The sequence below is a fragment of the Sceloporus occidentalis genome, unplaced genomic scaffold, assembly GCF_023333645.1.
Source record: "Sceloporus occidentalis isolate IW3139 unplaced genomic scaffold, rSceOcc1.0.p SCAF_102, whole genome shotgun sequence".
In the NCBI taxonomy this organism is placed as follows: Eukaryota; Metazoa; Chordata; class Lepidosauria; order Squamata; family Phrynosomatidae; genus Sceloporus; species Sceloporus occidentalis.
This window is the reverse complement of record NW_028317082.1, coordinates 3,442,738-3,555,082: the sequence shown is the minus strand read 5'-3', so window position 1 is coordinate 3,555,082 and position 112,345 is coordinate 3,442,738. Positions and strand designations below refer to the sequence as shown.

The following is a 112,345-nucleotide window of genomic DNA, read 5'->3' as shown; positions in this document are numbered from 1 at the left end:
TAAAATCGACTACCTGGGGGTTGTAATCCCAATCAAGATTTCGGAAATTATAGAAGTTAACTTTAGTAAATTACGAGATGAATTGATTAAGCAAATTAAAGAGTGGAAAGGCCTTTTTATTTCTTGGCTTGGTAGAATGAATGTCATTAGATCCTATATAGTCCCCAAATGGTTATATCTTCTTCAAATGATTCCGGTCAGGCTCCCGTTGTTAGATTGGTTTGTGATTGAGCAAGAGCTGACAGGCTTCTCAAATCTGGAATGCATACTTTGGCTACATCATTTTAAGCTTAAATCCATTAGAAATAACCTACCAATTACTCTCCATAGTTCTATGGAGTTTTGGGAGTATATTAAGCCTTGATTAGGCCTCCATAATAAAATAGTTTCAACAGCTCCGCTTGAAACTCTCCAGTATAATATCTCCCAATTAAATTTGAGAAACTGGACCAACTATAGGAATAAAAGGATTATAGATATTTTGATACAGGATAAAACAAAAACGTTCTCTCAGCTCTCAGAGGAATTTGAATTCGGCAATCTGGAGTCCTTCAATGTCTTTAGGGTAACTTTCTATGTTAGATCTCATTTGTATGTGCAGTCCTCATCTATTTTGAGTCAAAAGATCTGCGATATGTTTTCTACAGAAATTATTCTAAAAAGCCTAAAAAAGTGGTATATACTGCTTGAAGAAATAGAAACTCCCCTTGTTCATATTGCATTAAAATCATGGCAATCAGACTTAAAGTGTCTGATAGATTTAAATATATGGATTGGTAGTTTATTTGAAATTAATAAAATTTCGCATTGCCTCAACATCATTGAACTGCATTACAAGATAATGTGGAGATGGTATATAACCCCGGTGAAACAGTGTAAATTTTATTATAATGCGTCCCCTCTCTGTTGGAGATGCCGTTCTTCTTTAGGATCATTCTCCCATATCTGGTGGGAATGCCCACAGATCCAAAGTATTTGGCAAGATATATTTAAGCTCATTTCTGATACTTTAAATCAAAACATAGCACCTACTATGCGAAGAGCCCTACTACATTTTGATTTAAACGGATTTCGATTTAACCAAAGGGCTTTTATAGTACAATGCTTGCTAGCCACGAAGATAATTTTAGCTAGACAATGGCTACAATCATTATCTATTTCTTTGGATCATGTGGTGAATCAAATCAGCCATCAATGTTTGATGGAACGTGGCTTTTTTCTATCTCACCAGTGTTTACAGAAATTCCATAACATCTGGAGACCGTGGCTGACTCGGCACCCTGACATTCTCCCATGATAGCAAATTTATAACATAACGTATAAACATACTGATTATATCAACTTGGCTTGACAGTTTGAATGTATTGTATGGATGGTTTGTTGGTGATTCTTTTTTTCTTGTGGGTTTTTTTTTTTTTGTTTGTTTTTCTTCTTTTTCTCGTTGTGGGGTATAGACTGGGAAGTTTTGCTGTAATCCCGGTCTAATTGTGTTGTATATGTTTTATATTGCAATTTTAGACGCATCAATAACTTATATATACAAAGTAGAAAAACTTGTTCCATTCTCTGTAAGTGGAATGATGAATATCTGCACATATATGCTGCTATATTTATAAGTGGAATGATGAATATATGTATACATATGCTGCTATATTTATTATCGGCACGTTCTGCTTATATATATGTTTTTCTTTATATTGTATGTGATGTGGTCTAATAAAAAAAAAAAAAAAAAAAGTTTTTGAAAGAGTAAATTGCAGACAACTTTGATTGAATCAAATCTCGCAACAACGCACTATCCGTAGAGGTACCGTGTAGGCCAAGATGGGGTTACATTCGGTGATCATATGGCACATTGAAAAAAAACATTTGAAATCTTAGTTTTGACATGTCTGCCTTTCATACCAAGAGGGACTAAAGATCTTGGGTGACACGTAACATGGAAAGAAACTATTGAAATCTTGGTTTCCACTTGCCTGACCTCCATTGATATGGAAGAACTTTAAAGAACAACAGAACCAAAGCTCCAGCAACTCCGACCACGAAGGGACTCGAACCCTCAATCTTCTGATCCGAAGTCAGACGCCTTATCCATTAGGCCACGCGGTCTGCATGTAAAGTTTGCGAAAAAATGTGTGGATACGTTTCTCATAGAGAAACATAACTATATTTCCTTTACTTCACATGCCACAATATGCTTTTTATGACCACTGTCCTTCCTCTGACTGATGTTAGACAAAACATTAAAATACATATGGTACATAACAACATAGAAACATATACATAGACATTCATATATGAATATTTGTTGTATTCCCTTAAAGCTCATAGCATTAAAAAATAATAATTTTAAGTATTCAAACGCTCAGTGTTTCTTTGGGAGGAGAGGGAGATTATAAATTATCAAGGCCAAAATCGATCTAAAACAAAGGCCGTTGGAGCAGTGCTGTGGTTGTATTACTGCACAGGGAATTTTTAATCTATTATTTGAAACCTTTTCTGCCAAATGCACTCATACCTCTCTCTTGAGTTAGCTTCTTTCAGAAAAAAATATTTTTCTACATTACTTTGTAAATTTATTTGCAATTTAATCTCTTGCCAATGTGGCAAATCCTGTTTTCTCCAATATCTAGCAATACAGATTTTAAACGCCAAAAGTATATTAACCCATAAGGTCTGCTCATTACTATTAATATCTATAAACTCTAAATGAAACAAAAATCTTTGAGGGGAGAGTTCCAAATATGACCCAAACAATTCCAAATAAAGCTCAGATATTTTTATCTTAAGCTGAGTTAGTTTTTGACAATCCCACCAAATATGTTTATGCGATCCTAATTCGAGATGGCATCGCCAGCACCTGTCTCCATTCTTTGGTTGAAATTTAACTATACGTGTAGGGACCATATACCATCTATATATAATCTTAAAAAAGAGTTCTTGAAGATTTATACAGTGAGTTGCTTTTTTAGTAAATTGCCATGTTTTATACCAAGAATCTAAGGGAATAGAAATTTCCAATTCTTTCTCCCATTGTTTGTGTGCCTTAGACTTATCAAGAGTCTTATTATCTTTAAAAAATTTCAAAATCTTAGACAGTGTTCCCTTAGAAATACACGAAGTAATAAATTTCAACCAAGGGTTATATTCAGGTGGTGGGTTTGATATTAAGAAATGTTTTAATCTGATATATTTAAAGATTTCTCTTGACGGTAATATATATCTATCAGTCATAAGAGAGAAAGAGGCCAGATTTCCCTCTAAATAAAGGTCCCCTATCTGCTCTATTCCTGAGATTTTCCAATTGTCCAGTACAAGATCAGGTATGTAAAATGATAGCACATCCAGGGGACAATTTTTTGTAAATGGAATCCCTTTTGCAAACCTTTTTTTGATTCTATAGAAAGAGGATAATATGTCTGCAATTATTAAGCTCGGAATTTTTTTCTTCTGAAATTGGGATTGAGGTAGCCAGAACAACAAGAAAGGGTCGAGATTTTTAAGATTATATTTCTCTATATTATACCAACCCAAAGAGCTTTTCTCTTTTATAGAGCCCCAGGCCATCATAAAAGCTACTTGAGAGGCTTCATATAGTTCCTTTATATCAGGATAACCTAAACCCCCAGATTCAATAGGTCTTTTAAGAAGCTCCGAGGGTAATCTTATTATTTTAGCTGCCCAAACAAATTGAGATAGTAAGTTTTCCCATTTTAAGATAACATCTTTCGAAACATAAAAAGGTATTAATCGAAAAAGATATAAAATTTTGGGAATTATGTAAGCTTTAAGAATATTAATACGACCCATCCAAGAGAATTCAAGTTTCATCCAATTTGCTAGAGAAGATTTTATTTCTAGAAAAAGTTTCTTATGATTTATATTGGCGATATCTTCTAGTATAGGTCCGATTATAATCCCCAAATAATCAATTTGATGTGTCTGATCATTATTTTGAATATGCCCATGAGCTATAGATATCTGAGACTCAGAGAGATAAAATGGAATCATCTGAGTCTTTGATAAATTAAGTTTGTAATTAGAATAGTATCCAAATTTTTCTATTCCTTTTAAAAAAGCAGGGATAGATAATAAGGGTGCAGATAATGTTAATAAAACATTGTCTGCATATAAGGTAATACTATATTCATGTTTATCAATATTTATACCATGAATATTAGAAGAGTTTCTAATATAGGCAGCTAAAGGCTCAATTGTTAGAGCATATAACAGGGGAGCTAACGGGCAGCCCTGCCTTGTACCATTATAAATGTGAAACATATCTGAGTCTAAAAAAGGGCCTCTAATCTTTGCGACCGGAGATGTATATAAGGCCATAGTTAGGTCATGAAAAAGACCTGTTAAACCAAATGCTTGAAGTGTTTCAGCTAAGAACTTCCAATTGACCCTATCAAATGCCTTTTGGGCATCTAAAGCTACTATAACTGAAGAGATTTTATATCTATGTATATATTCAATGATATTGAAGATTTTGCGCGTATTTTCTTCTCCCGCCCTACCAGGAATGAATCCTGCCTGATCTGGATGTATCAAATCTCGTATTATTCGAGTCAATCTAGAGGCCAGGATCTTAGAATATATCTTCACATCTAAATTGATGAGAGATATTGGCCTGTAGTTAGCAACCAGTGAAGGATCCTTCCCTGGTTTCGGAATTGGCGATATACTCGCCTCCAACATCTCTTTTGGAAAACTTCTTCCAGTAGAAATAGAATTAAAAGATTTTGTTAGGATGGGAGAAATTACTGAGTTCAAGATTGGAAAAAATATAGCTGAAAAGCCATCAGGGCCTGGAGCTTTCCCTTTTTTCAAATTAAGAATTGCAATAGTAGTCTCTTGAGTTGTTAGTGGTTGATTTAATTGTATTAATTTTTCTGCAGAAAGTTTTGGAAGATGCAAGGTCTCTAAAAATTGAGCTATATCAGTAGTAGCAATCTTAGGTTCGGGTAAATTATATAAGGTTTCATAATATTGTTTAAAGGCATTGCCTATCTGTGTTGGTGATATACAAGTTGTTCCATTGTGTATAATTTTTTTTATTCTAGATGATTCAATTTGTGCCTTCAATCTTTTAGTAAGATTTTTCCCTACTCTATTATTTCCATAATGCCAACTAGATTTCAATCTTTGCATTATTGTTTCAGTTTTAATTTTAAGTTTAATGATTATCGATTCTTTAATAGTCTCTAACTGCTTCGAGAAATCTCTGGATGGATATTGTTTATTTAGTCTCTCAAGTTTTGCCAACTCAATATACAGATCGGCAAGTTCTTTACCTCTCTGTTTTTTAATCCAAGCACCCTTTTTTATTAAGTGTCCCCTAAGAACACATTTTAGGGTGCACCACAAATTTAGATCTGAGGTCTCATTATTATCATTATGCTCCAAAAAAGATGTTGTTTGTTTTATCAGATCTATCTTATCGGATTCTGTTTTTAAAAGAGATTCGTTGAGTCTCCAACGAGTTCTTGTTCTATATTGAGGGTTATCCTTGATAGAAATAAATACTGGGGCATGGTCAGACCATGAGATATTTCCAATTAGAGAGGTAGTAGAGATTTCCAAAGAGTGACCAGGCATTAAGAAATAATCAATGCGTGAATATGATTGGTGTACATTCGAGAAGAAAGAGTAGTCTCTTTCCTCAGGATGTTGCACCCTCCACACATCATAAAGGCCATGTTTAAATAGAGAATCGGAAAATGCTTTGGCCCTAGTTTTTAAACACGCATCTGATTTACGGTTCTTCAAAGTCTTAGTATCTTTTTCAATATCGATTATGCAATTCAGGTCGCCTGCTATAATCAATGAGCCTTTAGAGATTTTTTCTATTGTTTCCATAGCTGAATTGAGAAATCTTGTCGATCCTTCTGATGGGGCATATAGGCTAACCATGGTATAGGTAACATCATTTATATTACAGACAAGTATAATCCTTCTTCCTTCCTTATCAGCTTCATGATGTATATACTCAAATTTATTTTTAATTGATATCAATATGGCTACTCCCCAGTGGCGTCGGCAGGGGGGGGCCAGAGGGGGCCATGGCCCCCCCTACATCATGCTGTGCCCCCCGGTGTGCCCCCCCAATTGAAACGCCGGCTTTTTTTTTTTTTTTTATAGACCCGGAGGAGAGAGTGAGAGGCGCCGAGCGGTTGCTGAGGAATAAGTTCTCAGCAACCGTTCGGCGCCTCTCACTCTTCTCCGCGACCGCGAGGCCTCTTCCTGGTTCGCAGTGCCGGCATTTCAAGCCGAGCGCCGGTATATGTCGTCATATCCGGCGCCCAGCAGTGAAGCCGGCAGAACCAGGGATACAGAGACCTCGCGATCTCACCGCTGGACAAGCCCAAGGTAAGTGAACTTCAAAGGGGGGGTTAGAAAGTTAGGAGGGGGTTAGAGAGTCAGAAGAGGTAGGAAGTGAGAAGGGGTAGATAAGGATAGATTGGGAGGGAGAGGGGGTAGATAGGATAGATTGGGAGGGAGAGGGGGGTAGATGGGATAGATTGGGAGGGAGAGGGGGGTAGATGGGATAGATTGGGAGGGAGAGGGTGTAGATTGGGAGGGAGATGGGGGTGGATGGGATACATTGGGAGGGAGAGGGGATAGATAGGATAGATTGGGAGGGAGAGGGGGGTACATAGGATAGATTGGGAGGGAGAGGGGGGTACATAGGATAGATTGGGAGGCAGATGTGGTAGATAGAGAGGCAGTTGTGGTAGATAGGGAGGGAGAGGGGGTAGATAGGATAGATTGGGAGGGAGAGGTCTTTATGGGACAAAAACGGTGTACGTTCAGCTGTTTGGGGACAAAGTTGACATAATGTGTAACTTAGGTGCTGGTCAGGTTCTATGTGGGCAGCGTGGACACCAGGGTTGGCTTTGGGGTGTGTGACCAGTGATCTATGCCTGTAATTTAGGGGGTTTTATCTATACCTTTAATGCAGAGTTTATATGTAATTTCCAATTGATTTATATCTGCAAAGCTGGGTTTTGTGTCATTCTGTTCATCTGTATCGGCTATATTTCCATACATTATTAATGCTTACCTGCAAATATAGGATTTGTATGTCTTATTCAGTTGATCAATACCTGGAGTGCTGTTTCCATGTGTTGTTTATTTGATCTAAACCTTCAGTGCTGAGTGTACATGTGATTTCCAGTTGATATATACCTGCAATGCTGGGTTATACCTGCAATGCTATGTTTCCATACATTATTTATGTATACCTGCAAATACAAGGTTTTTTTTAATCTCATTCAGTTGCATGTGCTGTTTCCATGTGTTGTTTATTTGATCTATACCTGAACTACAGGGTGTAAGTAAAAGAACGCTATGGTTTAGTGAATGAGGGGACAAAGGGACTCTGGGGATGATTACAGGGGAGAGGACCTCTCAATGTCACGGTGCAGTCAGAAGGAGGGAACACTGCACTGACTCTCACTGTCTTCCCCTGATCTGCAGTCAGTGTGGCAAATATATTGGCAGCAGGGTCTAATATTAATATATATTGGCTGCAGGGGCTAATATTAATATATATCGGAAGCTGGGACTAATGTTTATATATATCGGCAGCAGGGGCTAATATTAATATATATTGGCTGCAGGGCCTATTATCAATAAATATTGGCTGCAGGGGCTAATATTTATATATATTGGCTGCAGGGACTAATACTATATATCGGCAGTAGGGGCTAATATTAATATATGTTGGCAGCAGGGTATAATTTGTATGTATATCGGCAGCAGGGTATAATATAAGTATGTATCCGCAGCAGGGGCTAATATTAATATATATCCGCAGCAGGGGTTAATATTAATATATATCGGAAGCAGGGTGTAATATTTCTATATATCTGCAGCAGGGTCTAATATTTATATATATTGTCAGCAGGGGCTAATATTAAAGAATGAATAATAACTGTCACTTTAGCTGTTATTTTGAAATCATATTTTAATCACAGTCTTTACTTCAAAGAGATAAGTGCATATTATGTAGTTAAAAATGCACATCTAACGTGTGTGTGTGTATATATATATATATATATATATATATATATATATATAGTGTATACGTACCGTTTTATAATTGGCCCCCCTACTTTGGTCCCTGGCCCCCCATGTGCCCCCCCTAAATATGAAACCTGGAGACGCCACTGCTACTCCCCGCTTCAGAAGATACATAAATATGTCGGTATCTATGATATTTCCAAGCAGATTTTTCTATTATTTGATTCCAGTGTGTCTCTTGAATAAATGCAATATCTATCCCCTCTTTGATTAATGTGTCATACAAATAAGATCTCTTATATGGAGAATTTAAACCCTGTGCATTAATTGTCATCAATTTAAGGGACATGGAATATTTGTTTTCCCCTCCTCCACCAGCACTGCTCCCTATCCCTCAATCTCCAACTAGAAAACACCTGACAACAACATTCATAAACAAAAAAAACAATCAAACCCAACACACTATGCAGGAAAAACATTATTTCCGCCATTAGTGTGAAGAAATTCCTTGAACCAGCAAGGAATGAGGATGTGTTTTAAGGCCAACGAAGGTAAGGAGCACAATCATCTCTTATTTCCATAAAAATAGTATAAACTATATCTATCTATCCAAATATCATATTTAATGAAATTACGCAAAGCAAAAAAAAATAAATAATTTATAATAATGTGATAATCTACATCTTTTATATTGTTATTAACCATTTATATTATTTCAAGTCAATACATTGCCATCTCAGTAATATATCATTTCCAACCAGTACATACCAACTCAATAACCAGACCAAGATTATAACACAAAATATATCATTTCCAACCAGTACCATGATAGTATAGCCAATCATGATATTTCCCATTTGAGATGGTATTTTAGGTGATAGCTTGTGATAATATCTTATATCTTATATCATTAATCCTGAAAAAAAAAAAAAAAAAAAAAAAAGGAGGGGAAATAATATACATATATATATATAAATATACCCATATTAGTATATGATCATAGGTTTTTGTCAATATATGTATCAGAAAGGAATTTTTTATATTAATAGCTATAATAGAAGTCTCCTTCTTCTCAAGTGATTTATTCTAATAAATCTATTACTATTCACACATATATCTAATGTGTCGTGAGTATATATTAGTGTCTTTTAAATTTTCTTATCCTAATATCTCAATTCTAGTTTGGGAAAGTATCTTATCCAAAGACTAACAATACTCATATATCTCTGTGAATCTCTGTGAGTTCCATAATTTTATCTAATATTGTAATTAAAAAAATAAATAAATTTAAAAAAAAAAGGAAAAAAAAATATATACATATATATATATATATATATAAATATACCTATATTAGTATATGATCATAGGTTTTTGTCAATATATATATCAGAAAGGAAATTTATGTTAATAGCTATAATAGAAGTCTCCTTCTTCTCAAGTGATTTATTCTAATAAATCTATTACTATTCACCCATATATATAATGTGTCATGAGTATATATTAGTGTCTTTTAAATTTTCCTATCCTAATATCTCAATTCTAACTTTGTGAAGATATCTTATCTAAAGATTAACAATACTTATATATCTCTGTGAGTCTCTGTGAGTCCCATAATTTTATCTAATATTTTTAAGAGAAAAAAAAAAAAAAAAAAAAGAATTTGTGATAATCTATATTCTAAGTAATCTATTATATCTTTTATATTGTTATCAACCATTTATATCATTTATATCGTATCCAACCAATACGTTGCCAGCTTAGTGACTGGACTAAAATTATAACACATAACACATCATTTCCAACCAGTACATTGCCAACTCAATGAATAAACCAATCATAATATTTCCCAATTAGAATAGTATTTTAGGTAATAATATGGTAATATCTTATACTTTATATCATAAAAAAAAAAAAAAAAAAAAAACAACAAATGTAAAATAAAAAAAATAAATAAAAAACAACATAAATTTTCTTCTATAGATTAGAGAGTCTTATATGGTAAGATTCCATTTCAGTAAATTGTCCTTTGCTTGTGTAGGATCATTGCAAATATAGATTTTCCCTTGATAATTAATTCGCAATTTTGTGGGGAAACCCCAGGAATAAATAATATTATTTTGCCGTAAACAGGTAGTTGTCACAGTCACGTCCTCGGGTCCTGTTAGCCGCGGGCGGGGGTCTGCTCGCAGATCACGGGGACCCGATACTTCTCCCTCCGGACCCGTGGTCGGCGAGCGGACTACCGCTCGCGGCGCACGGGCACCCGAGGGACGTACACGTTCTCTCCGTGCCGGCGGCGAACAGACCGACCACCGACATGGGAGAAGGAGGGTCGGATCCGGGAACTCCTCGACGAGCAGATCTAAGGCTGCCCGTCTATGCAGGAGTTTCCAGAGGGGTTCCCTTACCTGCTGCCGGTCCGTCCACTAGGGGCGCAGCTACTCCTTCTGGCTGGTGCCGTGGACATGATGGACGTCTGGAGGCGTGGCCTTGACTCTGCTCAGGGCGGGATCTTCTGTTTGGCGCCAGATTTAAAAACCTTGCTGTCCAGTAGTAATATCAAAATATTTTTTTCTGTGTATTCTGGTTGCACGTGAAAGATCGAGATATGTAGTTAGGGATGCAAATTTTGCAATTTTAGTAGGGTTCCTTCTCATTTCTTTAACTAGATCTTCTTTGATTCTGGAGTTGGCAAAACAGATAATAACATCTCTAGGTGTATTTGTTTGTGTCCAATTAGGAGGCAGCGGAAGTCTATGGGCTCTTTCAATTAATATCGGACCGTATTTTGGACAGTCTATATATGTTGAAAGTAGTTCCATCAAGTACGGTTCCAGTTCGATCACATCTTCAGATATCCCACGAATTTTAAGATTTTGTCTGCGTGACCTGTCTTCTAGGTCTGCAAGTTTAAGATCTTGTCTTGTTAAATCTGCTTTTAATACTTCATTTTGAGATTGAAGCTGTTTGATTTTCAAATGTAGCATAGTAATTTCTTTTGATTGAGCAGCTAAAGTGACCTTCATATGGGTCATTTCTTCCTTATATTCTTTAAGATTATGGTCCAAATCAGCTTTAATTTTAATATATAAAGAATCTAGTGCCATCATCAAATTGGTCTTTGTAATATAATCTGGCGGGTTGGTTATACTAATCTCACTTAGTCGATCTGGAGACGATTTAGATGATAAGACAGAAGTATCCGTTTGACTTTTAGGAGAGTAGTAGGCACTAATTGGAGGAGGTTTCTTTGTTTTCACAGACATTTTAGATTTTTCCTCTTTATCACCCTTGCCAGTTTTGTCACCTTTTGGAGGCATTATCGTTGCCCGCTTTTATCTATAGAGAAGAGACCTTTAAAAATCTTTACGCCTTTAAACCAGAATCTATTTAAGGCGAATTAGTGCAAATTATATGCAAATCCATACACATCAGATTTCAAAAAATGAAAGGTATAATCTTCAATAGCAATATAGGATGTTATTTCCAAAAAAAAAAAAAAAAAAAAGGGAGTATTTATATATATATATATTTATACATATATACACAGTTCGTATGTTTCATGTATTTCTTGTTGGTTTAATTCAAGTTTTAGTAATTTAATTTAGAGATATCAAGAGTGTAATAGCCAGTAGCCAGGAAACTCACGGTTACCGCTTCCGACTTTATTGGAGCTTTATTGGCACTCTGCCACGCTTAGTATCCGCGTCCAGCTAATTCAGGTTTTAGTAATTTCATTTAGAGATATCAAGAGTGTAATAGCCAGTAGCCAGGAAACTCACGGTTACCGCTTCCAACTTTATTGGAGCTTTATTGGCACTCTGCCACGCTTAGCATCCGCGTCCAGCTTCTAACACTCACGCCGCAATTGGTTGCCAAAACGTAGGAAACAAAAAAAAACAAAAACAACAGATGAAGCACCGCCGTCAGGAAACCGTCAGGAACCCAAAAAACAAAGGTTCGTCATCCGGAGTCCAGGCAATCCCCACCGCTCCACATCCAAAACTCAGCACTCTGTCTCCATTCCACCCCCCATCAAGGAGGAGAAGAAAAGGCACCGTCGTCTGAAGCCGTCCCGAGCTCAGGGCTCAGCACTGGTCACTGCGTGCGGTCGGTGCTTAATGCTCGGTGCTCGGCGTTTAACATTCGGCGGTCGGCGGTCGGCGGTCAGCGGTCAGCGGTCAGCGGTCGGCGTTTGGGATTACGGTACTTCCGCGCTAGCCATGCTGCCCCTTCACCATCCGCCGGCCCATCAGCACGCCTCAAACGTACGTAGTTACGTGACTACGTGTAATAAAATATATATATAGGGCCAAATACAAACTTCAAATAATTGGAACACATATAAATGTATGTGCGTCAAAAATAGGCAGAGTCACTTAGATGCAAACAAAGGTAAAACATTTAATACGAACAAAAATAGACGAAGAATATAAAAAGTAGATAACAAAAATACGAAACAAGTCTTACAAAAACTTGGAGAGGAATTTAGTTCATGACATCTGTCCTATGCATTCCTGAGGATGGAGGGAGGGAGTGTTGGGACGTGAAGAGTCCGTGGATGGCAAGTACATCTTCTCTCGACCTCTCTTCCCATGCCTCTCCATGTCTTACAAAAGCCTAGCTTATATGTGGATTGGATAGTGATGTCAGGGTATTGGTCTTCACCTAATTGGGTAAACATGCTCACTAAGATCTTTGCACGTCGAAACCCTATTTTAGGTGGTCGCTGTACGTATATTGTAATGCCCTTTTAGAGTTACAACTATACCACGCATTAGCAAGCTACTATCCTATCTATAGAATGCCTGTTCAGCAAATCCTTCATTCTATATTTAAGGTCAAGGAAACCCTGAAGCTTATTATTGAAACCTATTAATATATCTTAATAATCATTTATTTATGAACAATGATTACATATCTTTGACTATTGCCTATACCAATAATTATATATGGTCCATTTCTTAATTGAGGTTTATTAGAATCTTTTACAATTCCCCCTGATGATAGGATAATATCCTTATCATATATTTTCAAATACACACATTTACTCACCATTCATATCACATTCGTATCACACTTATACTACCATCACATCACACTTTACTTGGGACCATATGATAATCATTAGCATGAGACACCCTTTTCTCTACATTTGTTATGGAATGAGAGGATTGTGCTCTTTTTATCATTTCCCTTAATATTCCATCTCCCTTATCTACTTCATACTTAACATGTTTATATATCTTACTTATTCTACACATAAGAAAACTTTGATAAACAATACATAATAAAACAAGTATAGCTATAATAACAATCGGATTTGACAATATATTACCAGCTGCGGATTTTACCGAAGATTGTGACCACATATTTACTGATTTTTTTAAAATTTGACCAACAATTAACTCCAGACATATCATTCCATTGATGTTGAATTTGTTCTAATTCACCTTGTTTATGTTGGAAAACAATTTCTGCATCTTTCAATTGTTGCTTTAATATGGCCAATAATCCCTTATCTTTCTTTATTTCCTCTGTCCATGTTTTCCAAGGAAAATGGTCTATCTGTGTCAGATTAAATTGCTGAGGTAGTGTTCTTAAACGCTCTGTGCCTATAGTGGAGGCATTAAACTTTTTCCGATCTATCTCCAACTTTTTCAAATCTCCTTCTATGCAATATAAAAGATGAAGAGTTTCATTATGCATACAATTTGAAAAGAATGCTCTGACCAATGACTCTTCCTTCATTACTTGAAAACAAACTTTCCCTATCTTTCCTTGCGTCATTAATTCATGCATAGATGTAACACTTTCAATCCTGGCCTCACATGAATGATTGTGAAAACAAGAATGATAGACAACCTTTTCTTGCCCTGGAAGACATATTACTTTAGAAACAAAATGAAGACAAGCTGAAACATCTAATTGTTCCAGATTTTCCCATCAAATACAAAATCTGTATGTCTTAAATTATAACGAATCTAATTTGTCCAACAATGTCTCTTGATGTATCAATGTCCAATATCAGGAGTTGATCCACCCGAACTTCTCTTATCTTATGCAATAACAATATCTTCTGTGGTAAATCCTTTGTCTGATCATCAATTTCAATTGGCTTTTGGTACTGTTCAAACAACACAGCTATCAAAAAACTATGCTATCTTGATGTCACGATTCTTGTATTGCTGTTTCTCTGGAGGTTCTCCTTTCAATAGTTAACTGCTTTGTTTCTCCATTTTCTTGCAGAACTGTGTTCCTGCAAGAACAGAATTTAGTTAGAAACATATAATTTACACTGGTCAACATGTACCCACAGCTTCTGCTGCCTACGGGTATTTTTCACAGTTTTTTCTGTTTTTGAACAAGGATCATAACTTGACCCATTGTGTCGATTATTTCAAACGGTCCTTCCCAATTACTTTCCCAAGGTCCTGCCTTCCTAAAAGTCTTAATCATTACTGATGCTCCTTTCACAAATTTAGAAGAGTGAGGCGGTACCATACGCTGCATTCTAGACGCTGCGTGTGGAAGGATTGCTTTTAAATTATCCTGAAGTACCTGTAACCACTTAGTTCTTGCAATGGCATCTTTCTGTGGAGTAGACAAAAACGGTTCATGAGGAAAGATCAATGGCATTTTCCTCCCTGTCATTAATTCAAAAGGTGTATACTGGGTAGTTGAGGAACTTGTTCCCCTAATACTCATCAATACCAGAGGTACTGCATCAACCCAAGTATTTCCTTTATCGAGTAACATTTTTGCAATTCTAGACTTAATCGTTCTGTTCATTCTTTCTACAATACCTGCGGACTGAGGATGGTATGGAACATGGAATTGTTGACGTACCCCCAGGATTGCGCAAACAGCCTGCATGACTTTGCCAGTAAAATGGCTCCCCCTGTCAGATGAAATCATCCTTGGGATTCCCCAAGTACAAAAAACATGATTCACCAATGCTTTTGCCGTAGACAAAGCATCATCTTTCCTGACAGGCAACAGTTCTACCCACTTAGAAAATACATCTACCACGACTAATGCATACCTGAGACCTTGTTTACCTGAAGGTAGGGGACCTATGTAGTCAATCTGCAATGTAGACCACGGACCGTCTGCAGGTGCAATTCTTAGAAGTGGTGGCTTTTGTCCTTTAGGCCTGGGGTTTACTTGAGCACAAATGAGACATGACTGAACAACATTTTGTACAGAGTCTTCCATTTTGTCCCAATAAAACTTCTCTTTGAGAATTTCCAGCAACTTTTGCTGACCCACATGACCTAAACTTTCATGATTATAGCGGGTGAATTCCGTCTGCAAGTGTTTAGGCACAACTGGAAGTAAATTACCTTGCATTTCATAACAAATCACTCCATTTTCACAAACAAAAGGAGGTGTTATTTTATTCTTACATTCCACAATGAACGGATCTTTCATCTGTTCATCACTAAATGAAGGTAAATTTGCTTCCTTACTCTTTACTGGTAGTACTTCCAACGGTTCTAGTTCCATCACTCTCTCTCCTATCAAAGCTGCTTCCTTGGCTAGAGAATCTGCTTTCTCATTTCCCAAAGCTAAATCACTAGTTCCTCTGCTATGGCCAGGTACTTTGACAATAGCATATCGGTTAGGATTTTTAGAAGCTAGCTCAAAGATAGTCTGCAATGTATCAACATGACTTAAGATTTTGTTAGATGAATCCACAAAACCTCGTTTTTTCCACACAGGTAAGTAGTCTGTTAGTGAACGTACAACATATGAACTATCACTATAGATTACCAAAGGATCATTATTTTCTTTCTCATTAATTTCCAATACTGTTTTAACAGCTTCAATTTCTGCTCTCTGTGCAGAAAAATGTCCTGGTAGTCTGTGCTGAATAGCTCGGCCTTTCTTTGGAAACCAAATGGCATATCCGGTATAATATTGTCCTTTCAAACAAAATCTAGAACCATCTACAAATACTGGTTCATCAGTTTCCTCTACTTCTTTTCTAAAAAGAGATGGAAAATCCCCCTGAAATGTCTCAACACACTCATGTGATTCACCCTCATATTGCATTAGTTGAGGGAGCACATATTTAGCTTTATGATCCACTTCAATCTGTTTTGGAGATAAAGACAACAACCAATGTGCAAATCTTTGATGTGACACTCCTGGGATACTTTTTTCAAGAAGCAATTTCAAGGTGGAGTGAGGGGTCTGCAGAATTAGTTTGTTAAACCCAACAATATGTTCAGTCGCCTTGACTGCAAAGTGTACACCCACCAGATGTCTTGCACACGTTTCAAACCCTTTTTCCACAGGTGAAAGGAGTTTGGAAAAATAGCCAACTATTCTCCATTCCTTTCCCTGTAGCTGCAGTAAAACTGCCGAGACAGCCGTCTCCGAGGTATGAACTTGTAAAGCAAAAGGCTTAGATGGATACACAGTTGTCAAAGCTGGTGCTCTCTGTAAATCAAGTTTTAGTTGTTCAAACGCTTTCTGCTGCTCATCTCCCCATGGACCAAACAAATTGTCATCATCAGTACTTTTTAGTAAGTCATATAAGGGTTTAGCTTTTTCAGCAAAGCCCTCTATGAAGTCTCTAGAAAAATTTACAAGTCCCAGGAATTGTCTTAAAGCTTTGAAAGTTGTAGGTACAGGCAAAGCTGCTACTGTTGCTACTCTTTCCTGCAAAGGACGTCTCTGGCCTGGACTTATCAAAACTGCCAAGTACTGAACCTCTTGTTTCAGTAATTGGACCTTCCTTGGATTTAATTTCAATCCTGACTCGTACAACAGATCAAACAATTCTGCTAGCAAGGTGAGGTGTTCCTCTCTACTCTCTGTTGCCAACAAGATATCATCCACATACTGTAGAATACAATCTTGCCTTGAGAATTTTGATAACACTTTTGCCAATGCCTGATGAAACAGACTAGGTGACATGTGCGCCCCTTGTGGTAATCTGCAAAATACATATTGCTCATTCAGAAAGGTAAAAGCAAATTTGTATTGACAACTCCTTTATCTGAATACTGAAAAAACCATTACTGATATCGATATCGAGGTACCGAGAAAAACTTTGCCTTAGCATTCAATCGAGACATGATGTCAGGGGTATCTGCTACAATTGGTGCCACATTTGGGGTACATTTATTAAACATACGCAGATCTAGAAGCATTCTATAACAATTATCTGGTAACTTAACTGCCCATAACGGATAGTTTGTCCCCGAATTTGATTTGCGTATGACGCCTTGTTGAAGTAGTTCTTCAATAATTTTGGACAAAGGCTCAATTGAATCTGGAGGCAATCGGTACTGTTTCTGAGCTATGGGATCTGTTCCTTCCACTTTGACAACAACATCTTTCATCGTCCCTACCTCATTCTTAGATTGAGCCCATAACGAGGGATGTTTCTGCACAATTTCTACAAGAGTCAAGTCATTACAATCCATTTGTGGCCATACATGATTTGGGGATACCTCCTCAATTAAATTGATAACGGCCACTACACTGTAGTCACTTGGATCAATTACTACAGGCCCTTTTAGGTTATTACTTCTCCAAATCACTTGATTCCCTAAGTCAATGACCCAGCCTCGTTCTCTCATTACATCAGCCCCTAAGATATTTTCTGAGCTAGGACAATGCCAGATATCAATTTCAGTACACAAATAGCCAGGAATCTCAAACAAAACACCAGTAACTAAAGTTGGTGAAGTATTACCTTTACCACTAAAACCTACAATCGTGCAAACAGGTGAATTAGATGTTATAGGCAAAGCTTGATTAGTCACACTTAATTGAGCTCCTGTATCAATTAGGAATGTAATCTCTTTTCCCTGTAATTTTCCCTTGACATATGGTCTGCCACAGTTGTCAGTTGACACTGGAGCTACATGGGTCAACTTACAGAGTGATTGATTCTTATCTAGTCACTGAGAGGGTGTCAGACCCCCCCTGACATTCTTTCCTGTTACATTAGTAGCAGTACTATTTGTTGTCAGCTCTTGCACCTGTCTTATTAGTGGAGTGTATGGGGACATTGACTTAAACTGTTCACCAGTAGGTGGGGCTGTTGGCACCAGCCCATTCTCTTTCCCAAAATTTTGTGTTCTAGGGACAAATTTTCTATTTTTAAGAAATTGTTTACACTGCCACTTCAAATGTCCTCTTTTACCACAATGATAACAACTAACATTTGGTCTGAATATCTTTTGGTTAGTATTATCAAATCGTTCAAAATTAGTAGGATTAGTTTGTGGCTTGTGACAGTCATTCTGAGTTAATTCTAGCCGTTTGTCTGTCCATATCCCTCTCCAAGTTCTCTAATTGCTGAGCTAAAACAAAACAGTCGGGACAGCTGTTAAAGTCGTCAGTACTGTCATCAGGGTTAGATTCTGGTACAACTTTGTTAATCATGCAAATACTTTGTCTAGGCTGTAAATCCTCCACAATCAAGTCATTAAACGTTTTAAACATGCTTAGGGCATTTTGCAGTTTCTTCTTAAGTTTATCAATACAAAACAATTTCTTATCCAATTTCATATTTTCTAGCTCACATTGTTTGTACATACTAGCCCATAACTGTGCATTAGTAGGACAATTATCAAATTGAAAAGTTATTTTACTTTTGTTAGCATAAGTTTTTATAAAATCCATGACTTACCCTGTTTAGTGAACTCTCCGTGAGTGGCTGTTGTTTCACGCTGTATGGCTGTCTTGCGTCTGCCGTCAATAGCGTCTCTTAGCACTTGTGGTTCCAATAAAATCTGAAAGTCTGTATCCTCAAAAGTCCTTTTCTTAATTATCTCCCGACAGTTTGCAAAAAGTGTACAGATATATCTGCCCTTCCCCCTGAGCAAGCTGGAGGGCAAAGGTCAGGAAGAAATACGCAGGGCTGGCTCGCCAGATATGTAATAAAATATATATATAGGGCCAAATACAAACTTCAAATAATTGGAACACATATAAATGTATGTGCGTCAAAAATAGGCAGAGTCACTTAGATGCAAACAAAGGTAAAACATTTAATACGAACAAAAATAGACGAAGAATATAAAAAGTAGATAACAAAAATACGAAACAAGTCTTACAAAAACTTGGAGAGGAATTTAGTTCATGACATCTGTCCTATGCATTCCTGAGGATGGAGGGAGGGAGTGTTGGGACGTGAAGAGTCCGTGGATGGCAAGTACATCTTCTCTCGACCTCTCTTCCCATGCCTCTCCATGTCTTACAAAAGCCTAGCTTATATGTGGATTGGATAGTGATGTCAGGGTATTGGTCTTCACCTAATTGGGTAAACATGCTCACTAAGATCTTTGCACGTCGAAACCCTATTTTAGGTGGTCGCTGTACGTATATTGTAATGCCCTTTTAGAGTTACAACTATACCACGCATTAGCAAGCTACTATCCTATCTATAGAATGCCTGTTCAGCAAATCCTTCATTCTATATTTAAGGTCAAGGAAACCCTGAAGCTTATTATTGAAACCTATTAATATATCTTAATAATCATTTATTTATGAACAATGATTACATATCTTTGACTATTGCCTATACCAATAATTATATATGGTCCATTTCTTAATTGAGGTTTATTAGAATCTTTTACACTACGTCATCACTCTTATCCTCACTGATGTTAAATAAGAACACGCAGACAAACATAGGACACAGAAACGACTAATGCATTTGAAACATCTATGTACGAAGGACTATGCGTGAGTCAGATAGGTGGTTTCATGACGTTTTCTGCCTCCATATCTAGGCTCTGTGGCGCAATGGAGAGTGCATTAGACTTCTAGCACTTGACAAGGCATTCAAAGGTTGTGGGTTCGAGTCCCACCAGAGTTGTGGTTTTTCCAGTGGTTGACTGCATTTGATGTTCTTGTTTAGTTATAAGTTGCAATATCCACAAATTGCCTCTGAAAAATTTCTGTAATACTATTGACAGATCTTAAGATGACAGATTTTAATTGAAAGATTAAATTGTATTTCCAAATATCCACAATTTGTCTGTGAGAAATTATGGTAATCTGAAACAATAGAACGATCTAACACAAGTGTGGAAAGCAGTTTAGATTAAAGTTTTGATGCGAAAATAATGCCAATATTCAAAGGTTGTGGGTTCGAGACCCACTAGAGTCGTGTTTTTTTTCCAGTGGTTGACTACATTTGATGTGCTTGTTTAGTTTTAGGTTGCAATATCCACAAATTGTCTCTGAAAAATGTCTGTAATACAATTGACAGATTTTACTCTAGTGTGAAATGTGTTTCAGTAGTGGGCCCTGTGGCACATTATACAAAGGATGATCACATAGATTTCTTTGGGCAAAAAGATTAGGAAATGTACAACAGAAAATCAAGGGTGCCCTGTGACTCTTATGGAGCCACTTGGAGCCAAAGTCTTCATAACAATAGTTGGAGAAAGAATTAAAGTTTGCCTTTAAGTGTTTGAAACAGTACATCGCAATCAACTTTGATTTCATTAAAGGTGTTGGCAACGCACAATACGTAGAAGAACCCTGCATGCCCAGAGGGCGATAAGTTTGGTGGTCATATGGCACATCAAAAAACACATGTGAAATCTTAGCCTTCACATGCAGGATCTCAAGTCTGCTTACCCTATGACTCTAATGAAGCCACTTTAAACCAATGCAGTGGCAAAAGGTCCCCTAAGAGCTAGTCCCTTGCCTTGAAACCATGTAAAAAAAATATCTTCTTTCGTTGCAGCAGTAGCTTGTCAGGATGGCCGAGTGGTCTAAGGCGCCAGACTCAAGTAATGCTATCTTCTCTCTGTGAGGGTCTTCTGGTCTCCATGTGGAGGCGTGGGTTCAAATCCCACTTCTGACAGTCATCTCTTTTTGTGCTTTGAGCTTCGTTTAATTCAACAATTTTTTGAGAAAGAATCCAAGATTGAATTTAAGCGTTGAAAGAGTACATTGCAGAAGACATTGATTTCATAACATAAGACAGCAATGTACAATCTCTAGACTCGAAAGAACAGTAACCTGGGGATCTAAAGCACCAGCAACCTCAAGACAACTCAAATCCGCAATCTTCCAATCCAAAGTCAGACACCTTACCCATTAAGCCACGAGGTCCAGACAGAAAGCGATAATCTTATTCCGCACTTTGGAGAAAAGACATACCGAAAGAGTTGAAAATAACGACCCAGGTGTAGATACTTTCCAATAGCTGTCACATAGATTTCTTGGGGGAAATAGATTAGGAAGTGTACAACAGAAAATCAAGGGTGCCTGTGACTCTTATGGAGCCGCTTTGAGCCAAAGTCTTCATAACAATAGTTGGAAAAAGAATTAATGTTTGCTCAAAGTTTTTGAAAGAGTAAATTGCAGACAACTTTGATTGAATCAAATCTCACAACAACGCACTATCCGTAGAGGTACCGTGTAGGCCAAGATGGGGTTACATTCGGTGATCATATGGCACATTGAAAAAAAACACTTGAAATCTTAGTTTTGACATATCTGCCTTTCATACCAAGAGGGACTAAAGATCTTGGGTGACACGTAACATGGAAAGAAACTATTGAAATCTTAGTTTCCACTTCCCTGACATTCATTGATATCAAAGAACTTTTAAGAACAACAGAACCAAACCTCCAGCAACTCCAACCATGAAGGGACTCGAACCCTCAATCTTCTGATCCGAAGTCAGATGCCTTATCCATTAGGCCACGCAGTCTGCATGTAAAGTTCGAGAAAAAAATGTGTGGATACGTTTCTCATAGAGAAACATAACTATATTTCCTTTACTTCACATGGCACAATATGCTTTTTATGACCACTGTCCTTCCTCTGACTGATGTTAATTAAGAACACGCAGACAAACATAGGACACAGAAACGACTAATGCATTTGAAACATCTATGTACGAAGGATTATGCGTGAGTCAGATAGGTGGATTCATGACGTTTTCTGACTACATATCTAGGCTCTGTGGCGCAATGGATAGCGCATTGGACTTCTAGCACTTGAGCATGGCATTCAAAAGTTGTGGGTTCGAGTCCCACCTGAGTCGTTGTTTTTCCAGTGGTTGACTGCATTTGATGTTCTTGTTTAGTTGTAAGTTGCAATATCCACAAATTGTCTCTGAAAAATTTCTGTAATACTATTGACAGATCTTAATCTGACAGATTTTAATTGAAGCATTAAATTGTATTTCCAAATATCCACAATTTGTCTGTGAGAAATTATGGTAATCTGAAACAATAGAACTATCTAACACAAGTATGGAAAGCAGTTTAGCGCTCCGTTTGTAAGATTAAAGTTTTGATGCGAAAATAATGCCAATATTCAAAGGTTGTGGGTTCGAGTCCCACTAGAGTGGTGTTTTTTTTCCAGTGTTTGACTGCATTTGATGTGCTTGTTTAGTTTTAGGTTGCAATATCCACAAATTGTCTCTGAAAAATGTCTGTAATACAATTTACAGATTTTACTCTAGTGTGATATGTGTTTCAGTAGTGGGCCCTGTGGCACATTATACAAAGGATGATCACATAGATTTCTTTGGGCAAAAAGATAAGGAAATGTACAACAGAAAATCAAAGGTGCCCTGTGACTCTTATGGAGCCACTTGGAGCCAAAGTCTTCATAACAATAGTTGGAGAAAGAATTAAAGTTTGCTTTTAAGTGTTTGAAACAGTACATCGCAATCAACTTTGATTTCATTAAAGGTGTTGGCAACGCACAATACATAGAAGAACCCTGCATGCCCAGGGGGCGATATGTTTGATGGACATATGGCACATCAAAAAACACATGTGAAATCTTAGCCTTCACATGCAGGATCTCAAGTCTGCTTACCCTGTGACTCTAATGAAGCCACTTTAAACCAATGCAGTGGCAAAAGGTCCCCTAAGAGCTAGTCCCTTGCCTTGAAACCATGTAAAAAAAATATCTTCTTTCGTAGCAGCAGTAGCTTGTCAGGATGGCCGAGTGGTCAAAGGTGCCAAAAACAAGAATGCTATATTCTCTCTGTGAGGGTCTCCTGGTCTCAATGTGGAGGTGTGGGTTCAAATCCCACTTCTGACAGTCATCTTTTTTTGTGCATTGAGCTTCGTTTAATTCAACAATTTTTTGAGAAAAAATCCAAGATTGAATTTAAGCGTTGAAAGAGTACATTGCAGAAGACATTGATTTCATAACATAAGACAGCAATGTACAATCTCTAGACTCAAAAGAACAGTAACCTGGGGATCTAAACCACCAGCAACCTCAAGACAACTCAAATTTGCAATCTTCCAATCCAAAGTCAGACACCTTACCCATTAAGCCACGAGGTCTGGACGGAACGCGAGAGTCTTATTCCGCACTTTGGAGACAAGACATACCGAAAGAGGTGAAAATAACGACCCAGGTGTAGATACTTTCCAATAGCTGTCTTGGGGGAAAGAGATTAGGAAGTGTACAACAGAAAATCAAGGGTGCCTGTGACTCTTATGGAGCCGCTTTGAGCCAAAGTCTTCATAACAATAGTTGGAAAAAGAAGATAAAAAAAAACTGGACGGTGGTGTGATGACGTGAGACCCTCACGGGGTGGATCGTTGGAGCGTGCGGGATGAACTTCAGGTGATGGCGTCCTGCGATCTGCCTCCCCGGTATGCCTGACGATCTTGCTGCGAACTCTCAGCGTGTGGCTAGCGTACGGTTTCTTCCCCCGGCTTCCTTGGAAGTTCTTCAGTTGCAGCAACCCCGGGAGAACATCCTGAGGTGTGGCAGCTACCGATTGATGCTCCATATTGAAGGACTCGGCTATGTTGCCGTTATGCTGGAAGCTGGAATGAGACCGAGAGAAATCTAATATTTGGCGGGGAAACGCGCTACAGATTTTTGATCCTGAGGAGCTGTGGCAGGTGTCCGAGTGGGATCTTCAGAGTTCCTGGAAATCGTCAAAAGTACTTTCTATTGATTTATTTATTTATTTATTTATTTATTTATTTTTGGATCAAGATTGGAATTATTTTTTGGAACCTGTCTATATTACAATCATGATGGTGGAGGAGATTCTAATTTGGTAACAGATCTAGGGATATTTCCATTGAAAAAAGAAAAGGAAAAGGGAAAAAATGTATGATTATACTAATATATTGAAAGTACTATAATCATGTTGGAAACAGACTTTATAACTTAATCATGTTGGAAAACAGACTTTATAATTTAATCAAGCTACACAGGAGTAAGAAAATTGATCCCTTTATATGAATTCAACTTTACCAATCATGCTATCAATCATGCTATCAATTATGTTATCAACCCATTATCTATACACATGAATTCAGATTTGGATGGAATTAACTGATCCAGTTTATCTCCACTACGTGATACGGCTTGCGTCTTCTAATCATGTTGAAATCTAATTTAAATTATTAATTATTATAATTATGCTGGAATAGGACACCTTAATCTAATCAAGCTTGGAAGGAGGTGAAATTTGATTTGTCTCTGTGATTCTAATCAACTAGTGGATCATGGTCTATATATAAATTATTGATTTTGGGATCATATATTTTGATTCATATTTTGACACATACTTCACTAATGAATTTTGACACATACTTCACTAATGAATTTATAAAATTTTGATTATCACTCAATACTTGAACTGTGGTTATAAGAAGAAAAAAAAAGAAAGAAAAAAAAAAAAAAAAGGAAAAGGACAGGAAAAAAAAAGTAAAAAAGAAAAAGAAAAAAAATATAGTCATAATCTTTTTATTTGTTTATTTCGATATTTACAATAATAAAGAGGACACGATGGCGTCAAAAAGAGAGGATCCAAAATCAAAAAAAAGAGAGAAAAGAGATCTAGACCAAAAAAAAGAAAAAAAGATTTCTATGCTATTTTCACCCCAGGTTCATAGGAAAATGGAGGAATCTGTGTGCTTATCTGATTCCACTATTGATGAAATTGGAAGACACTCTTTAAGTCCTGCAGCACAATCTACTCAAATGATTACCAAAGAATATTTGCAATTATGTATGGAATCTCAGCTTAACTCATTTAAAGATGAACTCAATCTAATTATGCAAAAGAATGAGTTTCTTGAATTAGAGTTAAAATCAATTAAAGATGACCTTAACCATAAAGAGAACATCATAAGAAACCTGGAACAAAAATTAAATGACGCCGAGGATCGCACACGCAGGAAGAACTTAAGGATACATGGCATTTCGGAGGATATTAAGCAGGACTCTATCAGAACGTATTTGAAAGAATTGTTTTTAGATATGGGCATCCGTGATGTTGATAGAGACGATATGATTGAACGTGTACACAGAACGTTAAAACCAAAGAATCTTGCTGAAGGAAAACCCAGAGATATAATTATTCGCTTCTCAACTTTCTTTATACGATACAAAATATTATTGGCAAGTAAATATGTTCCGAAAGTAGATAAATTTCAAAACTTAATGTTCTTTCAAGATCTCTCTCTATTTACTAGACAAAAGAGATTTGAATTTAAAGAAGTGACCAAGATTTTGAGAGAGCAAAATATTAGATACTCGTGGGGATTCCCAGTAAAATTGTTTATTATGTCCGCTCAGCATCAACCAGTTAAGCTATCAACGGTTGATGAAGCTAGGAGTTGGCTTAAAGGAAATGTAGTACATGGTTTGCAATAATAATCTCGCGGATGCGCGACTTCTGGGGGGGGATTTTTTTTTTTTTTTTTAGTGTGTGTTATTTATACAAAATTATATAGGTGTAATCTCATATTATATGGTTTTTGAAGGAGTGTAGGAGGAATATTCACTTGTGCTATTATTAAACTACAGGTATTGGTGAATTAATGGATTTGAAGGGTATGTACATATGCAATAATGATATAATTTAATCCACACTTAGTTTTAAAAAAAAATGTAATTAGATATAAAGCATTTTACCATTTGGAGTATGGTGTTTCTAATTTCACGATATATGCCACTTAACACATAATTATACTTATAACTTAAATCTTTTATATTTTTACGGGATCTTATTTCCCTAAGATATCTTTATTGATCACTTAGGATTAATTTTGGCATGGACAAGATTAATATGATTAACTGCCAAATACACTAGTTTTTTTTTTTTTGTTTATTTTTTTTTTTTCGGTTTTTTTTTGTGTTTTTTTTCCCCCCTCACCCATTTGGTCTATTTATTATTCTTTCCTCAATATAGATTAGTTCCCGTATAGCTCCTCAACAAGGTGGAGTTACTATATCCTGGGAGAATGTTGGGTTTTTTCTCCGATGTTTGGATAGTATTTGGGCTTCCATTAATTTTTGTAAATTGTGTTATTTGTGTGTGGATGTAGGATGTATGGATTGTGAGGGTGTCAAGCCTTATCAGGTTTATGTTAGTTATAATAACCATCCGAAACATGGAAGATCTATTTAAGATTATTTTGTTGAATGTTCAAGGTTTAAATCTGCCTCATAACAGATATTCGCTATTCAATTATATAAATAATCATCATATAGACATATGTTGCGTCCAAGAAACACATTTGAAAATGTCAAGTTAATTTATCTAATGCTTTCAGTATTACTCTTGGTAAATATAAACTCTATGACATTTGGAGGACGTTGAGACCGGCAGACAAAGATTATACCTTTTTTTCGGGTCGACATAAGACTTTTTCACGTATAGATCTTATATTAACTACAGCGAACGTGATTTCAGATTGTAAGCGCATTAGTATAGGAAATGCAGCCTGGACAGATCATGATCCAGTTTGTCTGGAAATAGAAAAGAAATTTCATTTGACTTTACGCCCTTGGATAAATGAATCATCATTAGGCTGTAAGGATTCTCTTGATTACATTTCCCAGACGACCACTCAGTTTTTTCTTGAGAATTTGACGCATAATATGAGTCTGGGTAATATCTGGTGCGCTTATAAATGTGTCTTGAGAGGATATTTAATTAAAAAAGATGCATATAATAGGAAAAAAGGAAAAGAAAAATTGTCTGATCTATATATTTCATTGAGTAATTTAAAAAGGAAGTGCGGTCAATCTCATGGAGAACAAGACATTATGAATATGATTAAAATCAAAAAAGAAATTGAGGACCGTTTAATAAGTAAAGCAAATTATAATTTGATTAAGTTAAAGCAAAAATTCTACTACGCTGGGAACCGGGCAGAGAAACAGCTTACCAACCAATTAAAAAATAGAAATTTAAAAAATCGAATTCTTAAACTTATAGATGGGGATAAATATATTTCTAGTCCTGATAATATTGGGACATCTTTTGGTAAGTTTTATACATCCCTGTATAATATTGTAGGTCAATCCCAAGATGATGTACAGATGAGACAATATCTGCAGGACTCCAGATTGCCGAAGTTGACTGATACATTGATAGAACAATTGGACGCTCCCTTTTTGGAGAGTGAAGTAAATGTAGCGATAAAAAAACTAAAAGTACGTAAAGCTCCTGGTCCCGACGGATATACAGCACTGTTTTATAAAAAACTGTCCAAATTGATAGTTCCGCACCTAACAAGTATGTTCAACGAAATCAGCGCAAATAAGTCCTTTCCTAATGGCATGTTGGAGGCTATTATTCTTCCTATACCTAAAGCTGGGAAAGAGTGCCGATTATAGGCCAATCTCTTTGATTAATTTGGATACTAAAATATACTCTTCAATACTAGCTGCCCGTTTAAAACCATTGTGCCCACAGTTAATTTGTAGAGATCAGTCTGGCTTTATAAAAGGAAGACAATCTAGTGATAATGTCCGTAAGATTATTGACATAGTAGAATATGTAACCACTCATGAAATTCCATCAATCCTCTTGGCTTTGGACGCGGAAAAGGCCTTTGACCGGGTTAACTGGACCTTCTTAGAACAGACATTGAGGTCTTATGGCTTTGGTGAAGGCTTTATTCGAGCTGTTATGGCGTTGTATACAACACCAACCGCAATGGTAGTTGGTCAAGGCTTTAAATCGGAACGTTTTAGATTAAATAACGGGACTCGACAAGGTTGCCCATTGGCACCTTTGCTATATATTCTCACATTAGAACCATTAGCTTCGAGAATTAGACTCAATAAAAGCATTAAAGGAATAAGAATTGGTGATTTGGAAAATAAACTTTGTCTATACGCGGATGACATATTACTATCTCTGTATGATCCGTTAAATTCAGTTGATCATTTGATGGCCGAAATTGATTTATTTAGCAGCTTCTCGAATTATAAATTGAATATCACAAAAACACAAGCTGTAATGATGAATATCTCGGCTTCATCAAAAACTAGCATTGAGGAATCCTTCGAATTCTCTTGGGCGACCGATAAAATCGACTACCTGGGGGTTGTAATCCCAATCAAGATTTCGGAAATTATAGAAGTTAACTTTAGTAAATTACGAGATGAATTGATTAAGCAAATTAAAGAGTGGAAAGGCCTTTTTATTTCTTGGCTTGGTAGAATGAATGTCATTAGATCCTATATAGTCCCCAAATGGTTATATCTTCTTCAAATGATTCCGGTCAGGCTCCCGTTGTTAGATTGGTTTGTGATTGAGCAAGAGTTGACAGGCTTCTCAAATCTGGAATGCATACTTTGGCTACATCATTTTAAGCTTAAATCAATTAGAAATAACCTACCAATTACTCTCCATAGTTCTATGGAGTTTTGGGAGTATATTAAGCCTTGATTAGGCCTCCGTAATAAAATAGTTTCAACAGCTCCGCTTGAAACTCTCCAGTATAATATCTCCCAATTAAATTTGAGAAACTGGACCAACTATAGGAATAAAAGGATTATAGATATTTTGATACAGGATAAAACAAAAACGTTCTCTCAGCTCTCAGAGGAATTTGAATTCGGCAATCTGGAGTCCTTCAATGTCTTTAGGATAACTTTCTATGTTAGATCTCATTTGTATGTGCAGTCCTCATCTATTTTGAGTCAAAAGATCTGCGATATGTTTTCTACAGAAATTATTCTAAAAAGCCTAAAAAAGTGGTATATACTGCTTGAAGAAATAGAAACTCCCCTTGTTCATATTGCATTAAAATCATGGCAATCAGACTTAAAGTGTCTGATAGATTTAAATATATGGATTGGTAGTTTATTTGAAATTAAGAAAATTTCGCATTGCCTCAACATGATTGAACTGCATTACAAGATAATGTGGAGATGGTATATAACCCCGGTGAAACAGTGTAAATTTAATTATAATGCGTCCCCTCTCTGTTGGAGATGCCGTTCTTCTTTAGGATCATTCTCCCATATCTGGTGGGAATGCCCACAGATCCAAAGTATTTGGCAAGATATATTTAAGCTCATTTCTGATACTTTAAATCAAAACATAGCACCGACTATGCGAAGAGCCCTACTACATTTTGATTTAAACGGATTTCGATTTAACCAAAGGGCTTTTATAGTACAATGCTTGCTAGCCATGAAGATAATTTTAGCTAGACAATGGCTACAATCATTATCTATTTCTTTGGATCATGTGGTGAATCAAATCAGCCATCAATGTTTGATGGAACGTGGCTTTTTTCTATCTCACCAGTGTTTACAGAAATTCCATAACATCTGGAGACCGTGGCTGACTCGGCACCCTGACATTCTCCCAAATTTATAACATAACGTATAAACATACTGATTATATCAACTTGGCTTGACAGTTTGAATGTATTGTATGGATGGTTTGTTGGTGATTCTTTTTTTCTTGTGTTTTTTTGGGGTTTTTTTTGGGGGTTTTTTTGTTTTTCTTCTTTTTCTCGTTGTGGGGTATAGACTGGGAAGTTTTGTTGTAATCCCGGTCTAATTGTGTTGTATATGTTTTATATTGCAATTTTAGACGCATCAATAACTTATATATACAAAGTAGAAAAACTTGTTCCATTCTCTGTAAGTGGAATGATGAATATCTGCACATATATGCTGCTATATTTATAAGTGGAATGATGAATATATGTATACATATGCTGCTATATTTATTATCGGCACTTTCTGCTTATATATATGTTTTTCTTTATATTGTATGTGATGTGGTCTAATAAAAAAAAAAAAAAGTTTTTGAAAGAGTAAATTGCAGACAACTTTGATTGAATCAAATTTCGCAACAACGCACTATCCGTAGAGGTACCGTGTAGGCCAAGATGGGGTTACATTCGGTGATCATATGGCACATTGAAAAAAAACACTTGAAATCTTAGTTTTGACATGTCTGCCTTTCATACCAAGAGGGACTAAAAATCTTGGGTGACACGTAACATGGAAAGAAACTGTTGAAATCTTAGTTTCCACTTGCCTGACATTCATTGATATGGAAGAACTCTAAAGAACAACATAACCAAACCTCCATCAACTCCGACCACAAAGAGACTCGAACCCTCAATCTTCTGATCCGAAGTCAGATGCCTTATCCATTAGGCCACGCGGTCTGCATGTAAAGTTTGCGAAAAAATGTGTGGATACGTTTCTCATAGAGAAACATAACTATATTTCCTTTACTTCACATGCCACAATATGCTTTTTATGACCACTGTCCTTCCTCTGACTGATGTTAATTAAGAACACGCAGACAAACATAGGACACAGAAACGACTAATGCATTTGAAACATCTATGTACGAAGGATTATGCGTGAGTCAGATAGGTGGTTTCATGACGTTTTCTGTCTGCGTATCGAGGCTCTTTGGCGCAGTGGATAGCGTATTGGACTTCTAGCACTTGACAAGGCATTCAAAGGTTGTGGGTTCGAGTCCCACCAGTGTTGTTATTTTTCCAGTGGTTGACTGCATTTGATGTTCTTGTTTAGTTGTAAGTTGCAATATCCACAAATTGTCTCTGAAAAATTTCTGTAATACTATTGACAGATCTTAATCTGACAGATTTTAATTGAAGCATTAAATTGTATTTCCAAATATCCACAATTTGTCTGTGAGAAATTATGGTAATCTGAAACAATAGAACTATCTAACACAAGTGTGGAAAGCAGTTTAGCGCTCCGTTTCTAAGATTAAAGTTTTGATGCGAAAATAATGCCAATATTCAAAGGTTGTGTGTTCGAGTCCCACTAGAGTGGTGTTTTTTTTCCAGTGGTTGACTGCATTTGATGTGCTTGTTTAGTTTTAGGTTGCAATATCCACAAATTGTCTCTGAAAAATGTCTGTAATACAATTGACAGATTTTACTCTAGTGTGAAATGTGTTTCAGTAGTGGGCCCTGTGGCACATTATACAAAGGATGATCACATAGATTTCTTTGGGCAAAAAGATTAGGAAATGTACAACAGAAAATCAAGGGTGCCCTGTGACTCTTATGGAGCCACTTGGAGCCAAAGTCTTCATAACAATAGTTGGAGAAAGAATTAAAGTTTGCTTTTAAGTGTTTGAAACAGTACATCGCAATCAACTTTGATTTCATTAAAGGTGGTGGCAACGCACAATACGTAGAAGAACCCTGCATGCCCAGGGGGCGATAAGTTTGGTGGACATATGGCACATCAAAAAACACATGTGAAATCTTAGCCTTCACATGCAGGATCTCAAGTCTGCTTACCCTGTGACTCTAATGAAGCCACTTTAAACCAATGCAGTGGCAAAAGGTCCCCTAAGAGCTAGTCCCTTGCCTTGAAACTATGTAAAAAAAATATCTTCTTTCATAGCAGCAGGAGCTTGTCAGGATGGCTGAGTGGTCTAAGGCGCCAGACTTAAGTAATGCTATTTTCTCTCTGTGAGGGTCTTCTGGTCTCCATGTGGAGGCGTGGGTTCAAATCCCACTTCTGACAGTCATCTCTTTTTGTGCTTTGAGCTTCGTTTAATTCAACAATTTTTTGAGAAAGAATCCAAGATTGAATTTAAGCGTTTAAAGAGTACATTGCAGAAGACATTGATTTCATAACATAAGACAGCAATGTACAATCTCTAGACTCAAAAGAACAGTAACCTGGGGATCTAAATCACCAGCAACCTCAAGACAACTCAAATCCGCAATCTTCCAATCCAAAGTCAGACACCTTACCCATTAAGCAACGAGGTCTGGACGGAACGCGAGAGTCTTATTCCGCACTTTGGAGACAAGACATACCGAAAGAGGTGAAAATAACGACCCAGGTGTAGATACTTTCCAATAGCTGTCACATAGATTTCTTGGGGGAAAGAGATTAGGAAGTGTACAACAGAAAATCAAGGGTGCCTGTGACTCTTATGGAGCCGCTTTGAGCCAAAGTCTTCATAACAATAGTTGGAAAAAGAATTCATGTTTGCTGAAAGTTTTTGAAAGAGTAAATTGCAGACAACTTTGATTGAATCAAATCTCGCAACAACGCACTATCCGTAGAGGTACCGTGTAGGCCAAGATGGGGTTACATTCGGTGATCATATGGCACATTGAAAAAAAACATTTGAAATCTTAGTTTTGACATGTCTGCCTTTCATACCAAGAGAGACTAAAGATCTTGGGTGACACGTAACATGGAAAGAAACTATTGAAATCTTGGTTTCCACTTGCCTGACCTCCATTGATATGGAAGAACTTTAAAGAACAACAGAGCCAAAGCTCCAGCAACTCCGACCACGAAGGGACTCGAACCCTCAATCTTCTGATCCGAAGTCAGACACCTTATCCATTAGGTCACGCGGTCTGCATGTAAAGTTTGCGAAAAAATGTGTGGATACGTTTCTCATAGAGAAACATAACTATATTTCCTTTACTTCACATGCCACAATATGCTTTTTATGACCACTGTCCTTCCTCTGACTGATGTTAGACAAAACATTAAAATACATATGGTACATAACAACATAGAAACATATACATAGACATTCATATATGAATATTTGTTGTATTCCCTTAAAGCTCATAGCATTAAAAAATAATAATTTTAAGTATTCAAACGCTCAGTGTTTCTTTGGGAGGAGAGGGAGATTATAAATTATCAAGGCCAAAATCGATCTAAAACAAAGGCCGTTGGAGCAGTGCTGTGGTTGTATTACTGCACAGGGAATTTTTAATCTATTATTTGAAACCTTTTCTGCCAAATGCACTCACACCTCTCTCTTGAGTTAGCTTCTTTCAGAAAAAAATATTTTTCTACATTACTTTGTAAATTTATTTGCAATTTAATCTCTTGCCGATGTGGCAAATCCTGTTTTCTCCAATATCTAGCAATACAGATTTTAAACGCCAAAAGTATATTAACCCATAAGGTCTGCTCATTACTATTAATATCTATAAACTCTAAATGAAACAAAAATCTTTGAGGGGAGAGTTCCAAATATGACCCAAACAATTCCAAAAAAAGCTCAGATATTTTTATCTTAAACTGAGTTAGTTTTTGACAATCCCACCAAATATGTTTATGCGATCCTAATTCGAGATGGCATCGCCAGCACCTGTCTCCATTCTTTGGTTGAAATTTAACTATACGTATATACCATCTATATATAATCTTAAAAAAGAGTTCTTGAAGATTTATACAGTGAGTTGCTTTTTTAGTAAATTGCCATGTTTTATACCAAGAATCTAAGGGAATAGAAATTTCCAATTCTTTCTCCCATTGTTTGTGTGCCTTAGACTTATCAAGAGTCTTATTATCTTTAAAAAATTTCAAAATCTTAGACAGTGTTCCCTTAGAAATACACGAAGTAATAAATTTCAACCAAGGGTTATATTCAGGTGGTGGGTTTGATATTAAGAAATGTTTTAATCTGATATATTTAAAGATTTCTCTTGACGGTAATATATATCTATCAGTCATAAGAGAGAAAGAGGCCAGATTTCCCTCTAAATAAAGGTCCCCTATCTGCTCTATTCCTGAGATTTTCCAATTGTCCAGTACAAGATCAGGTATGTAAAATGATAGAACATCCAGGGGACAATTTTTTGTAAATGGAATCCCTTTTGCAAACCTTTTTTTGATTCTATAGAAAGAGGATAATATGTCTGCAATTATTAAGCTCGGAAATTTTTTCTTCTGAAATTGGGATTGAGGTAGCCAGAACAACAAGAAAGGGTCGAGATTTTTAAGATTATATTTCTCTATATTATACCAACCCAAAGAGCTTTTCTCTTTTATAGAGCCCCAGGCCATCATAAAAGCTACTTGAGAGGCTTCATATAGTTCCTTTATATCAGGATAACCTAAACCCCCAGATTCAATAGGTCTTTTAAGAAGCTCCGAGGGTAATCTTATTATTTTAGCTGCCCAAACAAATTGAGATAGTAAGTTTTCCCATTTTAAGATAACATCTTTCGAAACATAAAAAGGTATTAATCGAAAAAGATATAAAATTTTGGGAATTATGTAAGCTTTAAGAATATTAATACGACCCATCCAAGAGAATTCAAGTTTCATCCAATTTGCTAGAGAAGATTTTATTTCTAGAAAAAGTTTCTTATGATTTATATTGGCGATATCTTCTAGTATAGGTCCGATTATAATCCCCAAATAATCAATTTGATGTGTCTGATCATTATTTTGAATATGCCCATGAGCTATAGATATCTGAGACTCAGAGAGATAAAATGGAATCATCTGAGTCTTTGATAAATTAAGTTTGTAATTAGAATAGTATCCAAATTTTTCTATTCCTTTTAAAAAAGCAGGGATAGATAATAAGGGTGCAGATAATGTTAATAAAACATTGTCTGCATATAAGGTAATACTATATTCATGTTTATCAATATTTATACCATGAATATTAGAAGAGTTTCTAATATAGGCAGCTAAAGGCTCAATTGTTAGAGCATATAACAGGGGAGCTAACGGGCAGCCCTGCCTTGTACCATTATAAATGTGAAACATATCTGAGTCTAAAAAAGGGCCTCTAATCTTTGCGACCGGAGATGTATATAAGGCCATAGTTAGGTCATGAAAAAGACCTGTTAAACCAAATGCTTGAAGTGTTTCAGCTAAGAACTTCCAATTGACCCTATCAAATGCCTTTTGGGCATCTAAAGCTACTATAACTGAAGAGATTTTATATCTATGTATATATTCAATGATATTGAAGATTTTGCGCGTATTTTCTTCTCCCGCCCTACCAGGAATGAATCCTGCCTGATCTGGATGTATCAAATCTCGTATTATTCGAGCCAATCTAGAGGCCAGGATCTTAGAATATATCTTCACATCTAAATTGATGAGAGATATTGGCCTGTAGTTAGCAACCAGTGAAGGATCCTTCCCTGGTTTCGGAATTGGCAATATACTCGCCTCCAACATCTCTTTTGGAAAACTTCTTCCAGTAGAAATAGAATTAAAAGATTTTGTTAGGATGGGAGAAATTACTGAGTTCAAGATTGGAAAAAATATAGCTGAAAAGCCATCAGGGCCTGGAGCTTTCCCTTTTTTCAAATTAAGAATTGCAATAGTAGTCTCTTGAGTTGTTAGTGGTTGATTTAATTGTATTAATTTTTCTGCAGAAAGTTTTGGAAGATGCAAGGTCTCTAAAAATTGAGCTATATCAGTAGTAGCAATCTTAGGTTCGGGTAAATTATATAAGGTTTCATAATATTGTTTAAAGGCATTGCCTATCTGTGTTGGTGATATACAAGTTGTTCCATTGTGTATAATTTTTTTTATTCTAGATGATTCAATTTGTGCCTTCAATCTTTTAGTAAGATTTTTCCCTACTCTATTATTTCCATAATGCCAACTAGATTTCAATCTTTGCATTATTGTTTCAGTTTTAATTTTAAGTTTAATGATTATCGATTCTTTAATAGTCTCTAACTGCTTCGAGAAATCTCTGGATGGATATTGTTTATTTAGTCTCTCAAGTTTTGCCAACTCAATATACAGATCGGCAAGTTCTTTACCTCTCTGTTTTTTAATCCAAGCACCCTTTTTTATTAAGTGTCCCCTAAGAACACATTTTAGGGTGCACCACAAATTTAGATCTGAGGTCTCATTATTATCATTATGCTCCAAAAAAGATGTTGTTTGTTTTATCAGATCTATCTTATCGGATTCTGTTTTTAAAAGAGATTCGTTGAGTCTCCAACGAGTTCTTGTTCTATATTGAGGGTTATCCTTGATAGAAATAAATACTGGGGCATGGTCAGACCATGAGATATTTCCAATTAGAGAGGTAGTAGAGATTTCCAAAGAGTGACCAGGCATTAAGAAATAATCAATGCGTGAATATGATTGGTGTACATTCGAGAAGAAAGAGTAGTCTCTTTCCTCAGGATGTTGCACCCTCCACACATCATAAAGGCCATGTTTAAATAGAGAATCGGAAAATGCTTTGGCCCTAGTTTTTAAACACGCATCTGATTTACGGTTCTTCAAAGTCTTAGTATCTTTTTCAATATCGATTATGCAATTCAGGTCGCCTGCTATAATCAATGAGCCTTTAGAGATTTTTTCTATTGTTTCCATAGCTGAATTGAGAAATCTTGTCGATCCTTCTGATGGGGCATATAGGCTAACCATGGTATAGGTAACATCATTTATATTACAGACAAGTATAATCCTTCTTCCTTCCTTATCAGCTTCATGATGTATATACTCAAATTTATTTTTAATTGATATCAATATGGCTACTCCCCAGTGGCGTCGGCAGGGGGGGGCCAGAGGGGGCCATGGCCCCCCCTACATCATGCTGTGCCCCCCGGTGTGCCCCCCCAATTGAAACGCCGGCTTTTTTTTTTTTTTTTATAGACCCGGAGGAGAGAGTGAGAGGCGCCGAGGCGCCGAGGAATAAGTTCTCAGCAACCGTTCGGCGCCTCTCACTCTTCTCCGCGACCGCGAGGCCTCTTCCTGGTTCGCAGTGCCGGCATTTCAAGCCGAGCGCCGGTATATGTCGTCATATCCGGCGCCCAGCAGTGAAGCCGGCAGAACCAGGGATACAGAGACCTCGCGATCTCACCGCTGGACAAGCCCAAGGTAAGTGAACTTCAAAGGGGGGGTTAGAAAGTTAGGAGGGGGTTAGAGAGTCAGAAGAGGTAGGAAGTGAGAAGGGGTAGATAAGGATAGATTGGGAGGGAGAGGGGGTAGATAGGATAGATTGGGAGGGAGAGGGAGAGGGGGGTAGATGGGATAGATTGGGAGGGAGAGGGGGGTAGATGGGATAGATTGGGAGGGAGAGGGTGTAGATTGGGAGGGAGATGGGGGTGGATGGGATACATTGGGAGGGAGAGGGGATAGATAGGATAGATTGGGAGGGAGAGGGGGGTACATAGGATAGATTGGGAGGGAGAGGGGGGTACATAGGATAGATTGGGAGGCAGATGTGGTAGATAGAGAGGCAGTTGTGGTAGATAGGGAGGGAGAGGGGGTAGATAGGATAGATTGGGAGGGAGAGGTCTTTATGGGACAAAAACGGTGTACGTTCAGCTGTTTGGGGACAAAGTTGACATAATGTGTAACTTAGGTGCTGGTCAGGTTCTATGTGGGCAGCGTGGACACCAGGGTTGGCTTTGGGGTGTGTGACCAGTGATCTATGCCTGTAATTTAGGGGGTTTTATCTATACCTTTAATGCAGAGTTTATATGTAATTTCCAATTGATTTATATCTGCAAAGCTGGGTTTTGTGTCATTCTGTTCATCTGTATCGGCTATATTTCCATACATTATTAATGCTTACCTGCAAATATAGGATTTGTATGTCTTATTCAGTTGATCAATACCTGGAGTGCTGTTTCCATGTGTTGTTTATTTGATCTAAACCTTCAGTGCTGAGTGTACATGTGATTTCCAGTTGATATATACCTGCAATGCTGGGTTTGTGTGTCCTGTTGGTTTATACCTGCAATGCTATGTTTCCATACATTATTTATGTATACCTGCAAATACAAGGTTTTTTTTAATCTCATTCAGTTGCATGTGCTGTTTCCATGTGTTGTTTATTTGATCTATACCTGAACTACAGGGTGTAAGTAAAAGAACGCTATGGTTTAGTGAATGAGGGGACAAAGGGACTCTGGGGATGATTACAGGGGAGAGGACCTCTCAATGTCACGGTGCAGTCAGAAGGAGGGAACACTGCACTGACTCTCACTGTCTTCCCCTGATCTGCAGTCAGTGTGGCAAATATATTGGCAGCAGGGTCTAATATTAATATATATTGGCTGCAGGGGCTAATATTAATATATATCGGAAGCTGGGACTAATGTTTATATATATCGGCAGCAGGGGCTAATATTAATATATATTGGCTGCAGGGCCTATTATCAATAAATATTGGCTGCAGGGGCTAATATTTATATATATTGGCTGCAGGGACTAATACTATATATCGGCAGTAGGGGCTAATATTAATATATGTTGGCAGCAGGGTATAATTTGTATGTATATCGGCAGCAGGGTATAATATAAGTATGTATCCGCAGCAGGGGCTAATATTAATATATATCCGCAGCAGGGGTTAATATTAATATATATCGGAAGCAGGGTGTAATATTTCTATATATCTGCAGCAGGGTCTAATATTTATATATATTGTCAGCAGGGGCTAATATTAAAGAATGAAAAATAACTGTCACTTTAGCTGTTATTTTGAAATCATATTTTAATCACAGTCTTTACTTCAAAGAGATAAGTGCATATTATGTAGTTAAAAATGCACATCTAACGTGTGTGTGTGTATATATATATATATATATATATATAGTGTATACGTACCGTTTTATAATTGGCCCCCCTACTTTGGTCCCTGGCCCCCCATGTGCCCCCCCTAAATATGAAACCTGGAGACGCCACTGCTACTCCCCGCTTCAGAAGATACATAAATATGTCGGTATCTATGATATTTCCAAGCAGATTTTTCTATTATTTGATTCCAGTGTGTCTCTTGAATAAATGCAATATCTATCCCCTCTTTGATTAATGTGTCATACAAATAAGATCTCTTATATGGAGAATTTAAACCCTGTGCATTAATTGTCATCAATTTAAGGGACATGGAATATTTGTTTTCCCCTCCTCCACCAGCACTGCTCCCTATCCCTCAATCTCCAACTAGAAAACACCTGACAACAACATTCATAAACAAAAAAAACAATCAAACCCAACACACTATGCAGGAAAAACATTATTTCCGCCATTAGTGTGAAGAAATTCCTTGAACCAGCAAGGAATGAGGACGTGTTTTAAGGCCAACGAAGGTAAGGAGCACAATCATCTCTTATTTCCATAAAAATAGTATAAACTATATCTATCTATCCAAATATCATATTTAATGAAATTACGCAAAGCAAAAAAAATAAAATAATTTATAATAATGTGATAATCTACATCTTTTATATTGTTATTAACCATTTATATTATTTCAAGTCAATACATTGCCATCTCAGTAATATATCATTTCCAACCAGTACATACCAACTCAATAACCAGACCAAGATTATAACACAAAATATATCATTTCCAACCAGTACCATGATAGTATAGCCAATCATGATATTTCCCATTTGAGATGGTATTTTAGGTGATAGCTTGTGATAATATCTTATATCTTATATCATTAATCCTGAAAAAAAAAAAAAAAAAAAAAAAAGGAGGGGAAATAATATACATATATATATATAAATATACCCATATTAGTATATGATCATAGGTTTTTGTCAATATATGTATCAGAAAGGAAATTTATATTAATAGCTATAATAGAAGTCTCCTTCTTCTCAAGTGATTTATTCTAATAAATCTATTACTATTCACCCATATATCTAATGTGTCGTGAGTATATATTAGTGTCTTTTAAATTTTCTTATCCTAATATCTCAATTCTAGTTTGGGAAAGTATCTTATCCAAAGACTAACAATACTCATATATCTCTGTGAATCTCTGTGAGTTCCATAATTTTATCTAATATTGTAATTAAAAAAAAAAATAAATAAAAAAAAAAAGGAAAAAAAAAATATATACATATATATATATATAAATATACCTATATTAGTATATGATCATAGGTTTTTGTCAATATATATATCAGAAAGGAAATTTATGTTAATAGCTATAATAGAAGTCTCCTTCTTCTCAAGTGATTTATTCTAATAAATCTATTACTATTCACCCATATATATAATGTGTCATGAGTATATATTAGTGTCTTTTAAATTTTCCTATCCTAATATCTCAATTCTAACTTTGTGAAGATATCTTATCTAAAGATTAACAATACTTATATATCTCTGTGAGTCTCTGTGAGTCCCATAATTTTATCTAATATTTTTAAGAGAAAAAAAAAAAAAAAAAAAGAATTTGTGATAATCTATATTCTAAGTAATCTATTATATCTTTTATATTGTTATCAACCATTTATATCATTTATATCGTATCCAACCAATACGTTGCCAGCTTAGTGACTGGACTAAAATTATAACACATAACACATCATTTCCAACCAGTACATTGCCAACTCAATGAATAAACCAATCATAATATTTCCCAATTAGAATAGTATTTTAGGTAATAATATGGTAATATCGTATACTTTATATCATAAAAAAAAAACAACAAAAAAAAACAAACAAATGTAAAATAAAAAAAATAAATAAAAAACAACATAAATTTTCTTCTATAGATTAGAGAGTCTTATATGGTAAGATTCCATTTCAGTAAATTGTCCTTTGCTTGTGTAGGATCATTGCAAATATAGATTTTCCCTTGATAATTAATTCGCAATTTTGTGGGGAAACCCCAGGAATAAATAATATTATTTTGCCGTAAACAGGTAGTTGTCACAGTCACGTCCTCGGGTCCTGTTAGCCGCGGGCGGGGGTCTGCTCGCAGATCACGGGGACCCGATACTTCTCCCTCCGGACCCGTGGTCGGCGAGCGGACTACCGCTCGCGGCGCACGGGCACCCGAGGGACGTACACGTTCGCTCCGTGTCGGCGGCGAACAGACCGACCACCGACATGGGAGAAGGAGGGTCGGATCCGGGAACTCCTCGACGAGCAGATCTAAGGCTGCCCGTCTATGCAGGAGTTCCCAGAGGGGTTCCCTTACCTGCTGCCCTGTCTGCTAACCTGCTCCTGTGTACCGACCCGGCTTGTCTGCTAACCTGCTCCCGTGTACTGACCCGGCTTGTCTGCTAACCTGCTCCTGTGTACCGACCCGGCTTGTCTGCTAACCTGCTCCTGTGTACCGACCCGGCTTGTCTGCTAACCTGCTCCTGTGTACCGACCCGGCTTGTCTGACACCCTCACCTGTACCTGTTTGCCATACTCAGTACTTACCTGCTACCTGTGTTCACGGAGAGTGTCTCACTGTTGGGATCATCTAAATCCTGGATTACCACTGTTGGGGCTTCTCCCTATTCAGCAGTTTTCTGGGCAGAATAACTCCTGCGGTGAGTTCCTCTAGTGATACACGAGCGACAGTAGTAATATCAAAATATTTTTTTCTGTGTATTCTGGTTGCACGTGAAAGATCGAGATATGTAGTTAGGGATGCAAATTTTGCAATTTTAGTAGGGTTCCTTCTCATTTCTTTAACTAGATCTTCTTTGATTCTGGAGTTGGCAAAACAGATAATAACATCTCTAGGTGTATTTGTTTGTGTCCAATTAGGAGGCAGCGGAAGTCTATGGGCTCTTTCAATTAATATCGGACCGTATTTTGGACAGTCTATATATGTTGAAAGTAGTTCCATCAAGTACGGTTCCAGTTCGATCACATCTTCAGATATCCCACGAATTTTAAGATTTTGTCTGCGTGACCTGTCTTCTAGGTCTGCAAGTTTAAGATCTTGTCTTGTTAAATCTGCTTTTAATACTTCATTTTGAGATTGAAGCTGTTTGATTTTCAAATGTAGCATAGTAATTTCTTTTGATTGAGCAGCTAAAGTGACCTTCATATGGGTCATTTCTTCCTTATATTCTTTAAGATTATGGTCCAAATCAGCTTTAATTTTAATATATAAAGAATCTAGTGCCATCATCAAATTGGTCTTTGTAATATAATCTGGCGGGTTGGTTATACTAATCTCACTTAGTCGATCTGGAGACGATTTAGATGATAAGACAGAAGTATCCGTTTGACTTTTAGGAGAGTAGTAGGCACTAATTGGAGGAGGTTTCTTTGTTTTCACAGACATTTTAGATTTTTCCTCTTTATCACCCTTGCCAGTTTTGTCACCTTTTGGAGGCATTATCGTTGCCCGCTTTTATCTATAGAGAAGAGACCTTTAAAAATCTTTACGCCTTTAAACCAGAATCTATTTAAGGCGAATTAGTGCAAATTATATGCAAATCCATACACATCAGATTTCAAAAAATGAAAGGTATAATCTTCAATAGCAATATAGGATGTTATTTCCAAAAAAAAAAAAAAAAAAAAGGGAGTATTTATATATATATATATTTATACATATATACACAGTTCGTATGTTTCATGTATTTCTTGTTGGTTTAATTCAAGTTTTAGTAATTTCATTTAGAGATATCAAGAGTGTAATAGCCAGTAGCCAGGAAACTCACGGTTACCGCTTCCGACTTTATTGGAGCTTTATTGGCACTCTGCCACGCTTAGTATCCGCGTCCAGCTAATTCAGGTTTTAGTAATTTCATTTAGAGATATCAAGAGTGTAATAGCCAGTAGCCAGGAAACTCACGGTTACCGCTTCCAACTTTATTGGAGCTTTATTGGCACTCTGCCACGCTTAGCATCCGCGTCCAGCTTCTAACACTCACGCCGCAATTGGTTGCCAAAACGTAGGAAACAAAAAAAACCAAAAACAACAGATGAAGCACCGCCGTCAGGAAACCGTCAGGAACCCAAAAAACAAAGGTTCGTCATCCGGAGTCCAGGCAATCCCCACCGCTCCACATCCAAAACTCAGCACTCTGTCTCCATTCCACCCCCCATCAAGGAGGAGAAGAAAAGGCACTGTCGTCTGAAGCCGTCCCGAGCTCAGGGCTCAGCACTGGTCACTGCGTGCGGTCGGTGCTTAATGCTCGGTGCTCGGTGCTCGGCGTTTAACATTCGGCGGTCGGCGGTCGGCGGTCAGCGGTCAGCGGTCGGCGTTTGGGATTACGGTACTTCCGCGCTAGCCATGCTGCCCCTTCACCATCCGCCGGCCCATCACCACGCCTCAAACGTACGTAGTTACGTGACTACGTCATCACTCTTATCCTGACTGATGTTAAATAAGAACACGCAGACAAACATAGGACACAGAAACGACTAATGCATTTGAAACATCTATGTACGAAGGACTATGCGTGAGTCAGATAGGTGGTTTCATGACGTTTACTGCGTCCATATCTAGGCTCTGTGGCGCAATGGAGAGTGCATTAGACTTCTAGCACTTGACAAGGCATTCAAAGGTTGTGGGTTTGAGTCCCACCAGAGTTGTGGTTTTTCCAGTGGTTGACTGCATTTGATGTTCTTGTTTAGTTATAAGTTGCAATATCCACAAATTGCCTCTGAAAAATTTCTGTAATACTATTGACAGATCTTAAAATGACAGATTTTAATTGAAAGATTAAATTGTATTTCCAAATATCCACAATTTGTCTGTGAGAAATTATGGTAATCTGAAACAATAGAACGATCTAACACAAGTGTGGAAAGCAGTTTAGCGCTCCGTTTGTAAGATTAAAGTTTTGATGCGAAAATAATGCCAATATTCAAAGGTTGTGGGTTCGAGACCCACTAGAGTCGTGTTTTTTTTCCAGTGGTTGACTACATTTGATGTGCTTGTTTAGTTTTAGGTTGCAATATCCACAAATTGTCTCTGAAAAATGTCTGTAATACAATTGACAGATTTTACTCTAGTGTGAAATGTGTTTCAGTAGTGGGCCCTGTGGCACATTATACAAAGGATGATCACATAGATTTCTTTGGGCAAAAAGATTAGGAAATGTACAACAGAAAATCAAGGGTGCCCTGTGACTCTTATGGAGCCACTTGGAGCCAAAGTCTTCATAACAATAGTTGGAGAAAGAATTAAAGTTTGCCTTTTTTTTTTAGTGTTTGAAACAGTACATCGCAATCAACTTTGATTTCATTAAAGGTGTTGGCAACGCACAATACGTAGAAGAACCCTGCATGCCCAGAGGGCGATAAGTTTGGTGGTCATATGGCACATCAAAAAACACATGTGAAATCTTAGCCTTCACATGCAGGATCTCAAGTCTGCTTACCCTGTGACTCTAATGAAGCCACTTTAAACCAATGCAGTGGCAAACGGTCCCCTAAGAGCTAGTCCCTTGCCTTGAAACCATGTAAAAAAAATATCTTCTTTCGGAGCAGCTGTAGCTTGTCAGGATGGCCGAGTGGTCTAAGGCGCCAGATTCAAGTAATGCTATATTCTCTTTGTGAGGGTCTTCTCGTCTCCATGTGGAGGCGTGGGTTCAAATCCCACTTCTGACAATCATCTCTTTTTGTGCTTTGAGCTTCGTTTAATTCAACAATTTTTTGAGAAAGAATCCAAGATTGAATTTAAGCGTTGAAAGAGTACATTGCAGAAGACATTGATTTCATAACATAAGACAGCAATGTACAATCTCTAGACTCAAAACACAGTAACCTGGGGATCTAAACCATCAGCAACCCCAAGACAACTCAAATCCGCAATCTTCCAATCCAAAGTCAGACACCGTACCCATTAAGCCACGAGGTCTGGACAGAAAGCGATAGTCTTATTCCGCACTTTGGAGACAAGACATACCGAAAGAGTTGAAAATAACGACCCAGGTCGGATACTTTCCAATAGCTGTCACATAGATTTCTTGGGGGAAAGAGATTAGGAAGTGTACAACAGAAAATCAAGGGTGCCTGTGACTCTTATGGAGCCGCTTTGAGCCAAAGTCTTCATAACAATAGTTGGAAAAAGAATTCATGTTTGCTGAAAGTTTTTGAAAGAGTAAATTGCAGACAACTTTGATTGAATCATATCTCGCAACAACGCACTATCCGTAGAGGTACCGTGTAGGCCAAGATGGGGTTACATTCGGTGATCATATGGCACATTGAAAAAAAACACTTGAAATCTTAGTTTTGACATGTCTGCCTTTCAAAACCAAGAGGGACTAAAGATCTTGGGTGACACATAACATGGAAAGAAACTATTGAAATTTTAGTTTCCACTTCCCTGACATTCATTGATATCAAAGAACTTTTAAGAACAACAGAACCAAACCTCCAGCAACTCCAACCACGAAGGGACTCGAACCCTCAATCTTCTGATCCGAAGTCAGATGCCTTTTCTATTAGGCCACGCAGTCTGCATGTAAAGTTTGAGAAAAAAATGTGTGGATACGTTTCTCATAGAGAAACATAACTATATTTCCTTTACTTCACATGGCACAATATGCTTTTTATGACCACTGTCCTTCCTCTGACTGATGTTAATTAAGAACACGCAGACAAACATAGGACACAGAAACGACTAATGCATTTGAAACATCTATGTACGAAGGATTATGCGTGAGTCAGATAGGTGGATTCATGACGTTTTCTGTCTACATATCTAGGCTCTGTGGTGCAATGGCTAGCCCATTGGACTACTAACACTTGAGCAAGGCATTCAAAGGTTGTGGGTTCAAGTCCCACCAGAGTTATTATTTTTCCAGTGGTTGACTGCATTTGATGTTCTTGTTTAGTTGTAAGTTGCAATATCCACAAATTGTCTCTGAAAAATTTCTGTAATACTATTGACAGATCTTAATCTGACAGATTTTAATTGAAGCATTAAATTGTATTTCCAAATATCCACAATTTGTCTGTGAGAAATTATGGTAATCTGAAACAATAGAACTATCTAACACAAGCGTGGAAAGCAGTTTAGCGCTCCGTTTATAAGATTAAAGTTTTGATGCGAAAATAATGCCAATATTCAAAGGTTGTGGGTTCGAGTCCCACTAGAGTGGTGTTTTTTTTCCAGTGGTTGACTGCATTTGATGTGCTTGTTTAGTTTTAGGTTGCAATATCCACAAATTGTCTCTGAAAAATGTCTGTAATACAATTGACAGATTTTACTCTAGTGTGAAATGTGTTTCAGTAGTGGGCCCTGTGGCACATTATACAAAGGATGATCACATAGATTTCTTTGGGCAAAAAGATTAGGAAATGTACAACAGAAAATCAAGGGTGCCCTGTGACTCTTATGGAGCCACTTGGAGCCAAAGTCTTCATAACAATAGTTGGAGATAGAATTAAAGTTTGCCTTTAAGTGTTTGAAACAGTACATCGCAATCAACTTTGATTTCATTAAAGGTGTTGGCAACGCACAATACGTAGAAGAACCCTGCATGCCCAGAGGGCGATAAGTTTGGTGGTCATATGGCACATCAAAAAACACATGTGAAATCTTAGCCTTCACATGCAGGATCTCAAGTCTGCTTACCCTGTGACTCTAATGAAGCCACTTTAAACCAATGCAGTGGCAAAAGGTCCCCTAAGAGCTAGTCCCTTGCCTTGAAACCATATAAAAAAAATATCTTCTTTCGTAGCAGCAGTAGCTTGTCAGGATGGCCGAGTGGTCTAAGGCGCCAGACTCAAGTAATGCTATCTTCTCTCTGTGAGGGTCTTCTGGTCTCCATGTGGAGGCGTGGGTTCAAATCCCACTTCTGACAGTCATCTCTTTTTGTGCTTTGAGCTTCGTTTAATTCAACAATTTTTTGAGAAAGAATCCAAGATTGAATTTAAGCGTTGAAAGAGTACATTGCAGAAGACATTGATTTCATAACATAAGACAGCAATGTACAATCTCTAGACTCAAAAGAACAGTAACCTGGGGATCTAAACCACCAGCAACCTCAAGACAACTCAACTCCGCAATCTTCCAATCCAAAGTCAGACACCTTACCCATTAAGCAACGAGGTCTGGACGGAACGCGAGAGTCTTATTCCGCACTTTGGAGACAAGACATACCGAAAGAGGTGAAAATAACGACCCAGGTGTAGATACTTTCCAATAGCTGTCACATAGATTTCTTGGGGGAAAGAGATTAGGAAGTGTACAACAGAAAATCAAGGGTGCCTGTGACTCTTATGGAGCCGCTTTGAGCCAAAGTCTTCATAACAATAGTTGGAAAAAGAATTAATGTTTGCTCAAAGTTTTTGAAAGAGTAAATTGCAGACAACTTTGATTGAATCAAATCTCACAACAACGCACTATCCGTAGAGGTACCGTGTAGGCCAAGATGGGGTTACATTCGGTGATCATATGGCACATTGAAAAAAAACACTTGAAATCTTAGTTTTGACATGTCTGCCTTTCATACCAAGAGGGACTAAAAATCTTGGGTGACACGTAACATGGAAAGAAACTGTTGAAATCTTAGTTTCCACTTGCCTGACATTCATTGATATGGAAGAACTCTAAAGAACAACAAAACCAACCCTCCATCAACTCCGACCACGAAGGGACTCGAACCCTCAATCTTCTGATCCGAAGTCAGACGCCTTATCCATTAGGCCACGCGGTCTGCATGTAACGTTTGCGAAAAAATGTGTGGATACGTTTCTCATAGAGCAACATAACTATATTTCCTTTACTTCACATGCCACAATATGCTTTTTATGACCACTGTCCTTCCTCTGACTGATGTTAATTAAGAACACGCAGACAAACATAGGACACAGAAACGACTAATGCATTTGAAACATCTATGTACGAAGGATTATGCGTGAGTCAGATAGGTGGTTTCATGACGTTTTCCGCCTACATATCGAGGCTCTGTGGCGCAATGGATAGCGCTTTGGACTTCTAGCGCTCCGTTTGTAAGATTAAAGTTTTGATGCGAAAATAATGCCAATATTCATAGGTTGTGGGTTCGAGTCCCACTAGAGTGGTGTTTTTTTTCCAGTGGTTGACTGCATTTGATGTGCTTGTTTAGTTTTAGGTTGCAATATCCACAAATTGTCTCTGAAAAATGTCTGTAATACAATTGACAGATTTTACTCTAGTGTGAAATGTGTTTCAGTAGTGGGCCCTGTGGCACATTATACAAAAGATGATCACATAGATTTCTTTGGGCAAAAAGATTAGGAAATGTACAACAGAAAATCAAGGGTGCCCTGTGACTCTTATGGAGCCACTTGGAGCCAAAGTCTTCATAACAATAGTTGGAGAAAGAATTAAAGTTTGCCTTTAAGTGTTTGAAACAGTACATCGCAATCAACTTTGATTTCATTAAAGGTGTTGGCAACGCACAATACGTAGAAGAACCCTACATGCCCAGAGGGCGATAAGTTTGGTGGTCATATGGCACATCAAAAAACACATGTGAAATCTTAGCCTTCACATGCAGGATCTCAAGTCTGCTTACCCTGTGACTCTAATGAAGCCACTTTAAACCAATGCAGTGGCAAAAGGTCCCCTAAGAGCTAGTCCCTTGCCTTGAAACCATGTAAAAAAAATATCTTCTTTCGTTGCAGCAGTAGCTTGTCAGGATGGCCGAGTGGTCTAAGGCGCCAGACTCAAGTAATGCTATCTTCTCTCTGTGAGGGTCTTCTGGTCTCCATGTGGAGGCGTGGGTTCAAATCCCACTTCTGACAGTCATCTCTTTTTGTGCTTTGAGCTTCGTTTAATTCAACAATTTTTTGAGAAAGAATCCAAGATTGAATTTAAGCGTTGAAAGAGTACATTGCAGAAGACATTGATTTCATAACATAAGACAGCAATGTACAATCTCTAGACTCGAAAGAACAGTAACCTGGGGATCTAAACCACCAGCAACCTCAAGACAACTCAAATCCACAATCTTCCAATCCAAAATCAGACACCTTACCCATTAAGCCAAGAGGTCCAGACAGAAAGCGATAGTCTTATTCCGCACTTTGGAGAAAAGACATACCGAAAGAGTTGAAAATAACGACCCAGGTGTAGATACTTTCCAATAGCTGTCACATAGATTTCTTGGGGGAAAGAGATTAGGAAGTGTACAACAGAAAATCAAGGGTGCCTGTGACTCTTATGGAGCCGCTTTGAGCCAAAGTCTTCATAACAATAGTTGGAAAAAGAATTAATGTTTGCTCAAAGTTTTTGAAAGAGTAAATTGCAGACAACTTTGATTGAATCAAATCTCACAACAACGCACTATCCGTAGAGGTACCGTGTAGGCCAAGATGGGGTTACATTCGGTGATCATATGGCACATTGAAAAAAAACACTTGAAATCTTAGTTTTGACATGTCTGCCTTTCATACCAAGAGGGACTAAAAATCTTGGGTGACACGTAACATGGAAAGAAACTGTTGAAATCTTAGTTTCCACTTGCCTGACATTCATTGATATGGAAGAACTCTAAAGAACAACAAAACCAACCCTCCATCAACTCCGACCACGAAGGGACTCGAACCCTCAATCTTCTGATCCGAAGTCAGACGCCTTATCCATTAGGCCACGCGGTCTGCATGTAACGTTTGCGAAAAAATGTGTGGATACGTTTCTCATAGAGCAACATAACTATATTTCCTTTACTTCACATGCCACAATATGCTTTTTATGACCACTGTCCTTCCTCTGACTGATGTTAATTAAGAACACGCAGACAAACATAGGACACAGAAACGAATAATGCATTTGAAACATCTATGTACGAAGGATTATGCGTGAGTCAGATAGGTGGTTTCATGACGTTTGCTGTCTACATATCGAGGCTCTGTGGCGCAATGGATAGCGCATTGGACTTCTAGCACTTGGCAAGGCATTCAAAGGTTGTGGGTTCAAGTCCCACCAGTGTTGTTATTTTTCCAGTGGTTGACTGCATTTGATGTTCTTGTTTAGTTGTAAGTTGCAATATCCACAAATTGTCTCTGAAAAATTTCTGTAATACTATTGACAGATCTTAATCTGACAGATTTTAATTGAAGCATTAAATTGTATTTCCAAATATCCACAATTTGTCTGTGAGAAATTATGGTAATCTGAAACAATAGAACTATCTAACACAAGTATGGAAAGCAGTTTAGCGCTCCGTTTGTAAGATTAAAGTTTTGATGCGAAAATAATGCCAATATTCAAAGGTTGTGGGTTCGAGTCCCACTAGAGTGGTGTTTTTTTTCCAGTGGTTGACTGCATTTGATGTACTTGTTTAGTTTTAGGTTGCAATATCCACAAATTGTCTCTGAAAAATGTCTGTAATACAATTGACAGATTTTACTCTAGTGTGAAATGTGTTTCAGTAGTGGGCCCTGTGGCACATTATACAAAGGATGATCACATAGATTTCTTTGGGCAAAAAGATTAGGAAATTTCCAACAGAAAATCAAGGGTGCCCTGTGACTCTTATGGAGCCACTTGGAGCCAAAGTCTTCATAACAATAGTTGGAGAAAGAATTAAAGTTTGCTTTTAAGTGTTTGAAACAGTACATCGCAATCAACTTTGATTTCATTAAAGGTGTTGGCAACGCACAATACGTAGAAGAACCCTGCATGCCCAGAGGGCGATAAGTTTGGTAGTCATATGGCACATCAAAAAACACATGTGAAATCTTAGCCTTCACATGCAGGATCTCAAGTCTGCTTACCCTGTGACTCTAATGAAGCCACTTTAAACCAATGCAGTGGCAAAAGGTCCCCTAAGAGCTAGTCCCTTGCCTTGAAACCATGTAAAAAAATATCTACTTTCTTAACAGCAGTAGCTTGTCAAGATGGCTGAGTGGTCTAAGGCTCCAGACTCAAGAATGCTATCTTCTCTCTGCGAGGGTCTTCTAGTCTCCATGTGGAGGCGTGGGATCAAATCCCCCTTCTGACAGTCATCTTTCTTTTGTGCTTTGAGCTTCATTTAATTCAACAATTTTTTGAGATCCAAGACTGAATTTAAGCGTTGAAAGAGTACATTGCAGAAGACATTGATTTCATAACATAAGACAGCAATGTACAATCTCTAGACTCAAAAGAACAGTAACCTGGGGATCTAAATCACCAGCAACCTCAAGACAACTCAAATCCGCAATCTTCCAATCCAAAGTCAGACACCTTACCAATTAAGCAACGAGGTCTGGACGGAACGCGAGAGTCTTATTCCGCACTTTGGAGACAAGACATACCGAAAGAGGTGAAAATAACGACCCAGGTGTAGATACTTTCCAATAGCTGTCACATAGATTTCTTGGGGGAAAGAGATTAGGAAGTGTACAACAGAAAATCAAGGGTGCCTGTGACTCTTATGGAGCCGCTTTGAGCCAAAGTCTTCATAACAATAGTTGGAAAAAGAAGATAAAAAAAAACTGGACGGTGGTGTAATGACGTGAGACCCTCACGGGGTGGAGCGTTGGAGCGTGCGGGATGAACTTCAGGTGATGGCGTCCTGCGATCTGCCTCCCCGGTATGCCTGACGATCTTGCTGCGAACTCTCAGCGTGTGGCTAGCGTACGGTTTCTTCCCCCGGCTTCCTTGGAAGTTCTTCGGTTGCAGCAACCCCGGGAGAACATCCTGAGGTGTGGCAGCTACCGATTGATGCTCCATATTGAAGGACTCGGCTATGTTGCCGTTATGCTGGAAGCTGGAATGAGACCGAGAGAAATCTAATATTTGGCGGGGAAACGCGCTACAGATTTTTGATCCTGAGGAGCTGTGGCAGGTGTCCGAGTGGGATCTTCAGAGTTCCTGGAAATCGTCAAAAGTACTTTCTATTTATTTATTTATTTATTTATTTATTTTTGGATCAAGATTGGAATTATTTTTTGGAACCTGTCTATATTACAATCATGATGGTGGAGGAGATTCTAATTTGGTAACAGATCTAGGGATATTTCCATTGAAAAAAGAAAAGGAAAAGGGAAAAAATGTATGATTATACTAATATATTGAAAGTACTATAATCATGTTGGAAACAGACTTTATAACTTAATCATGTTGGAAAACAGACTTTATAATTTAATCAAGCTACACAGGAGTAAGAAAATTGATCCCTTTATATGAATTCAACTTTACCAATCATGCTATCAATCATGCTATCAATTATGTTATCAACCCATTATCTATACACATGAATTCAGATTTGGATGGAATTAACTGATCCAGTTTATCTCCACTACGTGATACGGCTTGCGTCTTCTAATCATGTTGAAATCTAATTTAAATTATTAATTATTATAATTATGCTGGAATAGGACACCTTAATCTAATCAAGCTTGGAAGGAGGTGAAATTTGATTTGTCTCTGTGATTCTAATCAACTAGTGGATCATGGTCTATATATAAATTATTGATTTTGGGATCATATATTTTGATTCATATTTTGACACATACTTCACTAATGAATTTTGACACATACTTCACTAATGAATTTATAAAATTTTGATTATCACTCAATACTTGAACTGTGGTTATAAGAAGAAAAAAAAAGAAAGAAAAAAAAAAAAAAAAGGAAAAGGACAGGAAAAAAAAAGTAAAAAAGAAAAAGAAAAAAAATATAGTCATAATCTTTTTATTTGTTTATTTCGATATTTACAATAATAAAGAGGACACGATGGCGTCAAAAAGAGAGGATCCAAAATCAAAAAAAAGAGAGAAAAGAGATCTAGACCAAAAAAAAGAAAAAAAGATTTCTATGCTATTTTCACCCCAGGTTCATAGGAAAATGGAGGAATCTGTGTGCTTATCTGATTCCACTATTGATGAAATTGGAAGACACTCTTTAAGTCCTGCAGCACAATCTACTCAAATGATTACCAAAGAATATTTGCAATTATGTATGGAATCTCAGCTGAACTCATTTAAAGATGAACTCATGAAAGTGAACATGGAGTGGAAAAGTGAATTTAAAAAAACGCAAGAATGTTTCAATCTAATTATGCAAAAGAATGAGTTTCTTGAATTAGAGTTAAAATCAATTAAAGATGACCTTAACCATAAAGAGAACATCATAAGAAACCTGGAACAAAAATTAAATGACGCCGAGGATCGCACACGCAGGAAGAACTTAAGGATACATGGCATTTCGGAGGATATTAAGCAGGACTCTATCAGAACGTATTTGAAAGAATTGTTTTTAGATATGGGCATCCGTGATGTTGATAGAGACGATATGATTGAACGTGTACACAGAACGTTAAAACCAAAGAATCTTGCTGAAGGAAAACCCAGAGATATAATTATTCGCTTCTCAACTTTCTTTATACGATACAAAATATTATTGGCAACAAGTAAATATGTTCCGAAAGTAGATACATTTAAAAACTTAATGTTCTTTCAAGATCTCTCTCTATTTACTAGACAAAAGAGATTTGAATTTAAAGAAGTGACCAAGATTTTGAGAGAGCAAAATATTAGATACTCGTGGGGATTCCCAGTAAAATTGTTTATTATGTCCGCTCAGCATCAACCAGTTAAGCTATCAACGGTTGATGAAGCTAGGAGTTGGCTTAAAGGAAATGTAGTACATGGTTTGCAATAATAATCTCGCGGATGCGCGACTTCTGGGGGGGGATTTTTTTTTTTTTTTTAGTGTGTGTTATTTATACAAAATTATATAGGTGTAATCTCATATTATATGGTTTTTGAAGGAGTGTAGGAGGAATATTCACTTGTGCTATTATTAAACTACAGGTATTGGTGAATTAATGGATTTGAAGGGTATGTACATATGCAATAATGATATAATTTAATCCACACTTAGTTTTAAAAAAAAATGTAATTAGATATAAAGCATTTTACCATTTGGAGTATGGTGTTTCTAATTTCACGATATATGCCACTTAACACATAATTATACTTATAACTTAAATCTTTTATATTTTTACGGGATCTTATTTCCCTAAGATATCTTTATTGATCACTTAGGATTAATTTTGGCATAGACAAGATTAATATGATTAACTGCCAAATACACTAGTTTTTTTTTTTTTGTTTATTTTTTATTTTTCGTTTTTTTTTTGTTTTTTTTTTCCCCCCTCACCCATTTGGTCTATTTATTATTCTTTCCTCAATATAGATTAGTTCCCGTATAGCTCCTCAACAAGGTGGAGTTACTATATCCTGGGAGAATGTTGGGTTTTTTCTCCGATGTTTGGATAGTATTTGGGCTTCCATTAATTTTTGTAAATTGTGTTATTTGTGTGTGGATGTAGGATGTATGGATTGTGAGGGTGTCAAGCCTTATCAGGTTTATGTTAGTTATAATAACCATCCGAAACATGGAAGATCTATTTAAGATTATTTTGTTGAATGTTCAAGGTTTAAATCTGCCTCATAACAGATATTCGCTATTCAATTATATAAATAATCATCATATAGACATATGTTGCGTCCAAGAAACACATTTGAAAAATGCAGATATCTACAGACTGAACAATAAAAGATATATGGTGCTTGAACATTCATCGTTACCTAGCAGGAAAAAGCGAGGTGTAGCTATCCTAATCTCAAATAAAATTAAAGTTGAGTTGATCTATAAGCAGAAGGATTCTCACGCTAGATATGTTTTCATAGTGTGTAAATTAGACGAGAGATTATTTTCTATTTTGAATATATATGCACCTAATTATAAACAGAACCATTTCTTAAATGGCACACTACAAAAAATACAGAAATATACCCAGGGAACCTTTTTGTGTATGGGGGACTTTAATTGTGCTCCTGATGCAGTATTGGACACTCCCAGTCCCCGAGGTAGAACTCCTAACAGAAATCAAGTTAATTTATCTAATGCTTTCAGTATTACTCTTGGTAAATATAAACTCTATGACATTTGGAGGACGTTGAGACCGGCAGACAAAGATTATACCTTTTTTTCGGGTCGACATAAGACTTTTTCACGTATAGATCTTATATTAACTACAGCGAACGTGATTTCAGATTGTAAGCGCATTAGTATAGGAAATGCAGCCTGGACAGATCATGATCCAGTTTGTCTGGAAATAGAAAAGAAATTTCATTTGACTTTACGCCCTTGGATAAATGAATCATCATTAGGCTGTAAGGATTCTCTTGATTACATTTCCCAGACGACCACTCAGTTTTTTCTTGAGAATTTGACGCATAATATGAGTCTGGGTAATATCTGGTGCGCTTATAAATGTGTCTTGAGAGGATATTTAATTAAAAAAGATGCATATAATAGGAAAAAAGGAAAAGAAAAATTGTCTGATCTATATATTTCATTGAGTAATTTAAAAAGGAAGTGCGGTCAATCTCATGGAGAACAAGACATTATGAATATGATTAAAATCAAAAAAGAAATTGAGGACCGTTTAATAAGTAAAGCAAATTATAATTTGATTAAGTTAAAGCAAAAATTCTACTACGCTGGGAACCGGGCAGAGAAACAGCTTACCAACCAATTAAAAAATAGAAATTTAAAAAATCGAATTCTTAAACTTATAGATGGGGATAAATATATTTCTAGTCCTGATAATATTGGGACATCTTTTGGTAAGTTTTATACATCCCTGTATAATATTGTAGGTCAATCCCAAGATGATGTACAGATGAGACAATATCTGCAGGACTCCAGATTGCCGAAGTTGACTGATACATTGATAGAACAATTGGACGCTCCCTTTTTGGAGAGTGAAGTAAATGTAGCGATAAAAAAACTAAAAGTACGTAAAGCTCCTGGTCCCGACGGATATACAGCACTGTTTTATAAAAAACTGTCCAAATTGATAGTTCCGCACCTAACAAGTATGTTCAACGAAATCAGCGCAAATAAGTCCTTTCCTAATGGCATGTTGGAGGCTATTATTCTTCCTATACCTAAAGCTGGGAAAGAGTGCTTGAAAGTGTCCGATTATAGGCCAATCTCTTTGATTAATTTGGATACTAAAATATACTCTTCAATACTAGCTGCCCGTTTAAAACCATTGTGCCCACAGTTAATTTGTAGAGATCAGTCTGGCTTTATAAAAGGAAGACAATCTAGTGATAATGTCCGTAAGATTATTGACATAGTAGAATATGTAACCACTCATGAAATTCCATCAATCCTCTTGGCTTTGGACGCGGAAAAGGCCTTTGACCGGGTTAACTGGACCTTCTTAGAACAGACATTGAGGTCTTATGGCTTTGGTGAAGGCTTTATTCGAGCTGTTATGGCGTTGTATACAACACCAACCGCAATGGTAGTTGGTCAAGGCTTTAAATCGGAACGTTTTAGATTAAATAAGGGACTCGACAAGGTTGCCCATTGGCACCTTTGCTATATATTCTCACATTAGAACCATTAGCTTCGAGAATTAGACTCAATAAAAGCATTAAAGGAATAAGAATTGGTGATTTGGAAAATAAACTTTGTCTATACGCGGATGACATATTACTATCTCTGTATGATCCGTTAAATTCAGTTGATCATTTGATGGCCGAAATTAATTTATTTAGCAGCTTCTCGAATTATAAATTGAATATCACAAAAACACAAGCTGTAATGATGAATATCTCGGCTTCATCAAAAACTAGCATTGAGGAATCCTTCGAATTCTCTTGGGCGACCGATAAAATCGACTACCTGGGGGTTGTAATCCCAATCAAGATTTCGGAAATTATAGAAGTTAACTTTAGTAAATTACGAGATGAATTGATTAAGCAAATTAAAGAGTGGAAAGGCCTTTTTATTTCTTGGCTTGGTAGAATGAATGTCATTAGATCCTATATAGTCCCCAAATGGTTATATCTTCTTCAAATGATTCCGGTCAGGCTCCCGTTGTTAGATTGGTTTGTGATTGAGCAAGAGTTGACAGGCTTCTCAAATCTGGAATGCATACTTTGGCTACATCATTTTAAGCTTAAATCAATTAGAAATAACCTACCAATTACTCTCCATAGTTCTATGGAGTTTTGGGAGTATATTAAGCCTTGATTAGGCCTCCGTAATAAAATAGTTTCAACAGCTCCGCTTGAAACTCTCCAGTATAATATCTCCCAATTAAATTTGAGAAACTGGACCAACTATAGGAATAAAAGGATTATAGATATTTTGATACAGGATAAAACAAAAACGTTCTCTCAGCTCTCAGAGGAATTTGAATTCGGCAATCTGGAGTCCTTCAATGTCTTTAGGATAACTTTCTATGTTAGATCTCATTTGTATGTGCAGTCCTCATCTATTTTGAGTCAAAAGATCTGCGATATGTTTTCTACAGAAATTATTCTAAAAAGCCTAAAAAAGTGGTATATACTGCTTGAAGAAATAGAAACTCCCCTTGTTCATATTGCATTAAAATCATGGCAATCAGACTTAAAGTGTCTGATAGATTTAAATATATGGATTGGTAGTTTATTTGAAATTAAGAAAATTTCGCATTGCCTCAACATGATTGAACTGCATTACAAGATAATGTGGAGATGGTATATAACCCCGGTGAAACAGTGTAAATTTAATTATAATGCGTCCCCTCTCTGTTGGAGATGCCGTTCTTCTTTAGGATCATTCTCCCATATCTGGTGGGAATGCCCACAGATCCAAAGTATTTGGCAAGATATATTTAAGCTCATTTCTGATACTTTAAATCAAAACATAGCACCTACTATGCGAAGAGCCCTACTACATTTTGATTTAAACGGATTTCGATTTAACCAAAGGGCTTTTGTAGTACAATGCTTGCTAGCCATGAAGATAATTTTAGCTAGACAATGGCTACAATCATTATCTATTTCTTTGGATCATGTGGTGAATCAAATCAGCCATCAATGTTTGATGGAACGTGGCTTTTTTCTATCTCACCAGTGTTTACAGAAATTCCATAACATCTGGAGACCGTGGCTGACTCGGCACCCTGACATTCTCCCAAATTTATAACATAACGTATAAACATACTGATTATATCAACTTGGCTTGACAGTTTGAATGTATTGTATGGATGGTTTGTTGGTGATTCTTTTTTTCTTGTGGTTTTTTTGGGGTTTTTTTGGTTTTTTTTTTGTTTTTCTTCTTTTTCTCGTTGTGGGGTATAGACTGGGAAGTTTTGCTGTAATCCCGGTCTAATTGTGTTGTATATGTTTTATATTGCAATTTTAGACGCATCAATAACTTATATATACAAAGTAGAAAAACTTGTTCCATTCTCTGTAAGTGGAATGATGAATATCTGCACATATATGCTGCTATATTTATAAGTGGAATGATGAATATATGTATACATATGCTGCTATATTTATTATCGGCACTTTCTGCTTATATATATGTTTTTCTTTATATTGTATGTGATGTGGTCTAATAAAAAAAAAAAAAAAAAAAGTTTTTGAAAGAGTAAATTGCAGACAACTTTGATTGAATCAAATCTCGCAACAACGCACTATCCGTAGAGGTACCGTGTAGGCCAAGATGGGGTTACATTCGGTGATCATATGGCACATTGAAAAAAAACACTTGAAATCTTAGTTTTGACATGTCTGCCTTTCATACCAAGAGGGACTAAAAATCTTGGGTGACACGTAACATGGAAAGAAACTGTTGAAATCTTAGTTTCCACTTGCCTGACATTCATTGATATGGAAGAACTCTAAAGAACAACAAAACCAAACCTCCATCAACTCCGACCACAAAGGGACTCGAACCCTCAATCTTCTGATCCGAAGTCAGATGCCTTATCCATTAGGCCACGCGGTCTGCATGTAAAGTTTGCGAAAAAATGTGTGGATACGTTTCTCATAGAGAAACATAACTATATTTCCTTTACTTCACATGCCACAATATGCTTTTTATGACCACTGTCCTTCCTCTGACTGATGTTAATTAAGAACACGCAGACAAACATAGGACACAGAAACGACTAATGCATTTGAAACATCTATGTACGAAGGATTATGCGTGAGTCAGATAGGTGGTTTCATGACGTTTTCTGTCTACGTATCGAGGCTCTTTGGCGCAGTGGCTAGCGTATTGGACTTCTAGCACTTGACAAGGCATTCAAAGGTTGTGGGTTCAAGTCCCACCAGTGTTATTATTTTTCCAGTGGTTGACTGCATTTGATGTTCTTGTTTAGTTGTAAGTTGCAATATCCACAAATTGTCTCTGAAAAATTTCTGTAATACTATTGACAGATCTTAATCTGACAGATTTTAATTGAAGCATTAAATTGTATTTCCAAATATCCACAATTTGTCTGTGAGAAATTATGGTAATCTGAAACAATAGAACTATCTAACACAAGTGTGGAAAGCAGTTTAGCGCTCCGTTTGTAAGATTAAAGTTTTGATGCGAAAATAATGCCAATATTCAAAGGTTGTGTGTTCGAGTCCCACTAGAGTGGTGTTTTTTTCCCAGTGGTTGACTGCATTTGATGTGCTTGTTTAGTTTTAGGTTGCAATATCCACAAATTGTCTCTGAAAAATGTCTGTAATACAATTGACAGATTTTACTCTAGTGTGAAATGTGTTTCAGTAGTGGGCCCTGTGGCACATTATACAAAGGATGATCACATAGATTTCTTTGGGCAAAAAGATTAGGAAATGTACAACAGAAAATCAAGGGTGCCCTGTGACTCTTATGGAGCCACTTGGAGCCAAAGTCTTCATAACAATAGTTGGAGAAAGAATTAAAGTTTGCTTTTAAGTGTTTGAAACAGTACATCGCAATCAACTTTGATTTCATTAAAGGTGGTGGCAACGCACAATACGTAGAAGAACCCTGCATGCCCAGGGGGCGATAAGTTTGGTGGACATATGGCACATCAAAAAACACATGTGAAATCTTAGCCTTCACATGCAGGATCTCAAGTCTGCTTACCCTGTGACTCTAATGAAGCCACTTTAAACCAATGCAGTGGCAAAAGGTCCCCTAAGAGCTAGTCCCTTGCCTTGAAACTATGTAAAAAAAATATCTTCTTTCGTAGCAGCAGTAGCTTGTCAGGATGGCCAAGTGGTCTAAGGCGCCAGACTCAAGTAATGCTATCTTCTCTCTGTGAGGGTCTTCTGGTCTCCATGTGGAGGCATGGGTTCAAATCCCACTTCTGACAGTCATCTCTTTTTGTGCTTTGAGCTTCGTTTAATTCAACAATTTTTTGAGAAAGAATCCAAGATTGAATTTTAGCGTTTAAAGAGTACATTGCAGAAGACATTGATTTCATAACATAAGACAGCAATGTACAATCTCTAGACTCAAAAGAACAGTAACCTGGGGATCTAAATCACCAGCAACCTCAAGACAACTCAAATCCGCAATCTTCCAATCCAAAGTCAGACACCTTACCCATTAAGCAACGAGGTCTGGACGGAACGCGAGAGTCTTATTCCGCACTTTGGAGACAAGACATACCGAAAGAGGTGAAAATAACGAACCAGGTGTAGATACTTTCCAATAGCTGTCACATAGATTTCTTGGGGGAAAGAGATTAGGAAGTGTACAACAGAAAATCAAGGGTGCCTGTGACTCTTATGGAGCCGCTTTGAGCCAAAGTCTTCATAACAATAGTTGGAAAAAGAATTAATGTTTGCTGAAAGTTTTTGAAAGAGTAAATTGCAGACAACTTTGATTGAATCAAATCTCGCAACAACGCACTATCCGTAGAGGTACCGTGTAGGCCAAGATGGGGTTACATTCGGTGATCATATGGCACATTGAAAAAAAACATTTGAAATCTTAGTTTTGACATGTCTGCCTTTCATACCAAGAGGGACTAAAGATCTTGGGTGACACGTAACATGGAAAGAAACTATTGAAATCTTGGTTTCCACTTGCCTGACCTCCATTGATATGGAAGAACTTTAAAGAACAACAGAACCAAAGCTCCAGCAACTCCGACCACGAAGGGACTCGAACCCTCAATCTTCTGATCCGAAGTCAGACGCCTTATCCATTAGGCCACGCGGTCTGCATGTAAAGTTTGCGAAAAAATGTGTGGATACGTTTCTCATAGAGAAACATAATTATATTTCCTTTACTTCACATGCCACAATATGCTTTTTATGACCACTGTCCTTCCTCTGACTGATGTTAGACAAAACATTAAAATACATATGGTACATAACAACATAGAAACATATACATAGACATTCATATATGAATATTTGTTGTATTCCCTTAAAGCTCATAGCATTAAAAAATAATAATTTTAAGTATTCAAACGCTCAGTGTTTCTTTGGGAGGAGAGGGAGATTATAAATTATCAAGGCCAAAATCGATCTAAAACAAAGGCCGTTGGAGCAGTGCTGTGGTTGTATTACTGCACAGGGAATTTTTAATCTATTATTTGAAACCTTTTCTGCCAAATGCACTCATACCTCTCTCTTGAGTTAGCTTCTTTCAGAAAAAAATATTTTTCTACATTACTTTGTAAATTTATTTGCAATTTAATCTCTTGCCAATGTGGCAAATCCTGTTTTCTCCAATATCTAGCAATACAGATTTTAAACGCCAAAAGTATATTAACCCATAAGGTCTGCTCATTACTATTAATATCTATAAACTCTAAATGAAACAAAAATCTTTGAGGGGAGAGTTCCAAATATGACCCAAACAATTCCAAATAAAGCTCAGATATTTTTATCTTAAACTGAGTTAGTTTTTGACAATCCCACCAAATATGTTTATGCGATCCTAATTCGAGATGGCATCGCCAGCACCTGTCTCCATTCTTTGGTTGAAATTTAACTATACGTGTAGGGACCATATACCATCTATATATAATCTTAAAAAAGAGTTCTTGAAGATTTATACAGTGAGTTGCTTTTTTAGTAAATTGCCATGTTTTATACCAAGAATCTAAGGGAATAGAAATTTCCAATTCTTTCTCCCATTGTTTGTGTGCCTTAGACTTATCAAGAGTCTTATTATCTTTAAAAAATTTCAAAATCTTAGACAGTGTTCCCTTAGAAATACACGAAGTAATAAATTTCAACCAAGGGTTATATTCAGGTGGTGGGTTTGATATTAAGAAATGTTTTAATCTGATATATTTAAAGATTTCTCTTGACGGTAATATATATCTATCAGTCATAAGAGAGAAAGAGGCCAGATTTCCCTCTAAATAAAGGTCCCCTATCTGCTCTATTCCTGAGATTTTCCAATTGTCCAGTACAAGATCAGGTATGTAAAATGATAGAACATCCAGGGGACAATTTTTTGTAAATGGAATCCCTTTTGCAAACCTTTTTTTGATTCTATAGAAAGAGGATAATATGTCTGCAATTATTAAGCTCGGAAATTTTTTCTTCTGAAATTGGGATTGAGGTAGCCAGAACAACAAGAAAGGGTCGAGATTTTTAAGATTATATTTCTCTATATTATACCAACCCAAAGAGCTTTTCTCTTTTATAGAGCCCCAGGCCATCATAAAAGCTACTTGAGAGGCTTCATATAGTTCCTTTATATCAGGATAACCTAAACCCCCAGATTCAATAGGTCTTTTAAGAAGCTCCGAGGGTAATCTTATTATTTTAGCTGCCCAAACAAATTGAGATAGTAAGTTTTCCCATTTTAAGATAACATCTTTCGAAACATAAAAAGGTATTAATCGAAAAAGATATAAAATTTTGGGAATTATGTAAGCTTTAAGAATATTAATACGACCCATCCAAGAGAATTCAAGTTTCATCCAATTTGCTAGAGAAGATTTTATTTCTAGAAAAAGTTTCTTATGATTTATATTGGCGATATCTTCTAGTATAGGTCCGATTATAATCCCCAAATAATCAATTTGATGTGTCTGATCATTATTTTGAATATGCCCATGAGCTATAGATATCTGAGACTCAGAGAGATAAAATGGAATCATCTGAGTCTTTGATAAATTAAGTTTGTAATTAGAATAGTATCCAAATTTTTCTATTCCTTTTAAAAAAGCAGGGATAGATAATAAGGGTGCAGATAATGTTAATAAAACATTGTCTGCATATAAGGTAATACTATATTCATGTTTATCAATATTTATACCATGAATATTAGAAGAGTTTCTAATATAGGCAGCTAAAGGCTCAATTGTTAGAGCATATAACAGGGGAGCTAACGGGCAGCCCTGCCTTGTACCATTATAAATGTGAAACATATCTGAGTCTAAAAAAGGGCCTCTAATCTTTGCGACCGGAGATGTATATAAGGCCATAGTTAGGTCATGAAAAAGACCTGTTAAACCAAATGCTTGAAGTGTTTCAGCTAAGAACTTCCAATTGACCCTATCAAATGCCTTTTGGGCATCTAAAGCTACTATAACTGAAGAGATTTTATATCTATGTATATATTCAATGACATTGAACCAGGAATGAATCCTGCCTGATCTGGATGTATCAAATCTCGTATTATTCGAGCCAATCTAGAGGCCAGGATCTTAGAATATATCTTCACATCTAAATTGATGAGAGATATTGGCCTGTAGTTAGCAACCAGTGAAGGATCCTTCCCTGGTTTCGGAATTGGCGATATACTCACCTCCAACATCTCTTTTGGAAAACTTCTTCCAGTAGAAATAGAATTAAAAGATTTTGTTAGGATGGGAGAAATTACTGAGTTCAAGATTGGAAAAAATATAGCTGAAAAGCCATCAGGGCCTGGAGCTTTCCCTTTTTTCAAATTAAGAATTGCAATAGTAGTCTCTTGAGTTGTTAGTGGTTGATTTAATTGTATTAATTTTTCTGCAGAAAGTTTTGGAAGATGCAAGGTCTCTAAAAATTGAGCTATATCAGTAGTAGCAATCTTAGGTTCGGGTAAATTATATAAGGTTTCATAATATTGTTTAAAGGCATTGCCTATCTGTGTTGGTGATATACAAGTTGTTCCATTGTGTATAATTTTTTTTATTCTAGATGATTCAATTTGTGCCTTCAATCTTTTAGTAAGATTTTTCCCTACTCTATTATTTCCATAATGCCAACTAGATTTCAATCTTTGCATTATTGTTTCAGTTTTAATTTTAAGTTTAATGATTATCGATTCTTTAATAGTCTCTAACTGCTTCGAGAAATCTCTGGATGGATATTGTTTATTTAGTCTCTCAAGTTTTGCCAACTCAATATACAGATCGGCAAGTTCTTTACCTCTCTGTTTTTTAATCCAAGCACCCTTTTTTATTAAGTGTCCCCTAAGAACACATTTTAGGGTGCACCACAAATTTAGATCTGAGGTCTCATTATTATCATTATGCTCCAAAAAAGATGTTGTTTGTTTTATCAGATCTATCTTATCGGATTCTGTTTTTAAAAGAGATTCGTTGAGTCTCCAACGAGTTCTTGTTCTATATTGAGGGTTATCCTTGATAGAAATAAATACTGGGGCATGGTCAGACCATGAGATATTTCCAATTAGAGAGGTAGTAGAGATTTCCAAAGAGTGACCAGGCATTAAGAAATAATCAATGCGTGAATATGATTGGTGTACATTCGAGAAGAAAGAGTAGTCTCTTTCCTCAGGATGTTGCACCCTCCACACATCATAAAGGCCATGTTTAAATAGAGAATCGGAAAATGCTTTGGCCCTAGTTTTTAAACACGCATCTGATTTACGGTTCTTCAAAGTCTTAGTATCTTTTTCAATATCGATTATGCAATTCAGGTCGCCTGCTATAATCAATGAGCCTTTAGAGATTTTTTCTATTGTTTCCATAGCTGAATTGAGAAATCTTGTCGATCCTTCTGATGGGGCATATAGGCTAACCATGGTATAGGTAACATCATTTATATTACAGACAAGTATAATCCTTCTTCCTTCCTTATCAGCTTCATGATGTATATACTCAAATTTATTTTTAATTGATATCAATATGGCTACTCCCCAGTGGCGTTGGCAGGGGGGGGCCAGAGGGGGCCATGGCCCCCCCTACATCATGCTGTGCCCCCCGGTGTGCCCCCCCAATTGAAACGCCGGCTTTTTTTTTTTTTTTATAGACCCGGAGGAGAGAGTGAGAGGCGCCGAGCGGTTGCTGAGGAATAAGTTCTCAGCAACCGTTCGGCGCCTCTCACTCTTCTCCGCGACCGCGAGGCCTCTTCCTGGTTCGCAGTGCCGGCATTTCAAGCCGAGCGCCGGTATATGTCGTCATATCCGGCGCCCAGCAGTGAAGCCGGCAGAACCAGGGATACAGAGACCTCGCGATCTCACCGCTGGACAAGCCCAAGGTAAGTGAACTTCAAAGGGGGGGTTAGAAAGTTAGGAGGGGGTTAGAGAGTCAGAAGAGGTAGGAAGTGAGAAGGGGTAGATAAGGATAGATTGGGAGGGAGAGGGGGTAGATAGGATAGATTGGGAGGGAGAGGGAGAGGGGGGTAGATGGGATAGATTGGGAGGGAGAGGGGGGTAGATGGGATAGATTGGGAGGGAGAGGGTGTAGATTGGGAGGGAGATGGGGGTGGATGGGATACATTGGGAGGGAGAGGGGATAGATAGGATAGATTGGGAGGGAGAGGGGGGTACATAGGATAGATTGGGAGGGAGAGGGGGGTACATAGGATAGATTGGGAGGCAGATGTGGTAGATAGAGAGGCAGTTGTGGTAGATAGGGAGGGAGAGGGGGTAGATAGGATAGATTGGGAGGGAGAGGTCTTTATGGGACAAAAACGGTGTACGTTCAGCTGTTTGGGGACAAAGTTGACATAATGTGTAACTTAGGTGCTGGTCAGGTTCTATGTGGGCAGCGTGGACACCAGGGTTGGCTTTGGGGTGTGTGACCAGTGATCTATGCCTGTAATTTAGGGGGTTTTATCTATACCTTTAATGCAGAGTTTATATGTAATTTCCAATTGATTTATATCTGCAAAGCTGGGTTTTGTGTCATTCTGTTCATCTGTATCGGCTATATTTCCATACATTATTAATGCTTACCTGCAAATATAGGATTTGTATGTCTTATTCAGTTGATCAATACCTGGAGTGCTGTTTCCATGTGTTGTTTATTTGATCTAAACCTTCAGTGCTGAGTGTACATGTGATTTCCAGTTGATATATACCTGCAATGCTGGGTTTGTGTGTCCTGTTGGTTTATACCTGCAATGCTATGTTTCCATACATTATTTATGTATACCTGCAAATACAAGGTTTTTTTTTATCTCATTCAGTTGCATGTGCTGTTTCCATGTGTTGTTTATTTGATCTATACCTGAACTACAGGGTGTAAGTAAAAGAACGCTATGGTTTAGTGAATGAGGGGACAAAGGGACTCTGGGGATGATTACAGGGGAGAGGACCTCTCAATGTCACGGTGCAGTCAGAAGGAGGGAACACTGCACTGACTCTCACTGTCTTCCCCTGATCTGCAGTCAGTGTGGCAAATATATTGGCAGCAGGGTCTAATATTAATATATATTGGCTGCAGGGGCTAATATTAATATATATCGGAAGCTGGGACTAATGTTTATATATATCGGCAGCAGGGGCTAATATTAATATATATTGGCTGCAGGGCCTATTATCAATAAATATTGGCTGCAGGGGCTAATATTTATATATATTGGCTGCAGGGACTAATACTATATATCGGCAGTAGGGGCTAATATTAATATATGTTGGCAGCAGGGTATAATTTGTATGTATATCGGCAGCAGGGTATAATATAAGTATGTATCCGCAGCAGGGGCTAATATTAATATATATCCGCAGCAGGGGTTAATATTAATATATATCGGAAGCAGGGTGTAATATTTCTATATATCTGCAGCAGGGTCTAATATTTATATATATTGTCAGCAGGGGCTAATATTAAAGAATGAAAAATAACTGTCACTTTAGCTGTTATTTTGAAATCATATTTTAATCACAGTCTTTACTTCAAAGAGATAAGTGCATATTATGTAGTTAAAAATGCACATCTAACGTGTGTGTGTGTATATATATATATATATATATATATATATATATAGTGTATACGTACCGTTTTATAATTGGCCCCCCTACTTTGGTCCCTGGCCCCCCATGTGCCCCCCCTAAATATGAAACCTGGAGACGCCACTGCTACTCCCCGCTTCAGAAGATACATAAATATGTCGGTATCTATGATATTTCCAAGCAGATTTTTCTATTATTTGATTCCAGTGTGTCTCTTGAATAAATGCAATATCTATCCCCTCTTTGATTAATGTGTCATACAAATAAGATCTCTTATATGGAGAATTTAAACCCTGTGCATTAATTGTCATCAATTTAAGGGACATGGAATATTTGTTTTCCCCTCCTCCACCAGCACTGCTCCCTATCCCTCAATCTCCAACTAGAAAACACCTGACAACAACATTCATAAACAAAAAAAACAATCAAACCCAACACACTATGCAGGAAAAACATTATTTCCGCCATTAGTGTGAAGAAATTCCTTGAACCAGCAAGGAATGAGGACGTGTTTTAAGGCCAACGAAGGTAAGGAGCACAATCATCTCTTATTTCCATAAAAATAGTATAAACTATATCTATCTATCCAAATATCATATTTAATGAAATTACGCAAAGCAAAAAAAATAAAATAATTTATAATAATGTGATAATCTACATCTTTTATATTGTTATTAACCATTTATATTATTTCAAGTCAATACATTGCCATCTCAGTAATATATCATTTCCAACCAGTACATACCAACTCAATAACCAGACCAAGATTATAACACAAAATATATCATTTCCAACCAGTACCATGATAGTATAGCCAATCATGATATTTCCCATTTGAGATGGTATTTTAGGTGATAGCTTGTGATAATATCTTATATCTTATATCATTAATCCTGAAAAAAAAAAAAAAAAAAAAAAGGAGGGGAAATAATATACATATATATATATAAATATACCCATATTAGTATATGATCATAGGTTTTTGTCAATATATGTATCAGAAAGGAAATTTATATTAATAGCTATAATAGAAGTCTCCTTCTTCTCAAGTGATTTATTCTAATAAATCTATTACTATTCACCCATATATCTAATGTGTCGTGAGTATATATTAGTGTCTTTTAAATTTTCTTATCCTAATATCTCAATTCTAGTTTGGGAAAGTATCTTATCCAAAGACTAACAATACTCATATATCTCTGTGAATCTCTGTGAGTTCCATAATTTTATCTAATATTGTAATTAAAAAAAATAAAAAATAAAAAAAAAAATGAAAAAAAAAATATATACATATATATATATATAAATATACCTATATTAGTATATGATCATAGGTTTTTGTCAATATATATATCAGAAAGGAAATTTATGTTAATAGCTATAATAGAAGTCTCCTTCTTCTCAAGTGATTTATTCTAATAAATCTATTACTATTCACCCATATATATAATGTGTCATGAGTATATATTAGTGTCTTTTAAATTTTCCTATCCTAATATCTCAATTCTAACTTTGTGAAGATATCTTATCTAAAGATTAACAATACTTATATATCTCTGTGAGTCTCTGTGAGTCCCATAATTTTATCTAATATTTTTAAGAGAAAAAAAAAAAAAAAAAAAGAATTTGTGATAATCTATATTCTAAGTAATCTATTATATCTTTTATATTGTTATCAACCATTTATATCATTTATATCGTATCCAACCAATACGTTGCCAGCTTAGTGACTGGACTAAAATTATAACACATAACACATCATTTCCAACCAGTACATTGCCAACTCAATGAATAAACCAATCATAATATTTCCCAATTAGAATAGTATTTTAGGTAATAATATGGTAATATCGTATACTTTATATCATAAAAAAAAAACAACAAAAAAAAACAAACAAATGTAAAATAAAAAAAATAAATAAAAAACAACATAAATTTTCTTCTATAGATTAGAGAGTCTTATATGGTAAGATTCCATTTCAGTAAATTGTCCTTTGCTTGTGTAGGATCATTGCAAATATAGATTTTGCCTTGATAATTAATTCGCAATTTTGTGGGGAAACCCCAGGAATAAATAATATTATTTTGCCGTAAACAGGTAGTTGTCACAGTCACGTCCTCGGGTCCTGTTAGCCGCGGGCGGGGGTCTGCTCGCAGATCACGGGGACCCGATACTTCTCCCTCCGGACCCGTGGTCGGCGAGGGGACTACCGCTCGCGGCGCACGGGCACCCGAGGGACGTACACGTTCTCTCCGTGCCGGCGGCGAACAGACCGACCACCGACATGGGAGAAGGAGGGTCGGATCCGGGAACTCCTCGACGAGCAGATCTAAGGCTGCCCGTCTATGCAGGAGTTCCCAGAGGGGTTCCCTTACCTGCTGCCCTGTCTGCTAACCTGCTCCTGTGTACCGACCCGGCTTGTCTGCTAACCTGCTCCCGTGTACTGACCCGGCTTGTCTGCTAACCTGCTCCTGTGTACCGACCCGGCTTGTCTGCTAACCTGCTCCTGTGTACCGACCCGGCTTGTCTGCTAACCTGCTCCTGTGTACCGACCCGGCTTGTCTGACACCCTCACCTGTACCTGTTTGCCATACTCAGTACTTACCTGCTACCTGTGTTCACGGAGAGTGTCTCACTGTTGGGATCATCTAAATCCTGGATTACCACTGTTGGGGCTTCTCCCTATTCAGCAGTTTTCTGGGCAGAATAACTCCTGCGGTGAGTTCCTCTAGTGATACACGAGCGACAGTAGTAATATCAAAATATTTTTTTCTGTGTATTCTGGTTGCACGTGAAAGATCGAGATATGTAGTTAGGGATGCAAATTTTGCAATTTTAGTAGGGTTCCTTCTCATTTCTTTAACTAGATCTTCTTTGATTCTGGAGTTGGCAAAACAGATAATAACATCTCTAGGTGTATTTGTTTGTGTCCAATTAGGAGGCAGCGGAAGTCTATGGGCTCTTTCAATTAATATCGGACCGTATTTTGGACAGTCTATATATGTTGAAAGTAGTTCCATCAAGTACGGTTCCAGTTCGATCACATCTTCAGATATCCCACTAATTTTAAGATTTTGTCTGCGTGACCTGTCTTCTAGGTCTGCAAGTTTAAGATCTTGTCTTGTTAAATCTGCTTTTAATACTTCATTTTGAGATTGAAGCTGTTTGATTTTCAAATGTAGCATAGTAATTTCTTTTGATTGAGCAGCTAAAGTGACCTTCATATGGGTCATTTCTTCCTTATATTCTTTAAGATTATGGTCCAAATCAGCTTTAATTTTAATATATAAAGAATCTAGTGCCATCATCAAATTGGTCTTTGTAATATAATCTGGCGGGTTGGTTATACTAATCTCACTTAGTCGATCTGGAGACGATTTAGATGATAAGACAGAAGTATCCGTTTGACTTTTAGGAGAGTAGTAGGCACTAATTGGAGGAGGTTTCTTTGTTTTCACAGACATTTTAGATTTTTCCTCTTTATCACCCTTGCCAGTTTTGTCACCTTTTGGAGGCATTATCGTTGCCCGCTTTTATCTATAGAGAAGAGACCTTTAAAAATCTTTACGCCTTTAAACCAGAATCTATTTAAGGCGAATTAGTGCAAATTATATGCAAATCCATACACATCAGATTTCAAAAAATGAAAGGTATAATCTTCAATAGCAATATAGGATGTTATTTCAAAAAAAAAAAAAAAAAAGGGAGTATTTATATATATATATATTTATACATATATACACAGTTCGTATGTTTCATGTATTTCTTGTTGGTTTAATTCAAGTTTTAGTAATTTCATTTAGAGATATCAAGAGTGTAATAGCCAGTAGCCAGGAAACTCACGGTTACCGCTTCCGACTTTATTGGAGCTTTATTGGCACTCTGCCACGCTTAGTATCCGCGTCCAGCTAATTCAGGTTTTAGTAATTTCATTTCGAGATATCAAGAGTGTAATAGCCAGTAGCCAGGAAACTCACGGTTACCGCTTCCAACTTTATTGGAGCTTTATTGGCACTCTGCCACGCTTAGCATCCGCGTCCAGCTTCTAACACTCACGCCGCAATTGGTTGCCAAAACGTAGGAAACAAAAAAAACCAAAAACAACAGATGAAGCACCGCCGTCAGGAAACCGTCAGGAAACCGTCAGGAACCCAAAAAACAAAGGTTCGTCATCCGGAGTCCAGGCAATCCCCACCGCTCCACATCCAAAACTCAGCACTCTGTCTCCATTCCACCCCCCATCAAGGAGGAGAAGAAAAGGCACCGTCGTCTGAAGCCGTCCCGAGCTCAGGGCTCAGCACTGGTCACTGCGTGCGGTCGGTGCTTAATGCTCGGTGCTCGGTGCTCGGCGTTTAACATTCGGCGGTCGGCGGTCGGCGGTCAGCGGTCAGCGGTCGGCGTTTGGGATTACGGTACTTCCGCGCTAGCCATGCTGCCCCTTCACCATCCGCCGGCCCATCACCACGCCTCAAACGTACGTAGTTACGTGACTACGTCATCACTCTTATCCTGACTGATGTTAAATAAGAACACGCAGACAAACATAGGACACAGAAACGACTAATGCATTTGAAACATCTATGTACGAAGGACTATGCGTGAGTCAGATAGGTGGTTTCATGACGTTTTCCGCGTCCATATCTAGGCTCTGTGGCGCAATGGAGAGTGCATTAGACTTCTAGCACTTGACAAGGCATTCAAAGGTTGTGGGTTTGAGTCCCACCAGAGTTGTGGTTTTTCCAGTGGTTGACTGCATTTGATGTTCTTGTTTAGTTATAAGTTGCAATATCCACAAATTGCCTCTGAAAAATTTCTGTAATACTATTGACAGATCTTAAAATGACAGATTTTAATTGAAAGATTAAATTGTATTTCCAAATATCCACAATTTGTCTGTGAGAAATTATGGTAATCTGAAACAATAGAACTATCTAACACAAGTATGGAAAGCAGTTTAGCGCTCCGTTTGTAAGATTAAAGTTTTGATGCGAAAATAATGCCAATATTCAAAGGTTGTGGGTTCGAGTCCCACTAGAGTGGTGTTTTTTTTCCAGTGGTTGACTGCATTTGATGTACTTGTTTAGTTTTAGGTTGCAATATCCACAAATTGTCTCTGAAAAATGTCTGTAATACAATTTACAGATTTTACTCTAGTGTGAAATGTGTTTCAGTAGTGGGCCCTGTGGCACATTATACAAAGGATGATCACATAGATTTCTTTGGGCAAAAAGATTAGGAAATGTACAACAGAAAATCAAGGGTGCCCTGTGACTCTTATGGAGCCACTTGGAGCCAAAGTCTTCATAACAATAGTTGGAGAAAGAATTAAAGTTTGCTTTTAAGTGTTTGAAACAGTACATCGCAATCAACTTTGATTTCATTAAAGGTGTTGGCAACGCACAATACGTAGAAGAACCCTGCATGCCCAGAGGGCGATAAGTTTGGTGGTCATATGGCACATCAAAAAACACATGTGAAATCTTAGCCTTCACATGCAGGATCTCAAGTCTGCTTACCCTGTGACTCTAATGAAGCCACTTTAAACCAATGCAGTGGCAAAAGGTCCCCTAAGAGCTAGTCCCTTGCCTTGAAACCATGTAAAAAAATATCTACTTTCTTAACAGCAGTAGCTTGTCAAGATGGCTGAGTGGTCTAAGGCTCCAGACTCAAGAATGCTATCTTCTCTCTGCGAGGGTCTTCTAGTCTCCATGTGGAGGCGTGGGATCAAATCCCCCTTCTGACAGTCATCTTTCTTTTGTGCTTTGAGCTTCATTTAATTCAACAATTTTTTGAGATCCAAGACTGAATTTAAGCGTTGAAAGAGTACATTGCAGAAGACATTGATTTCATAACATAAGACAGCAATGTACAATCTCTAGACTCAAAAGAACAGTAACCTGGGGATCTAAATCACCAGCAACCTCAAGACAACTCAAATCCGCAATCTTCCAATCCAAAGTCAGACACCTTACCAATTAAGCAACGAGGTCTGGACGGAACGCGAGAGTCTTATTCCGCACTTTGGAGACAAGACATACCGAAAGAGGTGAAAATAACGACCCAGGTGTAGATACTTTCCAATAGCTGTCACATAGATTTCTTGGGGGAAAGAGATTAGGAAGTGTACAACAGAAAATCAAGGGTGCCTGTGACTCTTATGGAGCCGCTTTGAGCCAAAGTCTTCATAACAATAGTTGGAAAAAGAAGATAAAAAAAAACTGGACGGTGGTGTGATGACGTGAGACCCTCACGGGGTGGAGCATTGGAGCGTGCGGGATGAACTTCAGGTGATGGCGTCCTGCGATCTGCCTCCCCGGTATGCCTGACGATCTTGCTGCGAACTCTCAGCGTGTGGCTAGCGTACGGTTTCTTCCCCCGGCTTCCTTGGAAGTTCTTCGGTTGCAGCAACCCCGGGAGAACATCCTGAGGTGTGGCAGCTACCGATTGATGCTCCATATTGAAGGACTCGGCTATGTTGCCGTTATGCTGGAAGCTGGAATGAGACCGAGAGAAATCTAATATTTGGCGGGGAAACGCGCTACAGATTTTTGATCCTGAGGAGCTGTGGCAGGTGTCCGAGTGGGATCTTCAGAGTTCCTGGAAATCGTCAAAAGTACTTTCTATTTATTTATTTATTTATTTATTTATTTTTGGATCAAGATTGGAATTATTTTTTGGAACCTGTCTATATTACAATCATGATGGTGGAGGACATTCTAATTTGGTAACAGATCTAGGGATATTTCCATTGAAAAAAGAAAAGGAAAAGGGAAAAAATGTATGATTATACTAATATATTGAAAGTACTATAATCATGTTGGAAACAGACTTTATAACTTAATCATGTTGGAAAACAGACTTTATAATTTAATCAAGCTACACAGGAGTAAGAAAATTGATCCCTTTATATGAATTCAACTTTACCAATCATGCTATCAATCATGCTATCAATTATGTTATCAACCCATTATCTATACACATGAATTCAGATTTGGATGGAATTAACTGATCCAGTTTATCTCCACTACGTGATACGGCTTGCGTCTTCTAATCATGTTGAAATCTAATTTAAATTATTAATTATTATAATTATGCTGGAATAGGACACCTTAATCTAATCAAGCTTGGAAGGAGGTGAAATTTGATTTGTCTCTGTGATTCTAATCAACTAGTGGATCATGGTCTATATATAAATTATTGATTTTGGGATCATATATTTTGATTCATATTTTGACACATACTTCACTAATGAATTTTGACACATACTTCACTAATGAATTTATAAAATTTTGATTATCACTCAATACTTGAACTGTGGTTATAAGAAGAAAAAAAAAGAAAGAAAGAAAAAAAAAACAAGGAAAAGGAGAGGGAAAAAAAAGTAAAAAAGAAAAAGAAAAAAAAAAAGAAAAAAAATATAGTCATAATCTTTTTATTTGTTTATTTCGATATTTACAATAATAAAGAGGACACGATGGCGTCAAAAAGAGAGGATCCAAAATCAAAAAAAAGAGAGAAAAGAGATCTAGACCAAAAAAAAGAAAAAAAGATTTCTATGCTATTTTCACCCCAGGTTCATAGGAAAATGGAGGAATCTGTGTGCTTATCTGATTCCACTATTGATGAAATTGGAAGACACTCTTTAAGTCCTGCAGCACAATCTACTCAAATGATTACCAAAGAATATTTGCAATTATGTATGGAATCTCAGCTGAACTCATTTAAAGATGAACTCATGAAAGTGAACATGGAGTGGAAAAGTGAATTTAAAAAAACGCAAGAATGTTTCAATCTAATTATGCAAAAGAATGAGTTTCTTGAATTAGAGTTAAAATCAATTAAAGATGACCTTAACCATAAAGAGAACATCATAAGAAACCTGGAACAAAAATTAAATGACGCCGAGGATCGCACACGCAGGAAGAACTTAAGGATACATGGCATTTCGGAGGATATTAAGCAGGACTCTATCAGAACGTATTTGAAAGAATTGTTTTTAGATATGGGCATCCGTGATGTTGATAGAGACGATATGATTGAACGTGTACACAGAACGTTAAAACCAAAGAATCTTGCTGAAGGAAAACCCAGAGATATAATTATTCGCTTCTCAACTTTCTTTATACGATACAAAATATTATTGGCAACAAGTAAATATGTTCCGAAAGTAGATAAATTTCAAAACTTAATGTTCTTTCAAGATCTCTCTCTATTTACTAGACAAAAGAGATTTGAATTTAAAGAAGTGACCAAGATTTTGAGAGAGCAAAATATTAGATACTCGTGGGGATTCCCAGTAAAATTGTTTATTATGTCCGCTCAGCATCAACCAGTTAAGCTATCAACGGTTGATGAAGCTAGGAGTTGGCTTAAAGGAAATGTAGTACATGGTTTGCAATAATAATCTCGCGGATGCGCGACTTCTGGGGGGGGATTTTTTTTTTTTTTTTTAGTGTGTGTTATTTATACAAAATTATATAGGTGTAATCTCATATTATATGGTTTTTTAAGGAGTGTAGGAGGAATATTCACTTGTGCTATTATTAAACTACAGGTATTGGTGAATTAATGGATTTGAAGGGTATGTACATATGCAATAATGATACAATTTAATCCACACTTAGTTTTAAAAAAATTTTTAATTAGATATAAAGCATTTTACCATTTGGAGTATGGTGTTTCTAATTTCACGATATATGCCACTTAACACATAATTATACTTATAACTTAAATCTTTTATATTTTTACGGGATCTTATTTCCCTAAGATATCTTTATTGATCACTTAGGATTAATTTTGGCATAGACAAGATTAATATGATTAACTGCCAAATACACTAGTTTTTTTTTTTTTGTTTATTTTTTTTTTTTTCGTTTTTTTTTTGTTTATTTTTTTCCCCCTCACCCATTTGGTCTATTTATTATTCTTTCCTCAATATAGATTAGTTCCCGTATAGCTCCTCAACAAGGTGGAGTTACTATGTCCTGGGAGAATGTTGGGTTTTTTCTCCGATGTTTGGATAGTATTTGGGCTTCCATTAATTTTTGTAAATTGTGTTATTTGTGTGTGGATGTAGGATGTATGGATTGTGAGGGTGTCAAGCCTTATCAGGTTTATGTTAGTTATAATAACCATCCGAAACATGGAAGATCTATTTAAGATTATTTTGTTGAATGTTCAAGGTTTAAATCTGCCTCATAAAAGATATTCGCTATTCAATTATATAAATAATCATCATATAGACATATGTTGCGTCCAAGAAACACATTTGAAAAATGCAGATATCTACAGACTGAACAATAAAAGATATATGGTGCTTGAACATTCATCGTTACCTAGCAGGAAAAAGCGAGGTGTAGCTATCCTAATCTCAAATAAAATTAAAGTTGAGTTGATCTATAAGCAGAAGGATTCTCACGCTAGATATGTTTTCATAGTGTGTAAATTAGACGAGAGATTATTTTCTATTTTGAATATATATGCACCTAATTATAAACAGAACCATTTCTTAAATGGCACACTACAAAAAATTCAGAAATATACCCAGGGAACCTTTTTGTGTATGGGGGACTTTAATTGTGCTCCTGATGCAGTATTGGACACTCCCAGTCCCCGAGGTAGAACTCCTAACAGAAATCAAGTTAATTTATCTAATGCTTTCAGTATTACTCTTGGTAAATATAAACTCTATGACATTTGGAGGACGTTGAGACCGGCAGACAAAGATTATACCTTTTTTTCGGGTCGACATAAGACTTTTTCACGTATAGATCTTATATTAACTATATTAACATCTATGTACGAAGGATTATGCGTGAGTCAGATAGGTGGATTCATGACGTTTTCTGTCTACATATCTAGGCTCTGTGGCGCAATGGATAGCGCATTGGACTTCTAGCACTTGAGCAAGGCATTCAAAGGTTGTGGGTTCGAGTCCCACCAGAGTCATTGTTTTTCCAGTGGTTGACTGCATTTGATGTTCTTGTTTAGTTATAAGTTGCAATATCCACAAATTGTCTCAGAAAAATGTCTGTAATACTATTGACAGATCTTAATCTGACAGATTTTAATTGAAAGATTAAATTGTATTTCCAAATATCCACAATTTGTCTGTGAGAAATTATGGTAATCTGAAACAATAGAACTATCTAACACAAGTGTGGAAAGCAGTTTAGCGCTCCGTTTGTAAGATTAAAGTTTTGATGCCAAAATAATGCCAATATTCAAAGGTTGTGGGTTCGAGTCCCACTAGAGTGGTGTTTTTTTTCCAGTGGTTGACCGCATTTGATGTGCTTGTTTAGTTTTAGGTTGCAATATCCACAAATTGTCTCTGAAAAATGTCTGTAATACAATTGACAGATTTTACTCTAGTGTGAAATGTGTTTCAGTAGTGGGCCCTGTGGCACATTATACAAAAGATGATCACATAGATTTCTTTGGGCAAAAAGATTAGGAAATGTACAACAGAAAATCAAGGGTGCCCTGTGACTCTTATGGAGCCACTTGGAGCCAAAGTCTTCATAACAATAGTTGGAGAAAGAATTAAAGTTTGCCTTTAAGTGTTTGAAACAGTACATCGCAATCAACTTTGATTTCATTAAAGGTGTTGGCAACGCACAATACGTAGAAGAACCCTGCATGCCCAGAGGGCGATAAGTTTGGTGGTCATATGGCACATCAAAAAACACATGTGAAATCTTAGCCTTCACATGCAGGATCTCAAGTCTGCTTACCCTGTGACTCTAATGAAGCCACTTTAAACCAATGCAGTGGCAAAAGGTCCCCTAAGAGCTAGTCCCTTGCCTTGAAACCATGTAAAAAAAATATCTTCTTCCGTAGCAGCAGTAGCTTGTCAGGATGGCCGAGTGGTCTAAGGGGCCAGACTCAAGTAATGCTATCTTCTCTCTGCGAGGATCTTCTGGTCTCCGTGTAGAGGTGTGGGTTCAAATCCCACTTCTGACAGTCATCTCTTTTTGTGCTTTGAGCTTCGTTTAATTCAACAATTTTTTGAGATCCAAGACTGAATTTAAGCGTTGAAAGAGTACATTGCAGAAGACATTGATTTCATAACATAAGACAGCAATGTACAATCTCTAGACTCAAAAGAACAGTAACCTGGGGATCTAAATCACCAGCAACCTCAAGACAACTCAAATCCGCAATCTTCCAATCCAAAGTCAGACACCTTACCAATTAAGCAACGAGGTCTGGACGGAACGCGAGAGTCTTATTCCGCACTTTGGAGACAAGACATACCGAAAGAGGTGAAAATAACGACCCAGGTGTAGATACTTTCCAATAGCTGTCACATAGATTTCTTGGGGGAAAGAGATTAGGAAGTGTACAACAGAAAATCAAGGGTGCCTGTGACTCTTATGGAGCCGCTTTGAGCCAAAGTCTTCATAACAATAGTTGGAAAAGAATTAATGTTTGCTCAAAGTTTTTGAAAGAGTAAATTGCAGACAACTTTGATTGAATCAAATCTCGCAACAACGCACTATCCGTAGAGGTACCGTGTAGGCCAAGATGGGGTTACATTCGGTGATCATATGGCACATTGGAAAAAAACACTTGAAATCTTAGTTTTGACATGTCTGCCTTTCATACCAAGAGGGACTGAAGATCTTGGGTGACACGTAACATGGAAATAAACTGTTGAAATCTTAGTTTCCACTTGCCTGACATTCATTGATATGGAAGAACTCTAAAGAACAACAGAGCCAAACCTCCATCAACTCCGACCACGAAGGGACTCGAACACTCAATCTTCCGATCCGAATTCAGACGCCTTATCCATTAGGCCACGCGGTCCGCATGTAAAGCTTGCGAAAAAATGTGTGGATACGTTTCTCATAGAGAAACATAACTATATTTCCTTTACTTCACATGCCACAATATGCTTTTTATGACCACTGTCCTTCCTCTGACTGATGTTAATTAAGAACACGCAGACAAACATAGGACACAGAAACGACTAATGCATTTGAAACATCTATGTACGAAGGATTATGCGTGAGTCAGATAGGTGGATTCATGACGTTTTCTGTCTACATATCGAGGCTCTGTGGCGCAATGGATAGCGCATTGGACTTCTAGCACTTGGCAAGGCATTCAAAGGTTGTGGGTTCGAGGCCCACCAGAGTCGTGGTTTTTCCAGTGGTTGACTGCATTTGATGTTCTTGTTTAGTTATAAGTTGCAATATCCACAAATTGTCTCTGAAAAATTTCTGTAATACTATTGACAGATCTTAATCTGACAGATTTTAATTGAAAGATTAAATTGTATTTCCAAATATCCACAATTTGTCTGTGAGAAATTATGGTAATCTGAAACAATAGAACGATCTAACACAAGTGTGGAAAGCAGTTTAGCGCTCCGTTTGTAAGATTAAAGTTTTGATGCGAAAATAATGCCAATATTCAAAGGTTGTGGGTTCAAGTCCCACTAGAGTCGTGTTTTTTTCCAGTGGTTGACTGCATTTGATGTGCTTGTTTAGTTTTTAGGTTACAATATCCACAAATTGTCTCTGAAAAATGTCTGTAATACAATTGACAGATTTTACTCTAGTGTGAAATGTGTTTCAGTAGTGGGCCCTGTGGCACATTATACAAAGGATGATCACATAGATTTCTTTCTGCAAAAAGATAAGGAAATGTACAACAGAAAATCAAGGGTGCCCTGTGACTCTTATGGAGCCACTTGGAGCCAAAGTCTTCATAACAATAGTTGGAGAAAAAATTAAAGTTTGCTTTTAAGTGTTTGAAACAGTACATCGCAATCAACTTTGATTTCATTAAAGGTGTTGGCAACGCACAATACGTAGAAGAACCCTGCATGGCCAGAGGGCGATAAGTTTGGTGGTCATATGGCACATCAAAAAACACATGTGAAATCTTAGCCTTCACATGCAGGATCTCAAGTCTGCTTACCCTGTGACTCTAATGAAGCCACTTTAAACCAATGCAATGGCAAAAGGTTGCCTTGAAACCATGTAAAAAAAAAAATCTTCTTTCGTAGCCGCTGTAGCTTGTCAGGATGGCCGAGTGGTCTAAGGTGCCAGACTCAAGAATGCTATATTCTCTCTGTGAGGGTCTTCTGGTCTCCATGTGGAGGTGTGGGTTCAAATCCCACTTCTGACAGTCGTCTTTTTTTGTGCATTGAGCTTTGTTTTTTTTGTGCATTGAACTTCAGGTGATGGCGTCCTGCGATCTGCCTCCCCGGTATGCCTGACGATCTTGCTGCGAACTCTCAGCGTGTGGCTAGCGTACGGTTTCTTCCCCCGGCTTCCTTGGAAGTTCTTCGGTTGCAGCAACCCCGGGAGAACATCCTGAGGTGTGGCAGCTACCGATTGATGCTCCATATTGAAGGACTCGGCTATGTTGCCGTTATGCTGGAAGCTGGAATGAGACCGAGAGAAATCTAATATTTGGCGGGGAAACGCGCTACAGATTTTTGATCCTGAGGAGCTGTGGCAGGTGTCCGAGTGGGATCTTCAGAGTTCCTGGAAATCGTCAAAAGTACTTTCTATTTATTTATTTATTTATTTATTTATTTTTGGATCAAGATTGGAATTATTTTTTGGAACCTGTCTATATTACAATCATGATGGTGGAGGACATTCTAATTTGGTAACAGATCTAGGGATATTTCCATTGAAAAAAGAAAAGGAAAAGGGAAAAAATGTATGTTTATACTAATATATTGAAAGTACTATAATCATGTTGGAAACAGACTTTATAACTTAATCATGTTGGAAAACAGACTTTATAATTTAATCAAGCTACACAGGAGTAAGAAAATTGATCCCTTTATATGAATTCAACTTTACCAATCATGCTATCAATCATGCTATCAATTATGTTATCAACCCATTATCTATACACATGAATTCAGATTTGGATGGAATTAACTGATCCAGTTTATCTCCACTACGTGATACGGCTTGCGTCTTCTAATCATGTTGAAATCTAATTTAAATTATTAATTATTATAATTATGCTGGAATAGGACACCTTAATCTAATCAAGCTTGGAAGGAGGTGAAATTTGATTTGTCTCTGTGATTCTAATCAACTAGTGGATCATGGTCTATATATAAATTATTGATTTTGGGATCATATATTTTGATTCATATTTTGACACATACTTCACTAATGAATTTTGACACATACTTCACTAATGAATTTATAAAATTTTGATTATCACTCAATACTTGAACTGTGGTTATAAGAAGAAAAAAAAAGAAAGAAAAAAAAAAAAATAAGGAAAAGGAGAGGGAAAAAAAAGTAAAAAATAAAAAGAAAAAAAAAAAGAAAAAAAATATAGTCATAATCTTTTTATTTGTTTATTTCGATATTTACAATAATAAAGAGGACACGATGGCGTCAAAAAGAGAGGATCCAAAATCAAAAAAAAGAGAGAAAAGAGATCTAGACCAAAAAAAAGAAAAAAAGATTTCTATGCTATTTTCACCCCAGGTTCATAGGAAAATGGAGGAATCTGTGTGCTTATCTGATTCCACTATTGATGAAATTGGAAGACACTCTTTAAGTCCTGCAGCACAATCTACTCAAATGATTACCAAAGAATATTTGCAATTATGTATGGAATCTCAGCTGAACTCATTTAAAGATGAACTCATGAAAGTGAACATGGAGTGGAAAAGTGAATTTAAAAAAACGCAAGAATGTTTCAATCTAATTATGCAAAAGAATGAGTTTCTTGAATTAGAGTTAAAATCAATTAAAGATGACCTTAACCATAAAGAGAACATCATAAGAAACCTGGAACAAAAATTAAATGACGCCGAGGATCGCACACGCAGGAAGAACTTAAGGATACATGGCATTTCGGAGGATATTAAGCAGGACTCTATCAGAACGTATTTGAAAGAATTGTTTTTAGATATGGGCATCCGTGATGTTGATAGAGACGATATGATTGAACGTGTACACAGAACGTTAAAACCAAAGAATCTTGCTGAAGGAAAACCCAGAGATATAATTATTCGCTTCTCAACTTTCTTTATACGATACAAAATATTATTGGCAACAAGTAAATATGTTCCGAAAGTAGATAAATTTCAAAACTTAATGTTCTTTCAAGATCTCTCTCTATTTACTAGACAAAAGAGATTTGAATTTAAAGAAGTGACCAAGATTTTGAGAGAGCAAAATATTAGATACTCGTGGGGATTCCCAGTAAAATTGTTTATTATGTCCGCTCAGCATCAACCAGTTAAGCTATCAACGGTTGATGAAGCTAGGAGTTGGCTTAAAGGAAATGTAGTACATGGTTTGCAATAATAATCTCGCGGATGCGCGACTTCTGGGGGGGGATTTTTTTTTTTTTTTTTAGTGTGTGTTATTTATACAAAATTATATAGGTGTAATCTCATATTATATGGTTTTTGAAGGAGTGTAGGAGGAATATTCACTTGTGCTATTATTAAACTACAGGTATTGGTGAATTAATGGATTTGAAGGGTATGTACATATGCAATAATGATATAATTTAATCCACACTTAGTTTTAAAAAATTTTTTAATTAGATATAAAGCATTTTACCATTTGGAGTATGGTGTTTCTAATTTCACGATATATGCCACTTAACACATAATTATACTTATAACTTAAATCTTTTATATTTTTACGGGATCTTATTTCCCTAAGATATCTTTATTGATCACTTAGGATTAATTTTGGCATAGACAAGATTAATATGATTAACTGCCAAATACACTAGTTTTTTTTTTTTTGTTTATTTTTTTTTTTTTCGTTTTTTTTTTGTTTTTTTTTTTCCCCCTCACCCATTTGGTCTATTTATTATTCTTTCCTCAATATAGATTAGTTCCCGTATAGCTCCTCAACAAGGTGGAGTTACTATGTCCTGGGAGAATGTTGGGTTTTTTCTCCGATGTTTGGATAGTATTTGGGCTTCCATTAATTTTTGTAAATTGTGTTATTTGTGTGTGGATGTAGGATGTATGGATTGTGAGGGTGTCAAGCCTTATCAGGTTTATGTTAGTTATAATAACCATCCGAAACATGGAAGATCTATTTAAGATTATTTTGTTGAATGTTCAAGGTTTAAATCTGCCTCATAAAAGATATTCGCTATTCAATTATATAAATAATCATCATATAGACATATGTTGCGTCCAAGAAACACATTTGAAAAATGCAGATATCTACAGACTGAACAATAAAAGATATATGGTGCTTGAACATTCATCGTTACCTAGCAGGAAAAAGCGAGGTGTAGCTATCCTAATCTCAAATAAAATTAAAGTTGAGTTGATCTATAAGCAGAAGGATTCTCACGCTAGATATGTTTTCATAGTGTGTAAATTAGACGAGAGATTATTTTCTATTTTGAATATATATGCACCTAATTATAAACAGAACCATTTCTTAAATGGCACACTACAAAAAATTCAGAAATATACCCAGGGAACCTTTTTGTGTATGGGGGACTTTAATTGTGCTCCTGATGCAGTATTGGACACTCCCAGTCCCCGAGGTAGAACTCCTAACAGAAATCAAGTTAATTTATCTAATGCTTTCAGTATTACTCTTGGTAAATATAAACTCTATGACATTTGGAGGACGTTGAGACCGGCAGACAAAGATTATACCTTTTTTTCGGGTCGACATAAGACTTTTTCACGTATAGATCTTATATTAACTATATTAACATCTATGTACGAAGGATTATGCGTGAGTCAGATAGGTGGATTCATGACGTTTTCTGTCTACATATCTAGGCTCTGTGGCGCAATGGATAGCGCATTGGACTTCTAGCACTTGAGCAAGGCATTCAAAGGTTGTGGGTTCGAGTCCCACCAGAGTCGTTGTTTTTCCAGTGGTTGACTGCATTTGATGTTCTTGTTTAGTTATAAGTTGCAATATCCACAAATTGTCTCAGAAAAATGTCTGTAATACTATTGACAGATCTTAATCTGACAGATTTTAATTGAAAGATTAAATTGTATTTCCAAATATCCACAATTTGTCTGTGAGAAATTATGGTAATCTGAAACAATAGAACTATCTAACACAAGTGTGGAAAGCAGTTTAGCGCTCCGTTTGTAAGATTAAAGTTTTGATGCCAAAATAATGCCAATATTCAAAGGTTGTGGGTTCGAGTCCCACTAGAGTGGTGTTTTTTTTCCAGTGGTTGACCGCATTTGATGTGCTTGTTTAGTTTTAGGTTGCAATATCCACAAATTGTCTCTGAAAAATGTCTGTAATACAATTGACAGATTTTACTCTAGTGTGAAATGTGTTTCAGTAGTGGGCCCTGTGGCACATTATACAAAAGATGATCACATAGATTTCTTTGGGCAAAAAGATTAGGAAATGTACAACAGAAAATCAAGGGTGCCCTGTGACTCTTATGGAGCCACTTGGAGCCAAAGTCTTCATAACAATAGTTGGAGAAAGAATTAAAGTTTGCCTTTAAGTGTTTGAAACAGTACATCGCAATCAACTTTGATTTCATTAAAGGTGTTGGCAACGCACAATACGTAGAAGAACCCTGCATGCCCAGAGGGCGATAAGTTTGGTGGTCATATGGCACATCAAAAAACACATGTGAAATCTTAGCCTTCACATGCAGGATCTCAAGTCTGCTTACCCTGTGACTCTAATGAAGCCACTTTAAACCAATGCAGTGGCAAAAGGTCCCCTAAGAGCTAGTCCCTTGCCTTGAAACCATGTAAAAAAATATCTACTTTCTTAACAGCAGTAGCTTGTCAAGATGGCTGAGTGGTCTGAGGCTCCAGACTCAAGAATGCTATCTTCTCTCTGCGAGGATCTTCTGGTCTCCGTGTAGAGGCGTGGGATCAAATCCCCCTTCTCACAGTCATCTTTCTTTTGTGCTTTGAGCTTCATTTAATTCAACAATTTTTTGAGATCCAAGACTGAATTTAAGCGTTGAAAGAGTACATTGCAGAAGACATTGATTTCATAACATAAGACAGCAATGTACAATCTCTAGACTCAAAAGAACAGTAACCTGGGGATCTAAATCACCAGCAACCTCAAGACAACTCAAATCCGCAATCTTCCAATCCAAAGTCAGACACCTTACCAATTAAGCAACGAGGTCTGGACGGAACGCGAGAGTCTTATTCCGCACTTTGGAGACAAGACATACCGAAAGAGGTGAAAATAACGACCCAGGTGTAGATACTTTCCAATAGCTGTCACATAGATTTCTTGGGGGAAAGAGATTAGGAAGTGTACAACAGAAAATCAAGGGTGCCTGTGACTCTTATGGAGCCGCTTTGAGCCAAAGTCTTCATAACAATAGTTGGAAAAGAATTAATGTTTGCTCAAAGTTTTTGAAAGAGTAAATTGCAGACAACTTTGATTGAATCAAATCTCGCAACAACGCACTATCCGTAGAGGTACCGTGTAGGCCAAGATGGGGTTACATTCGGTGATCATATGGCACATTGGAAAAAAACACTTGAAATCTTAGTTTTGACATGTCTGCCTTTCATACCAAGAGGGACTAAAGATCTTGGGTGACACGTAACATGGAAATAAACTGTTGAAATCTTAGTTTCCACTTGCCTGACATTCATTGATATGGAAGAACTCTAAAGAACAACAGAGCCAAACCTCCATCAACTCCGACCACGAAGGGACTTGAACACTCAATCTTCCGATCCGAATTCAGACGCCTTATCCATTAGGCCACGCGGTCCGCATGTAAAGCTTGCGAAAAAATGTGTGGATACGTTTCTCATAGAGAAACATAACTATATTTCCTTTACTTCACATGCCACAATATGCTTTTTATGACCACTGTCCTTCCTCTGACTGATGTTAATTAAGAACACGCAGACAAACATAGGACACAGAAACGACTAATGCATTTGAAACATCTATGTACGAAGGATTATGCGTGAGTCAGATAGGTGGATTCATGACGTTTTCTGTCTACATATCGAGGCTCTGTGGCGCAATGGATAGCGCATTGGACTTCTAGCACTTGGCAAGGCATTCAAAGGTTGTGGGTTCGAGGCCCACCAGAGTCGTGGTTTTTCCAGTGGTTGACTGCATTTGATGTTCTTGTTTAGTTATAAGTTGCAATATCCACAAATTGTCTCTGAAAAATTTCTGTAATACTATTGACAGATCTTAATCTGACAGATTTTAATTGAAAGATTAAATTGTATTTCCAAATATCCACAATTTGTCTGTGAGAAATTATGGTAATCTGAAACAATAGAACGATCTAACACAAGTGTGGAAAGCAGTTTAGCGCTCCGTTTGTAAGATTAAAGTTTTGATGCGAAAATAATGCCAATATTCAAAGGTTGTGGGTTCAAGTCCCACTAGAGTCGTGTTTTTTTCCAGTGGTTGACTGCATTTGATGTGCTTGTTTAGTTTTTAGGTTACAATATCCACAAATTGTCTCTGAAAAATGTCTGTAATACAATTGACAGATTTTACTCTAGTGTGAAATGTGTTTCAGTAGTGGGCCCTGTGGCACATTATACAAAGGATGATCACATAGATTTCTTTCTGCAAAAAGATAAGGAAATGTACAACAGAAAATCAAGGGTGCCCTGTGACTCTTATGGAGCCACTTGGAGCCAAAGTCTTCATAACAATAGTTGGAGAAAAAATTAAAGTTTGCTTTTAAGTGTTTGAAACAGTACATCGCAATCAACTTTGATTTCATTAAAGGTGTTGGCAACGCACAATACGTAGAAGAACCCTGCATGGCCAGAGGGCGATAAGTTTGGTGGTCATATGGCACATCAAAAAACACATGTGAAATCTTAGCCTTCACATGCAGGATCTCAAGTCTGCTTACCCTGTGACTCTAATGAAGCCACTTTAAACCAATGCAATGGCAAAAGGTTGCCTTGAAACCATGTAAAAAAAAAAATCTTCTTTCGTAGCCGCTGTAGCTTGTCAGGATGGCCGAGTGGTCTAAGGTGCCAGACTCAAGAATGCTATATTCTCTCTGTGAGGGTCTTCTGGTCTCCATGTGGAGGTGTGGGTTCAAATCCCACTTCTGACAGTCGTCTTTTTTTGTGCATTGAGCTTTGTTTTTTTTGTGCATTGAACTTCAGGTGATGGCGTCCTGCGATCTGCCTCCCCGGTATGCCTGACGATCTTGCTGCGAACTCTCAGCGTGTGGCTAGCGTACGGTTTCTTCCCCCGGCTTCCTTGGAAGTTCTTCGGTTGCAGCAACCCCGGGAGAACATCCTGAGGTGTGGCAGCTACCGATTGATGCTCCATATTGAAGGACTCGGCTATGTTGCCGTTATGCTGGAAGCTGGAATGAGACCGAGAGAAATCTAATATTTGGCGGGGAAACGCGCTACAGATTTTTGATCCTGAGGAGCTGTGGCAGGTGTCCGAGTGGGATCTTCAGAGTTCCTGGAAATCGTCAAAAGTACTTTCTATTTATTTATTTATTTATTTATTTATTTTTGGATCAAGATTGGAATTATTTTTTGGAACCTGTCTATATTACAATCATGATGGTGGAGGACATTCTAATTTGGTAACAGATCTAGGGATATTTCCATTGAAAAAAGAAAAGGAAAAGGGAAAAAATGTATGTTTATACTAATATATTGAAAGTACTATAATCATGTTGGAAACAGACTTTATAACTTAATCATGTTGGAAAACAGACTTTATAATTTAATCAAGCTACACAGGAGTAAGAAAATTGATCCCTTTATATGAATTCAACTTTACCAATCATGCTATCAATCATGCTATCAATTATGTTATCAACCCATTATCTATACACATGAATTCAGATTTGGATGGAATTAACTGATCCAGTTTATCTCCACTACGTGATACGGCTTGCGTCTTCTAATCATGTTGAAATCTAATTTAAATTATTAATTATTATAATTATGCTGGAATAGGACACCTTAATCTAATCAAGCTTGGAAGGAGGTGAAATTTGATTTGTCTCTGTGATTCTAATCAACTAGTGGATCATGGTCTATATATAAATTATTGATTTTGGGATCATATATTTTGATTCATATTTTGACACATACTTCACTAATGAATTTTGACACATACTTCACTAATGAATTTATAAAATTTTGATTATCACTCAATACTTGAACTGTGGTTATAAGAAGAAAAAAAAAGAAAGAAAAAAAAAAAAATAAGGAAAAGGAGAGGGAAAAAAAAGTAAAAAATAAAAAGAAAAAAAAAAAGAAAAAAAATATAGTCATAATCTTTTTATTTGTTTATTTCGATATTTACAATAATAAAGAGGACACGATGGCGTCAAAAAGAGAGGATCCAAAATCAAAAAAAAGAGAGAAAAGAGATCTAGACCAAAAAAAAGAAAAAAAGATTTCTATGCTATTTTCACCCCAGGTTCATAGGAAAATGGAGGAATCTGTGTGCTTATCTGATTCCACTATTGATGAAATTGGAAGACACTCTTTAAGTCCTGCAGCACAATCTACTCAAATGATTACCAAAGAATATTTGCAATTATGTATGGAATCTCAGCTGAACTCATTTAAAGATGAACTCATGAAAGTGAACATGGAGTGGAAAAGTGAATTTAAAAAAACGCAAGAATGTTTCAATCTAATTATGCAAAAGAATGAGTTTCTTGAATTAGAGTTAAAATCAATTAAAGATGACCTTAACCATAAAGAGAACATCATAAGAAACCTGGAACAAAAATTAAATGACGCCGAGGATCGCACACGCAGGAAGAACTTAAGGATACATGGCATTTCGGAGGATATTAAGCAGGACTCTATCAGAACGTATTTGAAAGAATTGTTTTTAGATATGGGCATCCGTGATGTTGATAGAGACGATATGATTGAACGTGTACACAGAACGTTAAAACCAAAGAATCTTGCTGAAGGAAAACCCAGAGATATAATTATTCGCTTCTCAACTTTCTTTATACGATACAAAATATTATTGGCAACAAGTAAATATGTTCCGAAAGTAGATAAATTTCAAAACTTAATGTTCTTTCAAGATCTCTCTCTATTTACTAGACAAAAGAGATTTGAATTTAAAGAAGTGACCAAGATTTTGAGAGAGCAAAATATTAGATACTCGTGGGGATTCCCAGTAAAATTGTTTATTATGTCCGCTCAGCATCAACCAGTTAAGCTATCAACGGTTGATGAAGCTAGGAGTTGGCTTAAAGGAAATGTAGTACATGGTTTGCAATAATAATCTCGCGGATGCGCGACTTCTGGGGGGGGATTTTTTTTTTTTTTTTTAGTGTGTGTTATTTATACAAAATTATATAGGTGTAATCTCATATTATATGGTTTTTGAAGGAGTGTAGGAGGAATATTCACTTGTGCTATTATTAAACTACAGGTATTGGTGAATTAATGGATTTGAAGGGTATGTACATATGCAATAATGATATAATTTAATCCACACTTAGTTTTAAAAAATTTTTTAATTAGATATAAAGCATTTTACCATTTGGAGTATGGTGTTTCTAATTTCACGATATATGCCACTTAACACATAATTATACTTATAACTTAAATCTTTTATATTTTTACGGGATCTTATTTCCCTAAGATATCTTTATTGATCACTTAGGATTAATTTTGGCATAGACAAGATTAATATGATTAACTGCCAAATACACTAGTTTTTTTTTTTTTGTTTATTTTTTTTTTTTTCGTTTTTTTTTTGTTTTTTTTTTTCCCCCTCACCCATTTGGTCTATTTATTATTCTTTCCTCAATATAGATTAGTTCCCGTATAGCTCCTCAACAAGGTGGAGTTACTATGTCCTGGGAGAATGTTGGGTTTTTTCTCCGATGTTTGGATAGTATTTGGGCTTCCATTAATTTTTGTAAATTGTGTTATTTGTGTGTGGATGTAGGATGTATGGATTGTGAGGGTGTCAAGCCTTATCAGGTTTATGTTAGTTATAATAACCATCCGAAACATGGAAGATCTATTTAAGATTATTTTGTTGAATGTTCAAGGTTTAAATCTGCCTCATAAAAGATATTCGCTATTCAATTATATAAATAATCATCATATAGACATATGTTGCGTCCAAGAAACACATTTGAAAAATGCAGATATCTACAGACTGAACAATAAAAGATATATGGTGCTTGAACATTCATCGTTACCTAGCAGGAAAAAGCGAGGTGTAGCTATCCTAATCTCAAATAAAATTAAAGTTGAGTTGATCTATAAGCAGAAGGATTCTCACGCTAGATATGTTTTCATAGTGTGTAAATTAGACGAGAGATTATTTTCTATTTTGAATATATATGCACCTAATTATAAACAGAACCATTTCTTAAATGGCACACTACAAAAAATTCAGAAATATACCCAGGGAACCTTTTTGTGTATGGGGGACTTTAATTGTGCTCCTGATGCAGTATTGGACACTCCCAGTCCCCGAGGTAGAACTCCTAACAGAAATCAAGTTAATTTATCTAATGCTTTCAGTATTACTCTTGGTAAATATAAACTCTATGACATTTGGAGGACGTTGAGACCGGCAGACAAAGATTATACCTTTTTTTCGGGTCGACATAAGACTTTTTCACGTATAGATCTTATATTAACTATATTAACATCTATGTACGAAGGATTATGCGTGAGTCAGATAGGTGGATTCATGACGTTTTCTGTCTACATATCTAGGCTCTGTGGCGCAATGGATAGCGCATTGGACTTCTAGCACTTGAGCAAGGCATTCAAAGGTTGTGGGTTCGAGTCCCACCAGAGTCGTTGTTTTTCCAGTGGTTGACTGCATTTGATGTTCTTGTTTAGTTATAAGTTGCAATATCCACAAATTGTCTCAGAAAAATGTCTGTAATACTATTGACAGATCTTAATCTGACAGATTTTAATTGAAAGATTAAATTGTATTTCCAAATATCCACAATTTGTCTGTGAGAAATTATGGTAATCTGAAACAATAGAACTATCTAACACAAGTGTGGAAAGCAGTTTAGCGCTCCGTTTGTAAGATTAAAGTTTTGATGCCAAAATAATGCCAATATTCAAAGGTTGTGGGTTCGAGTCCCACTAGAGTGGTGTTTTTTTTCCAGTGGTTGACCGCATTTGATGTGCTTGTTTAGTTTTAGGTTGCAATATCCACAAATTGTCTCTGAAAAATGTCTGTAATACAATTGACAGATTTTACTCTAGTGTGAAATGTGTTTCAGTAGTGGGCCCTGTGGCACATTATACAAAAGATGATCACATAGATTTCTTTGGGCAAAAAGATTAGGAAATGTACAACAGAAAATCAAGGGTGCCCTGTGACTCTTATGGAGCCACTTGGAGCCAAAGTCTTCATAACAATAGTTGGAGAAAGAATTAAAGTTTGCCTTTAAGTGTTTGAAACAGTACATCGCAATCAACTTTGATTTCATTAAAGGTGTTGGCAACGCACAATACGTAGAAGAACCCTGCATGCCCAGAGGGCGATAAGTTTGGTGGTCATATGGCACATCAAAAAACACATGTGAAATCTTAGCCTTCACATGCAGGATCTCAAGTCTGCTTACCCTGTGACTCTAATGAAGCCACTTTAAACCAATGCAGTGGCAAAAGGTCCCCTAAGAGCTAGTCCCTTGCCTTGAAACCATGTAAAAAAATATCTACTTTCTTAACAGCAGTAGCTTGTCAAGATGGCTGAGTGGTCTGAGGCTCCAGACTCAAGAATGCTATCTTCTCTCTGCAAGGATCTTCTGGTCTCTGTGTAGAGGCGTGGGATCAAATCCCCCTTCTCACAGTCATCTTTCTTTTGTGCTTTGAGCTTCATTTAATTCAACAATTTTTTGAGATCCAAGACTGAATTTAAGCGTTGAAAGAGTACATTGCAGAAGACATTGATTTCATAACATAAGACAGCAATGTACAATCTCTAGACTCAAAAGAACAGTAACCTGGGGATCTAAATCACCAGCAACCTCAAGACAACTCAAATCCGCAATCTTCCAATCCAAAGTCAGACACCTTACCAATTAAGCAACGAGGTCTGGACGGAACGCGAGAGTCTTATTCAGCACTTTGGAGACAAGACATACCGAAAGAGGTGAAAATAACGACCCAGGTGTAGATACTTTCCAATAGCTGTCACATAGATTTCTTGGGGGAAAGAGATTAGGAAGTGTACAACAGAAAATCAAGGGTGCCTGTGACTCTTATGGAGCCGCTTTGAGCCAAAGTCTTCATAACAATAGTTGGAAAAGAATTAATGTTTGCTCAAAGTTTTTGAAAGAGTAAATTGCAGACAACTTTGATTGAATCAAATCTCGCAACAACGCACTATCCGTAGAGGTACCGTGTAGGCCAAGATGGGGTTACATTCGGTGATCATATGGCACATTGGAAAAAAACACTTGAAATCTTAGTTTTGACATGTCTGCCTTTCATACCAAGAGGGACTAAAGATCTTGGGTGACACGTAACATGGAAATAAACTGTTGAAATCTTAGTTTCCACTTGCCTGACATTCATTGATATGGAAGAACTCTAAAGAACAACAGAGCCAAACCTCCATCAACTCCGACCACGAAGGGACTCGAACACTCAATCTTCCGATCCGAATTCAGACGCCTTATCCATTAGGCCACGCGGTCCGCATGTAAAGCTTGCGAAAAAATGTGTGGATACGTTTCTCATAGAGAAACATAACTATATTTCCTTTACTTCACATGCCACAATATGCTTTTTATGACCACTGTCCTTCCTCTGACTGATGTTAATTAAGAACACGCAGACAAACATAGGACACAGAAACGACTAATGCATTTGAAACATCTATGTACGAAGGATTATGCGTGAGTCAGATAGGTGGATTCATGACGTTTTCTGTCTACATATCGAGGCTCTGTGGCGCAATGGATAGCGCATTGGACTTCTAGCACTTGGCAAGGCATTCAAAGGTTGTGGGTTCAAGGCCCACCAGAGTCGTGGTTTTTCCAGTGGTTGACTGCATTTGATGTTCTTGTTTAGTTATAAGTTGCAATATCCACAAATTGTCTCTGAAAAATTTCTGTAATACTATTGACAGATCTTAATCTGACAGATTTTAATTGAAAGATTAAATTGTATTTCCAAATATCCACAATTTGTCTGTGAGAAATTATGGTAATCTGAAACAATAGAACGATCTAACACAAGTGTGGAAAGCAGTTTAGCGCTCCGTTTGTAAGATTAAAGTTTTGATGCGAAAATAATGCCAATATTCAAAGGTTGTGGGTTCAAGTCCCACTAGAGTCGTGTTTTTTTCCAGTGGTTGACTGCATTTGATGTGCTTGTTTAGTTTTTAGGTTACAATATCCACAAATTGTCTCTGAAAAATGTCTGTAATACAATTGACAGATTTTACTCTAGTGTGAAATGTGTTTCAGTAGTGGGCCCTGTGGCACATTATACAAAGGATGATCACATAGATTTCTTTCTGCAAAAAGATAAGGAAATGTACAACAGAAAATCAAGGGTGCCCTGTGACTCTTATGGAGCCACTTGGAGCCAAAGTCTTCATAACAATAGTTGGAGAAAAAATTAAAGTTTGCTTTTAAGTGTTTGAAACAGTACATCGCAATCAACTTTGATTTCATTAAAGGTGTTGGCAACGCACAATACGTAGAAGAACCCTGCATGGCCAGAGGGCGATAAGTTTGGTGGTCATATGGCACATCAAAAAACACATGTGAAATCTTAGCCTTCACATGCAGGATCTCAAGTCTGCTTACCCTGTGACTCTAATGAAGCCACTTTAAACCAATGCAATGGCAAAAGGTTGCCTTGAAACCATGTAAAAAAAAAAATCTTCTTTCGTAGCCGCTGTAGCTTGTCAGGATGGCCGAGTGGTCTAAGGTGCCAGACTCAAGAATGCTATATTCTCTCTGTGAGGGTCTTCTGGTCTCCATGTGGAGGTGTGGGTTCAAATCCCACTTCTGACAGTCGTCTTTTTTTGTGCATTGAGCTTTGTTTTTTTTGTGCATTGAACTTCAGGTGATGGCGTCCTGCGATCTGCCTCCCCGGTATGCCTGACGATCTTGCTGCGAACTCTCAGCGTGTGGCTAGCGTACGGTTTCTTCCCCCGGCTTCCTTGGAAGTTCTTCGGTTGCAGCAACCCCGGGAGAACATCCTGAGGTGTGGCAGCTACCGATTGATGCTCCATATTGAAGGACTCGGCTATAATTGTTAAATATTATTTATTTATTTATTTTTGGATCAAGATTGGAATTATTTTTTGGAACCTGTCTATATTACAATCATGATGGTGGAGGACATTCTAATTTGGTAACAGATCTAGGGATATTTCCATTGAAAAAAGAAAAGGAAAAGGGAAAAAATGTATGTTTATACTAATATATTGAAAGTACTATAATCATGTTGGAAACAGACTTTATAACTTAATCATGTTGGAAAACAGACTTTATAATTTAATCAAGCTACACAGGAGTAAGAAAATTGATCCCTTTATATGAATTCAACTTTACCAATCATGCTATCAATCATGCTATCAATTATGTTATCAACCCATTATCTATACACATGAATTCAGATTTGGATGGAATTAACTGATCCAGTTTATCTCCACTACGTGATACGGCTTGCGTCTTCTAATCATGTTGAAATCTAATTTAAATTATTAATTATTATAATTATGCTGGAATAGGACACCTTAATCTAATCAAGCTTGGAAGGAGGTGAAATTTGATTTGTCTCTGTGATTCTAATCAACTAGTGGATCATGGTCTATATATAAATTATTGATTTTGGGATCATATATTTTGATTCATATTTTGACACATACTTCACTAATGAATTTTGACACATACTTCACTAATGAATTTATAAAATTTTGATTATCACTCAATACTTGAACTGTGGTTATAAGAAGAAAAAAAAAGAAAGAAAAAAAAAAAATAAGGAAAAGGAGAGGGAAAAAAAAGTAAAAAATAAAAAGAAAAAAAAAAAGAAAAAAAATATAGTCATAATCTTTTTATTTGTTTATTTCGATATTTACAATAATAAAGAGGACACGATGGCGTCAAAAAGAGAGGATCCAAAATCAAAAAAAAGAGAGAAAAGAGATCTAGACCAAAAAAAAGAAAAAAAGATTTCTATGCTATTTTCACCCCAGGTTCATAGGAAAATGGAGGAATCTGTGTGCTTATCTGATTCCACTATTGATGAAATTGGAAGACACTCTTTAAGTCCTGCAGCACAATCTACTCAAATGATTACCAAAGAATATTTGCAATTATGTATGGAATCTCAGCTGAACTCATTTAAAGATGAACTCATGAAAGTGAACATGGAGTGGAAAAGTGAATTTAAAAAAACGCAAGAATGTTTCAATCTAATTATGCAAAAGAATGAGTTTCTTGAATTAGAGTTAAAATCAATTAAAGATGACCTTAACCATAAAGAGAACATCATAAGAAACCTGGAACAAAAATTAAATGACGCCGAGGATCGCACACGCAGGAAGAACTTAAGGATACATGGCATTTCGGAGGATATTAAGCAGGACTCTATCAGAACGTATTTGAAAGAATTGTTTTTAGATATGGGCATCCTTGATGTTGATAGAGACGATATGATTGAACGTGTACACAGAACGTTAAAACCAAAGAATCTTGCTGAAGGAAAACCCAGAGATATAATTATTCGCTTCTCAACTTTCTTTATACGATACAAAATATTATTGGCAACAAGTAAATATGTTCCGAAAGTAGATAAATTTCAAAACTTAATGTTCTTTCAAGATCTCTCTCTATTTACTAGACAAAAGAGATTTGAATTTAAAGAAGTGACCAAGATTTTGAGAGAGCAAAATATTAGATACTCGTGGGGATTCCCAGTAAAATTGTTTATTATGTCCGCTCAGCATCAACCAGTTAAGCTATCAACGGTTGATGAAGCTAGGAGTTGGCTTAAAGGAAATGTAGTACATGGTTTGCAATAATAATCTCGCGGATGCGCGACTTCTGGGGGGGGATTTTTTTTTTTTTTTTTAGTGTGTGTTATTTATACAAAATTATATAGGTGTAATCTCATATTATATGGTTTTTGAAGGAGTGTAGGAGGAATATTCACTTGTGCTATTATTAAACTACAGGTATTGGTGAATTAATGGATTTGAAGGGTATGTACATATGCAATAATGATATAATTTAATCCACACTTAGTTTTAAAAAAAAATGTAATTAGATATAAAGCATTTTACCATTTGGAGTATGGTGTTTCTAATTTCACGATATATGCCACTTAACACATAATTATACTTATAACTTAAATCTTTTATATTTTTACGGGATCTTATTTCCCTAAGATATCTTTATTGATCACTTAGGATTAATTTTGGCATAGACAAGATTAATATGATTAACTGCCAAATACACTAGTTTTTTTTTTTTTGTTTATTTTTTTTTTTTCGGTTTTTTTTTGTTTTTTTTTCCCCCCCTCACCCATTTGGTCTATTTATTATTCTTTCCTCAATATAGATTAGTTCCCGTATAGCTCCTCAAAAAGGTGGAGTTACTATATCCTGGGAGAATGTTGGGTTTTTTCTCCGATGTTTGGATAGTATTTGGGCTTCCATTAATTTTTGTAAATTGTGTTATTTGTGTGTGGATGTAGGATGTATGGATTGTGAGGGTGTCAAGCCTTATCAGGTTTATGTTAGTTATAATAACCATCCGAAACATGGAAGATCTATTTAAGATTATTTTGTTGAATGTTCAAGGTTTAAATCTGCCTCATAAAAGATATTCGCTATTCAATTATATAAATAATCATCATATAGACATATGTTGCGTCCAAGAAACACATTTGAAAAATGCAGATATCTACAGACTGAACAATAAAAGATATATGGTGCTTGAACATTCATCGTTACCTAGCAGGAAAAAGCGAGGTGTAGCTATCCTAATCTCAAATAAAATTAAAGTTGAGTTGATCTATAAGCAGAAGGATTCTCACGCTAGATATGTTTTCATAGTGTGTAAATTAGACGAGAGATTATTTTCTATTTTGAATATATATGCACCTAATTATAAACAGAACCATTTCTTAAATGGCACACTACAAAAAATTCAGAAATATACCCAGGGAACCTTTTTGTGTATGGGGGACTTTAATTGTGCTCCTGATGCAGTATTGGACACTCCCAGTCCCCGAGGTAGAACTCCTAACAGAAATCAAGTTAATTTATCTAATGCTTTCAGTATTACTCTTGGTAAATATAAACTCTATGACATTTGGAGGACGTTGAGACCGGCAGACAAAGATTATACCTTTTTTTCGGGTCGACATAAGACTTTTTCACGTATAGATCTTATATTAACTATATTAACATCTATGTACGAAGGATTATGCGTGAGTCAGATAGGTGGATTCATGACGTTTTCTGTCTACATATCTAGGCTCTGTGGCGCAATGGATAGCGCATTGGACTTCTAGCACTTGAGCAAGGCATTCAAAGGTTGTGGGTTCGAGTCCCACCAGAGTCGTTGTTTTTCCAGTGGTTGACTGCATTTGATGTTCTTGTTTAGTTATAAGTTGCAATATCCACAAATTGTCTCAGAAAAATGTCTGTAATACTATTGACAGATCTTAATCTGACAGATTTTAATTGAAAGATTAAATTGTATTTCCAAATATCCACAATTTGTCTGTGAGAAATTATGGTAATCTGAAACAATAGAACTATCTAACACAAGTGTGGAAAGCAGTTTAGCGCTCCGTTTGTAAGATTAAAGTTTTGATGCCAAAATAATGCCAATATTCAAAGGTTGTGGGTTCGAGTCCCACTAGAGTGGTGTTTTTTTTCCAGTGGTTGACCGCATTTGATGTGCTTGTTTAGTTTTAGGTTGCAATATCCACAAATTGTCTCTGAAAAATGTCTGTAATACAATTGACAGATTTTACTCTAGTGTGAAATGTGTTTCAGTAGTGGGCCCTGTGGCACATTATACAAAAGATGATCACATAGATTTCTTTGGGCAAAAAGATTAGGAAATGTACAACAGAAAATCAAGGGTGCCCTGTGACTCTTATGGAGCCACTTGGAGCCAAAGTCTTCATAACAATAGTTGGAGAAAGAATTAAAGTTTGCCTTTAAGTGTTTGAAACAGTACATCGCAATCAACTTTGATTTCATTAAAGGTGTTGGCAACGCACAATACGTAGAAGAACCCTGCATGCCCAGAGGGCGATAAGTTTGGTGGTCATATGGCACATCAAAAAACACATGTGAAATCTTAGCCTTCACATGCAGGATCTCAAGTCTGCTTACCCTGTGACTCTAATGAAGCCACTTTAAACCAATGCAGTGGCAAAAGGTCCCCTAAGAGCTAGTCCCTTGCCTTGAAACCATGTAAAAAAATATCTACTTTCTTAACAGCAGTAGCTTGTCAAGATGGCTGAGTGGTCTGAGGCTCCAGACTCAAGAATGCTATCTTCTCTCTGCGAGGATCTTCTGGTCTCCGTGTAGAGGCGTGGGATCAAATCCCCCTTCTCACAGTCATCTTTCTTTTGTGCTTTGAGCTTCATTTAATTCAACAATTTTTTGAGATCCAAGACTGAATTTAAGCGTTGAAAGAGTACATTGCAGAAGACATTGATTTCATAACATAAGACAGCAATGTACAATCTCTAGACTCAAAAGAACAGTAACCTGGGGATCTAAATCACCAGCAACCTCAAGACAACTCAAATCCGCAATCTTCCAATCCAAAGTCAGACACCTTACCAATTAAGCAACGAGGTCTGGACGGAACGCGAGAGTCTTATTCCGCACTTTGGAGACAAGACATACCGAAAGAGGTGAAAATAACGACCCAGGTGTAGATACTTTCCAATAGCTGTCACATAGATTTCTTGGGGGAAAGAGATTAGGAAGTGTACAACAGAAAATCAAGGGTGCCTGTGACTCTTATGGAGCCGCTTTGAGCCAAAGTCTTCATAACAATAGTTGGAAAAGAATTAATGTTTGCTCAAAGTTTTTGAAAGAGTAAATTGCAGACAACTTTGATTGAATCAAATCTCGCAACAACGCACTATCCGTAGAGGTACCGTGTAGGCCAAGATGGGGTTACATTCGGTGATCATATGGCACATTGGAAAAAAACACTTGAAATCTTAGTTTTGACATGTCTGCCTTTCATACCAAGAGGGACTAAAGATCTTGGGTGACACGTAACATGGAAATAAACTGTTGAAATCTTAGTTTCCACTTGCCTGACATTCATTGATATGGAAGAACTCTAAAGAACAACAGAGCCAAACCTCCATCAACTCCGACCACGAAGGGACTCGAACACTCAATCTTCCGATCCGAATTCAGACGCCTTATCCATTAGGCCACGCGGTCCGCATGTAAAGCTTGCGAAAAAATGTGTGGATACGTTTCTCATAGAGAAACATAACTATATTTCCTTTACTTCACATGCCACAATATGCTTTTTATGACCACTGTCCTTCCTCTGACTGATGTTAATTAAGAACACGCAGACAAACATAGGACACAGAAACGACTAATGCATTTGAAACATCTATGTACGAAGGATTATGCGTGAGTCAGATAGGTGGATTCATGACGTTTTCTGTCTACATATCGAGGCTCTGTGGCGCAATGGATAGCGCATTGGACTTCTAGCACTTGGCAAGGCATTCAAAGGTTGTGGGTTCAAGGCCCACCAGAGTCGTGGTTTTTCCAGTGGTTGACTGCATTTGATGTTCTTGTTTAGTTATAAGTTGCAATATCCACAAATTGTCTCTGAAAAATTTCTGTAATACTATTGACAGATCTTAATCTGACCGATTTTAATTGAAAGAATAAATTTTATTTCCAAATATCCACAATTTGTCTGTGAGAAATTATGGTAATCTGAAACAATAGAACGATCTAACACAAGTGTGGAAAGCAGTTTAGCGCTCCGTTTGTAAGATTAAAGTTTTGATGCGAAAATAATGCCAATATTCAAAGGTTGTGGGTTCAAGTCCCACTAGAGTCGTGTTTTTTTCCAGTGGTTGACTGCATTTGATGTGCTTGTTTAGTTTTTAGGTTACAATATCCACAAATTGTCTCTGAAAAATGTCTGTAATACAATTGACAGATTTTACTCTAGTGTGAAATGTGTTTCAGTAGTGGGCCCTGTGGCACATTATACAAAGGATGATCACATAGATTTCTTTCTGCAAAAAGATAAGGAAATGTACAACAGAAAATCAAGGGTGCCCTGTGACTCTTATGGAGCCACTTGGAGCCAAAGTCTTCATAACAATAGTTGGAGAAAAAATTAAAGTTTGCTTTTAAGTGTTTGAAACAGTACATCGCAATCAACTTTGATTTCATTAAAGGTGTTGGCAACGCACAATACGTAGAAGAACCCTGCATGGCCAGAGGGCGATAAGTTTGGTGGTCATATGGCACATCAAAAAACACATGTGAAATCTTAGCCTTCACATGCAGGATCTCAAGTCTGCTTACCCTGTGACTCTAATGAAGCCACTTTAAACCAATGCAATGGCAAAAGGTTGCCTTGAAACCATGTAAAAAAAAAAATCTTCTTTCGTAGCCGCTGTAGCTTGTCAGGATGGCCGAGTGGTCTAAGGTGCCAGACTCAAGAATGCTATATTCTCTCTGTGAGGGTCTTCTGGTCTCCATGTGGAGGTGTGGGTTCAAATCCCACTTCTGACAGTCGTCTTTTTTTGTGCATTGAGCTTTGTTTTTTTTGTGCATTGAACTTCAGGTGATGGCGTCCTGCGATCTGCCTCCCCGGTATGCCTGACGATCTTGCTGCGAACTCTCAGCGTGTGGCTAGCGTACGGTTTCTTCCCCCGGCTTCCTTGGAAGTTCTTCGGTTGCAGCAACCCCGGGAGAACATCCTGAGGTGTGGCAGCTACCGATTGATGCTCCATATTGAAGGACTCGGCTATGTTGCCGTTATGCTGGAAGCTGGAATGAGACCGAGAGAAATCTAATATATGGCGGGGAAACGCGCTACAGATTTTTGATCCTGAGGAGCTGTGGCAGGTGTCCGAGTGGGATCTTCAGAGTTCCTGGAAATCGTCAAAAGTACTTTCTATTTATTTATTTATTTATTTATTTATTTTTGGATCAAGATTGGAATTATTTTTTGGAACCTGTCTATATTACAATCATGATGGTGGAGGACATTCTAATTTGGTAACAGATCTAGGGATATTTCCATTGAAAAAAGAAAAGGAAAAGGGAAAAAATGTATGTTTATACTAATATATTGAAAGTACTATAATCATGTTGGAAACAGACTTTATAACTTAATCATGTTGGAAAACAGACTTTATAATTTAATCAAGCTACACAGGAGTAAGAAAATTGATCCCTTTATATGAATTCAACTTTACCAATCATGCTATCAATCATGCTATCAATTATGTTATCAACCCATTATCTATACACATGAATTCAGATTTGGATGGAATTAACTGATCCAGTTTATCTCCACTACGTGATACGGCTTGCGTCTTCTAATCATGTTGAAATCTAATTTAAATTATTAATTATTATAATTATGCTGGAATAGGACACCTTAATCTAATCAAGCTTGGAAGGAGGTGAAATTTGATTTGTCTCTGTGATTCTAATCAACTAGTGGATCATGGTCTATATATAAATTATTGATTTTGGGATCATATATTTTGATTCATATTTTGACACATACTTCACTAATGAATTTTGACACATACTTCACTAATGAATTTATAAAATTTTGATTATCACTCAATACTTGAACTGTGGTTATAAGAAGAAAAAAAAAGAAAGAAAAAAAAAAAAAATAAGGAAAAGGAGAGGAAAAAAAAAGTAAAAAATAAAAAGAAAAAAAAAAAGAAAAAAAATATAGTCATAATCTTTTTATTTGTTTATTTCGATATTTACAATAATAAAGAGGACACGATGGCGTCAAAAAGAGAGGATCCAAAATAAAAAAAAAGAGAGAAAAGAGATCTAGACCAAAAAAAAGAAAAAAAGATTTCTATGCTATTTTCACCCCAGGTTCATAGGAAAATGGAGGAATCTGTGTGCTTATCTGATTCCACTATTGATGAAATTGGAAGACACTCTTTAAGTCCTGCAGCACAATCTACTCAAATGATTACCAAAGAATATTTGCAATTATGTATGGAATCTCAGCTGAACTCATTTAAAGATGAACTCATGAAAGTGAACATGGAGTGGAAAAGTGAATTTAAAAAAACGCAAGAATGTTTCAATCTAATTATGCAAAAGAATGAGTTTCTTGAATTAGAGTTAAAATCAATTAAAGATGACCTTAACCATAAAGAGAACATCATAAGAAACCTGGAACAAAAATTAAATGACGCCGAGGATCGCACACGCAGGAAGAACTTAAGGATACATGGCATTTCGGAGGATATTAAGCAGGACTCTATCAGAACGTATTTGAAAGAATTGTTTTTAGATATGGGCATCCGTGATGTTGATAGAGACGATATGATTGAACGTGTACACAGAACGTTAAAACCAAAGAATCTTGCTGAAGGAAAACCCAGAGATATAATTATTCGCTTCTCAACTTTCTTTATACGATACAAAATATTATTGGCAACAAGTAAATATGTTCCGAAAGTAGATAAATTTCAAAACTTAATGTTCTTTCAAGATCTCTCTCTATTTACTAGACAAAAGAGATTTGAATTTAAAGAAGTGACCAAGATTTTGAGAGAGCAAAATATTAGATACTCGTGGGGATTCCCAGTAAAATTGTTTATTATGTCCGCTCAGCATCAACCAGTTAAGCTATCAACGGTTGATGAAGCTAGGAGTTGGCTTAAAGGAAATGTAGTACATGGTTTGCAATAATAATCTCGCGGATGCGCGACTTCTGGGGGGGGATTTTTTTTTTTTTTTTTAGTGTGTGTTATTTATACAAAATTATATAGGTGTAATCTCATATTATATGGTTTTTGAAGGAGTGTAGGAGGAATATTCACTTGTGCTATTATTAAACTACAGGTATTGGTGAATTAATGGATTTGAAGGGTATGTACATATGCAATAATGATATAATTTAATCCACACTTAGTTTTAAAAAAAAATTTAATTAGATATAAAGCATTTTACCATTTGGAGTATGGTGTTTCTAATTTCACGATATATGCCACTTAACACATAATTATACTTATAACTTAAATCTTTTATATTTTTACGGGATCTTATTTCCCTAAGATATCTTTATTGATCACTTAGGATTAATTTTGGCATAGACAAGATTAATATGATTAACTGCCAAATACACTAGTTTTTTTTTTTTTGTTTATTTTTTTTTTTTCGTTTTTTTTTTGTTTATTTTTTTCCCCCTCACCCATTTGGTCTATTTATTATTCTTTCCTCAATATAGATTAGTTCCCGTATAGCTCCTCAACAAGGTGGAGTTACTATGTCCTGGGAGAATGTTGGGTTTTTTCTCCGATGTTTGGATAGTATTTGGGCTTCCATTAATTTTTGTAAATTGTGTTATTTGTGTGTGGATGTAGGATGTATGGATTGTGAGGGTGTCAAGCCTTATCAGGTTTATGTTAGTTATAATAACCATCCGAAACATGGAAGATCTATTTAAGATTATTTTGTTGAATGTTCAAGGTTTAAATCTGCCTCATAAAAGATATTCGCTATTCAATTATATAAATAATCATCATATAGACATATGTTGCGTCCAAGAAACACATTTGAAAAATGCAGATATCTACAGACTGAACAATAAAAGATATATGGTGCTTGAACATTCATCGTTACCTAGCAGGAAAAAGCGAGGTGTAGCTATCCTAATCTCAAATAAAATTAAAGTTGAGTTGATCTATAAGCAGAAGGATTCTCACGCTAGATATGTTTTCATAGTGTGTAAATTAGACGAGAGATTATTTTCTATTTTGAATATATATGCACCTAATTATAAACAGAACCATTTCTTAAATGGCACACTACAAAAAATTCAGAAATATACCCAGGGAACCTTTTTGTGTATGGGGGACTTTAATTGTGCTCCTGATGCAGTATTGGACACTCCCAGTCCCCGAGGTAGAACTCCTAACAGAAATCAAGTTAATTTATCTAATGCTTTCAGTATTACTCTTGGTAAATATAAACTCTATGACATTTGGAGGACGTTGAGACCGGCAGACAAAGATTATACCTTTTTTTCGGGTCGACATAAGACTTTTTCACGTATAGATCTTATATTAACTATATTAACATCTATGTACGAAGGATTATGCGTGAGTCAGATAGGTGGATTCATGACGTTTTCTGTCTACATATCTAGGCTCTGTGGCGCAATGGATAGCGCATTGGACTTCTAGCACTTGAGCAAGGCATTCAAAGGTTGTGGGTTCGAGTCCCACCAGAGTCATTGTTTTTCCAGTGGTTGACTGCATTTGATGTTCTTGTTTAGTTATAAGTTGCAATATCCACAAATTGTCTCAGAAAAATGTCTGTAATACTATTGACAGATCTTAATCTGACAGATTTTAATTGAAAGATTAAATTGTATTTCCAAATATCCACAATTTGTCTGTGAGAAATTATGGTAATCTGAAACAATAGAACTATCTAACACAAGTGTGGAAAGCAGTTTAGCGCTCCGTTTGTAAGATTAAAGTTTTGATGCCAAAATAATGCCAATATTCAAAGGTTGTGGGTTCGAGTCCCACTAGAGTGGTGTTTTTTTTCCAGTGGTTGACCGCATTTGATGTGCTTGTTTAGTTTTAGGTTGCAATATCCACAAATTGTCTCTGAAAAATGTCTGTAATACAATTGACAGATTTTACTCTAGTGTGAAATGTGTTTCAGTAGTGGGCCCTGTGGCACATTATACAAAAGATGATCACATAGATTTCTTTGGGCAAAAAGATTAGGAAATGTACAACAGAAAATCAAGGGTGCCCTGTGACTCTTATGGAGCCACTTGGAGCCAAAGTCTTCATAACAATAGTTGGAGAAAGAATTAAAGTTTGCCTTTAAGTGTTTGAAACAGTACATCGCAATCAACTTTGATTTCATTAAAGGTGTTGGCAACGCACAATACGTAGAAGAACCCTGCATGCCCAGAGGGCGATAAGTTTGGTGGTCATATGGCACATCAAAAAACACATGTGAAATCTTAGCCTTCACATGCAGGATCTCAAGTCTGCTTACCCTGTGACTCTAATGAAGCCACTTTAAACCAATGCAGTGGCAAAAGGTCCCCTAAGAGCTAGTCCCTTGCCTTGAAACCATGTAAAAAAAATATCTTCTTCCGTAGCAGCAGTAGCTTGTCAGGATGGCCGAGTGGTCTAAGGGGCCAGACTCAAGTAATGCTATCTTCTCTCTGCGAGGATCTTCTGGTCTCCGTGTAGAGGCGTGGGTTCAAATCCCACTTCTGACAGTCATCTCTTTTTGTGCTTTGAGCTTCGTTTAATTCAACAATTTTTTGAGATCCAAGACTGAATTTAAGCGTTGAAAGAGTACATTGCAGAAGACATTGATTTCATAACATAAGACAGCAATGTACAATCTCTAGACTCAAAAGAACAGTAACCTGGGGATCTAAATCACCAGCAACCTCAAGACAACTCAAATCCGCAATCTTCCAATCCAAAGTCAGACACCTTACCAATTAAGCAACGAGGTCTGGACGGAACGCGAGAGTCTTATTCCGCACTTTGGAGACAAGACATACCGAAAGAGGTGAAAATAACGACCCAGGTGTAGATACTTTCCAATAGCTGTCACATAGATTTCTTGGGGGAAAGAGATTAGGAAGTGTACAACAGAAAATCAAGGGTGCCTGTGACTCTTATGGAGCCGCTTTGAGCCAAAGTCTTCATAACAATAGTTGGAAAAGAATTAATGTTTGCTCAAAGTTTTTGAAAGAGTAAATTGCAGACAACTTTGATTGAATCAAATCTCGCAACAACGCACTATCCGTAGAGGTACCGTGTAGGCCAAGATGGGGTTACATTCGGTGATCATATGGCACATTGGAAAAAAACACTTGAAATCTTAGTTTTGACATGTCTGCCTTTCATACCAAGAGGGACTAAAGATCTTGGGTGACACGTAACATGGAAATAAACTGTTGAAATCTTAGTTTCCACTTGCCTGACATTCATTGATATGGAAGAACTCTAAAGAACAACAGAGCCAAACCTCCATCAACTCCGACCACGAAGGGACTCGAACACTCAATCTTCCGATCCGAATTCAGACGCCTTATCCATTAGGCCACGCGGTCCGCATGTAAAGCTTGCGAAAAAATGTGTGGATACGTTTCTCATAGAGAAACATAACTATATTTCCTTTACTTCACATGCCACAATATGCTTTTTATGACCACTGTCCTTCCTCTGACTGATGTTAATTAAGAACACGCAGACAAACATAGGACACAGAAACGACTAATGCATTTGAAACATCTATGTACGAAGGATTATGCGTGAGTCAGATAGGTGGATTCATGACGTTTTCTGTCTACATATCGAGGCTCTGTGGCACAATGGATAGCGCATTGGACTTCTAGCACTTGGCAAGGCATTCAAAGGTTGTGGGTTCGAGGCCCACCAGAGTCGTGGTTTTTCCAGTGGTTGACTGCATTTGATGTTCTTGTTTAGTTATAAGTTGCAATATCCACAAATTGTCTCTGAAAAATTTCTGTAATACTATTGACAGATCTTAATCTGACCGATTTTAATTGAAAGAATAAATTTTATTTCCAAATATCCACAATTTGTCTGTGAGAAATTATGGTAATCTGAAACAATAGAACGATCTAACACAAGTGTGGAAAGCAGTTTAGCGCTCCGTTTGTAAGATTAAAGTTTTGATGCGAAAATAATGCCAATATTCAAAGGTTGTGGGTTCAAGTCCCACTAGAGTCGTGTTTTTTTCCAGTGGTTGACTGCATTTGATGTGCTTGTTTAGTTTTTAGGTTACAATATCCACAAATTGTCTCTGAAAAATGTCTGTAATACAATTGACAGATTTTACTCTAGTGTGAAATGTGTTTCAGTAGTGGGCCCTGTGGCACATTATACAAAGGATGATCACATAGATTTCTTTCTGCAAAAAGATAAGGAAATGTACAACAGAAAATCAAGGGTGCCCTGTGACTCTTATGGAGCCACTTGGAGCCAAAGTCTTCATAACAATAGTTGGAGAAAAAATTAAAGTTTGCTTTTAAGTGTTTGAAACAGTACATCGCAATCAACTTTGATTTCATTAAAGGTGTTGGCAACGCACAATACGTAGAAGAACCCTGCATGGCCAGAGGGCGATAAGTTTGGTGGTCATATGGCACATCAAAAAACACATGTGAAATCTTAGCCTTCACATGCAGGATCTCAAGTCTGCTTACCCTGTGACTCTAATGAAGCCACTTTAAACCAATGCAATGGCAAAAGGTTGCCTTGAAACCATGTAAAAAAAAAAATCTTCTTTCGTAGCCGCTGTAGCTTGTCAGGATGGCCGAGTGGTCTAAGGTGCCAGACTCAAGAATGCTATATTCTCTCTGTGAGGGTCTTCTGGTCTCCATGTGGAGGTGTGGGTTCAAATCCCACTTCTGACAGTCGTCTTTTTTTGTGCATTGAGCTTTGTTTTTTTTGTGCATTGAACTTCAGGTGATGGCGTCCTGCGATCTGCCTCCCCGGTATGCCTGACGATCTTGCTGCGAACTCTCAGCGTGTGGCTAGCGTACGGTTTCTTCCCCCGGCTTCCTTGGAAGTTCTTCGGTTGCAGCAACCCCGGGAGAACATCCTGAGGTGTGGCAGCTACCGATTGATGCTCCATATTGAAGGACTCGGCTATAATTGTTAAATATTATTTATTTATTTATTTTTGGATCAAGATTGGAATTATTTTTTGGAACCTGTCTATATTACAATCATGATGGTGGAGGACATTCTAATTTGGTAACAGATCTAGGGATATTTCCATTGAAAAAAGAAAAGGAAAAGGGAAAAAATGTATGTTTATACTAATATATTGAAAGTACTATAATCATGTTGGAAACAGACTTTATAACTTAATCATGTTGGAAAACAGACTTTATAATTTAATCAAGCTACACAGGAGTAAGAAAATTGATCCCTTTATATGAATTCAACTTTACCAATCATGCTATCAATCATGCTATCAATTATGTTATCAACCCATTATCTATACACATGAATTCAGATTTGGATGGAATTAACTGATCCAGTTTATCTCCACTACGTGATACGGCTTGCGTCTTCTAATCATGTTGAAATCTAATTTAAATTATTAATTATTATAATTATGCTGGAATAGGACACCTTAATCTAATCAAGCTTGGAAGGAGGTGAAATTTGATTTGTCTCTGTGATTCTAATCAACTAGTGGATCATGGTCTATATATAAATTATTGATTTTGGGATCATATATTTTGATTCATATTTTGACACATACTTCACTAATGAATTTTGACACATACTTCACTAATGAATTTATAAAATTTTGATTATCACTCAATACTTGAACTGTGGTTATAAGAAGAAAAAAAAAGAAAGAAAAAAAAAAAAAATAAGGAAAAGGAGAGGAAAAAAAAAGTAAAAAATAAAAAGAAAAAAAAAAAGAAAAAAAATATAGTCATAATCTTTTTATTTGTTTATTTCGATATTTACAATAATAAAGAGGACACGATGGCGTCAAAAAGAGAGGATCCAAAATAAAAAAAAGAGAGAAAAGAGATCTAGACCAAAAAAAAGAAAAAAAGATTTCTATGCTATTTTCACCCCAGGTTCATAGGAAAATGGAGGAATCTGTGTGCTTATCTGATTCCACTATTGATGAAATTGGAAGACACTCTTTAAGTCCTGCAGCACAATCTACTCAAATGATTACCAAAGAATATTTGCAATTATGTATGGAATCTCAGCTGAACTCATTTAAAGATGAACTCATGAAAGTGAACATGGAGTGGAAAAGTGAATTTAAAAAAACGCAAGAATGTTTCAATCTAATTATGCAAAAGAATGAGTTTCTTGAATTAGAGTTAAAATCAATTAAAGATGACCTTAACCATAAAGAGAACATCATAAGAAACCTGGAACAAAAATTAAATGACGCCGAGGATCGCACACGCAGGAAGAACTTAAGGATACATGGCATTTCGGAGGATATTAAGCAGGACTCTATCAGAACGTATTTGAAAGAATTGTTTTTAGATATGGGCATCCGTGATGTTGATAGAGACGATATGATTGAACGTGTACACAGAACGTTAAAACCAAAGAATCTTGCTGAAGGAAAACCCAGAGATATAATTATTCGCTTCTCAACTTTCTTTATACGATACAAAATATTATTGGCAACAAGTAAATATGTTCCGAAAGTAGATAAATTTCAAAACTTAATGTTCTTTCAAGATCTCTCTCTATTTACTAGACAAAAGAGATTTGAATTTAAAGAAGTGACCAAGATTTTGAGAGAGCAAAATATTAGATACTCGTGGGGATTCCCAGTAAAATTGTTTATTATGTCCGCTCAGCATCAACCAGTTAAGCTATCAACGGTTGATGAAGCTAGGAGTTGGCTTAAAGGAAATGTAGTACATGGTTTGCAATAATAATCTCGCGGATGCGCGACTTCTGGGGGGGGATTTTTTTTTTTTTTTTTAGTGTGTGTTATTTATACAAAATTATATAGGTGTAATCTCATATTATATGGTTTTTGAAGGAGTGTAGGAGGAATATTCACTTGTGCTATTATTAAACTACAGGTATTGGTGAATTAATGGATTTGAAGGGTATGTACATATGCAATAATGATATAATTTAATCCACACTTAGTTTTAAAAAAAAATGTAATTAGATATAAAGCATTTTACCATTTGGAGTATGGTGTTTCTAATTTCACGATATATGCCACTTAACACATAATTATACTTATAACTTAAATCTTTTATATTTTTACGGGATCTTATTTCCCTAAAATATCTTTATTGATCACTTAGGATTAATTTTGGCATAGACAAGATTAATATGATTAACTGCCAAATACACTAGTTTTTTTTTTTTTGTTTATTTTTATTTTTTCGGGTTTTTTTTGTTTTTTTTTTCCCCCCTCACCCATTTGGTCTATTTATTATTCTTTCCTCAATATAGATTAGTTCCCGTATAGCTCCTCAACAAGGTGGAGTTACTATGTCCTGGGAGAATGTTGGGTTTTTTCTCCGATGTTTGGATAGTATTTGGGCTTCCATTAATTTTTGTAAATTGTGTTATTTGTGTGTGGATGTAGGATGTATGGATTGTGAGGGTGTCAAGCCTTATCAGGTTTATGTTAGTTATAATAACCATCCGAAACATGGAAGATCTATTTAAGATTATTTTGTTGAATGTTCAAGGTTTAAATCTGCCTCATAACAGATATTCGCTATTCAATTATATAAATAATCATCATATAGACATATGTTGCGTCCAAGAAACACATTTGAAAAATGCAGATATCTACAGACTGAACAATAAAAGATATATGGTGCTTGAACATTCATCGTTACCTAGCAGGAAAAAGCGAGGTGTAGCTATCCTAATCTCAAATAAAATTAAAGTTGAGTTGATCTATAAGCAGAAGGATTCTCACGCTAGATATGTTTTCATAGTGTGTAAATTAGACGAGAGATTATTTTCTATTTTGAATATATATGCACCTAATTATAAACAGAACCATTTCTTAAATGGCACACTACAAAAAATTCAGAAATATACCCAGGGAACCTTTTTGTGTATGGGGGACTTTAATTGTGCTCCTGATGCAGTATTGGACACTCCCAGTCCCCGAGGTAGAACTCCTAACAGAAATCAAGTTAATTTATCTAATGCTTTCAGTATTACTCTTGGTAAATATAAACTCTATGACATTTGGAGGACGTTGAGACCGGCAGACAAAGATTATACCTTTTTTTCGGGTCGACATAAGACTTTTTCACGTATAGATCTTATATTAACTACAGCGAACGTGATTTCAGATTGTAAGCGCATTAGTATAGGAAATGCAGCCTGGACAGATCATGATCCAGTTTGTCTGGAAATAGAAAAGAAATTTCATTTGACTTTACGCCCTTGGATAAATGAATCATCATTAGGCTGTAAGGATTCTCTTGATTACATTTCCCAGACGACCACTCAGTTTTTTCTTGAGAATTTGACGCATAATATGAGTCTGGGTAATATCTGGTGCGCTTATAAATGTGTCTTGAGAGGATATTTAATTAAAAAAGATGCATATAATAGGAAAAAAGGAAAAGAAAAATTGTCTGATCTATATATTTCATTGAGTAATTTAAAAAGGAAGTGCGGTCAATCTCATGGAGAACAAGACATTATGAATATGATTAAAATCAAAAAAGAAATTGAGGACCGTTTAATAAGTAAAGCAAATTATAATTTGATTAAGTTAAAGCAAAAATTCTACTACGCTGGGAACCGGGCAGAGAAACAGCTTACCAACCAATTAAAAAATAGAAATTTAAAAAATCGAATTCTTAAACTTATAGATGGGGATAAATATATTTCTAGTCCTGATAATATTGGGACATCTTTTGGTAAGTTTTATACATCCCTGTATAATATTGTAGGTCAATCCCAAGATGATGTACAGATGAGACAATATCTGCAGGACTCCAGATTGCCGAAGTTGACTGATACATTGATAGAACAATTGGACGCTCCCTTTTTGGAGAGTGAAGTAAATGTAGCGATAAAAAAACTAAAAGTACGTAAAGCTCCTGGTCCCGACGGATATACAGCACTGTTTTATAAAAAACTGTCCAAATTGATAGTTCCGCACCTAACAAGTATGTTCAACGAAATCAGCGCAAATAAGTCCTTTCCTAATGGCATGTTGGAGGCTATTATTCTTCCTATACCTAAAGCTGGGAAAGAGTGCCGATTATAGGCCAATCTCTTTGATTAATTTGGATACTAAAATATACTCTTCAATACTAGCTGCCCGTTTAAAACCATTGTGCCCACAGTTAATTTGTAGAGATCAGTCTGGCTTTATAAAAGGAAGACAATCTAGTGATAATGTCCGTAAGATTATTGACATAGTAGAATATGTAACCACTCATGAAATTCCATCAATCCTCTTGGCTTTGGACGCGGAAAAGGCCTTTGACCGGGTTAACTGGACCTTCTTAGAACAGACATTGAGGTCTTATGGCTTTGGTGAAGGCTTTATTCGAGCTGTTATGGCGTTGTATACAACACCAACCGCAATGGTAGTTGGTCAAGGCTTTAAATCGGAACGTTTTAGATTAAATAACGGGACTCGACAAGGTTGCCCATTGGCACCTTTGCTATATATTCTCACATTAGAACCATTAGCTTCGAGAATTAGACTCAATAAAAGCATTAAAGGAATAAGAATTGGTGATTTGGAAAATAAACTTTGTCTATACGCGGATGACATATTACTATCTCTGTATGATCCGTTAAATTCAGTTGATCATTTGATGGCCGAAATTAATTTATTTAGCAGCTTCTCGAATTATAAATTGAATATCACAAAAACACAAGCTGTAATGATGAATATCTCAGCTTCATCAAAAACTAGCATTGAGGAATCCTTCGAATTCTCTTGGGCGACCGATAAAATCGACTACCTGGGGGTTGTAATCCCAATCAAGATTTCGGAAATTATAGAAGTTAACTTTAGTAAATTACGAGATGAATTGATTAAGCAAATTAAAGAGTG

At 36.7% G+C, this 112,345-nt stretch overlaps 32 non-coding genes across 32 annotated transcripts; 25 read left to right on the top strand and 7 right to left on the bottom strand.

Annotated features, from left to right (window-relative positions):
- Positions 1 to 2,036: 2,036 nt before the first annotated feature.
- On the bottom strand, positions 2,037 to 2,109 carry TRNAR-UCG (transfer RNA arginine (anticodon UCG)). Its single transcript has one exon. It is a non-coding gene; the product is annotated as a tRNA-Arg (tRNA).
- An 18,652-nt stretch (positions 2,110 to 20,761) lies between these two features.
- On the top strand, positions 20,762 to 20,872 carry TRNAL-CAA (transfer RNA leucine (anticodon CAA)). Its single transcript has 2 exons — positions 20,762 to 20,799; positions 20,827 to 20,872. It is a non-coding gene; the product is annotated as a tRNA-Leu (tRNA).
- A 1,103-nt stretch (positions 20,873 to 21,975) lies between these two features.
- TRNAR-UCU (transfer RNA arginine (anticodon UCU)) lies at positions 21,976 to 22,063 on the top strand. The gene is given in 2 exon segments: positions 21,976 to 22,012; positions 22,028 to 22,063. It is a non-coding gene; the product is annotated as a tRNA-Arg (tRNA).
- An 8,304-nt stretch (positions 22,064 to 30,367) lies between these two features.
- On the bottom strand, positions 30,368 to 30,440 carry TRNAR-UCG (transfer RNA arginine (anticodon UCG)). Its single transcript has one exon. It is a non-coding gene; the product is annotated as a tRNA-Arg (tRNA).
- Positions 30,441 to 31,677: 1,237 nt separating this feature from the next.
- TRNAL-UAA (transfer RNA leucine (anticodon UAA)) lies at positions 31,678 to 31,788 on the top strand. Its single transcript has 2 exons — positions 31,678 to 31,715; positions 31,743 to 31,788. It is a non-coding gene; the product is annotated as a tRNA-Leu (tRNA).
- Positions 31,789 to 32,570: 782 nt separating this feature from the next.
- TRNAR-UCG (transfer RNA arginine (anticodon UCG)) lies at positions 32,571 to 32,643 on the bottom strand. Its single transcript has one exon. It is a non-coding gene; the product is annotated as a tRNA-Arg (tRNA).
- Positions 32,644 to 44,220: 11,577 nt separating this feature from the next.
- TRNAL-CAA (transfer RNA leucine (anticodon CAA)) lies at positions 44,221 to 44,331 on the top strand. The gene is made up of 2 exons: positions 44,221 to 44,258; positions 44,297 to 44,331. It is a non-coding gene; the product is annotated as a tRNA-Leu (tRNA).
- A 2,093-nt stretch (positions 44,332 to 46,424) lies between these two features.
- Positions 46,425 to 46,535, top strand: TRNAL-CAA (transfer RNA leucine (anticodon CAA)). Its single transcript has 2 exons — positions 46,425 to 46,462; positions 46,490 to 46,535. It is a non-coding gene; the product is annotated as a tRNA-Leu (tRNA).
- A 782-nt stretch (positions 46,536 to 47,317) lies between these two features.
- TRNAR-UCG (transfer RNA arginine (anticodon UCG)) lies at positions 47,318 to 47,390 on the bottom strand. Its single transcript has one exon. It is a non-coding gene; the product is annotated as a tRNA-Arg (tRNA).
- A 961-nt stretch (positions 47,391 to 48,351) lies between these two features.
- TRNAL-CAA (transfer RNA leucine (anticodon CAA)) lies at positions 48,352 to 48,462 on the top strand. The gene is made up of 2 exons: positions 48,352 to 48,389; positions 48,417 to 48,462. It is a non-coding gene; the product is annotated as a tRNA-Leu (tRNA).
- A 782-nt stretch (positions 48,463 to 49,244) lies between these two features.
- TRNAR-UCG (transfer RNA arginine (anticodon UCG)) lies at positions 49,245 to 49,317 on the bottom strand. Its single transcript has one exon. It is a non-coding gene; the product is annotated as a tRNA-Arg (tRNA).
- Positions 49,318 to 49,564: 247 nt separating this feature from the next.
- On the top strand, positions 49,565 to 49,651 carry TRNAR-UCU (transfer RNA arginine (anticodon UCU)). The gene is given in 2 exon segments: positions 49,565 to 49,601; positions 49,616 to 49,651. It is a non-coding gene; the product is annotated as a tRNA-Arg (tRNA).
- An 8,732-nt stretch (positions 49,652 to 58,383) lies between these two features.
- TRNAR-UCG (transfer RNA arginine (anticodon UCG)) lies at positions 58,384 to 58,456 on the bottom strand. Its single transcript has one exon. It is a non-coding gene; the product is annotated as a tRNA-Arg (tRNA).
- A 1,237-nt stretch (positions 58,457 to 59,693) lies between these two features.
- On the top strand, positions 59,694 to 59,804 carry TRNAL-CAA (transfer RNA leucine (anticodon CAA)). Its single transcript has 2 exons — positions 59,694 to 59,731; positions 59,759 to 59,804. It is a non-coding gene; the product is annotated as a tRNA-Leu (tRNA).
- A 782-nt stretch (positions 59,805 to 60,586) lies between these two features.
- TRNAR-UCG (transfer RNA arginine (anticodon UCG)) lies at positions 60,587 to 60,659 on the bottom strand. The gene has a single exon. It is a non-coding gene; the product is annotated as a tRNA-Arg (tRNA).
- Positions 60,660 to 76,450: 15,791 nt separating this feature from the next.
- On the top strand, positions 76,451 to 76,538 carry TRNAR-UCU (transfer RNA arginine (anticodon UCU)). Its single transcript is given in 2 exon segments — positions 76,451 to 76,487; positions 76,503 to 76,538. It is a non-coding gene; the product is annotated as a tRNA-Arg (tRNA).
- A 903-nt stretch (positions 76,539 to 77,441) lies between these two features.
- On the top strand, positions 77,442 to 77,552 carry TRNAL-CAA (transfer RNA leucine (anticodon CAA)). The gene is made up of 2 exons: positions 77,442 to 77,479; positions 77,507 to 77,552. It is a non-coding gene; the product is annotated as a tRNA-Leu (tRNA).
- Positions 77,553 to 78,648: 1,096 nt separating this feature from the next.
- On the top strand, positions 78,649 to 78,735 carry TRNAR-UCU (transfer RNA arginine (anticodon UCU)). The gene is given in 2 exon segments: positions 78,649 to 78,685; positions 78,700 to 78,735. It is a non-coding gene; the product is annotated as a tRNA-Arg (tRNA).
- An 885-nt stretch (positions 78,736 to 79,620) lies between these two features.
- Positions 79,621 to 79,730, top strand: TRNAL-CAA (transfer RNA leucine (anticodon CAA)). Its single transcript has 2 exons — positions 79,621 to 79,658; positions 79,685 to 79,730. It is a non-coding gene; the product is annotated as a tRNA-Leu (tRNA).
- Positions 79,731 to 83,354: 3,624 nt separating this feature from the next.
- On the top strand, positions 83,355 to 83,442 carry TRNAR-UCU (transfer RNA arginine (anticodon UCU)). Its single transcript is given in 2 exon segments — positions 83,355 to 83,391; positions 83,407 to 83,442. It is a non-coding gene; the product is annotated as a tRNA-Arg (tRNA).
- A 2,109-nt stretch (positions 83,443 to 85,551) lies between these two features.
- Positions 85,552 to 85,638, top strand: TRNAR-UCU (transfer RNA arginine (anticodon UCU)). The gene is given in 2 exon segments: positions 85,552 to 85,588; positions 85,603 to 85,638. It is a non-coding gene; the product is annotated as a tRNA-Arg (tRNA).
- An 885-nt stretch (positions 85,639 to 86,523) lies between these two features.
- TRNAL-CAA (transfer RNA leucine (anticodon CAA)) lies at positions 86,524 to 86,633 on the top strand. Its single transcript has 2 exons — positions 86,524 to 86,561; positions 86,588 to 86,633. It is a non-coding gene; the product is annotated as a tRNA-Leu (tRNA).
- A 3,624-nt stretch (positions 86,634 to 90,257) lies between these two features.
- TRNAR-UCU (transfer RNA arginine (anticodon UCU)) lies at positions 90,258 to 90,345 on the top strand. The gene is given in 2 exon segments: positions 90,258 to 90,294; positions 90,310 to 90,345. It is a non-coding gene; the product is annotated as a tRNA-Arg (tRNA).
- A 2,109-nt stretch (positions 90,346 to 92,454) lies between these two features.
- Positions 92,455 to 92,541, top strand: TRNAR-UCU (transfer RNA arginine (anticodon UCU)). Its single transcript is given in 2 exon segments — positions 92,455 to 92,491; positions 92,506 to 92,541. It is a non-coding gene; the product is annotated as a tRNA-Arg (tRNA).
- An 885-nt stretch (positions 92,542 to 93,426) lies between these two features.
- On the top strand, positions 93,427 to 93,536 carry TRNAL-CAA (transfer RNA leucine (anticodon CAA)). Its single transcript has 2 exons — positions 93,427 to 93,464; positions 93,491 to 93,536. It is a non-coding gene; the product is annotated as a tRNA-Leu (tRNA).
- Positions 93,537 to 97,012: 3,476 nt separating this feature from the next.
- Positions 97,013 to 97,100, top strand: TRNAR-UCU (transfer RNA arginine (anticodon UCU)). The gene is given in 2 exon segments: positions 97,013 to 97,049; positions 97,065 to 97,100. It is a non-coding gene; the product is annotated as a tRNA-Arg (tRNA).
- Positions 97,101 to 99,209: 2,109 nt separating this feature from the next.
- Positions 99,210 to 99,296, top strand: TRNAR-UCU (transfer RNA arginine (anticodon UCU)). Its single transcript is given in 2 exon segments — positions 99,210 to 99,246; positions 99,261 to 99,296. It is a non-coding gene; the product is annotated as a tRNA-Arg (tRNA).
- An 885-nt stretch (positions 99,297 to 100,181) lies between these two features.
- On the top strand, positions 100,182 to 100,291 carry TRNAL-CAA (transfer RNA leucine (anticodon CAA)). The gene is made up of 2 exons: positions 100,182 to 100,219; positions 100,246 to 100,291. It is a non-coding gene; the product is annotated as a tRNA-Leu (tRNA).
- A 3,624-nt stretch (positions 100,292 to 103,915) lies between these two features.
- TRNAR-UCU (transfer RNA arginine (anticodon UCU)) lies at positions 103,916 to 104,003 on the top strand. The gene is given in 2 exon segments: positions 103,916 to 103,952; positions 103,968 to 104,003. It is a non-coding gene; the product is annotated as a tRNA-Arg (tRNA).
- A 903-nt stretch (positions 104,004 to 104,906) lies between these two features.
- On the top strand, positions 104,907 to 105,017 carry TRNAL-CAA (transfer RNA leucine (anticodon CAA)). Its single transcript has 2 exons — positions 104,907 to 104,944; positions 104,972 to 105,017. It is a non-coding gene; the product is annotated as a tRNA-Leu (tRNA).
- Positions 105,018 to 106,113: 1,096 nt separating this feature from the next.
- On the top strand, positions 106,114 to 106,200 carry TRNAR-UCU (transfer RNA arginine (anticodon UCU)). The gene is given in 2 exon segments: positions 106,114 to 106,150; positions 106,165 to 106,200. It is a non-coding gene; the product is annotated as a tRNA-Arg (tRNA).
- Positions 106,201 to 107,085: 885 nt separating this feature from the next.
- TRNAL-CAA (transfer RNA leucine (anticodon CAA)) lies at positions 107,086 to 107,195 on the top strand. Its single transcript has 2 exons — positions 107,086 to 107,123; positions 107,150 to 107,195. It is a non-coding gene; the product is annotated as a tRNA-Leu (tRNA).
- The last annotated feature ends 5,150 nt before the right edge of the window (positions 107,196 to 112,345 follow it).